At 44.1% G+C, this 121,554-nt stretch overlaps 1 protein-coding gene and 1 long non-coding RNA gene across 4 annotated transcripts; one reads left to right on the top strand and one right to left on the bottom strand.

Moving 5' to 3' along the window:
- The first annotated feature begins 18,001 nt into the window (after positions 1-18,001).
- LOC118150904 (ATP-dependent RNA helicase DDX3X-like) lies at positions 18,002-30,015 on the top strand. The gene is made up of 17 exons (XM_078364505.1): positions 18,002-18,095; positions 19,788-19,848; positions 20,835-20,882; positions 23,089-23,203; positions 24,484-24,639; positions 24,720-24,819; positions 25,457-25,592; positions 26,309-26,394; positions 26,624-26,722; positions 26,807-26,967; positions 27,375-27,519; positions 27,624-27,768; positions 28,004-28,185; positions 28,262-28,379; positions 28,665-28,818; positions 29,177-29,310; positions 29,517-30,015. Exons 1-17 carry the CDS (start codon positions 18,060-18,062, stop codon positions 29,594-29,596), a joined length of 1,956 nt encoding a protein of 651 aa, XP_078220631.1. The 5' UTR covers positions 18,002-18,059; the 3' UTR covers positions 29,597-30,015.
- A 46,929-nt stretch (positions 30,016-76,944) lies between these two features.
- LOC144576514 (uncharacterized) lies at positions 76,945-120,417 on the bottom strand. Of its 3 annotated transcripts, XR_013531931.1 has the most exons (6): positions 119,268-120,417; positions 112,885-113,311; positions 112,205-112,320; positions 109,378-109,533; positions 92,876-92,976; positions 76,945-78,531 (listed from the first exon to the last, which is right to left on the bottom strand). It is a non-coding gene; the product is annotated as an uncharacterized LOC144576514 (long non-coding RNA). The 3 variants fall into 3 exon arrangements; XR_013531930.1 differs by lacking the exon at positions 76,945-78,531 and having other exon boundaries at positions 87,400-92,976; XR_013531932.1 differs by lacking the exons at positions 76,945-78,531; positions 92,876-92,976 and adding an exon at positions 93,883-93,948.
- Between the last annotated feature and the right edge of the window lie 1,137 nt (positions 120,418-121,554).

The following is a 121,554-nucleotide window of genomic DNA, read 5'->3' as shown; positions in this document are numbered from 1 at the left end:
AGATGACAGATATATAGATAATAGTAGTACGAGATGGAGATAGATAAAATAAGTAGATCGCTGATAGGAAGATAGATAACAGATAAACATGATAGGTTGATAGAGATAGATACATACATGAGACATAGATGGAGATGATAGACAGATGATAGATTGATGGAGGTGATAGATAAATAGACTATAGCTCTGTCTCTGTGGTGGACCCATCCTGTGCACTGTAGGATGTGGAGCAGCGTCCCTGGGCTCCACCCACCAGATGCCAGGAGCTCCCACCCCCTCCCAGTTGTCACAACTAGGAAGACTTCCAGACTTTGCCCAATGACCCCTAAGGGTGAAATTATCCCCTTTGAGAAACCCTGCTGAGTAACAAGAGAGCAGCTTCTGGGTGGGAGCAACTTGGGACTGCAGCAAGCAGAGCCCCTTCTATGCCCTGAGGAAAGACACGAGAATGCTTCCCCTTCCTCAACCTTCCCACGGCATCTTCACCTTGTGTTTCCAAGTATTCCCAGAGAAGAGTGGCAGGTGAAACTCAGTGAACACCACCCCAGGCCGGCCTCCTCAAGATAGATTCTCTCTGCTGTCAAGCAGCTCATTGGCAGGGTAGACAGGCAGGGGGCTGCCTCCTGCCTCCCTCTAAGCAGCTGTTATCTCCAATGCCTGTGAACACACTTTTCTCCCCATGAGGAGCAGAAGCCTCTGAGCTCCTTAACACACATCATGCACCCCGGACATCTTATCCAGAGCAAAAGTTGGGCAACACCCAGTTTCACCTTGGAGTCCCCATCCTGATGGAATTGAGGTCTTTGCTGTGGCATCATCCTGTGCACCGCAGGCTGCTGAGCAGCATCCCTGGGCCTCACCCACCTGACACCTGGAGCACCTCCACACAGTGGCGATGTCCAAAAGCGGCAGCAGACATCACCGAGTGTCTCCCCACAGAGCAAAAACGTGGGCTTCTATTTCCTTGTGACGTTTCTAATGCACACCCTAAATTAACAAAGCAAACTAAACAGAGCTTTCCTGTGCTTTAGCAAGGGTGTGTAAAACTTCAAAGCACACTAGTGGTTTCTTTAGCCTGTGGCCGGCTTTCTCAGACTCTTCACTGTGGATATATGGGGCTAGAGGTCCTGTGCACTGTACATAGTTTAGCAGACCCCTGGGCTCCACTCTCTGCATGCAGTAGCACAGCCCAGCTAACAAGTGTTCTCTGGCGTCAAAATCACCCAGGTGACAACCACTGCCAAGATTCGATTTAGAGAGATGGATGATAGATAATAGAAAATAGATTGTAGATAATCAATAGCTATAGATAAATCGATCATAAGTAGATGGTAGAAAAACTATGATAAACATAGATGGATGACAGGTAGACAGATGACAGATACAGAGTTAGACAGATTAAAGATTATAAATAAATGATGTTTGATAGGTTACAATAGATACAGATAGAAAATAATAGATAAATGATGATTATAGACAGAGAATAGACAAATGATGAAGACGACAGATAGATAATAGGTAAATGATGATGATGGTGGGTAGATAGGCAGACAGACACATAACAGACAGATGTAGAAAGATAAATGATGGATAATAAATGATCATGGATGGATGAATAGATAGATGGATTAATTGATGATAGATGAATAACAGGTAGACAATGCATAGATAAACGATGATGTTAGATCAGTTCGAGAGACAGAAAGATCAGTTGGAGAGACAGAAAGACAGGCAGGAAGACTGACAGATAGATAATAAATAGGTAGATTGATGAGGATGGTGAGGATAGGAAGACAGATAAATGATAGATAATAGATAAATAATGATGACGGATGGATAGATGAAGATAAATAGATAGATAACAGATAAATGATGATGACAGATGAATGGATGAATGATTCTCTGTGGGGGGCCGTCCTGAGCACGGCAGGCTGTTTGAGCAGTGTCCTGGGCCCCACCCACCGGCTGTCAGGAGCATTGGTCTTCTCTCAAGAACACGGGGTCTCCAAAACAGAATCCCAGGCTGCGTTTTGCTGAACACCCTGGCCCCATCTTTTGATTTGGAACTCGGGGTGAGATGCACAGGCTCAGTCCTGGTCCAGCAGCACTAGCATCACCTGGGAAACTGTGTCATGCACATTCTCAGACGTCTGCGGGCTTCCCCCGACAGCCCTTTGTGAGCCGGGCCTTCCCGAGTTCCTAAAGTGCAGCCAGGCTTGAGAGGCACTGCTTACGTTTCTGAGATTTGAGGGTCATGGGGAGGGGTAGCTGGCACCAGGAGGACTGAAAAGGGTGGGGCGCGGATTTGGCAGAGATAGAAAGGGGTTGAGGCAGCCAGAGAGCAAGAGAGGTTGGCGAAATCGCAGGGATGTTTAAACAGCATGTTTTTAGCTCATGCAGGAGGCCTCGGTCTCCCAGCACAAACAAGCATAGGTGTTGCACCATTCTCTGCCCCATAAATCACCCCACTCCTCCTCACCCGACCTTTCTGCCATTCCACTGAGAATCTGTGCTCTGAAAGCAGAGCACAAGGCACTAGGGCACAAGGCAACACTCATGATCCCCGGGCAAAAGGATAGCTCCGTTTTTAAACCCGGAGGAGGCATCTTCCCCCGGGCGTCGTGGGGCTCCTGTTCCTGTGTGTGTTGGTCTCCAGGAAGCCACGGAGAGCTTGGAAGCGGGTGAGCTCTGTCATGGGCGCATTCGGAGTAAATCTTTCTCTCCTCCCTGATGCCAGGGAATAGGTGTGTGCCAGTTTTCCTCGGTAGGCATTTGCAGAAAACATCAAGATGTTTTTACGCCTGGGACAATGTTATGGAGAGGTAGTTATAGGACCTTTTTAGAGTTCCATGTGTGTTCAGAAAGGGAGGATTGAAACCCAGAAGGCAGCCAGGCATGGTGGCTGCCACCCGTCATCCCAGCACTTTGGGGGTCAAGGCAGGAGGATTGCCTGAGCTCAGGAGTTCAAGACCAGGCTGGCCAATATAGTGACATCCCTCTGCCTTTAGAAAACATTAAAAAATATATAGCCAACAGTGTTGGTACACACCTGTTGTCCTAGCTACTCAGGAGGCTGAAGTGGGAGGATCGTCTGAGCTCAGGAGTTCAAGACCAGCCTGGCCAATATAGTGAGGTCTACTTCACCAAAAAACACAAAAAACCCTTATCTGGGTGTGTTGGCACATACCTGTAGTCCCCGCTACTCAGGAGGGCAAAGTGGATGGACTGCTTGAGCCAGCGAGGTCAAGGCTGCAGTGAGCCATGATCACCCTATGGCGCTCCAGCCTGGGAGACAGAGCAAGCCTTTGTCTCAAAAAAAAAACACGAAACTCAGAAGCACAGAACAGATGTTTGCGCCAAGCTCTTTGATTGCCCAACATGATTGTTCCACCACCTGCTCCTCCTCCTCTGCCACCACCTCCTCCTCTTCCTCCTCCTCCTCCACCTCCTCCTCCTCCACCTCCTCCTTCTCCTCCACCTCCTCCTTCTCTTCCTCTTTTTAAGATGGGAAACTGAGCACTCTTTCACTCAGGCTGGAGTGCAGTGGTGTGATCTCTGTTCACTGCAACCTCTGCTTCCTGGGATCAAGTGATTCTTCTGCCTCAGTCTCTCGAGTAGCTGGGACTACAGGTACCCACCACCATGCCTGGCTAAATTTTGTATTTTTAGTAGAAATGGGCTTTTACCATATTGTTCAGGCTCATCTCAAGCTCCTGATTTCAGGTGATCTGCCCGCCTCGGCCTCCCGATATGCTGGGATTACAGGCGTAAGCCACCATGCCCGGACAGTTTTTAGTCTAAAAACGCAGGTATGCTTCAACATACACAAATCGATAAGTGTGATTCACTACATAAGCAAAATTAAAAGCAAAAATTCTGTGGTCACCTCAATAGATGAAGAAAAAGTGCTTGATAAAATTCAGCATGACTGCATGATAAAAACCCTTAACAAAATATGCATAGTCAGATTTTGAAGATGACACAAAAAATGGAGAAATAATTCCTGCTTTGAATTGAAAATAAAAATCAATATTTAAATGATCATCCTGCCCAAAGCATTATACAGATTGAGTGCAATTTCCATCAGGGTTTCTTTGTTAACTACCTGCCTCTTTGATTTGCCTAGTGATGTCAGTGGGATACTGAAGTTCCCCTTAATTACTCCATTCCAAGCCCCCCACTATTTCTCCATTGTTATCAGTGTGTTTTCTTAGAACTGCAAAACTAGAATACCTAGAAAAAAAAGGATGAATTTCTGGAAACAAGCAATTTCCTATGATTGAAACAGGAAGAAGAAATCCTGACAGACTAATAATGGGTAGGGAACTATCAGTAATAAAACTGTCTTCCAATAAAAATACTCAGGACCATACTGAGTACTTGTCTTTGTTGTCTTTAATAGTATTTGTCTTATGAATTTGGATGCTTTAGTGTTGGGTACATATATATTTAAGATGATTGAATCTTGGATTGAATCCCTTAATGTTATACAAAGCCCTTGGTTTTTGTTGTTATTGTTGTTGTTTCTACTGTTGTTGGTTTAACAAATCTGTTTTATCGGATACTCTTTTCTGTTTTTACTTTCCATATGAAGAATTTATATTTTCCTGTTCCTTTACTATGACTCTGTAGCTGCCTTTAGCCATCAGTGTAGGTCTTTTGTAGACAGGAGATGGTTGGGTCTTACTTTCCCCATCCAATTTGACATTTTATCTTTTAAATGGAGCACTTAGGCTATTTACATTCAAGATTACTATAGGTATGCAAGGTTTTGTTCTTGTCACAGTGTTAGCTAGTTGTCTTGGAGTGTCAACCATGTGTGGCTGCTTTAAAGGATCTCTGAGATTTGTACTTATGTATCTTTTTATGATAGTATCATTCTTTCATTTCCAGGTTTAGAACTTCTTTGATCATTTCTTATTGACCTTTTCTACTGGAGATAAACTCCTAAGCATTTGTTTGTCTGGGAAAGACTTTATTTTTCTTTCATTTATGAAACTTAGTTTGGCAGAATATAAAACTCTTGATGGGGTATTGTCTTTTTTATTAAGGAAGATTAAAATAGGCCCTTTTGCTTCTGGCTTTTAGGGTTTCTGTTCAGTAGCCTGTTGTTAGTCTGATGAGATATCCTTTATGGAAGATTGAGGCTTCTCTCTTGCCGCCCTTAGGAATTTTTCCTTCCTATTTATGTTGAATAGTCTCATGACTAAATGACTTGGTGAGGTTCTTCTTGGAATTTATCTTCCAGAAATTATCTGGGCTTCTTGTAGTCAGATGTCTAAATCTCTCCCTAAGCCAGAGATGCCAGAGATTTTGTGAGTTATTATCTTAATTAGGTTTTCCATGTATTTTGCTTTTTATTCTTCTCCCTGTATAATATCTAAAAGTCCTATGTCTTAATGCTTTACATAATCCCATTTTCTAAAGGTTTCGCTCATTTTTAAAAATTATTTTTTGTTAACTTTGATCTGACTAGGTTAATTTGAAAGACCTGTCTTCCAGCTCTGAAATTTGTTTTCCCACGTCATCTGGCCTATTGTTGTTTATCAACTCTATTTAGTAATTTCTTTGATTAATATCCTGAGTTGTCTTCATGATTTCTTTGTGTCACTTTTTAGATTTCTGTTGCATCTCTTTGAGCTTTATTTATTTATGTTTTTATTTATTGAGACAGGGTCTCACTCTGTTGCCCATGCTGGAGTGCAGTGGCATAATCTCGGCACGCTGCAACCCCTACCCTCTGGGTTCAAGCAATTTTCCTGCCTCAGCCGCCTGAGTAGCTGAGATTACAGGTGTGCATCACCATGGCTGGCCTCTCATTGAGCTTTAAGATGAGTATTTTGAATTATCTGGTATTTCAAAGGTTTCATTTTGGTTAAAATTAACCGCTGGAGAGTTAGTGTGATTCTTTGGGAGTGCTTTAACAATCTTCTAAATACACTTTTGGAGTTTTTCTCTGCTTGTCATCAGGATAATTTCTTTCTTTTTATTTATTGTTTCTAGTCTTGTTTGCTCACCTGTGTCCCACACCCATCCCACCCGGATCGCACATACACCCCTTGGGGAGGCGTCTATGATGTACAATGTTGTCTTTGACTTTGGTACGGTGTGCTTTCAGTGGCAAAGGGTCTACACAAGTAGTTGCAAGAGTACGACTCACTGTTCAAGTTAGGTGGCACGGATAATAGCTGTTGCTAATGCGGATGTGTATATACTCGATGCCTGTTTATTCAGAGAAACTCTACTGCCTAAGGCAATCGGCTGATCTGTGAAATGCACTGTGGTCTGAGCTCCCTGCTTAGCCCCACATGTCAGGATGGCTGGGACAACATGGGCAGGGCTGAACCGGGAAGGGCCACCTAAAAGTCCCCTAATAACAGGCAAAAGTGTAGGTTCTGAGGGAATAGGGGTCTACTGTACAGCTGCCAAGTGCCCAGAGGTGTGTCTAGGCATGGAGTTGTTAAACCTCTGCTGCCCCAAGTTCTGCCAACAGGAAGTGGGAGCAGCCTAAATTTTGTAATCTAGGAGTGGGTGCTCCAAGTGCCTGAGGATATATGAGGGTATCAAATGAAGAGAGTTTTTCTGCACTGAGATCTTTGCAGCAGAGGGAAGGTTTGGCCCACGCTTCTGAGCCAGGCAAGCAGAAGTAGGGTCTGCCTCCCTTCTTCCCACACCACTTCAAGTGGTGAGGCATGCTTCACCAACAAGCCAGGGAAGAAGGGTGGGCCATCCAGCAACATGAACAGACAGGTTTTGGGTCACAAAGCCGAGGTTTCTCCGGGGCTGCAAGTCGCTGCCCCTGACAAACCTTGGCTTTAGGCACTCTTTGCCTGCTTCAGTTCTGCAATGATGTCTTCCTCTCAGTTCCGGATCTGGAAAAAGGCCTATAGTTTTTCCTGGTGTCTTTCTCCCTCACTGTCTCTCAGCCTCTCCACAAGTTGCTCTCTGGCTTGGGAGAAACAAGGTGGTGTTGTCCCTTGGTCTGAGTTCCACAGATCCACAATGGAACAGTGAGTCACAGAGTGGACTCTCTGCCTTTCTCACACACTGGGGCTTCACTCACTTTATTTCAGCTGAATTCTCTCATTGGGTTTGCTTACACACCTTCTCCTACGCAGGATCTCTGGTGTCCTTCAGTGTACCCTATGCTGGTGAATTCTCATTTTCTATATCATATTAAAGCTTGTGGAATTTGTCTTTCTTTACACATGATTTTTGTTATTTCCAAATGGCTGAGGCACATTAGAAGCCTCTAATCTGCCATTATGGAAAAAATCTATTTTTCAAATTTTAAGAGTTTTAGAAGTGTCAACGTTAATATTTCTTTAAATATTTGGTTACATTCATTAGTGAAGCCACCTAGGCCTGAGCTTTTCTTATTGGGAGTTTTTGATTTTCGATTCGTTATTGAATTCACTGAAGGACACCACAGGTCCTGCAGAGGAGAAAGTTGGTAAGCAAACCCAATGACAATAACCTCCTTTCTGTTACTCTGTTTTTCTAGGCACGGTGGCTCACACCTGTAATCCCAGCACAGTGGTAGGCTTAGGCAGGAGGATGACCTGAGCTCAGGAGTTCCACAGCGGCTTGAACATGTCAAACCCCGTCTTTATAAAAATTAGCCTGGCGTGTGCCTAAGCTTATGACTTCATCCTTCAATCTTGATACTTTATATGTTTATATAAATGTATCAATTCTTTTGTTATCTAGTCTATTGGCAAATAATTGCTCATTGTAGTCCCCTTTGATCCCTTTTGTATCTCAGCCATTCATTGTGATGTCTTCTCTTTTATTTCTTGTTATTTGAGTGTATTGTTTCTTGGTGTAGCTCAGAATTATTTCTCCTTTTCAAAAGGTTAACTTTGTTTTGTTGATTCCTTCTATTCTTCTATTCTCTAATTGATTTCTGTGACAATCTCTGTTATTTTGATTTATAATTGCTTCACTTGGCTATGTTTGAACTTTGTTTCCTTTCCAGTTACTCTGTATGTTGTATTTTCATTTTCATCTGAGTTTCATTTTCTTTGTTTTTCCCTTGTGACAGGGTCCTGCTGTGCCTCCCAGGCTGGACTGCGGTGGTGTGATCTCTGTTCACTGCAACCTTTGCTTCCTGGGTTCAAGTGTTTTTCCTGCCTCAGCCTTCCAAGTAGCTGGAAATTTCAGGAGTGCTACCACATCTGGCTAATTTTGGTATTTTTAGTAGAGATGGAATTTCACCATGTTGGCCAGGCTAGTCTTGAACTCCTGACCTCAAGTGATCCACCCACCTTGGCCTTTCAAAGTGCTAGGATTACAGGCACCGGGCCTTGCCTGTTTTGAGGTATTTTTAAATTGCCATTTTAATTTATTCTTGTTCTAGTCATTTCTTTTTAAAAAGAGTGTATTATCTTAAATATATTTGTGAATTTTCTACGTGTCCTTTGTTATTGATCTTTTATTTCTCTTATGCTCAGAAAATCTATCTGATTATATTCTCAATCTTCCCACAGTTTAAGACTTTTTTGTCAAGTCTTTCTAAAAATTATTCTGTGTAAATGTCAAACCCATTCTTGAGGGATACTAAAGTCTACTATTACTGGTGTTTTGTCCAATTTTCCTTCTGCTCTCTCATCACTTGCTTTATGTTTAGATGCTGTACACACATACACACACCCTGACACACATATATACATACATACATATATATATACACACACATATACATACACACATACATATATAAAGAAATATGTATGTAGATGCATCTATATATCTGTATGTATATATATAGGGATACAGACATATGTCTATATATGTAGATCTATGTATGTAGATGCTAGATATAGATGCTTCTTCATATATAAAGGTTTCTTTCTTAAAAAACATCATGAACTATAACCCAAATAAAACTGTAAAGACTGTAGCCTATTCTTGTGCCAGTCAGTGAGTTTTGGCTCATAAAAGGCAGCCACTGTACAAACTGTGTTCCAATGGGGAAAACGCTGAGCTGTGACCATTCCAGCTGTTTCCATACCTCACTTCTGTTTTCTGTAAGTCACTTTCTTTTTCTGTCCATAAATCTTCTTCCACCAAGTAGCTTCACTGGAGCATCAGAGGCTACACTAGCTAAAGAGACTATCCAACTTATGAATGAATTATTCTTTGCTCAGTTAATTCTTTTTCTTTTAACACATAGGTAGGGACTTGTATTGCTGTTTTGTTTTCTATTTTATAGTCCTTTTGACCCTCTCCTCTGGGTATCTTTGTACTTGCTGATTTTTGGTGTGTATGTTTAGTGACATGACGTTAATTCTTTTCCCCTTGTTCTTTCTGCATTTACTATCGGTATTTTCTTCACAGTTATTCTGGAGGCTTATATAAAACACCTTATAAGTCTGTCTTAAGCTGGTAACTGACCTACGGTTGCATTACCACGTTTACCTTCCCTCCCCTTTTGTTACATTTTTATATGGTGTGTTCATTTATTATTCTGATTTATATAAGAACATTAAAGTATTCTATATATTTACCCTTATCACACAGTTCTTTTAGTGATACCATTTACTATCACTGTTTTTGACCTAACTTTCTTTCGCATTCCCTGTAAGGTAGTTTCGTTTGTGAATACCCTTAGCTTTTGTCTGGAACCTCTTTGTTTTGCTTTTGTTTCAGAAGAACAGTTTTTCTGGGCTTGACATTATTGGTTGGCATTTTTCTCCCAGCACTTTAAATAAATAATTCCGCTGACTTCTGGCCTGCAAGATTTCAGCTGACAATTCTTTCAATAGTTTTATGAAGACTTCCCATGTGTGACAAATTGCATTTTTCTTTCTGCTTTCAAATTTCCATTTGCGTAGGACTTTTGACCATTTAATGATAATGTATTCTAGCGTAGATTTGGTGTGGTTCACCTGATTTAGCATCTGTTGAGTATCGTGAATCTGGGTCCATTTCCCTCCCCGGAATGAGGAGTTTTTTTTTTTTTTTTTTTTTTTTTTTGAGACGGAGTTTCGCTCTTGTTACCCAGGCTGGAGTGCAATGGCGCAATCTCGGCTCACCGCAACCTCCGCCTCCTGGGTTCAGGCAATTCTCCTGCCTCAGCCTCCCGAGTAGCTGGGATTACAGGCAAGCACCACCGTGCCCAGCTAATTTTTTGTATTTTTTTAGTAGAGACGGGGTTTCACCATGTTGACCAGGATGGTCTTGATCTCTTGACCTCGTGATCCACCCGCCTCGGCCTCCCAAAGTGCTGGGATTACAGGCTTGAGCCACCGCGCCCGGCCCGAATGAGGAGTTTTGAGCCATTAGTCCTTCAAATAAAGTATCTTTTTTCTTTCTCCTTTCCCCTGAAATTCTCATAATGTGCTATGTTGACTTGCAACATAAGTGGTGTTCATCAGTCAATTATGCTTTCCTTAGTCTCTTCATCCTTTATTCCTTTTGTTCTTGGGTGGCTGATTTCAAATTTTATGTTCTAGAGTTCACATTTCTTTATTCTCTGTGTTCTGTTGCTCACGCTATTGAATTTTTAAAATTTCAATTGTCGTATTTTTCAGTTTCAGAATTTGTTTTGTTCTTCCTCACATCCATCTCTGTGCCATTCTTTTTGTGTATCACTTTCCTGATTTCACTTAATCATGTGTGGGTCCTCTTGTAACTTACTAAACTTTTTGACAGTGACTTTTAAATTCTGTCAGGCAATACACAGATCTTCATTTCTTTATTGTCGGTTTCTAGAGATACGTTCTCATTATTTTATTTTTTTGAGACGGAGTCTTGTACTGTCTTCCAGGCTGTAGTGCAGTGGCACGATCTCAGCTCACTGCAATCTCTGCCTCTTGGGTTCAAGCAATTCTCCTGCCTCAGCCTCCTGAGTAGCTGGCACTACAGGAGTGCACCACCACACCTAGCTAATTTTTAGGTGTTTTCCATAGAGACGAGATTTCACCGTGTTGACCCAGGTGATCTTGATCTGCTGACCTCGTGACCCACTCGCCTCCTGATCCGCTTGCCTCGGCCTCCCCAAGTGCTGGGATTACAGGCATGAGCCATGGCACTGGGCCTGTTTTCTTCTTTTTATCGTGTCTTATTTTCCTGAATCTTCATGTTCTGTTGAGCTTTGTGTTTGTGTCTGTGCATTTGAAGAAACAGTCTGTCTCAGTCTTTTCAGACTGGCTTTCACTAGGAAATATATTTGCAAGTCATCCTAATGAGAACTCTGGATCTTTATTCCTATCTGCCCTGGACAGTTTTGTTTTGTTAGTTGTTTTAAAAAACCTGTAATATCCTGCTTCTAAAAACAAGTGTGACTGTGTTATACCTGTCTGATGTGTGCAGTAAGACAGAAACGGAACTTTCGGTTGGCACACAGGAATGCTGTGGGAGTGAATATATACACTGCTCTTTCCCCTTTCCTGCAGAAGAAACCTCAGGCATGCATCATTTAAAAATTTTATGTACTTACACTGGTCACAAAAACATGCCTGTCTCCTTAGCAGCCCTGGGCATCCATACTGTGCCAATTCTTTCTGTGTTCTCTCTGAGAAAAGACAGAAGCTAGAGCCTTAAGAAAGTGTACTGAATGTCCAGGGACACTGAATTTTTGCCACCCTCTCTCTTTTCCTTCACCCATCGCCTTTTGCTATGAGCTGTGCTGGAAGCTGGATAAGAAGCTAAACTAGGTAAAAGAACACTGTCCTGCTGGGCCAGGTGCGGTGGCTCACACCTGTAATCCCACCACTCTGGGAGGCTTAGGCACATGTATCACTTGATGCTGGCAGTTCGAGACCAGCCTGATCAATGTACAAAAATACAAAGTTAGGCAGGCACGGTGGTGCACCCCTGTCTCTAAGAAAAACACAAAATTAGGCAGGCACAGTGGTGCATGCTTATGTAATCCTACCTACTCAAGAGGGTGAGGCAGGAGAATTGCTTGAACCAGGGAGGCAGAGCTTGTGGTAAGCCAAGATTGTGCCACTGCACTCTAGCCTGGGCAACAAGAGCAAAATTCCATCTGAAAAAATAAGAAAAAGAAAAGTAAAGTAAAGAATACTGTTCTTACTGTTCATTTTAGTGCAGCTGTTCTCAGTTTGTGATTATCCAGGATATTGCAAATGCTGAAAGGACTCTGAGCTTCTCAAAAGGCAATTCTGATATATTATTTTAAATCTGTGTTTATGTGGTGAAACAATATCTGAGACTTCTATATTACTGCCTGGCTGATTTGGCAATAATTTAAAGTAAGTTACTATATAAATATGTTAGCAAGCAATTACAAATTTCTTAAAATTATTAATAAATTTCAGCAAAGAAATGAGTAATAGACACGAAATGTTAGCTACAGAAATAAAAAATACAGGAATCAGAACAAAAGATAGTGTATTGGCTCAATAGTAGAATGTATAAGACACAGAAAAAAAAAATTCATTGACAAAGAGAATTTCCTCTTTATTGTATCTGACCATGAAAGAGAAAATAAGCTGAAAAAAGTGAACAGAGTTGCAGAGACCTGTTGTTTCAGGATCCTAAGGGTGTTGCTTTTCTGGCCAAAAACCTCTGTGGGTGGTGGTGCTTTTGCCCAGGTTTTGCTCAGGCCTACTGTGCTTGCTCCACCCACTCAGCTTGGCAGGCTGCGCTTGGCTCACATCACTGGCTTGGGTCCCATGCTTGCCACGGGCCAGCCAGATGTAGAGGGGCGAGGGTTGTGTGAACAAGTGAATGCAGGATCTGGCTACTGCACACAGCACGCTGGCTGCTGCACAAGGGTGGCTAGCTCCAGGTGCTGGGACAGGCACCAGCTCTCTGTGAGGCTTCAGGTGAATCAGGCACACGACAAGCAGCTTCCACAACTGCCACTGAGGAACACAGTGGTAACCGGAAGCCTGGAACCTCCAGAAACCACAAGGCCCCAAAGAGGGACTCACAATCCTGGCTCAGGGAGCTCCCAGTTCTGGGATCCCTGAAAAGCTGCAGCTCTTCTCTCCTCTTCACTCACAAAGTGGTGAGCAAGGGGCAGGTGTTACCCCTGTTTGTTTTAGAGCTCTTTCAGCCCCACCATGCAGCAGGTTTCAAGTTCCTGTCCTGTGTCCGGGAAGAATGAAGCATGCAGACGGAGGGTTAGCAAGACCAAGAGCAGCTTTACTGAGCAACACAACAGTCCTGGAGTGGGAAGATCCTCTCTGGATGCAGGCTGTCCTGTCATTTCTGCAGCTCTAAGCTACTGTTCCTGGCTGAAAACAGTTTATGGGGGGAAGAAAAATCAATAAAACTTCACAAAAAAACAGTAGAAGACACAAATAAAATATAATTTTGCTTAAAAAACAAACTGGTGAGTGAAATCACAAAATAGCAATAAGAAAACATGTTACTGCAGATACTAAACTACTGAATAGATAATAAACATTCTATGAGGAATTTTGTAACTTAAAAGAAACAACACTTCTTCAAAACTCAAAAACTGGCAACTCAATCAAGATGAACAAGGTAATCTGAATAATTCTGTGGCAATTACAGAAATTGAATTTGTACATGAAAAGTCCAAAAAAGAAGACCCAGAATATTACTGGATCATCGAACCAAAGATTTTTAGGAATTTACATCAAGTTTACACAATGTCTCCAGAAACTGGGCAGAACACTTAAATTCAAAATAAGACCATTCATACGCTGATACAAAACTAGAAAAGGACAATATTAAAACAGAAATTACTAATGTATTCATGTATATAGGTGTTAAAATCAACAACATTTTAGCAACGTAAGCTAAGCAAATACAAAATGAAATGTGCATACAACGCAAAGAGTGGGGTTAAGTCTCATCTATGCAGAGCTACCTCAACACTGATACTTCAACACTGAAAATCAGTTAATGTAATCTGTAAAAAAGAAAAGTAATATGCTTTATATCAACAGATGCAGAAAAGTGACAGCACCTGAAAATTTCAACACTCAATAGTAGAACCTGCTAGGAAACTAAGAATGAAGGAGAACTTATTCTTAATAGAGAGCATTTCCTAATAAATCCAGAATGTACAAAGAACTAAAACAGATTTACAAGAAGAAAACAAACAAGCCCATTCAAAAGTGGGCAAAGGATATGAACAGACACTTTACAAAAGAAGACATATATGAGGCCAACAAACATATAAAAAAATGCTCATCATTATTGGTCATTAGAGAAATGCAAATCAAAACCACATTGAGATACCATCTCACGCAAGTTAGAATGGTGATCATTAAAAAATCTGGAGACAACAGATGCTGGAGAGGATGTGGAGAAATAGAAACACGTTTACACTGCTGGTGGGAGTGAAAATTAGTTCAATCATTGTGGAAGACAGTGTGGTGATCCCTCAAAGACCTGGAAATAGAAATTCCATTTGACCCAGCAATCCCATAACTGGGTAGATATCCAGAGGATGATAAATTGTTCTACTATAAGGACACATGCACACAAATGTTTATGGCAGCATTATTTACAATAGCAAAGACCTGGAACCAAGCCAAATGCCCATTGATGATAGACTGGACAGAGAAAATGTGGCACATATACACCATGAACTATTATGCAGCTGTCAAAAAAGATGAGTTCATGTCCTTTGCTGGGACATGGATGAACCTGGAGACCACCATTCTCGGTAAACTGACACAAGAACAGAAAATGAAATGCTGCATGTCCTCACTCATAGGCGGGTGTTGAACAATGAGAGCACCTGGTCACAGGGAGGGGAGCACAACACACTGGGGTCTGTTTCAGGGAATAGGAGAGGGACGGTGGCAGGGGTGGGGGATTAGAAAGAGAGCATGGGAAGAAATGCCAGATATAAGTGAAGTGGAGGAAGGCAGCAAATCACACTGCCATGTGTGTTCCTATGCAACTATCTTGCATGTCCTTCAAATGTACCCCAAAACCTAAAATGCAATAAAAGATATTTAAAAATTAGAAAAATATTATTTTGGGACCACAAGTGTAATCATCACGTCCTCAAAACACACAAAAAGCATAAAGCTTCCTAATTGTTCACATTGGAAAAGAAAAGTTGATTGAGAAGAGACTTAGATTTGCTATCTTACAAAGAATTGACCAACTAGGAAAGCGTTTTTAACCAAGGAAAATTCTGCAGGGTTATAACACAAATGAAAATTAAATCATCAGCCCAGAAAGAGAGAAACATAAAAAAAAGGCCATCTTCAAGTCTGTTCTGTGTCACTTTGACCGTTTTGTCATGTATACACAAAACATGCTTAATATTATTTTTCTGAAGGACAGCTGGGTCAGCATGTAAGTCCCGAAGTAGAGGCAGTACCCTCTGTGTCCAGTTGCTTGACACACTATTCTTGAAAGGTTGCATAGACAGAGCTTTTAGTTAACAGCTTTATGAAACGGCTACAAATCCAGTGGTGCAGAAGTTTTGAATTTCTGAAGAGCAGAAACGATCTCATTTAATAGTCACGGAACGATATCAAGATGAGGATGATAATGAAAGAGCCTAGAAATAAAAATAAGTTAAGATTTTGTTATATAAATCCTGAACAGTGCTCACTAGCTCATGACTGTAAAGGACAGCCACTTTGTGGTGTGGGTTGACAAGAAACACGAAAGCTGAAGTTTTCTGAGATGCTTGCTTTCTCCATTAGAATTAGCTCTCTAAGACTGCTGTACAATTTCTTCCATTTTCCATCATTTAGTCAATAATATTTGGAATACTGTTAAAAGTTTACCAGTTTTTTAGACTGCTAAAAGAGAAGTTGTGTGGAAAAATAATTGTAAACGTTAATTAAAATTTCACTAGCTATTGGCTTATGGAAATGCCACAGCTAGATGACATGTAACACATTTTTCATGAGTCTTACGTATCATATCATCTAGTCAAGCTCCATTAAAAGTGTTAGCCTTTCCGGTTAACACTTCCAGGAATCTTTAAAACCACAGAGTATATGAAAATGCCCCGCACAACTTTCAGATCATTACCACAGAAGCATTAAGTAACCTACACACACAAGGGTTTTATAAGTTATGTAAAGTGGCAGAGAACTATGAAAATATTCTAAAAACATGCAGATTTACAATGTAATTACTGTACCTTCTTTGGGGGTATTATCAGTAAGCAAAAATGCTAATAAACATCAGTTTCACACAGAAAAATTAACATCAAGTATGAGGAAGGCTACATACATTTTTCATTATGCAGTGTGTATTGCACCTGTGGAAAATTTAAGTATCTTCTTAAAACGTATTTTTCAGTTAGCAAAGTGAAAGATCATTGTTTTAAACCCCCCTAAGTGTACTCACGTATCGTTCACTTCCCAGTTTAAACCGATCATAGACTTGGATTAGGTCCTCCGTTTTGTACTGTTCTAGCACCACAAAATTTTCCAAACTTCTGCTTGTTTTTCGTGCACAATCTTGGCAATGTACTATGTAGGTTTTTTGAGTATTGCTTTCAATAGTGACCAAAAGCAGATTGAAAACCTCCACCTATATTACATAAATAAATACATACATACATACATACATACATACATGCATGCATACATACATACATACATACATAGTAGTGGACAGTGGTATCTGAATTTACTTTAGCACTATAACGATGGGAAATCTACTTCACGTGGAACTGGATGGTGATTTTTGGTTAAATGTAAGTACTTAAGAAAACAAAACAAGACTATGGTTGTGGGTTTGAGACACCAACGTTTCTTTTGTAGCACATCCAGAGAAAGAATTATGTGGTATGTTCAGACATTGTCACGAAAGCTCAATTCAAGGTTAGATGAACATCAGTATAATTTTATTTTACCCAAAATACCCGTGTACCACCAGACAAAAGTGACCGTAATTTGTTTTTCACTTTTTTGTGAGACTATTCACAGAACCTGTTCTGTGTCAGGTTTGTGTTCCCCCAGTGACTGAGCTCCACAACGACTACGTTTCATTTTTTGGATGTCTGGAGCACTTCATTGTGCTTAATTTTCAGCAAAGCTAAAACTGTAATTTAAAAAACCTTGGAATATGCCCATAATCCGATTTTTTCAAGGGAAGAAAACTGAATAACAAAAAGGGTTGTTTTAAGTCTCATATTAAAAAGTATAAAAGTGTATTCGTTAACACGCGCGTAACAGGAGAAAGAAATGTACATCTTATCGACAAAGACGCGTTGCAAAAGCTCAGCAAGAGTAATAGACAATATTGAGGAATACAACGGTTGTTTTGAAGTTCCAGAGAGAGAGATAGATTCACTTTTCGGAAGGCAAACACCTAACTGAAATCTACTTGAGCTCACAATAATATACTTCGGTGAGTTTGCACAATTTGAAAGCTGCCAATGAATTTAGTAAGTTTATCTCAGAATTACAAATTTAAAGGTTCAGAGTGAACTTTTACTTTCTTAGCCAAGCATCCCTGCTCGGACTCTGGGGAAATGGGAAAGAAACTGTGTGAGACCATGACAGCCCACGTACGGGAGACCGGACGGTGGCCACAGCGTGAAGGGTGGTGTTTACGCGGTATTCTCCTAGGGTAGTGGGCCGCCCGCAATGGCGGCTTCTGGGCGTGCATGAGCGGTCCCGCGGAGACGCGCATGTGCGACCACTGACCGGTTAGTCAACAGGGGCGGGGAAGGCGGCGGTTCGCAAAAAAGGGACTTTTTTTTTCCAGTCTAGCGGTTAGACCTTCACGAGGCGCCCGTGACATATGCACGGAAGTCTCGTTTAGGCAGAAAGTGCATGCAGGCCACCCAGTCACTGTGTGTAGCGAGGACAAAGAGTATGGTGTTGGCTCCGGCGAGTGGCCACAGTCTTGGATGCGGTTGTATGAGTTGAGTAGCGCTGTGGTCCTTGCAGGGGCCGGGCCTATGGAATTCTTGAAGGCGAGTGACTATGAAGCCCAGGGAAACAAGCGTCCTGTATCTTGTTTTGCCCGCTTCCCTTACGGATGGAGCAACCGCTGACCGGATGCTGAGCGTGCCGGGTCCGCGTTTCCGGTGTGGCAGTTTTGTGACGTAGAAGAACCTGAAACCGACAGCGGCGAGGGGAGGGCGAATGGCCGCCACCTGCTTCTCTTGACCTGCCTTAGAAAGAATGGAAAGCAGAGGCCAGCGGGAAGACACCTTGAAGGTTAGGGATCCAGGATTGCGCTACACCCCTTTCTTAACTCGGAGAGCCACTGGATAGCCGGCTAGCCGAAAACTGTGCGCCTTTTGTGTAGTATTGTGCCTTTGCGTTAGGCGATACGGGAACTAGGCCCGTAGGAGATTAACCGGTTGATTCGCGGGACAGGTTATTTGTGGTTTACTCTCTTTTTACCGCAGAAGGAATGTTGATATAGGTCTAACTCTGTTTCCATTAAGGGCAGATCCTTTACCTTTGAAGTCTGCCCGACGACGGGGCAGGATATGTGGTGTACGTGTGAGATCAGGCTCCTATACCGTGTCAGGAACCTACTGCAGTTTGCACTGCAGTGCTTCGGACCCTTATGCCTGCATTTTTGCCTCCCACGCCTGGGGGAGAGAATGAATAAAGGATAAAGCTTAGGTGCGGTTTGAGGGATTTAACGGTCTGCCTTTTGAGATAGTTTTTCACTGCGTCGTATTAAGGCCTGCAACTTACTGATTCTTAATATGTTAAATAGACCGTAGAAACAGAGAACTAAGGAATAGAGAATTCGGCGGTACGAGTTTACAATGTTTTCTATGTAACTGGCAACACTTAACTCTTGATAAAGCGTACTGTCTACTTCGCTAGAATTAAGTAGTAACCAGATTCAGATGGCGAAGTTTTAAAATACAGTATCTTAATCGATGATGCATTTAATTTGATAGTATCTTGAACTTTCAATACATATGTAAGCGTGTTATGGCGTAGAAGGTTTGTTCAGAGAGGTGACAAAGTTGCTCTGGGCGTTGCACTTGTTTCTTGCAACCTATTTTGACGTAGGTGATTGTCCGCCCCCCCCACCGCCACGCCCCCCCCACCGCCACGCCCCCCCACCGCCCGCCGCTACTGAGTACTTCTTGGTAAAGCATTATGCTGCAAGCCCATAAAGCGAAATCACCTTTTCCCCCTATAGTTTTAAAATCTAGCCGTATAAGGAGGCAGGAGTTAAGAATGGGTATGTCATTTTAGAAGCATTAAAGAAAAGATGTGTCGCTTTTTAACTTTGTCACCAAAGACCTCTGAAGTTGATGTTTAAAATGGGAGAAATGAATACTGCCACCTTCATAGAGCGTCAAACATGAAATGACAGCTGTGTAAAGCTGCACAGTACTCAAAACATAGTGAAGTTGGTTTATTATTTTAACTTTTGATGTCTAGGAATTTATCTGCCTTAAAAATAGTTGCACAGTCTTTGGCGCCAGTCGACCGTAAGGAATCTTCAAATGTTCCGGTGTCCATTTATTTTTAGGTTTAGGATATCAAGAAAACCACTGTCTTTGGGAACATTTTACTATTAACGACTGTAGCTAAATTGAATGTTTGTTTAAGTTACTGAGAAATGGATGGTAGATTTTTTTGTTGTTGTTGTTTGGAAAGCTTTTACCATGGTAAATTGTTCAAGAAAATTTGTTTGGAGTGAATGAATTTGAACTTTGTTGGTATGAAACTGCCGGTATTCAGGTGGTGCCATTTGCATTTGTCATGGTTGATAGACTTAAGCATCTTTAAAATCTTGTCGGGTAATGCCAGGCAGTCCCAGCAGCCAAGTGTATGGTACAGGATAAGATTGGAATCCAGGTCTTCTTATTTGTCGCTTGTGATCTTATCTGTTCTTGTGTGTCAGCATGTGAGCTATTGATACCTCTTTTCTAGCTTGCGGATCTGGACCTGAACTCCTCTGAGAAACAGAGTGGAGGAGCAAGTACAGCAAGCAGTAAGTAAAACCTTTGTTTTTGGCCCAGCCTCGCTCTGTAGCCGAGGCTAGAGTGCAGAGATGCCATCTCGGCTCCCTGCAGCCTCCGCCTCCCTGGTTCAAGCGATTGTGCTGCCTCATCATCCCGAGTAGCATGGATTACGGGCGCGCCACGCCTGGCTAATATTATGAGGAGAGAGACGGGGTTTCCCCACGTTAGCCAGGATGGCCTGGATCTCAGATCTCCTGACCTGCCCACGTCGGCCTCCCAGACGACTGGGATTAGAGGGTGAGCCCATCGCTCCCCCGGCCCGAAAACTCTTTTTTAAAAACGGAGCCTTGGGCTGGGCTCGGTGGCTCAGGCCAGTAATCACAGCACTTGGGAAGGACGAGGCGGGTAGAGCCTGAGGTCAGGAGATCGAGACCAGCCTGGCCAAGGACGGTGAAACGCCGGCTCTACTAAAAATACAAAAAAATTAGCCCGGCGTGGTGGCTCGTCTCTGCACTCCCAGCTGCCTTCGGAGGTTGAGGCAGGAGGATCCCTTGACCTGGGATTCAGAAATTTCCAGAAAATTTTCACTCTCCAACTTTTCATGTGTTTTTATGGTATCTCCACTTTAATCTTTGGACATTTTAAAAAAGCCTCTTCCTGGGTAGATGATTTAGTATAGCACATAGAACCTTTTTTTCCTCTCTCTCTACGACACTGTTACGTTGGAGTAATGGCCGCGTTTAATGATCAGTGTTGATTTCATGTAGCAGTTATCTGAAATAGAGCCTTTTAAAACATGGTTATTAAATAACCACTACTAGCTACTGAAATACATTTGGTTCTCAGCGTATTTTCGAGTAAGCATTTTTTCCCCTTCATCTTGCAAAGTAGTTTCCTGTATGAAATACAGGTTTTAGAAGTTTGTTTTCCAGGACCTATCTTTTCATAGACGTTTTCTGAATAGGCAGCGTCGTGGTGATGTCATAGGCTTCTAATTTTACATTTTCTCTTTTAGAAGGACGCTATATACCTCCTCACTTACGGAACAGAGAAGCGTCTAAAGGTATGTATTTAAGGCAAGTTTGTAGATGTAACCTTTAGCAGCTCATCAAAGCCTAGGGAAAAAGAGTGACTTGAGGAAGTCTGTGAACACTTTTTGTCCCCTCCTGTGCCTCTTTTGGACTGTCTTTAGGAACTAGCACTTTCTGTCCTCGGAAAAGTTCCTCGAATGTTGAATGATGGATACTTATTGTGTCCTGTGGCAGACTGAGCCCAAAGAATTTGGGTTTGTGTCGTTAACCTACCAAGTAGGTTAACTATGGTACTGTATCTGTTGGTAACATTTATGGTGTGGTTTGAATTTGAAAGTGGCATATTTTTGCGAATGCCTTATGTCAAAGAAACTGTCTGGTGGTAAAGTTTCTGCTTGCTGCTGTCTTGAAAAGTTGCCACAGTGAAATGGTGTTTTGTTTTTCTGGACTAGTTAACAGTTGTAAAATTATCACTTTGGGCCACATTCAATGAGCTGGGGATATGTTTCAACCCAGACAACTTCATTGGAAAGGTGTTGTATGAAATGCATTAAAACACCTAGGGTTGTTTCCTATCAAATTTGTAAGGTAGAAGAGTTCATTAGAAAAGTTTAATTGGGGTGATGTTTTGAGTGCCTCACGCACATCAAAAAATTTCTAGGAGAAGGAAATGTCAGGAAAAATATTTAAAACCAAAAGGAAAGAAGCTAATGATAAAGGGGTGTGGAGTGGGTAGAGTACTTGCAGTTGACTTTGTTTTTCTCTGTTTAGTCTGTACCCTGTTTTTAAGTCTGTATGTGTTTATCAGAAGACCACTTTGCTAAGGATTGTTTTCTTTTTTCAGAGTAACTGCAGAGTTTCTTTTATCACAAGCATGCTAAGTGTTGTATCTGGCTGGAATTGCACCCGAGGTGTCTTAAGTGCCTTAAGAAGAGTTGGCAATATTTTAGTATTTGCGGGGATGGAAGAGACGTTAACCATCTAACTTCCTTAATGTGGGAAGTACTATGGGTCATTTGTCTAATACTGGATTTTTAAAAGCAGGGGAGAATGAAAAGTGACAACTTTATAAACTTGTAACTTTAAACATTTAATTAAAAGTTTGGATTAGGGAAGCCCTCCAGCAAGTTTGCTCTTGTCATTCCTTTGTCAGTTTGTAGACAATGAAAGTAGGTAATAATGAGGGTTTTTAAAACTCAAGTATAGGTTTATTCTCACTGAGGGTATTAAGATGACACAATTATGTTTGGACTCTTGGTAGGCCAGTAGTGTGTGTATGAGCGTAGCACACAGTGATGTTTGTAACAACTTAGTTTTAGTTGTTAACAGTAAAATAGAAAGTCTTGACCATCTCTGAATGCGAGATTGTGTTAAAATAACTTTATGTGAATAGTTCGAGAAACGTTGTTTTTAGGTGGTAGGATGCCATAGTGACTTAAGAAATGGGTTGTGATGTTCAAAGTTAGAGCAGTGTCAATGGGAAAACCTAATTTGCTGTATCTTTACTGTCCCCTGCCTGAAATTTTCAAAGAGTAATTAGAAATTCTCTGTCTTAATAGGCCTGACATATTTTTATCTGATTATGTAGATCTCTTCTCTTAGTTCAAGGTAATCCACAGTCCCTGAGGTAGTCTTTAGCTGGGCCTTTCCAAAATGTGTATTATACATAGCTTACGTTAAATGTTTAGGTTTAACACCTTTTGCGTTACGTTATTCAGGATTTGTCAAAGATGGATCATAGCTAGGAAACTAACAGAAGCATCGCTTGCACTAGCTACAAGTTGAGCTTAAAAGTGAGGGAGTTGGAATCCCTCCTAATCAGTCATAGCTTAAAAAAAGACATCGTAAATAATTGCATTGGAGTAGGTTTACGTGTTGGACACATAACATTTATACTTAGGGGGTGAATGAAAACAATTACTATTGTGGTGATAGTATCATAGCTGTGTTACATGCAGGCTACGTTGTTCTCAGGTCATGAGATTACTTTGCCTCATTTAATCATCTCTGGTAGAAGAACACATTAACGCTTGTAAAAATTCTGCTTATGGGACCTGTTGGTTGACCTTTGTTCCCACAAGGATAAGATAAAGGAAGACTACATGTGAAGCACCTGTTGACCTTTGTTCCCAGCAGGATAAGATAAAGGAAGACTACATGTGAAGGACTTCGTATTTGGGAAGATGGAAATCGTGTAAACGTCTCATCAGCTTTCAATTTTTGCTTTTTTTATTGAAGGATTCTCTGATAAAGACAGTTCAGGTTGGAGTTGCAGCAGAGATAAGGATGCATATAGCAGTTTTGGGTCTCGAGAATCAAGAGGAAGGTCTGGTTATTTCAGTGATCGTGGAAGGTAAATCCCAGCTTGTGTGTTTATACAGTAGCAGTTTAGGAATCTTAATTTGGCAAGTTCTCATTCTTCATACTTACACTGGTCCTTGAGCATATCTTTAAGAGACTACTCATGGATTTAAAGCAGAGTGATGGTTTATCATTGCTCTGTTGGCACTGAGAGTTCTTTACTAAAAGTAGTTTATTAATTTAGACGAATATACTATTTGACACAATGAAGTCTGTTTCAACTTAAATGATACAGTCTGCGACAGCTTTAAATGCTTCGTGTGTGTGCGTGCATGCGTGCGTGCGTGTTTCTTGAGACAGAGTCTTGCTCTGCTGCCCAGGCTGGAGTGCAGTGGCACGATCTGGGCTCATTGCAGCCTCCACCTTCTGGGTTCAAGTGATTCTCCTGCGTCAGTCTCCCAAGTACCTGGGACTACAGGCGCCCACCACCTGGCCGGCTAATTATTCTTTTCTTGGTAGAGACGGGACCGGGTGGGTTGGCTTATGCCTGTAATCACAGCACTTTGGGAGGGCGAGGTGGCAGGATCACAAGGTCAGGAGTTCGAGACCAGCCTGACCAACACGGTGAAACCCCATCTCTACTAAAAATAGAATGATTGGATGGGTATGGTGGAATGTGCCTGTAGTCCCAGCTACTCAGAAGGCTGAGGTAGGAGAGTCACTTGAACCCAGGAGACAAAGGCTGCTCTGAGTTGAGACGGCACCACTGCACTCCAGCCTGGGTGGCAGAGCAAGACTCCATCTCAAAACAAACAAACAAACAAACAAACAAACCCTAATAATTGAATTTGATCCTGTCTTGTTTTTCAGAAACAGGAATAAAACTCTAAGAAAAATGTTCTCTTGTCACGTGTCTTCTACTTTTTTATATCTAAAAATGTTATATCTAAAAAATTTCATGTGTTATTCCTGCTTTCCTGCCAGTAAATATATTTAGATGATACCAGTAAATATGTTTAGATGGTACTGTCTTAAATGAAGATGTAAAGTATGCACTAGTTGTAAGTATCTAAACCTAATTCTTAGCATGAGATGTCTAAGCTGTGTAATTTTATAAAAATTTTTATAATTTTCTTAAGAACGAAGACACAGATTACACATAAGCGCTGGTTAATTAGAGGGGCTTATTTCACACGAGGTAAACACTGAGTTGCTGACATCGTTTAAGGGTGGTTGTGTTCAGTAAGTCAGCTGATACCCAAGGACATTTCTAGAGGGGTGATAATCCGATATCGGCTAAATCGTGTATTTTTGATTGCTCGTGCCATTCAGATTTGATGATCGTGGACGGAGTGAATATGATGGTATTGGCAGTCGTGACAGAACTGGCTTTGGTAGATACGAACGGAGTGGACACAGTCGTTGGTGTGACAAGTCGGATGAAGATGATTGGTCAAAACCACTTCCACCAAGTGAACGCCTAGAGCGGTAAGTTTTTGAACAACATGTTATACTAAGCCATAAGTTTCGTAACAATTTATATACATGTAATAATTGTCTGATTTCAGGGAACTGTTTTCTGGAGGAAACACGGGGATTAACTTTGAGAAATACGATGAAATACCAGTAGAGGCAACCGGCAGTAACTGTCCACCACATATTGAAAACGTAAGTTTTTGTTTGACTCTTAAAGTTCTTAATGCAAACCCATTGGATTATGAAACATTAATGCCACTATTAAGAATAGTCTCGGAATTGGCCGGGCACGATGGCTGACGCCTGTAATCCCAGGACTTTGGGAGGCTGAGGCGGGCAGATCATGAGGTCAGGAGATAGAGGCCATTGTGGCCAACGTGGTGAAACCCCGTGTTTACTAAAAACACTCAGGTGAGCTGGGCATGGTGCCACGCACCTGTAATCTGAGCTATGCAGGAGGCTGAGGCAGGAGAGTCCCTTCAACCCAGGCATCGGAGGTTAAGGTGAGCCAAGATTGCGCCCCTGCACTCCAGCCTGGCCACAGAGTGAGATTCTGTCTGAAAAAGAAGAAGGACGACAGGCACGAGCCACCATGCCTGCCTCCAAATGCTGTTTCAATTTTTTAAACCCAGGAGTCCATTTTGTTAAAAAATGCCACGATTCTTTAACTGAAATCATAGCATCTGTAAACCAAATCACAGACAGTTTGGTTACTTCCATTAATATGGTAGTGTAAAACAGAAATTGCAAAAGATACAGCATTTTATATCTGTCATGTTTACTTCTATATTTACTTGTATTTGATTAACCCGGCTACATTTCCTGACAGTTCAGTGATATTGACATGGGAGAAATTATCTTGGGGAACATTGAGCTTACTCGCTATACTCGTCCTACTCCAGTGCAAAAACATGCCATTCCTATCATTAAGGGAAAAAGAGACTTAATGGCTTGTGCCCAGACAGGTAAGCTTAGTTGATAAAAAGCAAAAGTTAAGACTATCTAATTGGGCTTACTTTAAAAGTAGTATGTTCTGAAGGGATGTCTGAGTCCTGTGTTTAGCATTTGAGAGAGCTTGGGGATGTGCCTTTTTGTCTGTACCTCTGGATCCTTGGGATGTATCTGGGCATCTTGAGGAAGCGCATGGCAAATTGTCAGCTTGAATACCTTCTTTAAGAAACAGAACTGCATCTTTTTCGGTTAACTCCACGGGAGTTAGCAGACTGCAGCCTGATCTGAAACCTAGCACTTGTGTATTTTTCAACAGCCATATTCGAATATAAATACCCATTTGTTATGTCTGTGCTGTAGAGGTTAGCCAGAGATTTGGCACAGATAAAAAGTGTTCTCTTGTAGAGACTGGCCTGCAAGAGCCATGTACTGTTAGCTCTTTACAGAAAGTTTACTGATTCCTGCTTTACCTTCCAACACTATAGAGCCACTACAAAGAAATGTTGCACTTTTCAGACAAAATGGTTGTGTTTTGTACAAATTAAAATGTACTGTTTGAAAGTAGAGCACAGAAGTCGCTTTACTCCTTAGGTTTGCCGTATAAATTTACTGTACGTCCTAGAAAATTGGAAATGGAGTAAGAAAAAATTTCCTGTAATTCTCGAGAGCATCGAGAACACTTTATCAACGATTAATATTCAGAAATGATAAGTCAGTGTTTTGTCTTCAGGTTCTGGGAAAACGGCAGCATTTCTTTTGCCCATACTGAGTCAGATATATACAGATGGTCCAGGAGAAGCTTTGAAGGCCGTGAAGGTAAAGGTATTGCTGTAAAATGAGACATTTTTGTTTTAAAAAGGCTTTGCAAATGCCTGTTGACTTTTCTAAACAAGGCCAGCTACACCTTATTTTTATTTTTTCACCCCGTTCACCCAATGAAAATAAGTCTGTAGGTGTAGTCTGCACATTATAAAAGGAAACTGGTAAGTTTTAAAAAAGAATTACAGTTTTTGGCCAGAAAGTGTAAATTATTTTCATTTTTTAGGGAAACGGAAGGTGTGGGCGCCGCAAGCAATATCCAGTTTCCTTGGTTTTAGCCCCAACGAGAGAATTGGCTGTACAGATCTATGAGGAAGCCAGAAAAGTAAAATACTCATTTTAGTGATTGTTGCTTTTCTCCTTGATCAAACGATGTTTTTATGGCCACTGACATGTTCTTTGCTTACAGTTTTCATACCGATCTAGAGTTCGTCCTTGTGTAGTCTATGGTGGTGCTGATATTGGTCAGCAGATTCGGGACTTAGAACGTGGATGCCACTTGTTAGTAGCCACTCCAGGACGTCTAGTGGATATGATGGAAAGAGGAAAGATTGCGTTAGACTTCTGCAAGTACGTCAGTTTTTACATATGGGATGCGCCTCTTTTTGTATTAGAAGTTGATTACTTCTGTAGTATTTTTACTAGGGCTGCCTGAGCTTCGATAATTTAATTTTCCACATAGTTTTGAAAATTGCAGTTAACCTTTTTGTTTAAAGAGTAAGTGAAATTTTAATTGAGGCTCTAAGCTTTATTTTAACAATCAACATGTGGCTAATTTGGTTGTAATCTTGAGCCATTTTGTCTCTGTGTGTGTGCGTGCGCGCATGTGTGCATGCATGCGTGTGTGTATCTGTTTGTGGCACTGGAATATTCCCTTATGGAGGGGAGTACATTAGTGTAATTAGTTAGGCAACATACCGAGTAATTAGTGTGTCAGATCTAATGATCCAGGATCAACTGAGGGTTTTTCATAACAGGTACTTAGTGTTGGATGAAGCTGATAAGATGTTGGATATGGGATTTGAACCTCAGATACGTCGCATCGTTGAACAAGATACCATGCCACCAAAGGGCGTTCGTCACACCATGATGTTTAGTGCTACTTTTCCTAAAGAAATACAGGTATTGTTGGATGTTTTCGTTTTTGATTAGAGCATATGTGTTTATTATATTTAGATAATTTGTGTACTAAAGTAGGCAATTGAGTATTTTTCTCACTTTTTCAGATGCTTGCTCGTGACTTTTTGGATGAATATATCTTTTTAGCTGTCGGCAGAGTAGGCTCTACCTCTGAGAACATCACACAGAAAGTAATTTGGGTGGAAGACTTAGATAAACGGTCGTTTCTGCTTGATATCTTGGGAGCAACAGGTAAAATTATGAATAATAATAATAATAGTGTCAGTTACATGTAAGGAGAATCTCTTTACATCTCTTCTGTTCCTTCCCTTGCCTTTTCCTCATTCTAAACATAGTTATAACAATGTTTACATTAATTGCTTCCAAGATTTATTCTAGCAGAAGGACTAGAATTAACCCAGTTAATATTTAGATTAACCAGCGATGCTAATTCATTATGAGTAAACAAAGCCTTCTGATTTTTCAGGGAGGGATTCACTGACTTTGGTGTTTGTAGAGACCAAAAAGGGAGCAGATTCCCTGGAGGATTTCTTATACCATGAAGGACATGCTTGTACTAGTATTCATGGAGACCGATCACAGAGAGATCGAGAGGAGGCCCTTCGCCAGTTTCGCTCGGGGAGAAGCCCAATTCTTGTGGCTACAGCTGTATGTAAACGTTATTTTTTAATTAATCATGTTTGTACAGTGCTTTTTTTTTTTTAAAATAAAAGTTATTTTTCAGGTTGCAGCACGAGGACTAGACATTTCAAATGTGAGACACGTTATCAATTTTGATCTGCCGAGTGATATTGAAGAATATGTGCATCGTATTGGCCGTACAGGACGTGTAGGAAACCTGGGTAATAATTTTGTTAGGGAGTTTTATTTATTTTGGTTTTATTATTGTGATGCACCCAGCAAAGATTTGACAAAGGACCTTAAAAATAGAACGTTTATATCTGAGGAAAAATTTTAGATTAATCAGCCAACTAAATTTTTTTTTCCGTCCGTTTGATTTGGTTGTACTGCAAATCACAATGTCACGTTTTAGTTTTGGACTTACAATATTTTACATAGGGATATAGGAATGTAAGAACAGCATGCTGCTTTATGGAAACTTCATGTGCTTTTTTTGATCTATGTAGGCCTTGCCACCTCATTCTTTAACGAAAAAAATGTGAATATTGCAAAGGATTTGTTGGATCTTCTTGTAGAAGCTAAACAAGAAGTGCCTTCTTGGTTGGAAAGTATGGCTTACGAACACCACTACAAGGGTGGCAATCGTGGACGATCTAAAAGGTACGCACTGTTGTGAGCCTTCCCTCTTGGTATTACCTATTGGGGGCAGTAAGCTTTCAGAGTTAGCTTTTCCCCGAGTAACGGGTTAAACAGTTATTTTCAACTATAATACATAAACGTTTGGGCAAGGGGTAATTATTAGAAAGGTTGACATGGCGTTAGGTGTCAGTTCTTCACTACTGAGTACTTTAGAAACTCTGCTAGAACACCTGGGACATTAATGGTACAGTTCCCATGAGAACATAATGGCACTGAACTGAAAACTTAAATGGGGAACTGTGAACTTGAAGCAGGAATTTGCTGTTTAATCCAACTTTGGACTTACAGTGCCATGCTATATTTTTGCTTTCAATAATAGATTCAGCAGAGGATTTGGTGCTAGAGACTGTCGACAGAGTAGTGGCTCCAGCAGTTCTGGCTTCAGTAGTAGTCGTGCAGGCAGCAGCCGCGGTGGTGGAGGTGGTTACGGCAACAGCAGAGGATTTGGTAGAGGTAATGTTAATTTTTCCTTGAGGAAGGGCTTTTTCTTTTTCTTGTGAGTCCTGTTTTTCATACCATAATTCATTGGGGAAATTTAATTTCTGAGGGACACAAACTCTTAACACTAGATTTCTTTTGTTGGGTTTACGTTAGAGTACTTGAGAAAAAAAAAAGAAAGGTGACTTAATGTTTCTCTCTTTAAACATTTTTCTTGATAGGTGGCTATGGAGGCTTCTACAATAGTGATGGATATGGAGGAAATTATGACTTCCAGCGGGTTGACTGGTGGGGCAACTGAATCTGCTTCACAGCAAAGTCACCCTTACAAACAAGCTAATATGCAAACCACATGTAACTGAGCCAGACTGTGTCGTGTCACCTCAAGAACTTGCAGGACGTTACCAGCAGTGATTGTCCTGAAAATTCAAGGGAGCTCAAAGTCACAAGAAGAAGAATGAAAGGAAATAAAACAGCAGCCCTATTCAGAAATTGGTTTGAAGACTTAATTGCTGTGATTTGGATTTAACTCTCCCCTCCTGCTTCAGTCCCACCCCAAACTGCATTTATAAGTTCGTGGCTAAGGATCGTTTTGTTTGTTAACATACTGTGACTTTAACTTTAGACAGCTTCCTACTTTGATGTCCTGTTGGATCAGTCATGCTCACGATACCCACTGTTTTGACAAAATAAATTTACTAACCTCGGCCTAAAATCAAACCGTGGCACACAGGTGTGATACAACTTCAACAGGAATCATCAATTCATCCGTGAATATAAACGGGGAGAAAACAAAACAAAACATCTTCAGACAGTAGCCTGCATTCGGACCGCTTGACTCTTGCAGTCTTGGGGGGTGGGGGATCATCTTAAAGCATTAAAGCATAGTTTGTTTGTTTTTTTTATGTGGCCAACCTATAGTAAGTTCTGATTTTCTCAGTGTATCCTGGAGGGGCGCTTAGAAACTTACCCTCTTTAAATAAGCCATTCCAGTGGTGAGGAGGTGGAATGTATCACCATACCCATTAATATTTTTGAAAGAGCTCTTAAAGTTAACTGAAATAAACACAGCAGTTTCTCTTCTAAAAAAGTTTGAGAAGTTTATTCTAAGCTAGGCAAATGTGGCACTATTATGCAGCCGTCAAAAATGATGAGTTCGTGTCCTTTGTTGGGACATGGAGGAACCTGGAGACCATCATTCTTGGCAAACTGACACAAGAATAGAAAATGAAATGCTGCATGTTCTCACTCATAGGCGTGTGTTGAACAATGAGAACACCTGGTCACAGGGAGGGCAGCACTACACACTGGGGTCTGTTTCTGGGAATAGGGGAGGGACGGTGATGGGGGTGGGGAATTTGGGAGAGAGAGCATGGGAAAAAATGCCAGATATAGGTGAAGGGGAGGAAGGCAGCAAATCACACTGCCACGTGTGTTCCTATGCAACTATCTTGCATGTTTTTCAAATGTACCCCAAAACCTAAAATGCAATGAAAAATACTGAAAAATTTAAAAATTTATTTTGGAACCGCAAGTGTAATCATCATGTCCTCAAAACGCGCAAAAAAAAAAAAATAAATAAATAAAAATAAAAATAAAAAGGATAAATTCCTGGACGCTTGCGTTTTTCCAAACCTAAACTAGGAAAATGTTGAAACCATGAATAGCACAATAACGGAGGTTGCAGTGAGCAGAGATTGCGCCATGGCACTCCAGCTTGGGTGACAGAGCAAGACTGTCTCAAAATTTAAAAATTCCCAAACTGTCCCTCCATACCAGCACCATAACTTTCTCAAAAGACAGACATACCAAGAAGATTCCATGGTTTTATCAACTTGACATTTAACAACAATTTTTCTTTTTTTTGAGATGGAGTCTTGCTGTGTCTCCCAGACTGGAATGCAGTGGCCTGATCTCAGCTCACCACAACCTCTGCCTCCTGTGTTCACGTGATTCTTCTGACAGCCTCCCCGGTAGCTAGGATTACAGGCACCCACCACCATGCCCAGCTGATTTTTGTATTTTTAATAGAGACAGTGTTTCACCACGTTGACCGGGCTGGGCTGGAACTCCTGACATCACAATCTGCCCATGTTAGCATCTATTCTTGTAACAATCATGTGCCTTGATTTAAGAATTCCCATGTGGTCAGCCTTCGTGACCATCAGAGCGATTATAAGATCGGGTAAGCAAGCGCGATACACCATGAGGTCTCAGTGGGGCCAGGGGGGATGTTTGGGAAAAACCAAAATCAAAAATAGGCCTTGTGGGTTGGTCACCGACCCTTTCCTGGTGTTTCCTGAGTGTTAGGACATTTTACACAGAGCCACTGTCTCTCAGCTAGGTATGACTATGTCCCATTTACAGATGAAACAGTGAGGCCAGGAAGGTCAAATCACCCGTGTGAGGGAGAAGTGTTGGCATAATTTAGTGTCAATAGAAGAAGGAACACGTTCTGTCTCTAGAAGGGTATAAAGATACTGGCCTGGCGTGGCAGCTCACGCCGGTAATCTCAGCACTTTTTGGGGCCGAGGCAGGTGGATCACCTGAGGCCAGGGGTTCGAGACCAGCCTGGCCAACATGGTGAAAGCCCACCTCTACTAAAAATACAAAAATTAGCTGGGCACGGTGGCAGGCACCTATAATCCCAGCTACTTGGGAGGCTGAGGCAGGAGAATCGCTAGAACCTCGGGGGCGGAGGTTGCAGTGAGCCGTGATTGCACCAAAACACTCCAGCCTGGAGGACAGGGGGAGACTCTGTCTCAAGTATATATATATGTACATGCATGTGTATATATGGATAAGTGTGTATATATGTATGCATATGTGTATATGCATGTGTATGTATGTATATGTGTATATATGTATGCATATGACTGTGTGTATGTATGTGTATGTGTGCGCACATATGTATGCATGTAAGTGTATATATGCACGTATATGTATGTATATATGTGTATGTATATATGTATGTATATATGTGTATGTATATATGTATGTGTATGCATGCATGCACACATGTATATGCATGTGTATGTGTGCGCACATGCATGTATATGCATGTGTGTTGTGTGTATATGTGTGTGCATCTATGTATGTGTATCATATACATATGTATATGTATTTAAGTCAAACATAAACGCGCTGTTTGTGATGTCCTCTTTCTTTAACACGAATCTTAATTTCTCAAGTGTAACTCCAGATGTTGATGCTCATTCGCAGTGTCCAAGCCCTCATTATCCCAAAGTGCTTCATAGTGCTGCCTGCAGAAATGTAAATATTTACTCTGTAATCATCCTTTAATTTTTTTCCTGCCTCACAGAGTTTTTGACTGGCTGTTTTGGAAGACTATGTCTTAGTGTCCCTTAACAGTGGGGGAACCTGTGTGTGTGTGTGCAGACCTGACAAAATTCTCAGGCTTGGGGTTATCTTCTAGGTGAAGCTACTGATGGGGAGAGGGAGCTTTGATTTAGTTAAGGCTTGTCTGACTGCTCCACCTACCGGCTATGAAGGCAATATGCTACCCGCCTTTGAGGTTTTCAGCGTGGCTGGCTGCGAACACCCAATAAAAGTCGGGCATGGCGCATACCTGTCATCGGAGCACTTTGGGAGGCGGAGGCGGGCGGATCACCTGAGGTCAGGGGTACGAGACCAGACTGGCTTACATGGTGAAACCCAGTCTCTACTAAAAATACAAAAATTAGGTCTGGTGCGGTGGCTCACGCCTGTAATCCCAGCACTTTGGGAGACCGAGGCTGGCAGATCACCTGAGGTCACGAGTTCGAGACCAGCCTGGCCAACATGGTGAAACCCCGTCTCTGCTAAAAACGCAAAATTAGCCGGGCGTGGTGGCGGGCACCTGTAATTCCACCTAACTGGGAGGCTGAGGCAGGAGAATCACTTGTACCCGGGAGGCTCAGGTTGCAGTGAGCCGAGATCATGCTGTTGCACTCTAGACTGGGCAACAAGAGCGAAACGCCATCTCAAAGAACAAAAGAGTGTTTGTGCTCCTGGGTCCCTGTACATGGACGTTATGTGAGACGTGGGTTACTACCTGCAGAAGTCCGTCCTGCAGACCCCAAGTCAGCGACAGACCAACGAATGCACTCACATCATTCAGTGAATCAGGTGGGCTGGGGCTGGCCTTGAGGCTTTGAGAGACAAAATGCAGCCCATCCACCAAGACCCTCTGTGCATCCAGACTTTTATTCATACAGAGTTCTAAGTCAACACACTTGTGGATAATTAACATGGTGAAGAGAATGGTTCTCTAAACATTTTCCATAATAGTTTGCCAACCACCCCACGTGAATTCCAAGAGCTATCCACCATAGCCACTTGTCATAGTTTTCAAATCTGAGTAAAGTAACCCCTCCCCCCCACCAAAAATGCTCTTACTGTGTTCAGATGGATTTTAGAGTTTTCAAACTGGCTTGCTGTGGGAGACTTTTCAGCATTCAAACTTTTATATATTAAGTATCTTTTTTTTTTTTTTCAGAAGGAATCTTGCTCTGTCACCCAGGCTGGAGTGCAGTGGCTCAATTTTGGCTCACTGCAACCTCCACCTCTGAGGTTCAAGCGATTCTCCTGCCTCAGCCTGCCAGGTAGGTGGGATTATAGGTTCACACCATTATGCCTGCTAATTTTTTGTATTTTTAGTAGAGATGGGGTTTCACCATGCTGGTCAGGCTGGTCTTGAACTCCTGATCTCATAATCTGCCCCACCTCGGGGTCCGAAAGTGCTGGGATTACAGGGGTGAGCCACTCTGCCCAGCCCTTTAGTACAATTTTTTTTTTTGAGATGGTGGGTCTTGCCCTGTCACCCAGGCTAGAATGAAATAGTAATATTATAGCTCACTGCAGTCTTGACTTCCTGGTTCCAACACTCCTCCTACCTAAGCCTCCAGATTGGCTCAAATCACAGGCTCGTGCAAACACACCCAGCTAATATTTTCATTTGTTTGTTCTATAGAGACAAGGTATCACTATGTTATCCAGGGTGGTCTTGAACTCTTGGACTCAAGGAATCCTTCTGCATTAGTCTCCCAAAGTGCTAACACAGCGTGTTACCAGGTGCAAGGTGATATTTTACCTTAGAAGAGTAGGGAGAGGAGAGAAGAGTGAGGAAGGGGGAGATGGGGACACAAAGGAAAGGAATGCAGAGAGAGATAAAGAGACAGAGAGGAGAGAGACAGAGACAGAGACAGAGACAGAGAGAGAGAGAGAGAGAGAGAGAGAGAGAGAAAGGGATAGAGACCCCCACACACACAGAAAGAAAGAGAGACTGATGGAAACTCTTTTTCCACCAGCCAAGAAGAGAACCAGCACCCCAGAAGAGGGGTTTGATTGAAACCATCAACTGTATTACATCATGAGAACTGACTGGCTGTGTGACTATATATATATATATATATATATATATATATATATATATATATATACACCGTGTGACTCTATTGTGGCTTAACAATTAAATAATTATTTCCCAGTTATTCATTTGTCCAGTGAGGTATCCAGGAAACCCCGAGAAGACCACCAGCTCTCAGCACAGACAGCACAATACCAGGGATGGGTGGCAGGCATTTTGGTGCATGGCCAGCTGGTTCCCCTGCACCTGCCCAGGGATGCTGCTCTCCAGGCTACTGGTTTCCCAGCCTCAGCACAGATGCCTTCATCCCCAGAATTTTAAGGGAGGGGATGCTGGAAGCTGGGGCAGGAGATGGGGGTGAGAATGAAGGTTTTCAGAGCAGAGACCATGACGGACCAATTTTCAGACTGCCTGAAAATGGAGCGTAACCCAAATTCTTAGGAGACTCTAGGGAAGAGTCAGAACCATGGCAATAGCCAAGATTGCATTTCCCGGGGCAGGAGTCTAAGAGTCAGAGTTAGATCTGTTTAGACTGAAACTTGAAAAATACAGGGATGGGAAAGTCTGATCTTTCCTCAAAGGGTGAACCGAAGACCATATGTATTAGTCTGTTTTCACACTGCTGATAGAAACATATCCAAACGGGGCGAATTACAGAGGAAAGAGAGATTTAACAGACTCACAGTTCCACATGCCTGGGGAGGCCTCAGAATCATGGCAGAAGGCAGGAAGGCGCAAGTCACATCTTACATGGGTGGTAGCAGGCAAAGAGAGAGAGCCGTGCAGCGGAACTCTCCTTCTTTAAAAAGATTGTATTTATTCATTATTATACTTTAGGTTCTGGGGTACACAGGCAGATTATGCAGGATTGTTTCACAGGTCTATATATGCCATGGTGGTTTGCTGCATGCATCCCCCCATTGTCTACATTAGGTAATTATATACATAATATTATATCATAATGATTATATGTAATATTATATTATAATTATATTATATACTTCTATAACATTCATATATAATTATATAATACAAGTACCCTGTCCCTCAGGCTGGAATGCAGTGGTGTGATCCCAGCTCAGTGCAGTCTCCACTTCCCAGGTTCAAGCCATCCTCCTGCCTCAGCCTCCTGAGTAGCTGTGATTACAGGCTCCCGCCATGGCATGCAGCGAATTCTTGGATTTTTGTAGAGACAAGGATTTTCCAGGTTGGCCAGGCTGGTCTGGAATGTCTGACTCAAGGGATCCACCTGCCTCAGCCTCCCAAATATTTTTATATTTTTTAATTATGATTTTTTTTATTTCCATAGGTTATTGGGAACAGGTGGTGTCTGGTTGAAGGAGCGAGCTCATTGGTGATGATTTGTGAGATTTTGGTGCACCCATCACCTTAGAAGTATACACTGCACCCTGCTTGTAGTCTTTCATCCCTCAGCCACTCCCACCCTGTCTCTGCCATTCCCCAAGTCCATTGTGTCATCCTTATGCCTTTGTATCCTCATAGCTTAGCTCCCACTTGTAAGTGGGAACACACGATGTTTGGTTTTTTCATTTCTCTTTACTTCTCTTAGCATAATAGTCTCCAATCCCATCCAGGTTGCTGAGAATGCCATTAATTCATTCCTTTTCATGGCTGAGTAGTATTCTTTCATATATATAGCCACAGTTTCTTTTTCTTTCCTTTTTTTAAGACAGTCATGCTCTGTCGCCCAGGCTGGAGTGCAGTTACATGATCCTGGCTCACTGCACCCTCTGCCCACTGGGTTCAAGTGATTCTTCTGCTTCAGCCTCCAGACTAGCTGGGATTACAGGTGCTCACCACCATGCCTGGCTATTTTTTGTATTTTTTATTAGAGACGGGGTTTCACCATGTTGGTCAGGCTGGTGTCAAACTCTTGACCTTGTGATCCGCGCCGTCAGTCTCCCAACGTGCTGGGAAGTCATGAGGTTGTTAAGTGGAATTCATGCCTCCTGCAGGAAGGGGTTAGCTACTGTGGGAGTGTGGCCTCCTTATTTCTTTTGGGCGTGTTCCTTCTCACCTCTTTCACTTTCTCTCCATGATATGAACTACACTGAGGCCCTCACCAGATCAGCTGGGCATCTTGGGCTTCCCAGCCACCACAACTGCAAGGTAAAAATACCCTCTTTTAATTTTTATTTATTTATTTAGAGACAGAATCTGGCCCTGTTGCCCATGCTGGAGTTCAGTGGCGTGATCTTGGCTCACTGCAACCTCCTCCTCCTGGGTTCAAGCAATTCTCTGCCTCAGCCTCCTGAGTAGCTGGAATTACAGGTGCTTACCACCATAGCAGGCTAATTTTTTTGTGGGTTAATAGTAAAGATGGGGTTTCATCATTTTGTCTAGGCTGGTCTTGAACTCATGACCTTGTGATCCACCCACCTCGGCCTACCAAAGTGCTGGGATTACAAGCGTAAGCCACCACACCCAGCCATCAACCTCTATTTTAAATAAGTGTCTCCGTGTGTGGTATTCTGTGATAGCAACAGAAAACATACTAAAACATACCCTTTCTGCTCCTGGTGCTAATCTACACTGTCCCCTTCTCACAAAGGCCTGATCTGACACCCTCAGGGAGGGAGAGGTCTCCTCTTTGTTAAATATGGTTGTGATCAGGCCAGACGCTGTGACTCATGTCTGTAATCCCAGCACTTTAGGAGGCCAAAGCAGGTGGATCACTTGAGATCAGAGATTGAGACCAGCCTGGCCAACATGGTGAAACCTCGTCTCCACTAAAAGTACAGAAATTAGATGGGCATGGTGGTGCATGCCTGTAATCCCAGCTACTCAGAAGGTGGAGGCAGGAGAGTAGTTTGAATCTGAGAGGTGGAGGTTGCAGTGAGCCTAGATCGCACCACTGCACTGCAGCCTGGCAACAGAGCAAGACTCTGTCAAAAAAAAAAAAAAAAAAAGACAGAACTAATAGTAGAACTCCCATTTGATCCAGCAATCTCACTACTGAGTGTTTTCTCTTTTCTTCCTAAGTGTTTTTCCTTCTTGCCAGCAGGCCGCCACTGCGGACAGCATGTCTGTAGGGTTTGATCAGCTGCATTTGCTCCCAAGGCACCTGATGAAAGGGGTTTTCCCTCGTCTTTCTGCTAATGCATTTCTTCATCCTTCACGCATTCCTTCCCTCCTTTGCACCTACTGTGTTCTTGTGGTCAGGGAAGTATGTGCAAGGGAGTTCTGATGGCCGAAGCATTCCGGTTCCTGGAGAAGAGAGGCATCGAAATAGGCAGACAGCATGAAAGGCACCGCCATGCTTGCATCAGGAGAGATGGTTTGCAGGAGTGCTGGTTTCTATGGCACCCCTCAGATTTCTTTCATTGAAGCCTCCTTGTTCGGCCTTTCCTATTGAAAAGTGCCTCAAATGTAGCTGGGGTTTGAAAAGCTTGAAACCAGAAGGCACCTCTGACATCGTGGTGAATGGTCAGGTCAGTGTGTGGGGCACATGTGGGCTGGGAAAGCCACGTCTTAGACGCCCTCCAGCCCACATCTGCTCACAGTAATCTGTTTGCACATCTTAGGGTCTCCCTCACAACAGCTGTTGGGAACATAGGAGGAGAGGATGGTGGGTGAGGGTTTGGCAGGAGACACTTGCCAGCAGGTAGAGCTGGCATTCCAGCCTGGGACTGGTGCACCATTGATTTGTAAATTATTTTTTCCTGTACCCCCCTTTTCTCTCTCTCTGTCTCCCCTCTTTCACCTCTCTCTCACCTCTTTCCTTCTCTGTCTCTTCTCTCTCTCTCCCATCTCTCTCTTCTCCCTCTCTCTTTCTCTGTCTCTCTTACCCTCTCTCTTACTCTTACTCTCTTATTCCCTCTCATACTCATGTTTTACTGTTTTCACCTGAGGGAAGAGTGATGTGAAACTAGAACTTCGCTTTTTCTGGGGTATTTAGGAATGTGGGGCCGTGGGGTTTTCTCCACCTGTTTTGGGTCATTGCTTCCTGATTTCTCAGAGCTTTGCTATTAACAGCTCATTTCCCTCCCTTGGGGGCTGACTTTGACTTTCCTGGTGGAGAAAACAGTGAATAACTTTTCAAAGTCTCTTGTGTTGCTGACCTGGTTATTGTCATCAAATTCTTATGATTTCTGAGACATCTCTTTGGCATGTTAAGCAGATTGAGTTTGGACAGTGGGAACATAGAAAGTGTAAGTATTGCTTGTTTTTGTTTTTGTTGGACTTTTGGATTTTTTTTTTTTTTAAACAGAGTTTCACTCTTGTTCCCCAGGCTGGAGTGCAGTGGTGCAATCTCAGCTCCCTATGACTTCTGCCTCCCAGGTTCAAACGATTCTCCTGCCTCAGCTTCCTGAGTAGCTGGGATTATAGGCATGCATCTGCAGGCCCAGCTAATTTTTGTATTTTTAATAGAGACAGGGTTTCTCTATGTTGGTCAGGCTGGTCTTGAACTTCTGACTTCATGATCTGTCTGCCTCGGCCTCCCATGGGGGATATTGTAGTACTTCCTGGTCATACATATAATAGTAGCACTTCCTGGTTCACAGGGACAGTGCAACACTTCCTAGTTAATTCGGATAATTATAGGACTTTTTGGATTGCAGGGACATTGTCATACTTTCTGGTTCATATGGATAATTATAGAACTTCCTGGATCCTAAAGATATTTGCAACCCTCTGATTTGTAGGGGTAATTGTAGCACTTCCTGTTTTACATTGTAGTACTTCCTGGTTCATACGGATAATAGTAGTACTTCCTGGTTCCCAGGGACATTGCAACACTTCCAGTTCATACAGATAATTGTAGCACTTCCTGCTTTGCAGGGACATTGCAATACTTTTTGGTTCATAGGGAATATTGTAGCACTTCCTGTTTCTTATGAATACTGTAATACTTTCTGGTTCATAGGGATATTGCAGTACTTTCTGGTACATAAAGATAATGGTAGTGGTTCCTGGTTCATATGGATAATAGTGGTACTTCCTGGTTCACAGCGGCATTACAAAACTTCCTAGTTCATTCAGATAATTGTAGACTTCCTGGTTTGCAGGGATATTGCTACACTTTCTGGTTCATATCTATCATTGTAGAACTTTCTGGTTCATTAGACATTTGCCACCCTCTCGTTCCTAGAAGTAATTGTAGCACTTCCTGTTTCATAGGCACGTTGTAATACTTCCTGGATCATATGGATAATTGTAGCACTTCCTGGTTCATATGAATAATAGTAGCACTTCCTGGTTCACAGGAACATTGCAACACTTCTGGTTCAGACAGATAATTGTAGCACTTCCTGCTCTGCATAGACATTGCAAAACTTTTTGGTTCATTGGGAATATTGTAACACTTCCTGTTTCATACGAACATTGTACTTCTTCCTGGTTCATAGGGACATTGTAGTACTTCCTGGTTCATACGGTTAATGGTAGTACTTCTTGGTTCGCAGGGTCATTGCAACAATTCCTAGTTCATTCAGGTAATTGTAGACTTTCTGGTTTGCAGGTATATTGTCACACTTTCTGGTTTATATCGATAATTGTAGAGCTTTCTGGATCATAAAGATATTTGCAACCCTCTCGTTTCTAGGGGTAATTGTAGCACTTCCTGTTGCATAGGAACATCGTAATACTTCCTGGTTCATATGGATAATTGTAGCACTTCCTGGTTCATGTGAATAATAGTAGCACTTCCTGATTCACAGGGACATTGCAATATTTTGGGTTCATACAGATAATTGTAGTGCTTCCTGCTTTGCAGGGACATTGCAATACCTTTTTGGTTCATAGGGAATGTTGTAACACTTTCTGTTTCATATGGACATTGTAATACTTTCTGGTTCATAGGGACATTGTAGTACTTCCTGGTTCCCACAGATAATGGTAGTACTTCCTGGTTAACAGAGACATTGCAACAATTCCTAGTTCATTCAGATAATTGTAGAACTTCCTGGTTTTCAGGGCTATTGTCACAGCTTCTGGTTCATATGGATAACTGTAGCACTTCCTGGTTCATAAAGACATTTGCAACCCTCTGGTTCCTAGTGGTAATTGTAGCATTTCCTGTTTCATAGGGATATTGTAATACTTCCTGGTTCATATGAGTAATTGTAGCACTTCTTGGTTTATACAGATAGTAGTAGCACTTCCTGGTTCACAGGAACATAGCAACACTTCCTGGTTCATTCGGATAATTGTAGAACTTTTTGGTTTGCAGGGACATTGTCACACTCTCTGGTTCATAGGGATAATTGTAGCACTTCCTGGCACATAGGGGAATTGCGACACTTACTGGTTCATAGTGACAGTGCAACACTTCCTGGTTTATATGGATAATTGTGTCACTTCCTGGTTCATAAGGACATTGCAACACTTCTTGGTTCATCCTGATAATGGTAGCACTTCACGGATCATAGGGATATTGCAACAATTTCTGGTTCACGTGAATAATAGTAGTCCTCTTTGTTTCATAGGAACATTGCAACACTTCCTGTTTCATCATCCCCTATTCTGCCATTTGCCTCAGACCTAGGAAGTTACTCACAAATCTATTTCCTATCCCATGGATTTGACTATTAGGGGCATTTTGAAGAAATGGTATCCCACACCATGCAGTTTTGTGCTTGGCTTCTTTCACTCAGCATCACATTTTTGAGGTCCGTCGATGTACTATGCATCTGAATTCCATTCCTTTTGATGGCTGAATGACATTCCATTGTATGAGGAGACCACATTTTGTTTATCTGCACCTGTTGATGGGCAGTGAGTTCTTTCCACTGTGCAACTACCATAAATAATGTTTAGCACTTAGTGTACAGTTAGGACGTCTATGTATGTAGTTGTCGGAGTGCGTGTCTTCAATTTTTTGGGTAAATACCCAGCAGGGGAATGGCTGGGTCGTATGAAAACTCTGTTTAACCACTGAAGGATCCACCAAGCTGCTTTTCAAAGCAGCTGCACCATTGCACCATCCCACAAACAATACGAGAGAGTTCCAGTTTCTGCACATCTGAGCCCACAGTTGTCCCTGTCCATCTTTGTCATTAGAGCCATCCTAGTGTGTAAAATGGGCTATCTCACTGTGGTTTCGATGTTCATTTCCCTGATGACCAAATAGGTTGGTTTTCAAGTTTTCTTGGTCTTTCTTTTTCTTTATCAAGGAGATGACTAATGAGTAATACATAAATAAATGTTTCTTACCCACCGTTTTGATGAATTTTATTCATCGTCATAATAATGCTTGACCTTATTTGCTTCTCTGTCAGCTATGGGTATCTAAATGTTAGTTTCAGGAATGAACTGTGCTTTCTCTAACCCCCAAAACCCCAGATCTATCCAGGACACTGCCTGAAACACAGAAAGCATTAAACAAATACAGATTAAATATAATAGCAAACGCATGTTTTATTTTAAAATATCAACAGTTGTTCCATTTGCAGTGGCTCACACCTGTAATTCCAGCACCTTGGGAGGCTGAGGTGTGCGGATCACCTGAGGTCAGGAGTGTAAGACCAGCCTGGCCAACCTGGAGGAGCCCCATCAGTACTAAATATACAAAAATTAGCCTAGTGTGGTGGCAGGCACCTGAAATCGTAGCTGCGCAAAAAGCTGAGGCAGGAGAATTGCTTGAACTCTGGAGGCAGAGGTTGCAGTGAGCCTAGATCCCACCATTGCACTCCAGCCTGGGTGACAGAGTGAGACTCTGTCTCAAAAAAAAAAAAAAAAAAATTCAACGTGAAGACTAAGATACTGTTGACAATTTATGCGTGTATACTTATATATGTGTATATACACATATATACGTGTGTGTATATATGTACGTATATATATATACACACACATACACACATACAAGCGTAAATATATATACAACCATTTATATACATATATAAGCATACCCACATTATATACATACATATAATAGAGACACACACACATACGCACATATAGTTACACATGTCTTTATGAAACGCAGACCTAGGATATCTTCCCCAGAATCAGGTCCAAGGCAGATAGTTGAAAATGCCTTATTTCTAATTTGTGGTTAAAATAAAACTGAGAAGATTTCATTATTTTTGTCAGAGACCTTTTTCAGTGTTTGTTTTAGACTAGGGGGTTCGTACACAGGTGTGTTACCTGGATGTACTGTCTGGTGCTGAAGTTTGGGGTGTGATGGATCCCATTACACAGGGAGTGAGCATAGCACCCAATAGGTAGTTTCCAGTTCTTACCCCGTCCCTCCCTCCCACCTCTAGAAGTCCCCAGTGTGTGTTCCCATGTTTGTGTCCATGAGTAACCAATACGTAGATCCACTTGCAAATGAGAACATGCAATATTTGGTTTTCTGCGAAGACCAGCTCGGTCGTAGAGACCCCAACCCAGGCGGCACTGGAGGAATTAAGAAACGGACACAAAGATAGAGTGAAAAAGTGGGGTCAGAGTGGGGGTCAGAGTGGGACGTCAGGGGACTGACAGCGTTTCCTAGCTGAAAGCCCAGAGCGACTCTGACCCACGTATTTATTTGTGAACAAGTGATTATTTTGAATAAGCAGGTGCGCAGTGTTTCTTCATAGAATAAAGATAGACTCAACAGGCAGATAGTTCCTGTTCTCTACTAAGATAGAAATAACCTGGAAAGCACTCGTTGCGACTTAACAATGGGGACAAGTTTATGTATTCAGTGTTTTGGGGGCTGGCTTAACTTGTGTGTGACCAGTATGCACTGCTTGCTGATTCTAGCAGTTTTCTGCCTGGGGATGGCTTCGTGTTCCTTGCCATCACCTCTCAGCAAACAACATATATTCCATCACACACATGTAAAGAGCTCCTCCTAACAGTTTTCTGTTTCTGGATGAGTTTGATGATGATAAGAAGCTCCAGCTCCATCCATGTCACTGCAGAGGACGTGGTTTTGTTCTTTTCTATGGCTGTATCATATTTACGTCACGGTGTCTGTGGTCTATGTTTTTTTTATCCAATCCACCAGTGATGGACATTTAGGTTGATTCCATGTCTTTGCTATTGGGAATAGTACTGTGGTAAACATATGTGTGCAGGAGTCTTTTTGGGAGGGCAATTTATTTTTCTTTATGTATAGACCCAGGAATCGGATTGCTGAACTAAATGGTAGTTCTCTTATTAGTTCTTTGAGAAATCTGGAAGATATGTTTTGCAATGAACTTCTTGCAGCTTTTCACTGCCTCCCTTTTAAAGTACATCCAGAAGGGTGACCCTACTTTGGTGCACAGAACCTGGGTAAAAAATAAATGTGACCAGCTGGGTGTGGTGACTCACACATGTAATCTCAGCATGTTAGGAGGCCAAGGCAGATGGATCATCTGAAGTCGGCAGTTTAAGACCAGCCTGGCCAACATGGAGAAACCCCATCTCTATTAAAAATACAAAAAAATTAGCCAGGTGCGGTGACAGGCGCCTGTCATCCAAGCTACTCGGGAGGCTGAGGCACAGGAGAATTGCTTGAACCTGGGAGCCAGAGTTTGCAGTGAGTTGCGATGGTGCCTCTGCACTCCAGCCTGGCCACAGAACGAGACTCCATCTCAAATAAATAAATAAATAAACAAACATGACCTGCTGCGGCCACCTCCAAGGGTCCTGGATAGGAGCAGAAGGAAGTGAAAAGAAGGAGATGAAAATTTCAAACCTTGCAAGCTGGAAATGTTCTTCCTGATATTACCGATGCTTGTGTAGTCAGGCACGTTGAAAGCGACTCTAAGGCTTCCTGCCGTCCTTATGTTCTGAATATGTACAAGGTAGAAAATTATCCTGCACTTTTTTCCCAGCTCATTGAAACATTTTAGGAAGGAACATTTCCACATGGACAGCAGGTTTAAATACTTAATTAGTTAGTACTATGAACAAACAGAAGAATCTCTGAGGCAGAAGGGAAATAAAAAGGAAACTTGGTCTCCGTTTAGTTATGTTTCTCATAAACGTTTTCCCGAGAGCAAAGATGTTCTCTTTTATATTAAAAATACAGAGAAACACTTGATTTCTCATTAGCCCAAGGAAATACTGTGGACATTTTTATTACCCTAAAAAGGCACATTTTCCAAAGACACCAAACAGAGATGGAACATTGTGTTTGCCTGTTTCTGGCTAGCATGTCTGGCTACTGACTGGATTTAATTAATTAATTAATTTTCTTGAGACAGAGTCTCACTCTGTCACCCAGGCTGGAGTGCAATGGCATGATCTCGGCTCACTGCAACCTCTGTATTCTCAGTTCAAGTGATTCTCCTGCCTGAGCCTCCCTAGTAGCTGGGATTACAGGCTCCTGCCACCATGTTCAGCTAATTTTTTGTATTTTCAGTAGAGACCGGGTTCTGCTATGTTGACCAGGCTGGTCTCAAACTCCTGACCTCAGGTATTACACTGGAAGCTTTGCCTTCCACTTTGTCTGGGAATTTATTTTTCAATGACTAAAATAATATATTAACTTACTGGTAAAATTCATATTCAGCAAGGGCTTGTGGGCACCTGAGGCTTTTGGCTGGCTCAGTCACCTCTGCCAGTGAAGAAAGCAAAGAGATAGGGTATTCCACTCAGGGACAGCTTGAAAAGAGAGATGTCAGAGAGCTTCCTGGTTCCGTTAGCGGAGTGGGATTTTGGCTGTCACTCTTCAAGGATGAAAAGGTGGAGAGGACACTGGGCTACAGATAGGACACTCATTTAAATGATTTTAAAAGTTCCCATTTGGCTGGACACAGTGGCTCACCCCCTGTCATCCCAGCACTCTGGAGGCAGACATGGGATGATCACTTGAGGTCAGGAGTTCGAGACCAGCCTGACCACCATGGTGAAACTCTATCTTGACTAAAAATACAAAAATTATTTTTATATTTTTGAATATAAAAATATTTATATTAAATTTCAAGGTGTAAGTAGCAGGGATTTCAGGCATGGTGGCGAGCCGCCCATCATCCCCACTACTTGGGAGCCTGAGGCAGGAGCATCACTTGAATCCGGGAGGCAGAGTTTACAGTGAGCCAAGATCACACCTCTGCATCACAGCCTGGATCACACAGTGAGACTCCATCTCAAAAAAAAAAAAAAGAAAGACAGAAAGGAAAAAAGGAAGGAAGGAAGGAAGGAAGGAAGGAAGGAAGGAAAGAAGGAATAAAAAGAAAAGGTTCCATCTTAGCGAGCTCTGCTGGTTCTCCCCACCTGTGACCTTAGCCTCCGAAGTCAGCCTGGCTTTGCCCCTTGGTGCTGCTTTGCAGCCATACTGTTGGGTGAACGTCTCTATGAGACCTGTGGCTAGTCACTACTAAATCCGAGTCTGCGAGGTGGTTCACACCTGTCACCCCAGCACTTTGGGAGAATGAGGCCAGCAGATCACGAGGTCAAGAGATCAAGACCAGTCTGGCCAACATAGTGAAACCCTGGATGTTGTTACTGGTCAGGGACGGCTTTTTCATGAGTCAGGTTCATGAGTCAGGACCTGTCAAGCGCTTTACTGCCCGGGTCCAGGAGAGGGACTGAATGTCTCTGTCCCGGCATCCTCTAATTTACTTGACATGTATGCATGTTCTCCAGTGTCAGAGTTATTTTTTTTTTGTTTGTTTCTTGTGGGGTTTTTGTTGTTGTTTGGTATTTTATTTTATTTTATTTTTTTGAGATGGACTCTCACTCTGAAGCCCAGGCTGGGGTGCAGTGGCACGATCTCAGCTCACTGAAACCTCCGCCTCCTGGGTTCAAGTGACTCTCCTGCCTCAGCTTCACAAGTACCTGGGATTACAGGTGTCCGCCATCATGACTGGATAATTTTTGTATTTTTGTAGAGATGGGGTTTCACCATGTTGGCCAGGCTGGTCTTGAACTCCCGACCTCAGGTGATCCGCCCACCTCAGCCTCTCAAATTGCTGGGATTACAAGCATGAGCCACCATGCCCAGCCAGGTATATATTCTTTTTCTCAGCTCAAGAATGAACTTTTCTTAGAATCCTCTAGCTAAAATGGTGCTTCTCCACTTTTATTTATTAAAAATACCTAATGCTAGTGATCACACTTTTGGGCTCAAACATCCTAGTTATGGAAAGAGGAGATGCCACAATGAATGCCACACTAAAAATGTGCCCTGGAGAGTTTCACAAGGGAAGAAAGTGTCATCTCAGGGAGGGCAAACTAGACATGCTTTGCACACACTGGTCATTCATGGGTATGATTAGAAGAAATCCCACACGGTGGCTTAATGTGCCTTTCCCTGATGATTCATGATGTTCACACACACAATAAAGAAGTCCCACACAGACCTCAGAATAGACACAGACGGGGTCTCCAATACTCTAATGCCAGTATTAGACTCTAATACTCCAATGCCATCTGACATAAGAATTTATCACATTACCCTAAGAATTTTACACATTACAAAGGAAATTTGTGTTGTCACAGTTCCAGACCCCAGAAGTCTGAGATCTAACTGAGCAGGACTGTGCTCCCTCACGAGGGTCATTCCTGCCTCTCTCAGCTCCTGGGGACTCCAGGTGTCCTGGGCTTGCAGCCACATCACTCCATTCCCTGCCTCATCTCCACAAGACCTTCTCCTCTGTGTCTACAAATCTCTCTCTCCTTATAAGGACACTAGTTATTGGATTTAGAGCCCCCCTCCACCTCTAAGATGATCTCATCTCAAGAACCGTCACTTAAATATGTCTGCCAGGACCTTTCTTCTAAATAAGATCCTTTTGCTAGCTTTTCAGGGTGAGGGCATGCACATCGCCTTTTATGACTCACAACGATATGCAGCCCTGGCATGCAGTCATGCAAGTGGAATACTTAGGTAGACTCTCCAGGCCTGCGTGGGAAGGGAGTGTGTGGTGGGGGGATCATACCACAGCAAAGAGGAGGAAGGAAAACCCCTGTCCTCCTCCAGCTTTTTGAGGTCCCAGGAAAGAGCAAACACAGCTATTCAAGGGCAATGGTCAAAGTTTGTAAGTATAGATCATGAGAAGCCATGAGCACAGAAGCTGGTGCTGAAGGGGGCACAGACGTGGTAACGGACACTGGGGATATTAGGGGATCACCTGAGGTGGGGCCGACCATCATGGGGGGAATGGCAGAAAGTAAAGGTGATTGAAAGGGAGGATGGGCACCTGTAACATCAGCTCCAGCTCAGGAAAGTCGAGACGTGGGTCCCAGCACCTGAGGAAGTCTGCCCTGCAGACCCTGAGTCAAGGACAGATGATTGAATGCATTCTCACACCGTTACAGTGATACAAGTGAGCTGGGGATGGCCACTGGCTGCTTTCAGAGGGCAAAATGCAACCCATAGACCCAGACCCTCTGTGCATCCACACGTTTATTTATAACAGAGGCTCTAAGTCAATACACTTGTGGATAATTCACGTGGTTAAAAGAGTGAGTTTTTTAAAATTGCATTTTAGGTTTTGGGGTACATGTGAAGAACATGCAAGATAGTTGCATAGGTACACACGTGGCAGTGTGATTTGCTGCCTTCCTCCCCTTCACCTATATCTGGCATTTCTCCCCATGCTATCTCTCCCCTGCTCCCCACCCCGCACTGTCCCTCCCCTACTTCCCCCCAAGAGACCGCAGTGTGTAGTGCTCCCCTCCCTGTGTCCATGTGTTCTCATTATTCAACACCCGCCTATGACTGAGAACATGCGGTGTTTGATTTTCTGCTCTTGTGTCAGTTTGCTGAGAAAGATGGTTTCCAGGTTCATCCATGTCCCTACAAAGGACATGAACTCATTGTTTTTAATGTCTGCATAATATTCCATGGTGTATATGTGCAACATTTTCCCTGTCCAGTCTATCATCGACGGGCATTTGGGTTGGTTCCAGGTCTTTGCTATTGTAAACAGTGCTGCAATGAACATTCATGTGCATGTGTCCTTAGAGTAGAACGATTTATAATCCTTTGGATATATACCCAGCTCATCATTTTTGATGGCTGCATAGTATTCCCTGGTGTATATGTGTCACATTTTCCCTGTCCAGTCTATCATCGACGGGCATTTGGGTTGGTTTCAGGTCTTTGCTATTGTAAACAGTGCTGCAATGAACATTCATGTGCATGTGTCCTTAGAGTAGAACGATTTATAAGCCTTTGGATATATACCCAGTAATGATTTTACAAACAATAGAAGCTTTAGGTTCTGGGGCTCAGAGTAAACACTATTAATGGGTAATTCCCATTTGACCTTCCCCAGAGGGGAGCACCCAGCACAAAATTCACATGAGTGACCAGTGAGAGTGGAGAGAAATGCATGGGGTGTGAGGTCTTTGATCGGCTCTCTCTCTTTCCTATGCTAACGTTAATGAGCAGCTGCCTTCAGCCTGCCCCAATAAAACCTTCTCGGCCTTCCAACATGTTTGAGACTATCAGTTATAACTTTCCCTAAATATTTTCTGTGACATGCTTGCCCGTCCCCCCGCCCCGAATGCATAACAACAGAAAGTGTAGATGGGAGCTCCGTTTCCATCCAAGACTGAGCCTCATTCACACTTTGGTGCATGGTTGCTGACACTCTCATAGAAAGGGTGAAGCATGGGGGGGGGGGTGGAAAAAAAGGAGGAGGAGGAGGATAGGGGCTGTGGGGAAAGGAGTGAGCAGAATCACAGAAACAGACCACTAACTTACTTCTAGGAAGTATTCAAAGGCCAGGTGCAGTGGCTCATGTCTGGAACCCCAGCTACTCAAGGGACTGAGAGAGGAGGATCGCTTGGGACCAGGACTTTGACATTAGCCTGAGCTAACATGGTGAAACCCTGTCTCTACTGAAAATACAAAAATTGGCCGGGTGTGCTGGCAGGCACTTACAATCCAGCTACTTGGGAGGCCAAAGCAAGAAAATTGCTTGAACTCAGAAGGCGGAGGTTGCAGTGAGCTGAAATCATGGCATCGCACTCCAGCCTGGGCAACAGAGTGAGATTGTTTCATAAAAAAAAAAAAAAAGAAGACACAGGTTGTCAAAGAAAAAAAAAAAAGATATAGGGCGGGGACACTTGCTCATGCCTGTAATTCTAGCACTTTGGGAGGTTAAGGCAGGAGGATTGCTTGAGACCAAAAATTCAAAGCCAGACGGGGCAACATAGTGAGACCCCATCTCTAAAAACAACAGCAACAACAAAAAAACCAGAAATATACATGGTGACACCTGTATTCACGCTCGTCACATGCTGCAGATACATGCTGTTTAGAAGGGAGGGAGCCTCGTTCCTGAGTGGGCTGTGAGGATGTGTGTGTTGTTGTGGCAACAAATGGCCAACACTGAAAACAACAGCTTTATTTTCTTACCTGTATTTCTGTAGGTCAGGAGTCTGAAATGGATTGCAGTTTTCATAACAAGGTGTTGGCAGGATTGCAGTGTCTGCAAAATCTCTAGCAGAGCATTCATCCTTGCTTTTGAGGTTTTAGAAGGTACCTGCCGTTTTTATCTCATTGGCTGTGACCCCACCATTAAGGCATATCACTCTGAGCTCTGCTTCCAGCCTCACATTCCCTATTTCTGTGGTCGAATATCTCCCTTCTCCTCATAAAAGCCCTGTGACCCCATTGTGATTCCGTGGAGAATTCAAACAATGTCTTAAGATCCGTACCTGGATCCCATCTGCAAATTGCTCTTTGTCCTAAGAATTAGAACATCTCCAGGGATCAGGATCATACCTGCCACATCGGGTTTGGACACTTGATGGGATCAGGGAGCCTGATGAGGGAGGGTGTCATCTCTGAGGGTCTGGGTCAAAGTGAGCCAAGTAGCTGGAACAGGTGGACACAGGACACCATTTTGGCAGAAGTAAGAAAGGCAGCTGGGGACATCTCTACCTCTAGGGTCATAGATTGGGACACAGGCACTGAGAACCTCCCACCAGGAGAGGGAACCATCTACATATAAAGAGAAAGACAGGCAGAGTCCAAGGGGAGCACTTTGGGAGGCTGAGGTGGGCAGGTCACATGAGGTCATGAGTTCAAGACCAGCCCGGCCAAACCAGCTTAAAGATGATGAAACCCCATCTCTACTAAGAATACAAAAATTAGCCAGGCGTGGTGGCACGTTCCTATAATCCCAGCTGCTCGCAAGGCTGAGGCACAAGAATTGCTTGAAGCTGTAAGGCAGAGGTTGTAGTCAGCTGAGGTTGTGCCACTGAGCTTCAACCTCTGCAATAAAACAAAACTTAGTCTTAAAAATAAAGATACAAAAACTAGCTGGGCGTGGTAGCACATGCTTGTGATCCCAGCTACTTGGGAGGCTGAGGCAGGAGAATTTCTTGTACCCAGGAGGTGGAGGAGGTTGCAGTGAGCCGAGATCACATCGCTGCACTCCAGCCTGGATGACAGAGCAAGGCTCGGTCTTAAAAAAAAAAGACAAAAATTAGCCGGGAGTGGTGGCACACACCTGTAATCCCAGCTACTTGGGAGGCTGAGGCATGAGGTCAGGAGTTTGAGACCAGTCTGGCCAACACAGGGAAAACCCATTTTCACTAAAAATACAAAAATTAGCTGGGTATGGTGGTGTGCGCCTGTAATCCCAGCTATGCAGGAGGCTGAGGCAGGAGAATCATTTGAACCTGGGAGGTGGAGGTTGTAGAGCTGACGTCACACCATTGCACTCCCATCTGGGTGATAAAGTGAGACTCAGTCTTAAAAAAATTTAGCCAAGTGTGGTAGCACATGCCTGTAATCCCAGCTACTTGGGAGGCTGAGGCACAGAATCCCTTGAACTCGGGAGGCAGAAGTTGCAGTGAGTTGAGATGGAGCCACTGCACTGCAGCCTGGATGACAGAAGGAGACTCCATCTCAGAAAAAGAAACAGCAAAGAGAAAGATACACATTGTTTATGCAGCAGGACCATGCCTACAAGCAGCTAAGACTAACAGAGAAGCTATCCAGCCTCAGAGAGATGGACCCAGGTCGTGTCACTGGATTCTTTTCAAGGAAAGATTTGGTTTTTAGTTCCTTTAGCTACCCTCTTTGGGGAAACCCAGCAGACTCTTATGAGCTCAGATGGAATGAACGTTGCAATTAATCACTCCGAGAAACAATTCCATTAGCAATGGGTACATAAGTGGAAGCAACAGCACTGTGGGATCAGAGCCAGGATCTGAGAGATGCAGAGCTGGGAGGCAGGAGGGAGCTCTCTGGGAGCAAGCAGAGGCACCCGGTACAATGCACATGGCAAGCAAGGCTGGCTCCTGGGGATGGTCAAAGGGAACTTTTCTTTTTTGAGACGGAGTTTTGCTCTCGTTACCCAGGCTGGAGTGCAATGGTGCGATCTCGGCTCACCGCAAACTCCGCCTCCCGGGTTCAGGTAATTCTTTTGCCTCAGCCTCCTGAGTAGCTGGGATTACAGGCACGTGCCTCCGTGCCCAGCTAATTTTTTGCATTTTTAGTACAGATGGGGTTCCACCATGTTGACCAAGATGGTCTCGATCTCTTGACCTCATGATCCACCCACCTCAGCGTCCCAAAGTGCTGGGATTACAGGTGTGAGCCACCAAAAGGGCCCTTTTCAAGGTTGAGGGTTGACTGTTTCCTCACTTCATTCCCCTCCATGCCACACCCTGCCTGATTTTCTCTTTCCCTCCTCACTGGGCCCTCTGGGATGCTCAGTTCCATTGACCACAGGCCCTTTGCACGTGCCACACTTGCTACACAAACCTCCTTCTGCCTGCACTTTGTGCTGCTGTCATTATTCTTCAGCTGCCAGCTCCCCTGTCACTTCCCCTTAAGGATTCACATCTGTGTCCCTGCCTAATGCAAGCTGATCACATTGTAAGCCTCTAGAAGCCTCACCTGCTCACCACTGCTCTGACCACAGCACTGATTTTAGGTCACAGTTTTGTTTAAATTTCTGCTTTCCCTGTTAGACGCTAAGTAACATGAGAATGAGTGTCTGGCCATGGTTTGCCCATCTGTGCATCTCCAGGACTGGATGGGTTCTGGGACATGCAATAGTGTTCAAAGCTGGGTGACCTGGCTTTGAAGAAGGAGAGCTTCACACACATGGGTGAACGTGTGCTTATTCTCACCACTACACTGCCTAGCTTTTATTTATTTATTTATTTAGACAATCTCACTCTGTCCCCCAGGCTGGAGTGCAATGGTGTGATCTTGGCTCACCTCAACCTCCACCTCCTGAGTTAAGCAATTTTCCTGCTTCAGCTTCCCGAGTAGCTGGGATTACAGGCACATGCCACCATGCCTGGCTAATTTTTGTATTTTCAGTAGAGATGGGGTTTCACCATGTTGGTCAGGCTGGTGTTGAACTATTGGCCTTGTGATCCATCTGCCTTGGCCTGCCAAAGTAATGGGATGACAGGCATAAGCCACCACGGTTGGCCTTGTTCCCTTCCTCTCACCTGGAATGCTTACTGTGTATTTCGCTGCAGTGCTTACTGTGTGCTTCTCTGCAGTGCTTACCGAGTACTTCCCTGCAGTGCCAGCATTGTCATTCACCACCTGTTCAGCTCCCAGGCATCCTGGAAGCGTTTCCCACCCACAGGAACAGTTTTGCTGTGTGGGCACTCTCACTTGCTACCATGACTTTGCCATTAGGATATTGAAAAAAGATAGCCCAGTGCAGTGGCTCACACCTGTCATCCCAGCACTTTGGGAGTCTGAGGCGGTTTAGCTCACCTGAGGTCGGGAGTTCAAGACAGGCCTGATCAACATGGAGAAACCCCATCTCTACTAAAAACAAAGTTGGCCCAGCATGGTGGCCCACACCTGTAATGACAGCTACTCAGGAGGCTGAGGCAGGAGAATCGCTTGAATCCAGAATGCGGAGGTTGCGGTGAGCCGAGATCGAACCATTGCACTCCAGCATGGGCAACAAGAGCGAAACTCCATCTCAAAAAAAGCAACAAAAAAAGATATTGAAAAAGACATGAAAACACACACAGCTTCCTATCATTCAATTATTCAGTTGCAGGCACATCACCCGATGCTAAGAATGTGCTGTGTTTTAAATCAACACCTGCTGGCTCTTCAGCTTCTGGGCAGGGTTTCTTACGTTCCCTTTCAGCTCTGAATCATGTTCCTCCTAATCTTGGTAACTCTTGTGGCTTTTGCACCAGCCAAAATCAGGTCCTGGGTCTTGAGCAAAACCAAGAGCACGGGAAAAAATCCCCCATGAGAATCTGAGACATCACTCAGTAATGGGATCGCTGGGTCAAATGGAATTTCTATTTCTAGGGACCTTGAGGAATCACCACACTGTCTTCCACAATGGCTGAACTAATTTACACTCCCACCAGCAGTGACAACTTGTTCCTGTTTCTCCACATCCTCTCCAGCATCTGTTGTCTCTAGACCTTTTTTTTTTAATTCTTGCATAGGTTCAGAATTTAGTTCCAGGTACATGAGAGGTCTTTGTAGATCTTTTTCGTGGTGAGTCAGCTGGCTTAGTAGACCTCATCTGGCTTCTCTGGCTTTATCTCCCCAACAGCTCAGCACCTTGGTGCAGTGCAGGGTCCCAGTGGCGGGTCTTATTTCTCACCACTTACTGGACATCGGCAGGCTCAGTGCACCAGTCAGGGACTGGGGTGTCTTGCCAAGAATTCCCTCTTTAGGGGCAGGAATGAAATTTACAATAACAGCCATGCTGCTTGGTGGAGCCCTTTCCACGTGGAAGGTGCTTTGCAGGCACTATAAAAAAATCTGCGCCAGCCAGGCGCAGTGACTCACGCTTGTAATCTCAGGACTTTGGGAGGCCAAGGAAGGCGGATCACCTGAGATCAGGAGTAGATGACCAGCCTGGCCAACATGGCGAAATCTGTCTCTACTGAAAATACAAAAATCAGCCAGCCGTGGTGGTGGGTGGCTACTATTATCCCAGCTACGCAGGAGGCTGAGGCAGGAGAATTAATTGCTTGAGCACAGGAGGCAGAGGTTTCAGGGACTGAGATCAAGCCTCTGTGCTCCAGCCAGGAAGAAAGAGACAGAGCAAGACTGTCTCAAAACCAAATCTGTCCCCAACCTCATAGTAAGAATGAGCGCTGTCATTGTACAAGAAACTGTCAATCAGATTGGTGACATGTTCACCAATGCACTGCTAATAAACAGCAGAAGTGAAATTCAGATATCAAGACATTCATCCTCAAAGTCTATGCTTGACTTGAACTAGATATACGGCCCTGATATTCTAGGGATGAATCAGCTTCGGTTTCCCCTCCTGGACCCCCAGCAAGTAGCACATTGGAATTATTCTAGTCCAGCATAGTGGGGAGCAGTGTGAATACATAAGGTTTCTGGGGTCCCGGTTTGGGCACATAAATCTGCATCATTATCTGGCTTCTTCAAACAGACCTCAGAATTGGTCTTGCTTTCTAGATTTTATTCTGCCCAATGGAAAATAGTGTTTGTATCTTTAGAAAACATAATATGCAATTTTCACCTCTCAATATGTTGCAGGGCAGAGATATTGCTTTGATCTATTTTCACATAATAATTATTATTTAAGGTCTCAATTAAGACCAGTGTCTTAATCTGTGTGTGGCTCTGAGTTAAAGGCTTTCCACAGACTCACTGCTGAAGTTTATCCTAACTCCCTTGAGCAGAGGCCAGCATCAGAGAGACTTGATAAATAATGCAGGTGCTGCAATCCGAGTCCTCTAAGAAATGAAACACAAATGAAGGACTCCAGGGACATTCCCACAAATGTGCCCAATTCCAGTGGGTCTAGGTTTCCCACCCTGCTGTAGGTACTCTGCCACCCATTCATGATTATCTGGCTACAAAACAGCAAGCTGTGCATGACTGATATGGGCTCATGGCCCCACGGATGTCTAGAGATGGCTAGGTGTCCATCTGCAGGAACTGAGGGAAAGTGAGAAGGAGGGAGGGAGGGGCGGGTGAATAGATGGATAGATAAATGGATGGAAAGGTGGACAAATGGATAGATGCATGGATGGATGGTGAATTGGCAGATGAAACGGAGGGATAGATGGGTGTTTGGATGGATATTTGGGTGGATGGGTAGATGTATAGATGGGTGGATAGGTGGATGCGTGGATGGATAGATGAGTGAATGGCTGAGTAGATGGGTACTCAGGTGCATGGATGGAGAGATGGATGAGTAGATGCATACATGGATGCACAGGTGTTTGGGTGGATGTATAGGTGGAAAGGTAGATAGATAGACAGATTGATGGATAGATAGGGAGATGGACAGATGAACCAGTGAATAGATGTGTTGATGAATAGGTGGGTGGATAGATGGAAGGATGGATGAGTGGCTTGGTGGATGAGTAGATGAATGGATGAATGGAGGGATGAGTGGGTGTTTGAATGGGTGTGTGGATGGTTAGGTGGATGGGTGGGTGTGTGGATGGTTAGCTGGATGGGTAGGTGGGTGGATGGAAGGATCAGTGAATAGATGTGTTGATGAATAGCTGGGTATGTAGATGGGAGGGTGGATGAATGGTTTGGTGGATGAGTGAATGGATGGCTGGATAGATGGATGGATGGATGGATGATGGAATGGATGGATGGCTGGATGGGTAGATGAATGGTTTGGTGGATGAGTGAATGGATGGCCAGATAGATGGATGGATAGATGCTTGAATAGACGGATGGATGGTTATGTGGATGAGTACGTGAGTAGGTGGATGGATGGATTGATGGATGGATAGATGGAGGGATAAGTGGATGATTGAATGGATGGCTGGGTGGCTGGATGGATGCTTGAATGAATGGATGGATGGTTACATGGATGAGTACATGAATAGGTGGATGGATGGATTGATGAATGGATGGATGGTTAAGTAGATGATTGAATGGATGGATGGAAGAACGCTTGAATAGATCAATGGAAGAATGCTTGAAGGGATGGATCGATGGTTAGGTAGATGAGTAGGTGAGTAGGTGGATAGATGGATAGATGGATAGGTGGATAAGTGGATACTTGAATTGATGGATGCATGCATGCATAAATACCTTCATGGATGGGTGGATAAGTGCATAGATGGATAGATGGGTGGATGGATGTGGTTAGGTATGTAGATAAATGCAAAGGTGAATGCAAAGAGAAGTGTAGATATATGAAACCCTGCCTGCTTCCTGTCCTGTGTGACCACCAAATCTGCAACCTTGTTTTTCAAACTGTGGCTTCAAGGCTTTTCCTTGTCTCTGTGTGTGTTTGTCTGTCATCCACCAAGCCTCCCAGGGAACCCCTTCCTGCCTCCCCTCTCCCCCTTTGACCTGCACTCCAGACCCAAGATTGGCCTCAGGGTTCATCTGTGGAAGTCCTTTATGGGAGCCCACACTGGAAATGCCTTTACTCTTTATTCCACCCTCTCATCTCTGCCAAGTGAGCTGCCCCTGCCGGCGGCAGTGACCTCCTGACACGGGGATGGCTGTTCCGGGCATACTGAGTAGGCACTGTCTCCTGAGTGGGAATCGGCTTTGCAGAGGCGACCGCATGCCATTTTTTCAAAAAATTCTTTGTCTTTTACATCCTGTCTACAAACACATTTATACATTCCCTCCTCCCACCACCTCCTGCCACTGGGCAGGCTCTTACCCTTGCCCTGCGGTTCTGGTGCTAGGAGCTGTCTGTGCTGTCCACTGGGTGGACTGAAATGTCTCCCCCATGAAAAGGGGAATCCGGGTCTTCATAGACCTCTGAGGAGCCAGGCATTTGGCACTGGGGATCATGACCAGCTGATTTCCGAAGGGTTCCCGGGAGAAGCTAAGTTGGTTGCTGATAAGAAGATGGTCTGGGATAAGAAGAATTGGGATAGTGAGGCATCAATTTCCTTGCCCAGAAGATCCAACCCCTGGATCTCCTGAGGCCCTTTGGCCTCTTTTTCCTCTTTCTTATTTATTTATTTATTTTTCTGAGACAGAGTCTTTTTTTTTTTTTTTTTTTTTGAGATGGAGTTTTGCTCTTGTTACCCAGGCTAAAGTGCAATGGCGGGATCTCGGCTCACCGCAACCTCCGCCTCCAGAGTTCAGGCAATTCTCCTGCCTCAGCGTCCCGAGTAGCTGGGATTACAGACACGCGCCACCATGCCCAGCTAATTTTTTGTATCTTTAGTAGAGACGGGGTTTCATCATGTTGACCTGGATGGTCTCCATCTCTTAACCTCGTGATCCACCCGCCTCGGCCTCCCAAAGTACTGGGATTACAGGTTTTAGCCACCGGGCCCGGCCCCTTTTTTCTTTATATATTATCCACTCCTAGTAATTTCTTTATAGCAATGTAAGAACTAACTAGTGATACTGGTTTCCTCAAGGAAACCCCCACGCCCATCTCCCCACCATCCCCCTCTTTCTCTCTCTCTCATCTTTTTGAGACAGAGTCTTGCTCTGTCACCCAGGCTGGAGTGTGGTGGTACGATCTCGGCTCACTGCAATCTCCACCTCCAGGGTTCAAGGAATGCTCCTGCCTCAGTCTCCTGAGTAACTGGGATTTCAGGCACTTGTCACTATCCCCAGCTAAGTTTTGTATTCTTAGTAGAGATGGGGTTTCTCCATGTTGGTCAGGCTGGTCTCAAACTCCTGACCTCAGGTTATTTGCCTGCCTTGACCTCCCAAAATGCTGGGATTATAGGAATGAGCCACCACACCTGGCTTTTATCTCTGGTGGACAACAAAGTGTATTTTCCTCTTGCTGGTCCACGGGGATGTCACTTAACTATGCACAGAGAGTGTAATGGCACGATCTCAGCTGACTGCAACCTCTGCCTCCCAGGTTCAAGCAATTCTCCTGCCTCAGCCTCCCGAGTAGCTGGGATTATAGGTGCCTGCCACCAAACCCAGCAAAGTTTTGTATTTTTGGTCAAGAAGGGCTTTCACCATGTTGGCCAGGCTAGTCTTGAACTCCTGACCTCAAGAGATCCACCTGCCTTGACTTCCCAAAGTGCTGGGATTATAGGCACGAGCCACCGCACCTGACTGGGGATTCTTTTTTATCTCTGGTGGACAATGAGGTGTTTTTTCCTCTTGCCGGTTCAGGGAAATGCCACTCAAGTGAGATAGGGCAGCAGATGGACAAGGAGACTCAAGTGCTTGGGGGACTGCGTGTGTGATTTTCCTCACCCGCCATGGTGCCTGCTGTGGGAGCTCACATAATACAGATGGATAATGATGGCACAGAGCACATCCTGGCTGGTGGACTCTCCTACTTCATACTTCAGTAGTGATGGATGCACTGCCCATTAAAATGATTATAACAGGCTCTGGCTGGGCACAATGGCTCACGTTTGTAATCCAGCACTTTGGGAGGCTGAGGCGGGCTGATCATGAGGTCAGGTGTTCGAGACCAGCCTGAGCAACATGGTGAAACCCCGTCTCTACTAAAAATACCAAAATATGCCAGGCGTGGTGGCACATACCTGTAATCCCAGCTACTGAGGAAGCTGAGGCAGGGGAAACGCTTGAACCTGGGAGGCAGAGGTTGCGGTGAACCAGATCGCCCCACTGCACTCTAGCCTGGGTGACAGAGCGAGACTCGGTCTCAAAACAAATGAACAAACAGAAAACCATGAGTATGTAGCTAATATGTTACTTGTAGTTAGCCATCCCACAATGGCTACATATTTCAAACGTGATGTTGTATTGATGAAAAGAAAAGCTTCGTCAACACTGACTGGCTTAGGCTACACACAGATACAGTAAACACACACACAGCCTACTTTTATTTCTGCAGTTACTCTTTTGTGCTATGTCTTAAAATGATCCATTGCAATGGCACGTAGCTTTGAAGATACAAACTCGCCAGCTGATCTAAGACTTTCCAGCTCTGGAAGAATCGCAGATGTAAAGAGAGAGAGAGAGAGTTGATCATGTTTGCTTGCTTTTGCATATTATGTCTGGTCATCACAATAAGCGAATATAGTCTGAAATGTCCCCCCAACTTTGCAAGTGTTTTCTTCCAAGGATAGTTTTTAAAACAGCCACAAGACAACAGCCTCAACTTCACTGCCTCATCCTTGGTCTAAGGCAAGTTTAGAGAACAGCAGAAGGAAACATCAGCCAAGAAGCCTAAAACAAAAGCAACTGGCAAATGCAAAAACCCACTGGAAAATGCCTGAGCCCAGTGATCTGCAGAGTCAGCTCTGCTCCCAAAGCAGGCAGCTGGAAGGGGACAGGGCTGGGAGACAGCGTGGGTGTGTTTTATCTGCTTCTTTTGTAAATTCACTGCAGGATGTGTTTGCTTCTTAGAGGTCCCAAAGCAAAGAAACAAAGTCCCACAGAGTTCACCCAGGAGGAGAGCCTTCACTGGGCCAGGCTGTAAGACAAGGATTCTTTCCTGAGAAAGATAAATACATATTTCAGCTCCCATGTTTACAGAAGAAGGAAGAACTAAGCCTTTCCTGTAGAAACACTTACTTATTTCATGATTTGAAAATGGACTTTTATGTCTTAGGAATTATGTGGATGGGATGTTTTCTTGGGTGATAGGATTTGAAAAAACAGAAAGGGCCAGGTGCCCTGTGCTGGTAATAGTTTTCTTTTTTTCTTCCTTCCTCTCTGACTTCTCTCTCTCTCTCTTTCTCTCTTTCTCTCTTTCTTTCTTTCTTTCTTTCTTTCTTCTTTCCTTCCTTCTTTCTCATTCTTTCATTTCCTTACTTCTTTTTTTCTTCCTTATTCTTCCTTCCTTTCTTTTTTCTTTCTTTCTCTCTTTTTTCTCTCTCTCTCTTTCTACTTTGCTAACTTGTGTGTATTTTGTTTGCTTTCTTGTGTGAGAGGAAAGAGGAGGAGAAACACAGTTTTAGGGTTTTTTTTGTGCCTTTATTATAAGGAGAGAGTGAGAATATCGTGATAGGCAGATGCAGGGTTCTGAGCAGACAGCCGCACCCTGCTTAGTTCTAAAGGCATCTAGACTTTATCCTGAGCATCTAGATTTTATCCTGAAAGCCACAGAGATGCGCACATCTTGAAATAGCCTCTCAGAAGAGGATAGAATGGGTTGCCACTGTAGGAGGGAGAGACATCTAACTTAGCTGACTCCATCTTGCTTCTGACTCCTCAAGCTAACTGCCCTCAGGCACTTCTGTACACCCTCCACGTTAGTCATGGAAAGAACTTAGATTTCAGTTTAACTGGAAAGCAAGGATGATAGTTCCTTTCCTAAACTAACCCCCGAGGCGATAAGAAGGGTCCGCACACAACCAACAGTGTTATGTTGAAGATTTGTAGAGCACTGTGACCTGACCAAGGACAGAGAAGTTTTGCAATCTCCTTGGGCCCCTGCTGATACCCGAGTGTCTGTGGTCACCAGTCTTCCCTCCCCTCATTCTCCTCCCTCATCCCCCTTCTCAATGTTAAAAACAAACACTTGAGATTCGTGACTTTAAAGATGGTTCCTTAGCACATGGGCCTGCTATCTTCTTGGCTTGCTGGCTCTCCAAGTAAACATGTTTTTCTTTTCTTTTCTTTTTTTCTTTTTGACACAGCCTCTCACTCTGTCATCTCAGGCTGGAGTGCAGTGGCACAATCTGTGCTCATTGAAACCTCTGTCCCCTGGGTTCAAGCGATTCTCCTGCCTCAGTCTCCCGAGTAGCTGGGATTACAGGCACCTGCCACTATGCCCAGCTAATTTTGTATTTTTAGCAGAGATGGGGTTTCTCCATGTTAGCCAGGCTGGTCTCAAACTCCTGACCTCAGGTGATCCACCTGCCTCGGCCTCCCAGAGTGCTGGAATTACAGGCATGAGCCACTGCGCCTGGCCATAAAGATGCTTTTCTTGGTCCAACTTCTTGTCTCTCGAGTGATTGGCTGTTACTCAGTGAGCGTCAGGAACTTTGGACTCCACAGCAGCAGGCTGACTCTCAGGATTCCTAGTCTATTCTGGGTGCAGGAATCACTGGGGAATCTGGCTGAAATGCAGACTCTGATGGAATAGGCCTGGGGCACACAGCCTGAGATTCTGCCTCTCCAGTCAGCACCCAGGGGTGCTGATGCTGCTGATCCAGAATGCATACCTTGAAGAGCAGTGCTGAGAAGATGGTGGAAGAGCCCAGGCTGATGAGGATCTGAATAGGGTCCATAGCAGGGAGGTTAGGAAAATGAGATAAAATGTTAAAAATGGCAGAGCCGGCCAGGCGCGGTGGATCACGCCTGTGATCCCAGCACTTTGGGAGGCCAAGGAGGGAGGATCACCTGAGGTCAGGAGTTCGAGACCAGCCTGGCCAATGTGGAGAAACCCTGTCTCTACTAAAAATACAAAAAAATTAGCCATACATGCTGACAGGCATCGGCAATCCCAGCTGCTTGGGAGGCTGAGGCAGGAGAATCACTTGAACCCGGGAGGTGGAGTTTGCGGTGAGCTGAGATTACGCCATTTCACTGCAGCCTGGGCAACGAGAGCGGAACTCCGTCTCAAAAAAAAAAAAAAAAAAACATACATAAATAAAATAAAATGGCAGAGTTACCTTCCTTGGGGAGAAACAAATGGCTTTTCCATTCCTTGTTACTCTCATTTCATTGGGCGCTACCCCCGGTGTTCTCCTTTCTGTTATATGTTCTCTACCTGCGGTTTCCATGTTCTCATGAAGGAAGAATTTCAAATATCAAAAAACAGAGAGAGAGGAAGAGAAAGTTGAGCATGTTTCATTGCTTTTGCTCATGTTCGTTCATCACAAGAAGTAAATAAAATCTGAAATTTCCCCCGACTTTGCAAGTGTTTTCTTCCAAGGAGAGCAATAGGCAGACATGTGCCCACCTTGTGGGATTTCTTTGGTTCCCAAATTGCCTCCCATGAGGTATGAAGGACACATGATGTATTATGTAATGGATGAGAACCAATGTCTTCCAGATGTTGGGTGTCTCATCCCAGTGTGAGCAGTGTGAGGATACACTTTTAAAACTTAATGTCCCTTTAGAAAAGAGAAGTTAACATACATGTTAGATATTTTAATTCACCTTGAGTAAAAGTTATCTTTTCTAATATGAATTTATAAAGTCATTAATTGGTTCAAACATTTTTGTGTGATACACCTCTAAATGTTTTCAGCAGAGGGTGCAGCAAGAAAGAAAAGGCCATTTTAAAGGCAAATGAGAGAGATGACTTGAGTCACAGTATTTATTCTCCATGCATGGTTATTAACCAATGTTTCCTGACTTCTTACCTGTCAAAACACTGGAAAGGAAGAACGTGTGGTCCCAGGAGGTGACAAAATTTCTATTTGACTTTTTTCCCCTTTCTAATCATACTTTAAGTTCTGGGGTATGTGTGCAGGACGTGCAGGCGTGTTACATAGGTATACACATGCCATGGTGGTTGCTGCACCCATCAACCCATCAGCCACATTAGGTATTTCTCCTAATGCTATTGGTGGGGGATTCCTCCCCTATCCCGCCACCAAAACCCCCGACAGGCCCCAGTGTGATGTTCCCTCCCTGTGTCCATGTGTTTTCATTGTTCAACACCCACTTATGACTGAAAACATGCAAATCTCTTTCTTATTTTAAAGGAAATATTAGAAAACAGATTACATGCCCAAGTCAAAGGGCTGACAGACAAAGAATTTCATGGGAATTCAGCGATCTTTTTCTTCCCTCAAATATAGTGATTGTAAGGCTTTTACGAAGTAGCATGTAAAGTCCACTGTGCTCTCAATGTTTTATCTCCCCAAAATTTCTGTTTTGATGTCCTCACCTCCCAGGTGATGGTGTTCAGAGGTGGGAGCTTTGGGAGGTGATGAGGTCACAAGGGTGGGGCCTAATGAATGGGATGAGTGCCCTTATAAAAGGGGCCCCAGAGAGCTCCCGCACCCCTTCCACCATGTGAAGTCACAGCCAGAAGGCATCGTGTATGAACCAGGAGGTGGGTCTCCACCAGACACTGTCTTGAGCTTCCAGCCTCCAGGACCATGAGCAATAAATCCCCAATGTTGTTAAAGGGCTTTCTCCTTGATCACAATAAGCCAAGTGGTTGTTTCTCCTAAATTTCTGTGTGGAAACCCTAACCCGCAAAGCGAGGGCGCTAGGAGGTGGGGCCTTTGGAAGGTGCGTGATCATGAGGGTGGAGCCTCATGAATGGAATCAGTGCTCTTCTCAAAGGGGCCCCAGAAAGCTGGTCCCTCACCCCTTCCTCCTCATAAGGACTCAGCCAGAAGGCACCATTTATGCAGTAGGAAACCCTCAGCAGACACTGAATCCACCACACCTTGACCATCTGCTGTATGCAGGATGCACTTTTCATGGTGTTTTGCTATGGCAGTTTGAATGGACTTACAAAGCCACCTGCTCAGGTTGAGTTGCAGAATATCTGAACAATCTTTCCCTGTAGGGGACATCCTATGCTCTAGGGATCCGGGTGTAGAAACAACATCATATATTTGAGAGTCAGATTCCCTAGTAGCCAGGGGGAAGCCCTGACATCAGACATCGGTACCCAGATGTTCCTCCCCCAGGCTTTCCATGGGGAGGTCAGGCCATAGTTGAGTAGTGACTGGGAGAAGTCTCTCTGGAGACGGAGGCAGCACAGTAGCACTGAGTTCCTGGGGTACTAAGTAGTGACTGGGAGAAGTCTCTCTGGAGATGGAGATGGCGCAACACTGAGTTCCCGGGGTACAGAGTAGTGATGACTGGGAGAAGTCTCTCTGGAGGTGGAGATGTCACAGCAGCGCTGAGTTCCCAGGGTACTGAGTAGTGACTGGGAGAAGTCTCTCTGGAGGTGGAGATTTCACAGCAGCGCTGAGTTCCCGGGGTACTGAGTAGTGACTGGGAGAAGTCTCTCTGGAGGTGGAGATGTCACAGCAGTGCTGAGTTCCCGGGGTACTGAGTAGTGACTGGGAGAAGTCTCTCTGGAGGTGCAGACAGCACAGCAGCACTGACTTCCCAGGGTACTGAGTAGTGACTGGGAGAAGTCTCTCTGGAGGTGCAGACGGCACAGCAGGACTGAGTTCCCGGGGTACTGAGTAGTGACTGGGAGAAGTCTCTCTGGAGGTAGAGACGGCACAGCAGCACTGAGTTCCCAGGGTACTGAGTGGAGCTGGTGTGTGAGGAACACATGATCATGCTTAGCAGTCACCAGACAGGTGTCCTTGCAGATGATTCTTATTATTCTCTGAAATCAGGTTTGATTTTAGAGCTTGGCCGCAAAATCTCAAGCCTGGTCCTTCAGCTGTGTTATTTTTCTATTGATGCGTAGTGCATTGCAACAAACATAGCATCTTGAAAATGTTGTGCATTGACTGACTGATGGATTGACTGATGGATTGCTGTCTCTGTGGGCCAACAGCCCAAGCATGGCTTATCTGGGTGCTCTGTGTCAGGGTCTCAGTTGCAATCTCATCAGAGGCTCAACTCGGGTGAGACCCATTTCCAAACTTCTTGAGATTGTTGAAGGAAATTTTGTATTTTAGTTGTGTGTGTGTGTTTTGTTTTGTTTGTTTGTCTTTTGCAACTTCAGGAGTGAGGCTTTAGGGTTTTTTTTCCAGATGAGATGTGAGGCTTTAGGGTTTTTTTTTTTTGCAGATGCAGGAGTGAGGCTTTAGGGTCTTTTGCAGATGAAGGAGTGAGGCTTTAGGGTTTTTTTGCAGATGCAGGAGTGAGGCTTTAGGGTTTTTTTTGCAAATGAGGAGTGAGGCTTTAGGGTTTTTTGCAGATGAGGAGTAAGGCTTCAGGGTTTTTTTGCAGATGCAGGAGTGAGCCTTTAGGGTTTTTTTTGCAAATGAGGAGTGAGGCTTTAGGGTTTTTTGCAGATGCAGGAGTGAGGCTTTAGGGGTTTTTTGCAGATGCAGGAGTAAGGCTTTAGGGTTTTTTTGCAGATGAGGTGTGAGGCTTTAGGGTTTTTTGCAGATGCAGGAGTGAGCCTTTAGGGGTTTTTTTGCAGTTGCAGGAGTGAGGCTTTAGGGTTTTTTGCAGATGCAGGAGTGAGGCTTTAGGGTTTTTTTGCAGATGCAGGAGTGAGGCTTTAGTTTCTTGCTGGAGACAGTCCTCAGCTCCAGAGTTTTTGTGTGAACTTCTACAAGCTGATCACTTATTCATGGAAGGTTGTTTCTTCAGTGCTAGCAAGAAAGAGGGGAGCAGGGTGGAAGAGAAAGAGACTAGGGTGTTTTTGCTAACAAAACTATGTTTTCTCAAATCACTTCAGGCTGCTATAGCAGAACGCCATAGTCTTGGAAGCTTATAAACAGCAGACACTTACTCCTCACAGTGCAAGAGGCTGGAAGTTCAAGGTCAAGGTGGGGCAGATTTGGTGTCTGGTGAGGGCTTCCTGGTTTGTAGTCAGTGCCTTCTGCCTGTGTCCTCACTTGGTTGAAGGGGAGAGGGAGCTCTCTGGGGTCCCTATTATGAAGGCACTGATCCCATTCATGAGGCTTCACCTCACGACCTCATCTCTTCCCAAAAACTCCACCTCCTGACACCATCACTTTGGAAGTGATAGATAATTCCTCTCTCTCTGTCAGATAAATCATTCCTATCTATGCACATAGCAATTTTGAGGGTACACATTCATTGATGGTGCATCATATTACATCATGTTCTGTAATCACAGGCGTGATAGCCATTCTCCTTTTCTGTAGCCTCAGGGCTAGAAACAAGTCACTCCGAAGACAGGGTATAAATGATTCAGGGTCTGTGCTCCAGACAAGCAGTCCTAGAAATCCTGCCTGTGCCCAAATGTCCTTTCAATAAATTCTCCTTCTTTTTTTCATTTAAAATTATTTAGAACCGTATTGTGCTGCTTACACTTAGGAAATGTGATTAAGAAAGAGGGCAGTTCCACCCCGAGCTGGAAACCATCATTCTCAGCAAACTAACACAAGAACAGAAAACTGAACACCGCATGTTCTCACTTGCAAGTGTGAGTTGAACAATGAGAACACATGGACACAAGAAGGGGAACATCACACACTGCAGCCTGTTGTGGAGTGGGGGATTGGGGAGAGAGAGAAGGGGGTGGGGGATTGGGAGGGAGAGTGGGGTGGTGGGGGATTGGGATGAAGAGCAGGGGGTGGGGGATTGGGAGGGAGAGCAGGGGGTGAGGGATTGGAGAGGGAGAGCAGGGGGTAAAGGATTGGGGAGGGAGAACAGGGCATGGGGATTGGGGAGGCAGAGCAGGGGGTGGGGATTGGGAAGGGAGAGCAAGGGGTGGGGGACTGGGGAGTGAGAGCGGGGGGTGGGGGATTGAGGAGGGATAATAGGGCATTGGGGGATGGGGAGGGAGAGCAGGGGGTGAAGGACTGGGAGGGAAAGCAGAGGGTGGGGGATTGGGATGGAGAGCAGGGGGTGGGGGATTGGGAGGGAGAGCAGTGGGTAGGGGATTGGGGAGGGAGAACAGGGGGTGGGGATTGGGGAGGGAGAGCAGGGGGTGGGGATTGGGAAGGGAGAGCAAGAAGTGGGGGATTGGGGAGTGAGAGCGGGGGTGGGGGATTGAGGAGGGATAATAGGGCATTGGGGGATGGGGAGGGAGAGAAGGGGGTGGGGATTGGGGAGGGAGAGTAGGGGGTGAGGATTGGGGAGAAAGAGAAGGGGGTGGAAGATTGGGGAGGGAGAGCAGAGAGTGGGGGATTGGGATGGAGAGCAGTGGTTGGGGGGTTGGGATGGAGAGCAGGGGATGGGGGGTTGGGATGGAGAGCAGGGGGTGGGGGATTGGGAGGGAAAGCAGGGGGTGGGCGATTGGGGAGAGAGAGCCAGGGGTTGGGGATTAGAGAGGGAGAGCATGGGGTAGGGCATTGGGGAGGGAGAGCAGAGGGTTGGGGATTGGGGATAGAGAGCAGGGGGTGGGGATTGGGGAGGGATAGCAGGGGGTGGGGAACTGGGGAGGGAGAGCAGGGGGTGGGGGATTGGGGAGGGATAATAGAGCATTGGGGGATTGTGGAGGGAGAGCATGTGGAGAAATACCTTACATAAATGATGGGGGATGTGTGCAGCAAACCACCACCCTGGTGCATGTATACCTATGTAACACACCTGCACAAGCCGCACATGTACCCTAGAACTTAAAAGTATAATAATAAGAAGAAGAAGAAGAGGAAGAAGAAGAAGAAGGAGGAGGAGGAGCAGGAGGAGGAGGAGGAGGAGGAGGAGGAGGAGGAAAAGGCGGGTGCAGGCAGCACATCATCAAGAACAGCACTCAGACTGGCTTTGCTGGAAAGCACATTTGAACGCGTTGCACCCGCCTGTCTCCGTTTCCCAGGGATGCCATAGGTGGCTTAAAAGTGGGATTCCTGCTGTGGCAGTTTTGGAAGCAGAAGTCTGACATCAAGGTGTGGGCAGGGTGGGCTCCTCCTAGAGGCTGTAGTGGGGGATCTGTTACTGACTGCAGCCCTGAGCATATTCCCATGGCCTCAAAGGCCTCCCAGGCAGTGCCCAGGATGGCCTCACCTCAGAGAATGATTCAGACTCAAATGTCCACAAGGCTGAGGCCAAGAAATCCTGTCTTAGCTTCAAACACGCACACCCTCTCTCTGTCTCTGTCTCTGTCTCTGTGTCGCCCCCGCCCCCCCACTGGTCCCATCTTTTTTTTTTTTTTCTTTTTTTTAGACAGACTCTCTCTCTGTTGCCAGGCACCAGGCTGGAGTCTCTCACTGCAGCCTCCACCTCCCGGGTTCAAGCGATTCTCCTGCCTCAGCCTCCCGAATAGTAGTGACCATAGGTGTACACCACCATGTCCTGCTGGTTTTGAAATTTTTTGTAGAGATAGGATCTTGCTATGTTGCCCAGGCTAGTTTCAAATTCCTGGGCTCAAGCAATTCATTTGCCTTGGCCTCCCAATATGCTGGGATTACAGGACTGAGCCATAGCACTTGTATTGCCATGTATTTGTGTCTCTGTCTGATCTCTGTATCTATCTACTCATGCATCTATTTTATTTATCTATATCTATCATCAATCTATCTGTCCATATCTGTAATCCAACCACCTACCTATCCATTTGTCTACTCTCTCTCTCTCAATCTATGTACCTGTCTGTGTATCTGTCGGTCTATCTCCATCCATCCATCCATCCCCCGACTTACGTATCTGTCTGCCTATTCATCCATGTATCTACCTCTATCCATGATTTATTTAGCCATGAATCCACTTCTATCTATATATTGATACATGTATCTATATCTATTTATGTATCAATCATATACCCATGTATCTACTTGGATCTCTTTATCACTCCATTTATCTATATTATGTGTCTATGCATTCATGTGCCTATGTCTATATCCACTTATTCGTGTATCTAGCTCTATGTGTCTCTGCATTTAACATGAATGTGCACTTCTTATATATGCTATATCTCAAACATGTGCACACTCACACATGCAGTCTGGATTTATACACATACACACACATATATATATAGTCATGGTATATACACATATATTTAGTGATGTATATACTCTGCACACACATACAATCTGGATGCATACATACACACTTGTATATATAGTGATGGTATACACACATATATTTAGTGATGTATATACACTGCACACACATATGCAATCTGGATGTATACACACAGACAAGTATATATAGTGATGGTATACATACACACACACACATATATATACTGATGATATACACACACATATTTAGTGATGTATATAGACACACACTCATACAGTCCCGATATATACTCACACACAGGTATATATAGTGATGGTAGACACACATATATTTAGTGATGTATATACACTGCACACACATGCAATCTGGATGTATACATACACAGGTATATATAGTGATGGTATACACACATATATTAAGTGATGTATATACACAGACACACACATATGTAATCTGGATGTATACACACGTGTATATATATAGTGATGGTATACACACATATATTTAGTGGTGTATATACACTGTGCACACATGTAATCTGGATGTATACACACACAGGTATATATAGTGATGGTATACACACATATATTTAGTGATGTATATACTCTGCACACACATGTAATCTGGATGTATACACACAGGTATATATAGTGATGGTATACGCACATATATTTAGTGATGTATATACACTGCACACACATGTAATCTGGATGTATACGCACAGGTATATATAGTGATGGTATACACACATATATTTAGTGGTGTATATACACTGCGCTCACATGTAATCTGGATGTATACACACACAGGTATATATAGTGATGGTATACACACATATATTTAGTGGTCTATATACACTGCACACACATGTAATCTGGCTGTATACACACAGGTATATATAGTGATGGTATACACACATATATTAAGTGATGTATATACACAGACACACACATATGTAATCTGGATGTATACACATGTGTATATATATAGTGATGGTATACACACATATATTTAGTGGTGTATATACACTGTGCACACATGTAATCTGGGTGTATACACACAGGTATATATAGTGATGGTATACACACATATATTTAGTGATGTATATACACTGCACACACATGTAATCTGGATGTATACACACAGGTATATATAGTGATGGTATACACACATATATTTAGTGATGTATATACACTGCACACACATGTAATCTGGATGTATACGCACAGGTATATATAGTGATGGTATACACACATATATTTAGTGGTGTATATACACTGCACACACATGTAATCTGGATGTATACACACAGGTATATATAGTGATGGTAAACACACATATATTTAGCGATGTATATACACCGACACACACATATGTAATCTGGATGTATACACACGTGTATATATATAGTGATGGTATACACACATATATTTAGTGGTGTATATACACTGCGTACACATGTAATCTGGATGAATACACACAGGTATATATAGTGATGGTATACACACATATATTTAGTGATGTATATACACTGCACACACATGTAATCTGGATGTATACGCACAGGTATATATAGTGATGGTATACACACATATATTTAGTGGTGTATATACACTGTGCACACATGTAATCTGGATGTATACACACACAGGTATATATAGTGATGGTATACACACATATATTTAGTGGTCTATATACACTGCACACACATGTAATCTGGATGTATACACACAGGTATATATAGTGATGGTATACACACATATATTTAGCGATGTATATACACCGACACACACATATGTAATCTTGATGTATACACACGTGTATATATATAGTGATGGTATACACACATATATTTAGTGGTGTATATACACTGCGTACACATGTAATCTGGATGAATACACACAGGTATATATAGTGATGGTATACACACATATATTTAGTGATGTATATACACTGCACACACATGTAATCTGGCTGTATACACACAGGTATATATAGTGATGGTATACACACATATATTTAGTGATGTATATACACTGCACACACATGTAATCTGGGTGTATACACACAGGTATAGTGATGGTATACACACGTATATTTAGTGGTGTATATACACTGCACACACATGTAATCTGGGTGTATACACACAGGTATATATAGTGATGGTATACACACATATATTTAGTGGTGTATATACACTGCACACACATGTAATCTGGATGTATACACACAGGTATATATAGTGATGGTATACACACATATATTTAGTGATGTATATACACAGACACACACATATGTAATCTGGATGTATACACATGTGTATATATATAGTGATGGTATACACACATATATTTAGTGGTGTATATACACTGTGCACACATGTAATCTGGATGTATACACACACAGGTATATATAGTGATGGTATACACACATATATTTAGCGATGTATATACACTGCACACACATGTAATCTGGGTGTATACACACAGGTATATATAGTGATGGTATACACACGTATATTTAGTGGTGTATATACACTGTGCACACATGTAATCTGGATGTATACACACACAGGTATATATAGTGATGGTATACACACGTATATTTACTGATGTATATACACTGCACACACATGTAATCTGGGTGTATACACACAGGTATATATAGTGATGGTATACACACATATATTTAGTGATGTATATACACAGACACACACATATGTAATCTGGATGTATACACATGTGTATATATATAGTGATGGTATACCCACATATATTTAGTGATGTATATACACTTTGCACACATGTAATCTGGATGTATACACACACAGGTATATATAGTGATGGTATACACACATATATTTAGTGATGTATATACACTGCACACACATGTAATCTGGATGTATACACACAGGTATATATAGTGATGGTATACACACATATATTTAGCGATGTATATACACTGCACACACATGTAATCTGGGTGTATACACACAGGTATATATAGTGATGGTATACACACATATATTTAGTGGTGTATATACACTGTGCACACATGTAATCTGGATGTATACACACACAGGTATATATAGTGATGGTATACACACATATATTTAGTGATGTGTATACACTGCACACACATGTAATCTGGATGTATACACACAGGTATATATAGTGATGGTACACACATATATTTAGTGATGTATATACACAGATACACACATGCAGTCTGGATGTACACACACACAGGTATATATAGTGATGGTAAACACACACACATATATTTAGTGATGTACACACACACACACGCACACACTTCGTGAAGGGGCATCCTGACTTGATTCGTACATATCTCAGCGCTGACACTCATCAGCAAGAAGCGTCCCCGAACCCGGGCTGACCGCGTGCTTCCCAGGCCCCAGCCCGAGTCCCAGCCATTGCTGCGGAGGCTCACAGAGGAGTCGGCCCAGCCAAGGCCGCCCCCGAGACTCTCCTCACTGAAGGCGCCTCCTTCCTTTGGCTTCCGTTTCTGTCCAAACGTCACAGTAAACAACCACACTCCTGACGTGGCCTCGGAACATAAAATCAACCACGGCGGCTGGCCCTGTGGGTACCACGAGAAATGAGGAAGTTTCTACTTCCCGTCATTTCCACGCAGTGGCAGCTGAAACGGAAATGGTTTCCATCGCTAAACATTTTCTGTGACTTTTGGCTGCAATATCTTGCTTCTTACGCTCTTTTTTCCCCTCATATTTCTCCTCCCCTGCTTACATTTCTTTACACTAAAATTTTTCTGTACATTAAAAGTGTCCTTTATATGCCAAGTATAAAGAATATTTCAAACACCCTTCTATAAATTAAACAAAAAATAAGCTGAATTTTCCAATAGAAACCTGCACTACAACAGCATCACCGCAGACAGACGAGAAAAAAGTTATTTCTCCCGACAGAAAATGCCGACGGTAAGAAAGTACGCCCGTGTTTTTATGTGAAAACTCCCAGTTCAAAACCGCACACATGAAACCTCATGTGAGGAGAACTGTCCACCAAGTTCATCTCTCTATTGTATTTGCCCTTCTGGAGGATAATGTGGAATACAATCTGCCCTCTGCCAGGATAATGTTTTATTTATTTCTGTATTTATCTATTCTCACTCTATTTATTCCAAAGCATGTGAGAAGCCTTCAGATGAGACGGCTTTAATTTGACCTTTAAAGCAGAAGAGCAACATTCTAGGATTCAGGGCCAGAAATCAGTGCCTTTTATAGCTATCTGTTTTCAAGGGTTGAATTTTCCCAGCCCAACACGTCTGGAGGATAGAACCCCCAATGAAGGGGCTTTTCATTCTTAGTCCCGTGACCTTCAAGCAGGGACAGCCCTTGCCATGTGGCCTGGCCTATTTAATTTTTGTGCTGAATCTGCATCCCTGGATGGTGGTTCTGTTTTCACCCATCCTAATTCCAGGATGACCTCATCTTCAGATCCCTAACTAATGACTTCATTTCAAGTTCTTGGCTTTAAATATATGGACATATCTTTCTGGGGGCTACCATTCAATCTACTACAATGGTATCCAGTTTCTTCTGGAGGCTCTAGGGAAAGATCCTTTCTGCCTCCTCCCACTCCTAGTGGCTCCAGACACTGGAGGTCTTATTTGGCTGGTGGTCTTATTTCTCCATTTCCACATGGCCTTTTCTTCTGTGCTTGTGTCTCCTCTTCTCTTAGAGGGACAGCCTAACTGAATTTGGGATTCATCCTAATCCAGAATGATCACCTCTTAACTAATTAAATCTCCAGAGGGCCCGTTTCCAAATAAGGTCCCATTCTGAGGTTTCAAGTGAACATGAATTCTGAGGGGTCACTGTTCAAGACACCATGACACAAGTCTTGTTTTTTAAATTCATTTATTTTTCTTTTTTATATTTTGACATTTCATCAGAGCAAAAATTTCCCAACAAATGGCATTTGTGGTGTGTGCTTCCCTGGGTAGCTGGGGACTTACCATTGATGCACATGGATTATCGAAGTAAAAGTGGGTCAGCCGAGTTCCCTGTATCCTTTTGTGAGAACCTACAGTGTGCAAATGCCAAGGCATTTCTGTTTGTCCTGGCTCATGGCTCATGAAACTCTTGATCTTGCTAAGAAATGACTTCCATACCACTATCTCTTGATATCTTTCAGGGTGTGACTATAGTTTGAGGCTTCATGAACAGTGAGAACATCAACCAAACAGAGCTAGATTTGACTTTTTGCACTTTCATGATATGGGAGGTCTGTGTTGGCTTGCAGTATATTCTACAGCTGTCCCGTCATCTGAGAATCAAAAGAACTGTGATGGTCTCACAGGACTACCAGGTTCATATGCCTGCTGCACAGTAACATACCAATACACTGAGATAGCAGGGTTTACAGCAGAGAAAGAATTTAATAATTTCAGGACAATCGGTGCAAACATGAGAGGAGACCTCAAATCCATCTTTTTTATTTTTATTTTTTTGAGGCAGAGTGTCACTCTGTTGCCCAGGCTGGAGTGCAGTGGTGCAGTCTCAGCTCACTGCAACTTCTGCCTCCTGGGTTCAGCAATTCTCCCACCTCAGCCCCCCTGGTAGTTGGGATTAAAGGAGCCCACCATCATGCCTGGCTACTTTTTATACTTTTAGTAGAGACAAGATTTCACCATGTTGGCCGGGCTGCTCTCGAACTCCTAACCTCGGGTGATCTGCCTGCTTCAGCCTCCCAAAGTTCTGTGATTACAATGTGTGTGCCATTGTGCCTGGTCTCAAATCTATCTTTCCAAAGAGTTCTGGGCTGGGTTTTTTAGGGAAATCATGGAGGGTCTTGGGGTCACTGATAGGTTGGGGTAAGAGGGAATGAAATAATCAGAATATAGAAATGGCATGCTTTGTTAAGTCAGCTTGTCATAGGGTCCTTGAGAGCATCTGACATCAGTAGTTTTTCTGGTATGTAGGACCTGAGAGGTTACCGCAAATAGAAAACTTAACATTTCATAATGTTTTGTTATCATCCCGTAACAGGGTCTATGTGATTCTAGGACAAACAGTTACCAAACTAATAGGAAGACATAGAAAGCAAATTGACCTCAGGATCAAAGATGAGTATACTGCAAGCTTAGTTCATTTTGTTTCTCCCCATCCCTTCCTCTCTGATTGACTTTATGAAGTTTATAGAAACCATTTCAGTAGCATCACCAAAGGGGTTGGGGAGCAGTTGAGGTGCTGGAGGATCTTGGAATCCATTTCATGCAGGATGGAGCCCTTGGGTGGACCCACTCTATCTTCTGCAGCATGGAGAAGAAGGAAAGACGTCACGTCTGTGAGAAGCCAAAACACATTGTTTTTCACATTCATAGATGTTGAAAATTCACAAGTAGTGTCATTGATGTCTTCTCAGGCACCGTGAGGAACCTTTCCTCCTCTTCTTCTCCTTTCTTCACGTGCACGTACCTCTCCCCACCACCGACGATTTCATTGGCACCAGCAAGCATGGTTTATATGGGGACAATGTGGAAGAGATGGACTCCATGGTGGGTAGGTTGGAGGACCTAAGTGGACAGAAACTAACGTGTTCTGATAGTACAGGACACTGAAAACTGCTCTTGGTCAACCTGTGAAGTGAAGAGAATTATAACCATGGGACACGGTTTGTCTGAGACGTAAATGAGCTAATAGTTACAAGCAATTGAGAAAGTCAGAAAAATACCATATGCAGTTCCTCTCCTTTCTTTGCATGCCATCCGCTTAGTAACTGGGGTCTTTGTCTACTTGACTGCATCTCCAGTGCTGGCCAGACCACAAATTAGACCTTCTTTTTCAAATTTTCAACTCTTATTTTAGATTCAGGGGCTACATGTGCAGATTTGTTACCCGGGTGTATTGTGTGATGCTGAGGTTTAGGATATGATCAAACCCTTCATCCAGACACTAAACATAGCACCCAATAGTTAGTTTTTCAACCCTTGCCCCTACTGGTAGTCCACAGTATCGATTGTTTTTGATGCTACGCTCCCACTTACTTTGTTTTGTTTTTAAAAATAAATTTTATTGTGTATGTTTGAATATATTTTAGAGACAGAGTCTTGAGAAAATGAACTATTATTAATGCCAAAAGTTGTTCATTATGGCATTTTAAATTATGGCAAAGTATGAAAATTAACCAAAATAGTGAACAACAGTACATTGGTTAAACACTTATCATCACTTGATTAAGTGGTATCTTCCCGTTTTCTCCACTGTAAAGTTACTTATTTTCTCATTACTTATTAATTTGAAATTATTAACAATTTTATGGGAAATACTTTGAGAGGAAGCCAATATCTTGGTTCTTATCAAACTTTCAGTGCCAGGTTTAACATCCATTGATCATTTTCTCTTGGCTCAATTTCAGTGTGAGTTTTGCTAAAAGTATTGTGGTAATTTTTTTGAAGTATTTAAAAATATAAATTATTTCTTAGTCTTGTCCTTACCTGTGTGTCTTGGCTCTAGAAAATCTCTAAGATGCAGTACTTTAGGAATGTTAATGTAATGTTATCTGAGATAACCAACAGTAGAGCACACAGAATTGGACACATTTGCGACTAATGAGTTTTTCCATAATTATGCACAATACAGACTGGGTTTGGGAACTGTAGGTTTAAATCAGGCAAGTGCCAATGCCAAGCTGGAAGCAAACTCACTGTTTCTGTACCGCACTTCTGGTTCCTGTCCGTCACTTTACTTTTTTTGTTTATGGATTTGTTCTGACCACGAGGCACCCCTGGAGTCTCTCTAAATCTGCTGTGATTCTGGAGGCTGCCCAATTTAATCATTTCTCTTCTTTGCTCAATGAAACTCCATCAATTTTCATTTGTCTCAAGTTTCCGTTTTTTTTATTATTATTTTTTTATTTATTATTTATTTTGTTATTGCATTTTAGGTTTTGGGGTACATGTGCAGAACGTGCAAGACAGTTGCATAGGTACACACATGGCAGTGTGTTTTGCTGCCTTTCTCCCCTTCACACAGTTGTCATTTTTCCCCAGGCTATCCCTCCCCACCTCCCCCTCCCCACTGGCCCTCCCCTTTTCCCCCCAATAGACCCCAGTGTTCAGTACTCCCCTCCCTGTGTCCATGTGCTCTCATTTTTCATCACCCACCTATGAGTGAGAATATGCGGTATTTCATTTTCTGTTCTTGTGTCAGTTTGCTGAGAATGATGTTCTCCAGATTCATCCATGTCCCTACAAACAACACAAACTCATCATTTCTGATTGCTGCATAATATTCCATGGTGTATATGTGCCACAGTTTCCCAATCCAGTCTATCATCAATGGGCATTTGGGTTGATTCCAGGTCTTTGCTATTGTAAACAGTGCTGCAATGAACATTCGTGTACATGTGTCCTTATAGTAGAATGACTTATAGTCCTTTGGATATATACCCAGTAATGGGATTGCTGGGTCACATGGAATTTCTATTTCTAAGGCCTTGAGGAATCGCCACACTGTCTTCCACACTGGTTGAACTAATTTACACTCCCACCAACAGTGTGAAAGTGTTCCTATTTCTCCACATCCTCTCCAGCATCTGTTGTCTCCAGATTTTTTAATGATCACCGTTCTAACTGGCATGAGATGGTATCTCAATGTGGTTTTGATTTGCATCTCTCTGATGACCCGTGATGATGAGCATTTTTTCATATGTTTGTTGGCCTCATATATGTCTTCTTTTGTAAAGAGTCTGTTTATATCCTTTGCCCAATTTTGAATGAGCTTGTTTGTTTTTTTCCTGTAAATCTGTTTGAGTTCTTTGTAAATTCTGGATATCAGCCCTTTGTCAGATGGGTAAACTGCAAAGATTTTTTCCCATTCTGTTGGTTGCCAATTCACTCTAGTGACTGTTTCTTTTGCCGTACAGAAGCTGTGGAGTTTGATTAGGTTCCATTTGTCTATTTTGGCTTTTGTTGCCAATGCTTTTGGTGTTTTGATCATGAAGTCCTTGCCTACTCCTATGTCCTGGATGGTTTTGCCTAGATTTTCTTCTAGGGTTTTGATGGTGCCAGGTTTTATGTTTAAGTCTTTAATCCATCTGGAGTTAATTTTAGTGTAAGGTGTCAAGAAGGGTCCAGTTTCTGCTTTCTGCACATGGCTAGCCAGTTTTCCCAACACCATTTATTAAACAGGGAGTCCTTTCCCCATTGCTTGTTTTTGTCAGGTTTATCAAAGATTGTATGGTTGTAGATATGTTGTGTTGCCTCCGATGCCTCTGTTTTGTTCCATTGGTCTATTTCTCTGTTTTGGTACCAGTACCATGCTGTTTTGATTACTGTAGCCTTGTAGTATAGTTTGAAATCTGGTAGTGTGATGCCCGCCGCTGTGTTCTTCTTGCTTAGAATTGACTTGGCTATGCGGGCTCTCTTTTGGTTCCATATGAAGTTCATGGTGGTTTTTTCCAGTTCTGTGAAGAAAGTCAATGGTATCTTGATGGGGATAGCGTTGATTCTGTAAATTACTTTGGGCAGTATAGCCATTTTCACGATATTAATTCTTCCTAACCAAAATGTTTAAGAATTTCCACAGGGTGCCAGCAGAGCAGAAGGAAAAACAACAACAATAACAACTGTTTCCTCTCTCCTTCTCAATTCTCCAGCTACCGCCCTGGAAATTAAACTGACAAAAGAACAAAAGAAAAACAGAGTTTATTCAGACATGCCGTGCACATCCACATGGGGTGAAACTCAGTGACGAGTAACTCAAAAATGTGGTTAGAGCTTGGAGGGCATAGAACAAATCACCCAAGAATACCTTTGTCAAGAAAGAAAAAGGCCTTTTAAGCTTCTAGCAGCTGCAAATTTTGGGAAGATAAATACAGGAGGGAAATGAATGGGAAATTGAGTAAGCTTTCTTACATGTAGATTTCTCTAGGCCTATGTCTCTGGTAATTAACAGTCTAAGCTTACTTTTAGGCAAATAGAAGAGTGCAGAGAGTTTTGGGATTTTTTTTTTCCACTCCCTTACCTGACTTGCTTATATCGTGTTGAGTAAAAAAAGCATGAGATCATGTCCTTTGCAAGAACACAGATAGAGCTGGAGGCCATTATCCTCAGCAAACTAGCGCAAGAACAGAAAACCAAATACTGCATGTTCTCACTTATATGTGGGAGCTGAATGATAAGAACGCATGGACTCGAAGAGGGGAACAACACACACCGGGGCCATTGGGAAGGTGGAGGGTGGGAGGAGGGAGAGCATCAGGGAAAACAGCTAATGGGTATGTGAATCCAGAACATCTGAGACAGGTCTCAGTGAACTTAGAAAGTTTTGCAAAGGTTGAGGATGTGCCCGTGACACAGCTTCAGGAAGTCTTGACCACATGTTCCCAAGGTGGTTGCAGCACAGCTTCGTCTTATGCATTTAGGGAGACATGAGACATCAATCAATATATGTAAGAAGTACATTGGTTTGGTCTAGAAAGGCTGGGAGACTCAAGCAAAAGCAGGAAGATTCGAAGCCGGGAGAGGGTTTCCAGGTCCCAGAGGAACAGTTGCATTCTAATGAGTTTCCGATGAGCCTTTCCAAAGGAGGCAATCACATATGCATCTATCTCAGTGAGCAGAGGGGTGACTTTGAATAGAATGAGAGGCAGGTTGGCCCTAAGCAGTTCCCAGGGCCCCCAGTATATATTACCTTTTCATAGTTTCTAAACATAACAACTGGGTGATGAAATAATCTGTATAAAAAACCCCTACGAGAGTTTTCTTTTAGCAGATCTTGTTTCTCAATTGTCTTCAGCTCAAAATAACCCTTATGTCAAAGTGATATCTTTTGGGGTGACTTATTCTGCTCTCCTACAGCAGCCTTAAGCAAAGTTTGGAGCTGTCTTGCAGAAGACCACCAGGATGACCAAAGAGTGTAATAGAAAGGAGAGTTGCATTGGTGAAGTTGGGTTGCAGACTGTGAAGTTAGAGTCCCTGGCATAAACAGAAGGTGCTCTCTCTCTCGCTGAAGAGGGAAGAGAGGCTGGGGCCTCATGCCTCATAGGGATCATATTACACAATGGAGTCATGCATATCCAGCAGGTTTGGGGGGAACTATACATATTTATGAGGGGAGCTGACTGCATGCCTGATGGGTAAACATATACATAACATATGTCCCATGTCCACTTTAGGGCTATGTTTTTGCGTTAAAATGAGGTAGGGTATGGTGGCTCATGCCTGTGTAATCCTAGCACTTTGGGAGGCCAAGGCAGGTGGATCACTTGAGCTCAGGTGTTTGAGACCAGACTGGGCAACAGGGTGAAACCTCGTCTGTACAACAAATAAAAATAAAAGAATTAGCTGGGCATGGTGGCACGCGCCCGTGGTAACAACTATTTGGGAGGCTGAGGTAGGTGAATCGGTTGAGCCCGGGAGGTAGAGGCTGCAATAAGCTGTGACTCCACCATTGCACTCCAGCCTGGGTGACAAAGTGGAACTGCATATCCAAAAAGAAAAAAGAAATTTGGCTCCGTGTGTGAAGACAGTTTGTGTGAAGCCTCTATGCGGTGCTGAACCTGAAGTAAGGGCTGCAGTTACTTATCAGGAAAGAACGTGTGTAAGGCTGGTCCCCTGTGGGAATAGTGGTCTGGGTTGTCAAGCGTTACAAGGTGTCTGGCACAGTAGATTATGCTTGTAATCCCAGCACTTTGGGAGCCTGAGGCGGGCAAATTGCTTGAATTAAGGAGTTTGAGAACAGCCTGGGCAACATGGTGAAACTCCATCTCTACAAAAAATACACACAAAAAAATTAGTTGAGCATGTGACATGAACCTGTGGTCCCAGGTACTCAGGAGGCTGACCCGGAAGGATCACTTGAGTTCAGGAGGTTGAGGCTGCAGTGAGCCATGATCACACCACTGCACTCCAGCTTGGGCTGTAGAGCGAGACCCTGTTTAAAACAAGAGAGTTAGAAGGGTCTGATAATTTGCCTGGTAGCTCCACTTCTTAGGGAGTTTAGCAGAAGTGAGGTTTCTCTTACAGCCATAGGAATTGAGGAAGTTAGCACGCAAGTCTCTCTGTGAACTCTTAGCCGTAGCTAACTTTTCTTTCCGTAACCTCCAGGCCTGTTTTAGTTGCTAAAGGGGCATATATTTTGGTCTCTCTGATGACAGGGCCTTGTGCAACAGTGGAGCTCCTGCATCATGAAGGTCACCCTGAACATGGATAATATCACCCCAGACCACAGCTGCGGGCTTCACGGTAACTTGGGGCAAATGTCACTGTTTTCCAAAACACGGCTGAAGTTTCAGGTCTGACTACACAGGCACAGCCCTGTTCTTCGACTGGTCATGTTTAAGGTAAGAGCTTTACTTAAGCTGAGCACCAAAAGATGTGTTGAATTAAGCTTAGCCTAAAGCTGCCTCCTGACATATTTTAAGGTTTGCCTAGAAGTTTCTAACCTAACTGGATGTGTAAGCAGGAACCTCCTCTTGTACCAATCACAAAGCTTTGTCCGAAGGAAGTCAACTGTCCAAACCATGCTCAGACAAGGCCAGTGGTGAGCTGCAATGAATATGGCTCTTTCTGTCACTTTCCTTTTCTCGTCCATAAACCTCCTCTCACCATAAGACAGTGCCGGCATCTCTCTGAACCTGCTCTGGTTCAGTGGGTTATCCAATTTGTGAATCCTTCTTTACTCAATTAAACTCTGTTAAATTTATTTTACTTATTTATCTTTATTATTTATTTCTTTTAGAGACAGTTTCTCACTTTATCACCCAAACTGGAGGGCAGTGGCACCATCATAGCTCACTGCAGCCTTAACCTCCTGGGCTCAAGCGATCCACCCACCTCAGCCTCCCAAATAGCTAAGACTATAGGTGTACCTCACCTGCCTCAGCCTGCAGAGTAACTGGGGCCATAGGTCATAGGTGTGAGCCTCTCTCTCTCTTTTTTTTTTTTTTTTGCTTTAGCTATTAGAAGAATGTTGGTGCCACTGGCAGAAATCTGATGGAGGAAGCTATGTGTTGTAAGCCGTGCGTTGGAGATGCCACTGAGCTATCTCAGGGGAAATGCCGGAGAGACAGTGGAAGGTGAAGGCTGGATGACAGGAGACTGTTGGTCTGGAGGTGAGACAGCGGCACTCGGGGATCCTGGCTTCAGCTGCACTGGGTGGTTTCCAGGCTTCAGCTATGCTGGATGGTTTTCTTTAGCATGTAAATTTATGTCTCATACTAGTTCAAGGCACGTCTGGCCCCACACATTTCTTTTGTCGTCATTGCTTTTTGTTTTACTCCTCTGATGCTACAAAAGCTCCAGTATATACTTCTTTGAAGAACAAAGTCAGTCACCCTGGCTCATGCCTGTGGGCCCAGCACTCAGAAGGCCGAGGCAGGAAGATGGCTTGAGCCTGGGAGGTCGAGGCTACAGTGAGCTATGGATACACCACCATACTCTAGCCTGGGGGACAGAGTGGGACCCTATCTCAAAAGAAAGGAAAAAAAGCAAGATAGTGCATTTAAACGAAAGAGCGTTCTCTTAAAATGGAATAGGAAACACTTTCATTGAGTGGGCATGTGGCTCATGGCTGTAATCTCAGCACTTCGGGAAGCCGAGGTGAGAGGCTCACCTGAGTTGGAGACCAGCCTGGGCAATGTGGAACCAAAAACACCTGGGCGTGACCGTAACCAGGTTGCAGAAACCTATTCAGAAGCTTGTGCTGAAATCCACTATTCCATACCTTGCTATAAATAGCCGACTCTAAAGCCCTTTAATTAAAACTTACTTCAGCAGCACTTCCACATACTTCTTTCTGTTTTGTTTCTTGCTCTTTCATCCAGGCTGGATTACAGTGGCGTGATCATGGCGCACTGCAGTCTCGTCCTCCCAGGCTGAATTGATCCTCCCACATCAGCCCCCTGAGTAGCTGGGATGGCAGGCATACATCCTCATACCTGCCTAGCTTTTGCATTTTTTTGTAGAATGTGGTTTTGCCATGTTGCCCAGGCTGGTCTTGAACTCCTGGCCTTGAGCAGTCCTCCTGCCTTGGCCTCCCAAAGTGCTAGCATTACAGACATGAGCCACTGTGCCCAGTCACATACTTCTTAACCCATAAACATTTAAGCTAACCCCCAGATCAGAGAGACAGATTTCAGCCCTGCCTCCTGTCCCCTTGCCAGTTGACCTCACAATAAAGTGCTAAAAAGAAAAAAAAAACATACTGTACGGCACGGCATGGTGGCTCCCAGCTGTAATCCAAGTGCTTTGGAGGCTAAGGCGGGCAGATTGCTTGCACTCAGGAGTTGGAGACCAACATGGAAACAGCAAAACCCTGTCTTTACCAAAAAATCTAAAGATTAACCAGGCATGGTGTGTGTGCCTGTGGTCGCAGCTACTCCGGAGGCTAAGACAGGAGGATTACTTGAGTCTGTGGCAAAAGCTGTGGTGAGCCAAGATGATGCCACTGCACTCCAGCCCGGGTGACAGAGTGAGACCCTGTCTTGACAACAACAAAAACCAAAACCCCCAAAGCAGTGTCCTAGCATTGGCTTATATGCATGTCTACGGGCAAGTCCATTGCTCAGCAGCAGAATGGGCAAAGCAACCCTGAAGAGTGGTAAGAAACCCTGTGTGGCTGGGAGACACAGAATGAGGTAAATGGTGGCAGACGCTGAAGGTGGAGAGGTAGCGGACGTTTCAGACCTCATAGTCCAAGATCAGAAGCTTGTGCTGTATTCCAGGAACAGTGGAAAACCATGACATGGCTCTACTCGGAGCACAGCAGGGTCAGGTCTACAATCTCCTCTTCCCTATGGTCAGGTCTACAGTCTCATCTTCCCTATGATCACGTCTACCATCTCCTCTTCCCTAAGGTCAGGCCTACAATCTCCTCTTCCCTACGGTCAGGTCTACAGTCTCATCTTCCACAGTGTCAAGAGGATTTTGCACTAGAGGAGAATAAGGCTGGGAACTGAGGCAGTACCAGTTAGCAGGATGCTGCAATGAAGAAAGTAAGAGATGGTGAAAGCTTCCACTTGGCTCCTGGCATTATGCGAGCTGGAATGATGCAGGCTGATCCAGAAGCTATATAGAATCAAGGCACAGGACAGGAAGATTAAATCATGTGTGATTAAATCATATCACAGCCTCCAATAAATCAACTTTACTGATTCATTCTTGTTTTCTTGTTTCAGACCAACATCTCTGAGAAAGAAGTTGGATTACTATGAAGGTCTTCTTTTGCTTTGTCCTTTTTTTTTTTTTTTTTTTTTTTACAGTGCAGAGTCTCACTCTGTCACGCAGGCTGGAGTGCAGTCACGTGATGTTGGCTCACTGCAACCTCACCTCCCGGGTTCAAGCAATTCTCCTGTTTCAACCTCCCAGGTAGCTGGGATTACAGGTGTACACCACCACGTCCAGGTGATTTTTCAATGTTTTGTGTGGATGGGGTTTTGCCATGTTGGCCAGTCTGGTCTCAAACTTCTGCTTCAATTGATGCACCCACCTCAGCCTCCCAAAGTGTTGGGATTACAGGCATGAGCCACTGCCTGGCGGCTCTATCCTTGAAGGGCTATAATGGAACCAACCAAGGAAGGACCCGAGCAGCAAATGGTCAGTCACTCCTCACCCTGGTATCTCTGGGAATTTTATGAGGCTACTGTAGAAAAATGGTTTGATGAAATGAAGACTGTGGTCACCTAGTAAGTTGTAGAGAAATGACTTCCACATGTAGGGTTTTCCTTTCCCAGACACATCCTAAAGATGAAATGGATAAAACCCCTGGTTTGGAAAGGTAATTAGTATAATTAGGACCATATTTATTTTTCAAAGACAGAGTTGAGGACCACTGTCGTTTTCTGTAATGCACGTCTAAGTGGGCTCCAAGGGATTGGGAACCCTCGTCCTGAAGCTGATTTTATAACCTGGGGCACATCTGTGGAAATACACGGTTGGAAGGGAGCTTGCAAAGAGCTCTAGAGATCCCACTGCTGATTGGTTTTCATAGAAGAAATCGCTCATGTGCCTCTGTAGCTGCCTCCATTCTAATAAGACAATGCAGCTTCCTCTCTCCCCAGCTTTCAACATCTGTGGAGACAGGCAATAAGGATTCTGATGCCGTCTTTTAATGATGCTCTCATAAAACCCGTGACTAGATCGCAGGCCTTGCCTCCACTCTCCCCAAGCGACATTAAACATTCTTCCCATCTGCATTCGCCAACCCCTTTACCTTCTCTGTGTCCTCTCCAAGTAAATATTTTCTTAAAATAGGCATCCACGCTTGACCAAAAGTTGAATACATGTCTACCAAAACCTGAGGATGCTAAAAAAGAGTTTGTCTTGATTTTCATACCTGTGACCTATCTGTCATTTTATCTTGTTAATAATTGTAACTTCCAGGTCGGGCGCAGTGGCTTATGCCTGTAATCCCAGCACTTTGAGAAGTCAAGAAGGAGGATCACTTGAGGTAAGGAGTTCAAGACCAGCCTGGCCAACATGGGGAAACCCTGTCTCTACTAAAGGTTGAAAAATTAGCCGGGTATAGTGGTGCACACCTGTCATTCCAGCTACTCAGGAGGCTGAGGCACGAGAATGGCTTGACCTGGGAGGCAGAGGTTGCAGTGAGCTGAGATTGCACCACTGCACTCCAGCCTGGGCAATGGAGTGAGAAATTCCATCTCAAAAATAAAACAAAACAAACTACAATGTAGAGATTTTCTGTGAATGGGGTTATACTGTTAGTCAGTGTTTGAATCAGCATCTGTAGTCCTTTTAGGAAGTAATAACAAGGTACAAGAAGAGAGGAAAGAGATGGCACATTGCAATCTACGTGAGGCTTTGGGTGTGAGCGAGGTTTCTAGGGTCTTCTCACAGAGAAACAGCAAGAGAGAGAGGGCAGCATGCTTATATTCTATGCAGCCGAGAGTGCCAAAGATCTGAGAGGGAGATGCTGGCAGCAAGTGAAAAAAGAGAATTTTCCCAGTGGAGCTCTTTTTAAAAAACAGAGATGGGGTCTTGCTGTGCTGTCCAGTCTGGGCTTGAACTTCTGGCCTCAAGTAATCCTCCCACACTGGCCTTTCAAAATGGTGGGATTACAGTTACGAGTCACCATGCTTGACCGCCATCGGGGCACTTTGATGCTTGGCTATAAAAGTTATACTCCCAAGAAGAAGCCCAAAGATGAGGAAGAAAAAAAACAAGTGTGCTGTGTTCACCAAGAACAAGCTGTCTGCTTTGCATGTGACCCCAAGAGGATACCTCTTAGAAGGACAGTGGTCATTGGAGTTAGGGCCCACCCAGATAATCCAAGATGATCCCGTCTGATTACATCTGCAAATACCCAGATAAGGGCCTATTCCAAGGTTCTGTGGTTAAGATGTGAAGTTTTATTTTAAATGTTGCCATTCAACCTACTACAGCTTCCATGGGACATATTTGTCCAGCATTCAGTGATGTAAACAGGATTTCTGTGTGTTTTTAAGAGCTGAAAAGGGAGGAATAATTATCATTTCTGAAATACCCTGAGTATTTTAGCAAAATAAACGTTTCCCCGATTTGCTCAATGAATCTTTAGAATAAGTAGTAGGGAATTAACTATCATGGGTGAGATTCGAGAGTTGGATGAATTAAGGGAAAAAGTAAAAAGCTCTTAAAATCTTACTACCTCCTGCTAGCTCACCAGACACCTGTAATGCTTCAGGAGCAGCACATGAAATATAATTTTTGAAGGAGAATTCCACGTGCACATCTACATCAACGGAAAAAACAGCTGGGTTGGAAACCCTAGGAAAATGAACAGAGAGTAATTTTTGAGATTTTCTTTCATTGAAAAAACAAAACTTACTGGTTCAGAGATAAAAGAAAATGAAGCACTTTTTTTTTGTAAAGGAAAGAATTATCAGATTTGGAGGGAAACACTGATATGAGAAGTAAACGAATAGGTGAAAATATAAGGTAACCTTAGTGGAAAGGGATTTTAAAATTTTTCTTTGAAACTCCCTGTTTCATATGCTATGTGAATCTGATTTATTTACATTCATTACATGTTAGCAGACAGACTTATGCTTTTACTCATGCTGTGCAGGATTTGGTGTACAAAGAAAAACATCTACCTATACTTATTTTGGTTATTGGTAAAATTAAATAAAGTCTTCTTTATCATGGCTTCTTGGGTTTGAAAATACTTGGTGGACACCCAGCTTCAATTTTGGGGAATATGTTATGGGGAAACTCATGAATCACAGCTCATTTTTTCAAAGCATGTGGAGATTCCAATCACATGAAAAAATAAACTTCCACTTAAAATAGCATAATTCCAATAGGTGCTTTTGAAACAATGGAATCAACTCAGAATCCAAATTCTCTAGCTCTCTGATCATCAGTTATAGAATTAAAATATTAAGGGAAATTGTTTAAATATTGAAAACCTTTTAACCGATGGCTATCACATAATCATACGGAATGAGTAACCGTCCCCAAATGCATGACAGAGTCATTTTAAAAATTAATGATGCAACTACAGTTGGAATCCACACACACAAACACACAATGACCCATGGCACGTTTTATTTATACCATGCAAATGTTAAGTTAATCATTGCTTCTAGCTAATGCATATCCCAGAGTTTCTAGAGCCACTTGTAGTTTTTGCAGAGTTACATGGAAATGTTGATTAAGTCCAAATGGAATCGCAGTTTAGGTGACTTAAACGCCAAATGGCTTCAATCACTTCCCGGAGTGAGACAAAGGGGAACTCATTGCAAATACATCCTACACAGGGCCTTCTGTTGACAATGTAGTGGTTACTTTGTTTCACGTGGTCACTTCCACACAGTAGCTTAGAAAAGTGATAAAATTTTACCAACAGATATGGAGTGGGGGCGGGGGGGTGGTGAGAGAGAGAGACAGAGAGAGAAGAAAGATAGATACATAGATAGAGATAGATAGATAGAGATAGATGAGATAGATAGAGATGACAAATAGGTGAAATACCTAATTAGAGAGGTAGAGATACATATAGATGGACAGAGGAATGAATGACAGACGATAGATGAGATGGATAATGGATAATTAACAGATAGATGAGATAAATACATGGATAGATAGATAAAATAGGTAGATAGAAGAAAGAAGAGAAAGATTACATGGATGGATAGATAGATGGTAGCTAGATACAGAGATAAGCAGATGGAATACATGGATGAATGGTTAGATAGATGGAATACATAGATGAAATCAATGGATGGATGGGTGGATAGGTAGGTAGCTCAGTGGGTTGGTAGCTAGCTGGATAGTGATATAGTTTGGCTGTGTGCTAACCCAAATCTCATCTTGAATTGTAAGTTCCACAATTCCCATGTGTTGTGGGAGGAACTTAGTGGGAGGTGATTGAATTATGGGAGCAGGTCTTTCCTGCACTGTTCTCATGATAGTCAATAATTCTCATGAGATCTGATGGCTTTAAAAAGGGGAGTTTTCCTGCACAAGCCCTCTCTCTGCCTGCTGCCATTCATGTAAGACATGAGATGTGGACTTGCTCCTCCTTCCCTTCTGTCATGATTATGAGGATTTCTCAGCCACACGGAACTGTAAGTCCAATAAGCCCCCTTTCCCATATAAATTACCCAGTCTCGGGTATGTCTTTATCAGCAACCTGAAAACAGACATACGGAGAGATGTATAGAGAGATGCATAGATAGATACATACATACATACACACGTAGATGACAGATAGATACATACATACACACATAGATGATACATATATACATACATACATAAAAACATAGAAATAGAAAGAATAAATGGTCTGGACAACAGGATAAATAACAGAAGTTATTGTCCCTAAATTCTCCATATGCCTCTGAAACAGTGCTAGCCAAAGCCCTTCTCAGATACAGGAGAGGGTCCCTCGATTTTCATTCCCTTATTCCTCACACTGAGACCTCCTCGTTCTCAGCAGTGAGGTGCTCTGTTTAGCACTAGGAGTCACAGCCCGAGCTCCCAATCCAAGAGACATCTGCAGGTTAGCACTCAATCTTAAAGAAAGAACGTGAAAGCTGTCAACACTGTGGATTGGGACGAGGCTGGAGAGCAGGTGACAGCCATCATTGCAAGTCTGCTGGCTGCATCGATGCTCTGTGTGACTTCAGTCCTACTCAAGGTGGCCCTGGCCTGTGGGTTCTGCACAGTCCTTTCTGGCTCACAAAAGCATACAAGGATGGAGACAGAGGATTAAAACTCCTGCTTGTCCAACCTGGACCCAACCTTTAAAACTTCTGCTTGCTTCTGTCCAACCTTGACCCAACCTTGAGAAAAGAACAGTTTGGTGATATCTGAGGTAGCACAAACAACATGACTTGCAAGCTAGTCAGACCTGCACTTTAATCTCAGCTTTAAAGCTCAGTGAACATGCGATCTTCAACATATCCTCCTGCCTCCCTGCACCTCTGAGATACCCTGTTACATGATGGGTACTGTTCTTCACAATGTCATCTGCATGTCAATCAGACTGCAGTGTACACATTCACATACAGGGAGGCTTTGTTTCACAATATTATCTGCATGTCAATCAGACTGCAGTGTACACATTCAAATACAGGGAGGCTTTGTTTCACAATGTCAACTGCATGCCAGTTAGACTGCAGTGTGAACATTCAAATACAGGAAGGCTTTGTTTCACAATGTCAACTGCATGCCAGTTAGACTGCAGTGTGAACATTCAAATACAGGAAGGCTTTGTTTCACACACATCACTTCGAGTGAGTCAAAACTGACCTGCCAGCACAGCTCAATTTGCACAAATAGCAATTTACTCAAACATTTAAGTGATTTTCTTAAAGAGGTGTTGACTTACTTTATAGCTTTCTTTTTTAGATGAAAATATTGAGAAGTTTTTTTTAATCTTGTATTCATTACACTTAGAGTTGTTATATCATACAATAGACATCAAGAGTGTATGGAGAGAATCAACAAAGAATTTGAAATTAATGGTGTTAATCCCTGATGTTGATTGCCAAATGATTTAAGACACTGATATTTTTTATCTTTCTTAAGACAGGGTCTGGCTCTGTCACCCAGGTTGGAGGGCAGTGGTGTAATCTTGGATCACTGCAAGCTCCACCTCCCAGGCTCAGCTGATCCTCCCACCTCAGCCTCCCAAGTACCTGAGACTCCAGGCACATGCAACCACCACAACGCACCAATATTTTTTGTAAGTTTTTTTTTTCAATAGAGATGAAGTTTTGCCATGTAGCCCAGGCTGGTCTTGAACTTATGGGCTCAAGCAATCTGTCTGCCTAAGCCTCCTAAAGTGCCAGGATTACAGGCGTGAGCCACCATGCCTGGTCAAGAATTTTTAATAGACATCAAAGTTTCCATCAAGCATGTAGGTGTTCATTATTATTAGTAGTAGTAGTAATAATTTATCTTTCATGATGAGATTTTGCTTTGTTTCCCAGGATGGAGTGTAGTGTTGTGATCATGACTCGTTGAAATCTCAACCTCCTAAGCTCCAGGAATCCTTCCACCTCAGCTTCCTGAGTAGCTGAGAGTACAGGTGCACTTCACCATGCCCAGCAAATTTTTCTATTTTATATAGAGATGGGGTCTCATCATCTTGCCAAGGCTTCAAGCAATATTTCCGCCATATTTTTATTATTATCATTTTGAGATGTAGGGTCATTCTGCCACCCAGACTGGAGTACAATGGCATGACCTTCGCTCACTTCCACCTATTCCTCCTGGGTTCAAGTGATTCTCGTGCCTCAGCTTCGCAGGTAGCTGCGACTACAGGCGCACACCACCCTCCTGGGTAATTTTTTCTATTTTTAGTAGAGACAGGGTTTTGTCATGTTGGCCAGGCTCATCTTGAACTCCTGACCTCAAATGATCGGCTAACCTCAGCCCCTTAAAGCGCTGGGATTACAGGCGTGAGACACCGTGCTCAACCACCATATTATTATTTTTAATATACCTTTATTTTTAGAGCAGTTTTAGGTTCACAGCAAAATTGAGTGGAAAGTACAGAGAGTATCCACATACTCCATGCCCCCAGACAGACACAGCCTCCACCAGTCAACATCTCCCACTAGAGTGGTGCATTTGCTACAATTCATGGGACTGACACATCATCATGACCCAAAGTTGACAGTTAAAGTTCACAGTTGGTGTTGTGCATTCTGAGAGTGTTGACAAATCCATGACATGCATCCCACACTATACTATCACACAGTATAGTTTAACGTTCTCTAAAATCCTTTGTGCTCCACCTATTTATATCGCTCCTCCACCAACCCATATCAACAACTGATCTTATTGTCTCCAAAGTTTTGTCCTTTCCAGAACATCATATAATTGAAAGCATGCAGCAGGTAGTTAACTTTAAAAAATAAAATTCTGAATTATTTCTTTTGAAAAGAAAACATTATTTTTTAGCCAGGATGATGTTTAAATAATTACTGTGTGTCAGACATTGTATATATCTTGCTTAATTAAGTTATTAACATTTTTGTGAATAAAGCGTTCACCACCTTATGTTACAGTACAGCTCAGAGGATCGAAATTGGGGCAGGTATGCATGTGAGCTTCCTTACTTTTGAGACCCCTGCTGTTGACTCTATATTTGTTTTGAAAACTCTGAGTCTGCTACTGACCATCAGAATACTTGGATCTTGACTTTGACCTTAGGTTTCATTTATTTCTATCCATGTGCCATTTGACAGGTTGAAGCCACCATCAAGTCGAGATTTCCTACACAAAAAATGTTCTTATGAGCAGGCTGGGCATGGCGGCTCACACCTGTAATCCCACCACTTTGAGAGGCTGAAATGGGCAGATCACTTGAGGTCAGGAGTTCAAGTTCAGCCTGGCCAACAAAGCGAAACATTGTTTCTACTAAAAATGCAAAAATTAGCCAGGCATGGTGGTGTGCGCCTGTAATCTCAGCTACTTGAGAAGCTGAGGCAAGAGAATACAGAGTGAGCCCCTGTCTCGATCGATCGATCAATAGATAGATAGATAGACAAACAAATGTTCTTATGAGTGATCATCTCTTTGAGGAATAAGGGAAAGGCCATTCCTATAAACAATTCATGTTTTATTATCACTGATATTCTGTTTTATTGCATGTTTGATGTGCAAGTGAGGAAGACCAAAAAAATTTTGAAGAAATGCTTCATATAGACAGAGTTAGTAGTAAGAGAAATCGGACACAAGAGGACCTAATTTAGTCAGTGAAATAGTCTACCTGCATTACCTGGATACACAAGAGTGTTGAGATACCACCAAGAAGCTCCGAGAAACTCTCTGAGTCTCTGTTCCCCTGGATTGTGTTGGATGCATGAATTCACACTGGAATTCCGGATACAGCATCCTCTTGATTGAAATGCTTTTCAGGCAGCATCTGTAGGGACCTTTCTCAGAGTCAATGACTGGTGACACCTCTTCCTAGCCTACACTTATATTCCAAATCTGTGTAACTTTCTTGCTACAAATACACAAAGATGGAAATGCAACATCTAACTGTAATTAAGGAGAGTGAGAGGTGCATACTTGCTGCTGTGATCAGTTGTGTTTCTATGAAAATGCTTAGGCATAATTTTACCAAATTAATATTACAGTAACCATGCACTTGAGTCAACTTCTACCAAGTTCATTTGGGTTTAAACGAAATATGGAGATGAGCTAGTTTTTACCCAGAAAGGCAGTGGGGAGCTACAGTAATATTTTCAGCTCTTATGGCTGGTCATGAAGTAAAGAGATTCTGAATTCTATGATCCCCTTTGAAAAATAAAGAGATTCTAATTTCTATGGGGAAAATGTAACTTCTATGGAGAAATTCAAGTTTTTTGGGCAAGAGTGAGGTACCAGAGACAGAAAAGGAGAATAAGTTCAGAGAGAAGACATTTATGCAGGAAGTACAACACACACACACACACACACACACATTCACACAAACACAACACGAGTAGGGTGGACACTTCAATAGAAGAAAGGGCTTGAATGAAAATATGCAGGCCTGGCATGGTAGCTCATACCTGTTATCCCAGAACTTTAAGAGGCTGAGGCAAGAAGATCGCTTGAGCCCAGGAGTTTGAGACCAGCCTGGAAAACATCTTGTAGATGTGAAACACCATCTCTACAAGAAAATGCAAAAAACTTAGCTGGGCATGGTGGCACACATCTGTAGTCTCAGATACTCGGGAGGCGGAAGTGGGAGGATAACCTGAGATTGGTAAGACAATGTGACAGTGAGCCTGGTGACAGAAGAAGACTCCCAAGAAAACAAAAAATAAATGGGAAAAATGCGGAAGAAAAATACGGGTATAGGATAGCAAAAAGGAGCATCCACTTAATCGAAATAGCCATAGTATGCCAAAAATTACAGATGGTGAAGACAGATTCAAAATAAAGCAAAGAACGTTGTTAGCTCGGAGGTGGTCCTTATACTATGCAGACAATCAAGGTAAATTGCTGTGTGATCACAGTGCAAATGTGGATGCAAAGACAAACAGAAAACAGTTACATCACATGCTTTGCAATTTCCTACTTCTGGCATCTAATGTTGTACAAGACGTTGGCCACCATTGCTCTCATAGGCAACAGGAGATTAAGGGTGGGTGGGAAGAATAAAAATGGGAATAAAAAACTACCCAAAGACATGAGGGTAGCCTCTGGGCATCGCTGAGAGTGAGGTTAGAAAACAACAGTGCTAAAATGCGTACATGATTACCATTTTGTATTCTCAACACAGACTGGGGTTTCAGTAGTAAAGACTGTTAACTAATGTGCTCTTAGATTCTGTCATTTCTGCTATCCAACATTTTACACAGGATATCCATGCAAGTCATTCTGTTAGTCTCCAAAGACTAGAAATAAAAGTTGTTTAAAAACTTTTCTAATTAGATTTTTTGTATTTTACTCTGGTATCAAAGTCATTTCTTTTCCAGCTCATAAAGCTCATCCTAAAAAAATGACATATCCAGTATGAATTGTAGGTTCCAAATGCTTTGAATCACATCATCGTGGTGGGTGTGGTTTTTCTATAATCACTTCCTAAAGAGAAACGTTTATTTTTGTTGGTTTCTTTAAGCCTCTTCTCATATAAATGCTGTAAAGACAGAAAAAAAATCTCAGCACAGTATGTTGATAAATCCCACGATAATTCTCTCCAATTTTATTAGTTAAGAATTCAAGTTTAGGCCGGGCCCGGTGGCTCACGCCTGTAATCCCAGCACTTTGAAAGGCCAAGACGGGTGGATCACGAGGTCAAGATATCGAGACCATCCTGGTCAACATGGTGAAACCCCGTCTCTACTAAAGATACAAAAAATTAGCTGGGCACAGTGGCACGTGCCTGTAATCCCAGCTACTCAGGAGGCGGAGGCAGGAGAATTGCCTGAACTAAGGAAACGGAGGTTGCGGTGAGCCGAGATCGCGCCATTGCACTCCATCTTGGGTAACAAGAGTGAAAATCCATCTCAAAAAAAAAAAAAGAATTCAACTTTATTATGCAAACAAATCAGTATTGAGACACGCACGTCAGGTAGGCGACAAAATGTCTTAAAACTTTATTTCTGCAGAGTTTTCTTTCACGAAAGTGTGTAAAAGTCAATCATTCTTGGACATTTTCTTAACTTTATTAATAACTTTGAACACCACCTTTATGGACTTTTAGAGTTGTTAATCAGGATTTCCTGACAAACAGGTTATGCTGATTTAAATCAAGCCATCAATGGAAAACAAAAATGTGTAAAGGTTTAATATTTAAGTGTGTTGAAATAAACTGGTGTCACCCTAAATAACAGAGAAAGACTCTGTAAAAGAAAAGATATTTATTTGGGAATGTAGCATTGCAATGGAAATTCACATGCCATAGGAAAATGAGATGATGATACCACCTGTGGAGGTCTATTCTGCAAACCCTGACTCAGTGGTGGATGAATAAATACACTCAAACACACAGCACAGTGATCAAATGGGCTAGGGAAGTCATCAGGTGTTCCCAGAGGGCGATTGCAGCTATCCAACCCCTTGCTAGCTGTTTCTCCTCGCATTTGTTCAGTATAGATTTAGTAACAGAGGTTCTAAGTCAACATGCTTATGGATAATTAACATGGTTAAAATAGTGGTTTTACAAATGATAAAAGCTTTTGGTTCTAGGGCCCAAAGTAAAGGCCATTAATGGGTAATCTCTCTTCGGCCTCCCCAACAGGGAGATGAGTAAACAGTTAGTCACAAAGGAATGTTGGGTAAACAGACTTAACTGGGGAAGTTTCTGTTATTTCTAATTTTCACCCTATAACCTAATGCTCTAAGATAAGAACCGGGTGTCTTCAGCCTGTCCCATTATTTAATAAAAATCTTTCTGCCTTCCAAAAGGTTTGAGACAATTATCCTATAACTTCCCTAATTATTCCCTTAATATGTTGCCAACCACTCTGAGTGGCTCTTAACAGGAAACTATGTGAATATTTGGGGAGGTGGAGAAGAAAGACAAAGATTTTTTTGAGGGAAATATTACTTACTTGTTTTGAAATAATTATCTGTGGCTACAAATATTGATAAAAAGGCTGAGCCAGGCACATTGGCTCACACCTATAATGCTAGCACTTTGGGAGGCCAAGTCAGGAGGATTGTTTGAGCCCTGGAGTTCAAGATCAGCCTGGGCAACATAGTGAGACCCTGACTCTACAAGAGAGGAAGAACAAGAGGAAGAAAAAGAAGGAGGAGGAGGAGAAGAGAAAAGAAAAAAACAAAGAAAAGAAAGAAACAAAAAAAGGAAAGAGAATAAAAGAAAGAAAGAATGGAAGGAAGGAAGGAGACAAAGAAAGCAGAAAAATATAGAAAGGACAGAGAGAGGAAAAAACAAAGAAAAAGAAAGACAAGGGTGAAAAAGGAAGTATGTCTGTCTCAGAAGAGCAATAAAAAGTGTGTCCTGCACAGAACAGCAATGTAAAGTGTGTGCTGCACAGGATAGAAACAGGGAGTATGTCCTGCAAAGAAGAGACACAGGAAATAAGTCTTGCACAGGGGAGGAACTGGAAGTGTGTCCACCTTTTAGGAGAGTAACAAGAAATGTGGCCTGCACAGGGGAAGAACAGAAAGTGTGTGCTTCATAAGGGAAGAAAAATAAGTGTGTCCTGCTAAAAGGAGACACAGGAAGTATGTCTCACACAGGGTAGGAACAAAAATTGTGTCCTGCATAGAGGATAAATGGGAGATGTGTCCTGTACAGGGGAGACAAGAAGTGTGTTCTGCACAGAAAAGAAACAGGAAGTGTGTCCTGCACAGAGGGGAAATAGAAAGTGTGTGCTGCATAGGAGAGGCACACAAAGTGTGTAATTCACACAGCTGAAAGAAGAGGAGTGTCCTTCACAGAAGAAAAGCAGAAAGTGTGTCTTGCACGGGTGAGAAATAGGAAATATGTCTGTCTTGCACAGGGTAGGAACAGAAAATCTGTCTGTCTCAGGAGAGTGACAGGAAGTGTGTCTACCACAGGAGAAACACAGAAAGTGTGTCCTGCACAGACAAATAAAAGGAAGTACATCTGTCTTAGGAGAGACAAAGAATGTGTGTCATGCACAGGAGAGACCCAGGAAATGTGTCCTGCACTGAGGAAGAAAAAGAAGTACGTCTGTCTCAGGAGAGCAACAGAAAGTGTGTACTGCACAGGAGAAACACAGGAAGTGTGTCCTGCATAGAGGAAGAACAGGAAGTAGGTATGTCTCAGGAGAGCAACAGGAAGTCTCCAGTCTCAGGAGAGCAACAAGAAACACAGGAAGTATGTCTTGCACAGGAGAAACACAGGAAGTGTGCCCTGCACAGAGAAAGAACAGGAAGTATGTCTGTCTCAGGAGAGAATCAGGAAGTGTGTCCCACATAAGAGAATTAACATATGTGTGTCCTGCACAGAGGAAGAACAAAAAGTAGGTCTGTCTCAGGAGAGCAACAAGTGTGTCCTGTACAAGAGAATCACGGGAAGTGTGTCCGACACAGAGGAAGAACAGGAAGTAGGTCTGTGTGAGAAGAGCAGCAGGAAGTGTGTCCTGCACAGGAGAAACACAGAAAGTGTGTCCTGCACAGGAGAAACAAAGGAAGTGTGTCCTGCACAGCAGAAAAACAGAAAGTACGTCTGTCTCAGAAGATCAACAGCAAGTGTGTCCTGCACTAAAGAAACACAGGAAGTGTGTCCTGCACAGAGGTAGAACAGGAAGTACGTCTGTTTCAGGAGACAAACAGGAAGTGTGTTCTGCACAGGAGAAACAGAGGAAGTGTGTCCTGCACAGAGGAAGAACAGGAAGTAGGTCTGTCTCAAGAGAGTGACAGGAAGTGTGTCCTGAACATGGGAAACACAGGAAGTCTGTCCTGCACAGAGGAAGTACAGAAAGAAGGTCTGTCTCAGGAGAGGAACAGGAAGTGTTTCCTGCACAGGAGAAACACAGGAAATGTGTCCTATACAGAGGAAAGACAGAAAGTAGTTCTTTGTGAGGAGAGCAACAGGAAGTGTGTCCTGGAGAGAAGAAACACTGGAAGTGTGTCCTGCAAAGAGGAAGAACAGGAAGTATGTCTGTCTCATGAGAGCATCAGGAAGTGTGTCCTGCAAAGGAGAAACACATGAAGTGTGTCCTGCAGAGAGGAAGAACAGGAATTAGGTCTGTCTCAGGAGAGAAACAGGAAGTGTGTTCTGAACATGGGAAACACAGGAAGTCTGTCCTTCACAGAGGAACTATGGGAAGTAGGTCTGTCTCAGGAGAGCAATAGGAAGTGTGTCCTACACAGGAGAAACACTGGAAGTGTGTCCTGCACAGAGATAGAACAGGAAGTACATCTGTTTCAGGAGAGTGACAGAAAGTGTGTCCTGCACAGGAGAGTGACAGGAAGTGTGTCCTGCACAGAGGAGAAATGGAAAGCACATCTGTCTCATGAGAGCAGAAGGAAGTGTGTCCTGCACAGGAGAAACTCATGAAGTGTGTCTTCCACAGAGGAAGAACAGAAAGTAGGTCTATCTCAGGAGAGCAACAGAAAGTGTGTCCTGAACAGGAGAAACACAGGAAGTCTGTCCTGCACAGAGGAAGTAAAGGAAGTAGGTCTGTCCCAGGAGAGCAACAGGAAGTCTCCAGTCTCAGGAGAGCAACAAGAAACACAGAAAGTGTGTGTTACACAGGAGAAACACAGGAAGTGTGCCCTGCACAGAGGAGGAACAGAAAGTACCTCGGTCTCAGGAGAGCAACAGTAAGTGTGTCCTGCACAGAGAAAGAACAGAAAAATATGTGTCTCAGGAGTAAAACAGGAAGTGTGTTCCACATGGAAGAATCACCAGAATTGTGTCCTGCACAAAGGAAGAACAGGAAGTAGGTCTGTCTCAGGAGAGCAACAGAAAGTGTGTCCTGCACAGGAGGAACACAAGAAGTCTGTCCTGCACAGAGGAAGTACAGAAAGTAAGTCTGTCTCTGGAGAGCAGCAGGAAGTGTGTCCTGCACTGGAGAAACACAAGAAGTGTGTCCTGCACTGAAAAAGAAGAGGAAGTCTGTCTCAAGAGAGCAACAGAAAGTGTGTCCTACACGGGAGAAACACAGGAAGTCTGTCCTGCATAGAGGAAGAACAGGAAGTAGGTCTGTTTCAGGAGACCAACAGGAAGTGTGTCCTGCACAGGAGAAACACAGGAAGTGTGTCCTGCAAAGAGGAAGAACAGGAAGTATCTCTGTGTGAGGAGAGTAATAGGAAGTGTGTCCTGCACAACAGAAACACTGGAAATGTGTCCTGCCCAGAGGAAAAAAAGGAAGTACATCTGTCTCATCAGAGCAACAGGAAGTGTGTCCTGCACCGGAGAAACACAGAAAGTGTGTCTGGAACAGAGGAAGAATAGAAAGTAGGCCTGTGTCAGGAGAGCCACAGGAAGTGTGTCGTGCACAGGAGAAACACAAGAAGTACGTCTGTCTCAGGGTAACAAAAGGAAGTTTGTCCTGCACAGGAGAAACAGAGGAAGTGTGTCCTGCACAGAGGAAGAACAGGAATTACGTCTGTATCAGGAGGGTAACAGAAAGTGTGTCCTGCACAGGAGGTACCGAGTAACAGTGTCCTGTGCAGACGAAGGACAGAAAGTACATCTGTCTCAGGAGAGAAACAGGAAGTGTGTCCTACACTGAAGAAACACAGGATACGCTTCCTGCACAGAGGAAGAACTGGAAGTAGGTCTGTCTCAGGAGAGAAACAGAAAGTGTGTCCTGCACAGGAGAAACACAGGAAGTGTGTGCAGCACAGGAGAAACACAGAAAGTGTGTCCTGCACTGAGGAAGAACAGGAAGTACATCTATCTTAGGAGAGAGGAAGGATGTGTGTCATGCACAGGAGAAACACAGAAAATGTGTCCTACACAGAGGAAGAACAAAAAGCATGTCTGTCTCAGGAGAGCAACAGTAAGTATGTCCTGCATAGGAGAAACACAGAACGTGTGCCCTGCACAGAGGAAAAACAGAAAGTAGGGCTGTCTCAGGAGAGCAACAGGAAGTGTGTCCTCAACATGAAAAACACAGGAAGTCTGTCCTGCACAGAGGAAGTACAGGAAATAGGTCTGTCTTAGGAGAGCAACAGGAAGTGTGTCCTGCACAGGAAAAACACAGGAAGTGTGTCCTGCAGAGAGAAAAGACAGGAAGTAGTTCTGTGTGAGGAGAGCAACAGGAAGTGTGTCCTGCACAGGAAAAACACAGGAAGTGTGTCCTGCACAGACGAGGAACAGAAAGTACGTCTGTCTCATGAGAGCAACAGGAAGTGTGTCCTGAACAGGAGACACACAGGAAGTGTATCCTGCACAGTAGAAGAACAGAAAGTAGGTCTGTCTAAGGAGAGCACAGGAAGTGTGCCCTGCACAGCAGAATCTCAGGAATTGTGTCTTGCAAAAAGGAAAAACAGGAAGTAGGTCTGTGTGAGGAGAGAAACAGGAAGTGTGTCCTGCACAGGAGAAACAGAGGAAGTGTGTCCTGCACAGAGGAAGAACAGGAAGCAGGTCTGTCTCAGGAGAGCAACAGGAAGCGTGTCCTGCACAGGAGAAACATAGGAAGTGTGTCCTGCACATAAGAACAGAAAGTAGATTTGTCTCAGGAGAGCACAGGAAGTGTGTCCTGCACAGCAAAATCTCAGGAAGTGTGTCTTGCAAAGAGGAAAAACAGGAAGTAGGTCTGTGTGAGGAGAGCAACAGGAAGTGTGTCCTGCACAGGAGAAACAGAAGAAGTGTGTCCTGCACAGAGGAAGAACAGTAAGTATGTCTGTCTCAGGAGAGCAACAGGAAGCGTGTCCTGCACAGGAGAAACACAGGAAGTGTGTCTGGCACAGAGGAAGAACAGGAAGCATCTCTATATGAAAAGAATAATAGGAAGTGTGTCCTGCACAAGAGAAACAATGGAAATGTGTCCAGCAGAGGAAGAACAGGAAGTACGTCTGTCTCAGCAGAGCAAGAGGAAGTGTGTCCTGCACAAAAGAAACACTGGAAGTGTGTCCTGTCCAGAGGAAAAACAGGAAGTGTGTCTGTCTCATGAGAGCAACAGGAAGTGCGTGCTGCACAGGAAAAACACAGAAAGTGTATCCTGCACAGAAAAGGAACAGAAAGTAGGTCTGTCTCAGGAGAGCACAGGAAGTGTTCCCTGCACAGCAGAATCTCAGGAAGTGTGTCTTGCACAGAGGAAAAACAGGAAGTAGGTCTGTGTGAGGAGAGCAACAGAAAGTGTCTCCTGCACTAAAGAAACACAGGAAGTGTGTCCTGCACAGAGGAAGAACAGGAAGTATGTCTGTCTCAGGAGGGTAACAGGAAATGTGTCCTACACAGGAGAAACACAGGATGTGTGTCCTGCACAGACATAGAACAGAAAGTATGTCTTTCTCAGGAGAGCCAAAGGAAGTGTGTCATGCACAGGAGAAACAAAAAAAGTGTAACCTGCACAGAGGAAACACAGGAAGTAGGTATATCTCAGAGAAACAGAAAGTTTGTACTGCATAGGAGAAATGCAGGAAGTGTGTCCTGCCCAGAGGAAGAACAGAAAGTAGGCATGTGTCAGGAGAGCCACAGGATGTGTGTCCTGACAGGAGAAACATAGAAAGTGTATCCTGCACAGCAGATTAGAAAGTAGGTCTGTCTCAGGAGAACACAGGAAGTGTGCTCTGCACAGGAAGTAAAGAGAGTTACAGGAAGTGTGTCCTGCACAGGAGAAACACAGGAAGTGTGTCTTGCACAGAGGAATAACAGAAAGTACGTCTGACTCAGGAGAGCCAAAGGATGTGTGTCCTGCACAGGAGAAACACGGGAAGTGTGTCCTGCACAGAGGAAGAAGAAGTATGTCTGTCTCAGGAGGGCAACAGGAAGTGTGTCCTGCACTAAAGAAGCACAGGAAGTGTGTCTTGCACAGAGGTAGAACAGAAGTTATGTCCATCTCAGGATAGCAACAGGAAGTGTGTCCTGCACAGGAGAAACAGAGGAAGTGTGTCCTGCACAGGAGAAATACAGAAAGTGTGTCCTCCACAGAGGAAGAACAGGAAGTAGGCCTGTGTCAGGAGAACCATAGGAAGTGTGTCCTGTGCAGAAGAAACACAGAAAGTGTGTCCTGCACAGAGTAAGAACAGGAAGTACATCTGTCTCATAGAAACAGCAAGTGTGTCCTGCACAGGAGAAACACAGGAAGTGTTTTCTGCACATTGGAAGTACAGAAAGTAGGTCTCTCTCAGGAGAGAAACAGAAAGTGTGTCCTGCAAAGGAGAAACACAGGAAGTGTGTCTGGCACAGAGGAAGGACAGGAAGTAGTTCTGTGTGAGGAGAGCAACAGGAAGTGTGTCCTTCACAGAAGAAACACTGGAAGTGTGTCCTGCACAGAAGAAGAACAGAAAGTAGGTCTGTCTCAGGAGAAACACAGGAAGTGTGTCTTGCACAGAGGAAAAATAGGAAGTAGATCTGTGTGAGAAGAGCAACACAAAGTGTGGCCTGCACAGGAGAAACACAGGAAGTGTGTCCTGCATGGGAGAAACACAGGAAGTGTGTCTTGCACAGAGAAAGAACAGGAAGTAGGTCTGTCTCTGGAGAGCAACAGTAAGTGTGTCCTGCACTGGAGAAACAGAGAAAGTGTGTCCTGCACAGAGGAAGAACAGGAAGTACATCTGTCTCAGGAGAGCAACAGGAAGTGTGTCCTGCACAGGAGAAACACTGGAAGTTTGTCCTGCACAGAGGAAGAACAGGAAGTACATCTGTCTCAGGAGAGCAACAGGAAGTGTGTCCTCCACAGGAGAAACACAGAAAGTATGTCCTGTACGGAGGAAGAACAAGAAGTATGTATTGGCCTGGCGTGGAGCCTCACGCCTGTAATCTGAACACTTTGGGAGTCTAAATCAGTCAGATCATGAGTTTTGGAGTTTGAGACTAGTCTAACCGAATGGTGAAACACCATCTCTACTGAAATACAAAAATTAGTTTGGCATGGTGGTACAGGCCTGTAATCCCAGCTAATCAGGAGGCTGATGTAGGAGAATCTCTTGAATCAAGATAGTGGAGGTTCCAGTGAGCCATGATTGCACCACTGTACTCCAGCCTGAGTGACAGAGAAACCTAAAAACAACAACAACATAAAGAAGTGTGTCTGTCTCAGAACAGTTACAAGAAGTCTGTCCTGCATAGTACAGGAATAGAAAGTGTGTGCTTCACAGAGTATGAACAGAAAGTATGTCTTTCACAGGGGAGAAACAGAAAGTGTGCCCGGCAGAGGCAAAAAACAGGAAGTGTGTCATGCACAGGGGAGACACAGAAAGTGTCTTATTCACAGGGGAAGAACAGGAACTTTGTCTTTCTCAGGAGAGTAGCAAGAAGTGGTCTTGCACAGGACAGGAACAAGACGTGTGTAATGCACAGGAGAGACAAAAGAAGTGTGTCATGCACAAGGGAAGAACACAGAGCGTGTCTTTCTCAGAAGAGTAACAAGTAGCGTGTCTTGCACAGGACAGGAACAGAAAGTGTGTAGTGCAATGCAGAGACACAGGAAGTGTGCCCTGACAAGGGGAGACACAAGGAATATGTTCTTGTGTCACGGGAAAGATACCAGAACTGTGTCATGCATAAAGGAAAAGCAGGAAGTGTGTCCTTCTCAGAAGAGTGACAAGGAGTGTGTCTTGCACAGGACAGGAACAGAAAGCGTGTCCTGCAATGCAGAGACACAGGAAGTGTGTACTGCAAAGTGGAGACACAGAAAGTGTGTTCTTCACAGGGGAGATGAGGAAGTGTGTCCTCCACAGGGAAGAAAGAGGAAGTTTGTCTTGCATAGGACAGGAGTGTGTCATGCACAGGGGAAATACCAGAAATGTGTCATGCACAGGAGAAGAACAGGACGGTGTCTGTCTCAGGAGAGTAACAAGAAGTATGTCTTGCACATGATACAAACAGAAAGCGTGTGCTCTGTGGGATAAAAACAGGAAGTGTGTCCTGCAGCAGAGGCACGGGAAGTGTGCTCTTCACATGGGAGAAACAGGAAGTGTGTCTTTCACAGAGGAAAATCAGGAAATGTTTCACAAGAGAAACAGGAAGAGTGTCCTGCACAGAGAAATACAAGAAAATTCTGTCTGAGGAGAGTAACAGAAAGTTTGTCATGCACAGGAAAGATACAAAAAGTGTGTCCTTCACGGGAGAAACTAAAAAGGTGTCTGTTTCAGGAGAGTAATAGAAAGTGTGTCATGCACAGGGGAAGAACAGGAACTGTGACTGTCTCTCGAAGTAACAGGAAGTGTGTCATGCACAGGAGAAATACAAAAAATGTGACTGACACACAGGAAGAGCAGGTAGTGTGGTTGTCTCAGGAGAGTAACAGGAAGCGTCTCATGCCTAGGATGGAAACAAAAAGTGTGTGCTGGCCAGGGCAGAAACAGAAAACCTGTTTTGCAAAGGAGAGACATAGGATGTGTGTACTGCACAGGGGAGGAACAGAAAATGTGTCTGTCTCAGGAGTATAATAGGAAGTGTGTCATGCACAGGGTAAACACAGAAAGTGTGTCCTGGATAGGGGAAGAGCAGGAAGTGTCTCAGGAGACTAAGTGGGAAGAGCAGGAAGTGTCTCAGGAGACTAAGTGGAAGTGTGTCATGGACAGAATAGAAACAGAAAGTATGTATTGGATAGGGCAGAAACAGAAAATGTGTCTTGTGAAAAAGGGACACAGGGCATGTGTACTGCCCAGGGGAGGAACAGAAAGTGTGTGCTGCATAGGGGAGACATGGAAAGTGTGTCATTCACAGAGCTGAAAGAAAAAGCATGTCTATCACAGAAGAGAAACAGGAAGTGTATCTTGTATAGGGGAGGAACAGAAAGTTTTTCTGTCTCATGGGAGTAACAGAAAGTGTATCCAATGCAGGGGAGACACAGGAGGTGTATTTTACACAGAGGTGACACAGGAAATGTGTGTCAAGAGAGTGACAAGAACTATGTCCCACACAGGACAGAAACAGAAAGTGTGTGCTGCACAGGGTAGGAATATGAAGTGTGTCCTTCACAGGGGAGAAACATGAAGTGTGTCTTGCACTGGTAAGAAACAGGAAGTATGTCATGCACAGGGAAGAACAGAAAGTGTGTCTGTCTCATGAGAGTAACAAGAAGTATTTCCAGCACATGGGAGACACGGGAAGTGTGTCATATGCAGAGGAAGAACAGGAAATGTGTTTGTCTCAGGAGAGTAATGAGAAGTGTGTCCTGCACAGGACAGGAACAAAAAGTGTGTGCTGTGCAGAGAAGGAACATGAACTGTGTTCTTTACAGGAAAGAAACATTAAGTGTGTCTTGTACAGGCAAGAAACTGGAAGTATGTCATGCAGAGTGGAGACACAGGAAGTGTGTCATGCCCAGGGGAAGAACAGGAAGTTTGTCTGTCTCAGAAGAGTAACAAGAAGTGTGACTTGCACAGGACAGAAACAGAAAGTGTGTGCCAGGCAGGATAAGAACAGGAAGTGTGTCCTGCAAAAGGGAGATACCTAAAGTGTCCTGCACAGGGGAGATAAGGAAGTGTGTCTTTCACAAAGGAAGAGCAGGAGGTGTGTTTTTCACAGAATAAAAACAGGAAGTGTGTCCTACACGGGAAAACTGCAGGAAAAGTGTCTATCTGAGGAGAGTAATAGAAAGTTTGTCATGCACAGGGGAGATACAGGAAGTGTGTTCTGTACAGGAAAGTAACAGAAAGTGTGTCATGCATGGGGAAACACTGGAAGCGTTTCTTGCACAGGGGAAGAGCATGAAGTGTGGCTCTCTCAGGAATGTAACAGGAAGTGTGTCATGCCCAGGTTAGAAACAGAAAGTGTGTATTGGACAGGGCAGAAGATGTGTCCTGCAAAAGAGACATATAGGACATATTGTCCTATATGTATTGCACAGAGGAGAAACAGCAAGTGTGAGCTGCACAGGGGAGAAACAAGAAGTGTGTACTGGACAGGAAGGAAGAGAAAGTGTGTGTTGCATCAGGGAGAAACAGAAAATGGGTTATGCACAGGGGAGAAACAGAGCATGGGTTCTGCACAGAGGAGGAACAGAAGGTGTTTCTTGCACAGAGGATAAACAGAGGTGTCTTTCATAGGGGAGAAACATGAAGTGTGTCCTGCACAGGAAAGACAAAGAAAGTGTGTCTAAGAAGATTAACAGGAAGTGTGTCCTGCACAAGGCAGAAACGGGAATTGTGTCTCTCTCAGGAGAGTAACAGGAAATATGTCCTTCACAGGTAAGACACAGGAAATGTGTCCTGCAGGGGTGAAACAGGAAGTGTGTCTGTCTCAGGAGAGTAACAAGAAGTCTGAACTGCACAGGGAAAGAACAGAAAGTGTATGCTCCTCAAAGGAGGAACAGATAGTGTGTTCCACAAGGGGAGACACAGGAAGTGTGTCTTCCACAAGGAAGGAACAGAAAGTATGTCTCTCAGGAGAATAACAGGAAGTGTGCTGTGCACAGGAAAGACACCAGTAGTGTGTCCTGCAATAGGTAGACATAGGATGTGTGTCCTGTACAGGGGAGGTTCAGGAAGTGTGTCCTGCACAAAGGATAAACAGAAAGTGTTTATCCCCTTCACAGGGGAGAAATAGGAAGTGTGTCCTGCACAGGAGAGACACAAGAAGTGTTTCTAAGGAGAGTAACATGAAGTGTGTCCTGCACAGAGAAGAAACAGGAAGTGTGTCCTTCACAGAAGAGAAATAAAAATGAGTTCTGCACAGAGGAGGAACAGAAAGTGTATCCTTCACAGGGAGACAGAAGTGTGTTCTGTACAGGACGGGAATAAGAACTGTGTCTCTCTCAGGACAGTAACAGGAAGTGCGTTTTTTACAAAAAAGACACAAGAAGTGTAAGACACACTTCTTGTACAGGGGAAGAACAGGAAGTGTGCCTATCTCAGGAGAGTTACAAGAAGTCTGTCCTCACAGAGAAATATCAGAAAGCGTATGTCCCACGGGGGAGGAATAGGAAGTGTATCTTGCACAGGGAAGGAACAGGAAGTGTGTCTTACACAGAGTATAAACCAGGAAATTTCTCCTGCACAAGGAGAGTCACAAGAAGTGCGTCCTGCACTGACAAGAAACAGAAAATGTGTGTTGCATAGGGAAAAAAGAAGAAATGTAGTTTTTTTACAGAAGAGAAACAGAAAGTGTGTTCTGCACAGGGGAGGAACAGGAAGTGTATCTCTCTTAGGAGAATGACAGGAAGTGTGTCCGTCACAGGGGAGACACAGGAAGTGTGTTCTGCACTGGAAAGGAACAGAAAGTTTGTCTTTTACATGGAAGAAACAGGAAGTTTCCCATGTTGGTCTCGAACTTGTGGACTCAATGGATCCTCCTACCCCAGACTCCCAAAGTGCAGTAATTACAGGTGTAAGCCACTGTGCCTGGCCCTCAGATCATTTCTTTATGGCCAGTTTTTACAAGGAAAGGCGGGTGGAGGGAATTTGAGTCATATTTTTGGTTTTATGCCTGGCTTTGGGGAAAAGGTGGTCCTCTTGGGGAGGAGGAATTCTAGTTTCTATGGTGCCTTGGGGGTGAATGGGACTGAGATACTCAAGATGGTGAGTAGAGTGATGTCTGATCGTCCTCCCTGCTATACTCCCACCGGCGCCATGACACTTTGCAAATGCCTTGGCAACATCAGGTAATTATATGGTCTAAAAAGAGGATATTGAAATAATCAACCCCTTGTTTAGCATTTCAATAAGAAATAACATAAAAATGGTCAACCAGCAGCCCTCGGGGCTGCTCTGTCTATGGAGTAGCTGTTCTTTTGTTCCTTTACTTTCCTAATAAACTTGCTTTCACTTTACTCTGTAGACTTGCCCTGAATTATTTCTTGTGACAAATCTAAGAATCCTTATGCGGGGTCTGTTTCCTGGACCCCTTTCCTGTAATATTTGTTCAAAATAAATCTCTTCAAATATTTTATAGAGTTTGACTCTTTTCATTGACATTCCTATGAGTTGGGGTGAAAAAATTCATAATGTTTTAGGGAAGAGAAAAATATGTGAAACTAATAGAGTACAGGGATTTGTTTTCTGCCTCTAGTCCTGGGCCTGTTGGCTTTTTAAGTATAGCTACCCCAGGTGCTTGTGTGAGCTCTCTTTCTCTCTCTCCTTTTCTTTCTCTTTGTCACTCTTTCCTTCTCTCTCTCATACACTTTGACCCCCTCTTCCTTTACTCCGCTTCCTTCAACTCTCTTTTCTCTACCTGTCTTCCTGTCTCTCCTTACTTTCTTCTCTCTCTCTTCTCGCTCTGTTTCACATTGCATTTCTCATTATCTCTTCTCTCTCTCCACTCTCTCTCCTTTCTATCTTTCTTACTCTTTCTTTTATCTCTCTCCTCCTTTTCTTCCCCATCTCCTCCTCTTCCTCCTTTCTTCTTTTTTCTTCTCCTTCTCTTTCTCTCTTCTCCTCCTCTCTCCCTCCTGTTTTCCCTCTCTTTTCTAACTGTCTCTCATTTTTCTTATTCTCTCTCTCTTTCTGTCTCTCTGTATCTCTCCCTCTTGCCCACCTCTCCTTTTACATTAAAGTCTGCAGAGAGTTCCCATGTCTTCTAGACATTGGGATTTGTAGACATCACCAGGGTAGCTCACATATACCCTAGGATATAATTACCTATTTGTGCTGTTGAAGGAGTGAAGGACGTGCCTTCTCAAAATATGCCGGATTGGTATCCTGCATATTTTGAGTCAAAAACACTGCAGAAATTGTCGTTTCAGAAAGGGCTGGCCAACCTGTCTCTTCCTGCAGGCAGCAAACATAAAGATTCTTCTGGGAGGGGACTCCTCTCCACACCAGCGTTAGAAAATAGCTTTCATCACCAGAGACATCTGTGTGCTACATCTCTGCACACCCTCCTGATCCCCTCAGGCAATCTTTTTGGGAAGTGACTATGATCATTCATGCTTTAAAGCTAGGCTGTAGACTGAATTCATGGTTAGCTTGACCTATTTGTAGCAATGAGCAAAGGCGGTTAGCTTGTGAGGGGAGAAGCAAGATGGAGTGAGCCATGTTACATTTCTCTCATTGTTACATTCATGCATAGGTTCTTGGCCACAGAAACATATGAGAAACACATTCCCTCCCTTTTTTTTTTTTTTTTTTTTTTTTTTTTTTTTGCAGAAGTTTTGCTCTTGTTCCCCGGGCTCATGCCTGTAACCCCAGCACTTTGGGAGGCCAAGGAGGGCATATCACAGGGGCAGGAGTTCGAGAGCAGCCTGGCCAATATGGTGAAACCCCGTCTTGACTAAAAATACAAAAATTAGCCAGGCGTGGTGGCGGGCACCTGTAATTAAACTACTTGGGAGGCTGAGGTAGGAGAATCACTTGAATTGGGGAGATGGAGGTTGCACTGAGCTGAGATACTCTAGCCCGGGTGACTAGAGTATTTAGGTGACTGGAGTTAGACTCCATCTAAAAAAAAAAGATGTGGGGGACATCGAAAGTCTGCTGGGTTTTTGCAGGCCTCTTAAAAGTGTTAAGTGTGTTGAGAATGTAATTGACAGGTAATGTTTTCATTTTTGAGATGGGCTGGAGTCTCAGTATTGATTTCCTTAGTCATATTTTGACTTAGGAAATATGACTTACAAAACCAATATTGCAATTTTTTTTTGTCACCCAGGCTGTGAGTACAGTGGCACCATCTCGGCTCACTGCAACCTCCGCCTCCCAGGTTCAAGTGATTCTCCTACCTCAGTCTCCCAAGTAGCTGGGACTACAGGTATAAGCCACTACACCCAGCTAATTTGTTGTATTTTTAGTGGAGATGGAATTCACTGTGTTGGCCAGAATGATCTCGATCTCCTGACTTGTGATCCACCTGCCTCGGACAGGCAAAGAGCTGGGATTACAGGGGTGGGCCAATGTGCCTGGCCTGTCCCCCACATCCCAGCATACATACATATTTACATCCCTTCTATGAAGAAACAAATGTGCATGCATACATTATTCTGGAGACATAGTGAACACCCCTGGCAGTTAGATGCTTAGCCTGGTTTGCTAAACTGAAAGCGGTTGTTATAAGCAAGCATGTCCCATGACACACCTCTGTGAAGAAAAGCAGAATGTTTCAGAACTATGGGAGTCCTGTGGAACGTGGTCCTTCCTGAGTCTTTTCCAGGCTTATTCGTAACTAGAGGGAATAGAATATGGTCTCCATCCATGTCCTTGATTTATGATGGAATCCACAGGAATCTGCCACCTTGGGAAAATGGGCAATACTTTAAAAAATGTTGTATATCATAATGAGATATACCACCCAAAATATGACTTTGGAGACCAAGGAATGACACCAAAATATGACTTAGAAGGGTAAAATTGTAATCTTTTAAAAAGCTCATCAGCCATCATTAGTCTTAATGTGTTCCTTTTTTTGAGATGTAGTTGTGCTCTTGTTGCCCAGGCTGGAGTGCAATGGCAGGACCTCAGCTCACTGCAACCTCTGACTTCTGGATTAAAGCAATACTTCTGCTTCAGCCTCCCAAGTAGCTGGAATTACAGGCATGTGCCACCAAACCCAACTACTTTTTGCATTTTTAGTAGAGCGGAGTTTCACCATGTTAGCCAGGATGGTCTTGATCTCTTGACCTTGTCATCTGCTTGCCTCAGCCTCCCCAATTTTTTTTTTGAGAGGGCCAGTGACATGATTTTGGCTCACTGCACACTACAATCCCCATCTCCTAGACTAAAGCAATTCTCAAGCCCCAGCCTCCCAAGTAGCTGGGAGTACAGGTGTGCACCAGTGCACCTGGTTAGTTTTTGCATTTTCCTTTTAGTAGAGATGGGGTTCCACCATGTTGGCCCGGCTGGTTCTGAACTCCAGGCCTCAAGTGATTCATCTGCCTTGGCCAACAAATGTTCTGGATTATGGGCGTGAGCCACTGCCCCTGGCCAGTGTAGGTTGGTAAGTTTCACCCTCATTGTAGCATGTGTCAGTACTTTAAATATTGTTCTGTCTGTATGGATATAACATATTTGGTTAAATCCATTCATCGGCACAGGGTTGCAAATGTCTTTATAAACCAGGAAATTCTACAATTATCCATGTGAACCAGAAAGTGACAATGGCCCTGCAAACCAGAAAGTTCTACAATTCTCTGAATGAACAAGGAATCAATGCAATGTCCCTGTGAACAAGGAAGTACTATCATTATCTGTATGAACCAGGAAGTACTACAATGTCCCTATGAAACAGAAAGTGCTACAGTTACCCTATGAATCAGAGGACTGTAAATGTCTTTATGAACCCGGGAGTTCTACAATTATCCACATAAACCATAGAGTGTTACAATGTCCCTACAAACCGAAAAGTTCTAAAATTATCTCAATAAACTCAGAAGTGTTGCAATGTCCCTGTGAACCAGAAAGTCCTACTATTATCCATATGAACCAAGAAGTGCTATGACTATCCCTATGAACCAGGAAGTATTACAATGTCCATAGGAAACACCAAAAAGTATGGCAATGTCCCTGCAAAGCAGGAAGCACTACAATTATCTGTATGAACTGGAAGTGTTGCAATGTTCCTGTGAACTGGGAAGTGCTAATATTATCCAGGTGAACCAGGAAGTGCTACAAGTATCCGTATGAACCAGAAAGTATTACAATGTCCCGATGAAACGGGAAGGGCTACAATTACCCCTAGGAACCAGAGGGTTGCAAATGTCTTTATGAACCAGAAAGTTCTACAATTATCGATATGAACCAGAAAGTGTCACAATATCCCTGCAAACCAGGAAGTCTACAATGATCTAAATGAACTAGGAATTGTTGCAATGTCCCTGTGAACCAGGAGGTACTACCATTATCTGTATGAACCAGAAAGTAGTACAACGTTCATATGAACCAGGAGGTGCTACAATTATTCGTATGAACCAGGAAGTATTACAATGTCCCTAGGAAACAGAAAGTGCTACAATTACCCCTAGGAACCAGAAAGTTGCAAATGTCTTTATGAACCAGAAAGTGTGACAATATCCCTGCAAACCAGGAAGTCTACAATTATCTGAATGAACTAGGAATTGTTGCAATGCCCCTGTGAACCAGGAAGTACTACAATCTCCCTATGAACCAGGAAGTATTACAGTATCCTTAAGAAACAGGAAGTGATACCATATTCCCTGTGAACCAAAAAGTATTGCCATCTCCCTGCAAAGCAGGAAATGCTACAATTATCCATATGCACCGGAAGTGTTGCAATGTCCCTGGGAACCAGAAAGTGCTACTATTATCCATATAAACCAGAAGTTTTACAATGTCCCTATGAAACAGGAAGTACAACAATTATCTGTATGAACCAGGAAGTACTACAATGTCCCTATGAAACAGGAAGTGCTACAATTACCCCTATGAATCAGAGGGTTGCAAATATCTTTATGAACCAGGAAGTTCTATAATTATCCATATGAACCAGAAAATATGACAATGTCCCTGCAATTCAAAAAGTCCTACAATTATCCGAATGAAGCAGGAAGTGTTGCAATGTCCCTGTGAACCAGGAAGTGCTACTAGTATATGTATGACCAGGAAGTACTACAATGTCCCCCATGGGAGCTTGAGGCAGGCAGATCATAAAGTCAGGAGTTCAAGACCAGCCTGACCAATATCGAGAAACCCCGTCTCTATTAAAAATACAAAAATTAGCTGGGCGTGCGGGTGCATGCCTGTAATCCCAGCAACTTGGGAGGCTGAGGCAGGAGAATCGCTTGAACCCAGGAGGTGGAGGTTGCAGTGAGCCGAGATGGTACCACTGCACTACAGCCTGGGCAACAAGAGTGAAAGTCCATCTCAAAAAAAATCAAAATCAAACAAGAACAAAAATAAAGAATACTTATACATCCTATGTTCCCACTGTCCAAACTCAATCCACTTACCATGCCACAGAGATGTCTCAGAAATGATAATTCAAAAACAATAACCAGGTCAGCAACACAGGAGACTTTGAAAAGTTATTCACTGTTTTCTCCACCAGGAAAGTCAAAGTCGGCCCCTAAGGGAGGGAAATGAGCTGTTAATAGCAAAGCTCTGAGAAATCAGGAAGCAATGACCTAAAACAGGTGGAGAAAACCCCACGGCCCCACATTCCTAAATACCCCAGAAAAAGCGAAGTCCTAGTTTCACATCACTCTTCCCTCAGGTGAAAACAGTAAAACATGAGTATGAGAGGGAATAAGAGAGTAAGAGCAAGAGAGAGGGTAAGAGAGAGACAGAGAAAGAGAGAGGGAGAAGAGAGCGATGGGAGAGAGAGAGAAGAGACAGAGAAGGAAAGAGGTGAGAGAGAGGTGAAAGAGGGGAGACAGAGAGAGAGAAAAGGGGGGTACAGGAAAAAATAATTTACAAATCAATGGTGCACCAGTCCCAGGCTGGAATGCCAGCTCTACCTGCTGGCAAGTGTCTCCTGCCGAACCCTTACCCACCATCCTCTCCTCCTATGTTCCCAACAGCTGTTGTGAGGGAGACCCTAAGATGTGCAAACAGATTACTGTGAGCAGATGTGGGCTAGAGGGTGTCTAAGACGTGGCTTTCCCAGCCCACATGTGCCCCACACACTGACCTGACGATTCACCATGATGCCAGAGGTGCCTTCTGGTTTCAAGCTTTTCAAACCCCAGCTACATTTGAGGCACTTTTCAATTGGGAAGGCCGAACAAGGAGGCTTCAATGAAAGAAATCTGAGGGACGCCATAGAAACCAGCACTCCTGCAAACCGTCTCTCCTGATGCAAGCATGGCGGTGCCTTTCATGCTGTCTGCCTGTTTCGATGCCTCTCTTCTCCAGGAACTGGAATGCTTCAGCCACCAGAACTCCCTTGCACATACTTCCCTGACCACAAGAACACAGTAGGTGCAAAGGAGGGAAGGAATGCGTGAAGGATGAAGAAATGCATTAGCAGAAAGACGAGGGAAAACCCCTTTCATCAGGTGCCTTGGGAGCAAATGCAGCTGATCAAACCCTACAGACATGCTGTCTGCAGTGGCGGCCTGCTGGCAAGAAGGAAAAACACTTAGGAAGAAAAGAGAAAACACTCAGTAGTGAGATTGCTGGATCAAATGGGAGTTCTACTATTAGTTCTGTCTTTTTTTTTTTTTTTTTTTTGACAGAGTCTTGCTCTGTTGCCAGGCTGCCCTGCAGTGGTGTGATCTAGGCTCACTGCAACCTCCACCTCTCGGATTCAAACTACTCTCCTGCCTCCACCTTCTGAGTAGCTGGGATTACATGCATGCACCACCATGCCCATCTAATTTCTGTACTTTTAGTGGAGACAAGGTTTCACCATGTTGGCCAGGCTGGTCTCGATATCCTGACCTCAAGTGATCCACCTGGTTTGGCCTCCTAATGTGCTGGGATTACAGATACAAGTCACAGCATCTGGACTGATCACAACCATATTTAACAAAGAGGAGACCCCTCCCTCCCTGAGGGCATCAGATCAGGCCTTTGTGAGAAGGGGACAGTGCAGTTTAGCACCAGGGGAAGAAAGGGTGTGTTTTAGTCTGTTTTGCGTGGCTATCACAGAATAGAACACACTGAGTCACATTAAAAATAGAGGTTGATGGCTGGATGTGGTGGCTTAGGCTTGTAATCCCAGCATGTCGGGAGACCGAGGTGGGTGGATCACAAGGTCATGAGTTCAAGACCAGCCTGGCCAAGATGGTGAAACCTGAACTCTACTAAAACACACACAAAAAAATTAGCTTGGCGTGGTGGCAAGCACTTGTAATTTCAGCTACTCAGGAGGCTGAGGCAGAGATTTGCTTGAACCCAGGAGGAGGAGGTTGCAGTGAGCCAACATCACCAGACTCTGTCTCTAAATAAATAAATAAAAATCAAAAGAGGGTACTTTTACTTTGCACTTGTGGTGGCTGGGAAGCCCAAGATGCCCAGCTGATCTGGTGAGGGCCTCAGTGTAGTTCATATCATGGAGATAAAGTGCAAGACAAGAGAAGGTATATGCCCAAGAGAAATAAGGAGGCCACAATCCCACAGTAGCTAACCCCTTCCTGCAAGAGACATGAATTCCACTTGATAACCTCATGACTTCTTGAATGTGCCACCTGCACAGGCCATTGCACAATGAGTAGAAAAGCTTTTCAGACCTTCTCTCCTTTTCCAAGGCCAGGTAAAGTGGCTCACGCCTGTAATGTCTTTGGGAGGTCAAGGCCAGAGAATTGCTTTGGGGCCAGGAGTTCAAGACCTGCCTGGGAAACTAACCAAGGCCTCATCTTTACCAAAAAAAAAAAAAAAAAAAATTTTATTTTTTTTTTAGATGGAGTCTAGCTTTGCCACCCAGGCTGGAGTGCAGTGGCACGATCTTGGCTCACTGCAAACTCCACCTCCTGCATTCAAGCAATTCTCCTGCCTCAGCCTTCTGAGTAGCTGGATTACAGGCGTGCAGCACTATGTCTGGCTAATTTTTGTATTTTTAGTAGAGACAGGGTTTCAGCAGTTAACCAGGCTAGTCTCAAACTCCTGACCTCAGGTGATCCGCCTGCCTCAGCCTCCCAAAGTGCTTGGATTATAGACATGAGCTACTGTGCCTGGTCCCCCCAAAATGTTTTCTTAATTAGCCAGGCATGCTGACTGCTTGAACCTGGGAGGTGGGGACTACAGAGATGTAATTGCACCAGTGCACTCCAGCCTGGGCGACTCAGACCTCAAAACAAAACAAAACCTCAAAACAAAACAAAATAAAAGCATGAACAAGAATGCTGACTCAGAGCACTGCCAAAGACAGGTTTTAGCTGCAAGACAGGTCATGGGAGGGAGAAAGGAAAAGGCTGGCCTGGCAAACCTGGGCTTGCTACATAGATGTAACATCACAGGTAGCAGGCCTCAGAGAGAAGAGATGGTTCCTGTTTCCTTTTAGAAGTTTTAAGGTGTCAAACATTCACTTCGTCTCTCTAGAGCCGTGCAAGAGAAGGGCTGGCTGCATTGCCACAGACTCCACAGAGCTGCTGATGCAAGATTCCCCCACAAAGATGGAGTTTATTTTTCTTCTTTGTTTTTCTTTACATTTTGTTTTAAGTTCAAGGGCACACATGCAGAATGTGCAGGTTTGCTCCATAGGTAAACATGTGCCATGGTGTTTGCTGCACAGATCAACCCGTGGCCTACACATTAAGCCAGCATCCATTAGCTGTTTCCTTCCTGAGGCTCTCCCTCCCCCTTCCCTCAACCTTCTGACAGACCCCAGTGAATATTGTTCCCCTCCCTGTGTCCATGTGTTATTCTCCTTCAGTTACCACTTATAAGTGAGAACATGGGGTGGTTGATTTTTGTTCCTGCATTGGTTTCCTGAGGATAACAGGTTCCGATTCCATCCATCTTCCTGCAAAGGACAGGAACGCATCCTTTTTATGGCTGTATAGTATTCCATGGTGTCTATGTACCCCATTGTCTTTATCCAGTCTCTTGTTGATGGGCATTTGGGTTGATTCTATGTCTTTGCTCTTGGGAATCGTGCAGCAAAGAGCATACACGTACATGTATCTTTATAACAGAATGATTTTTCCTTCAGGTATATGCCCTGTAATGGGATTGCTGGGTCAAACAGTAATTCTGCCTTGAGGTCGCTGAGTAATCATCATGCTGTCTTCCAGGATGGATGAACCAATTTACACTCCCGCCGACAAGGAAAATTGTTCCTTTTTCTCTACAACCTCAGCAGCATCTGTTGTTGTTTTTTTTGACTTTTTAATAATCTGAGATGGTGTCTCACGGTGGCTTTGGTTTGCATTTCTCTAATGATCAGCAGTGTTGAGCTTTTATTCATACGTTCCTTGGCCACATGAATGTCTTCTTTCGAGAAGTGTAAAGATAGCATTTCAGGGCTACTCACCAATATATGAAAGAAATATATTTGGGGACAAAGTATTTTGATTTGCTTTCATATATTTCTTTTCTTTTCTTTTCCTTTGAGATAGAGTCTTGCTCTGTTGCCCAGGCTGAAGTGGAGTAGTGCAATTTCGGCTCACTGCAACATCTACCTCCCAGGTTAAAGTGATCCTCCCGCCTCAGCCTCCAGGGAGCTGCCACCACATCCAGCGAATTTTTTTTTTAAATATATTTTAATAGATATGTGATTTTGCCGTGTTGGTCAGGCCGGTCTTGAACTTCTCACCTTAGCTTAAGTTACTCCATATTGTTTTATTCTGCTTACTGCGTGTGTGTCAAGGCACAGAGTTTTCCATTGCGGGCATGTCTGGGCAAGCCACCTGTGTGGCCTTTCTTATCTGTGTAGCTGTGGGCATGTCTTGGGCAACCACCCTGTGCAAGTTCCCTTACCTGTGCCTGCAGATTGTTCTTTCATTTGAAGGGATTCAACTGCGGATCCACGCTCACTGCCTGCCTGACTCGTTTCTTCCTTCCCACTCTCTCACTTTGGCTAGAGGGAGTCCCATAAAGGGACAGGATGGATGGGGAGCAGGCTGTCAGGCCATCCTGGCAATGCTATGGAATAAAATTCAACTTCGGTGGTCATTGATGTTGTGATTGGCAAATCTTGGCCAGACGGAGAAGAATGCCATCTGAATAGCTTAATAAAAATAATAAAATTCAACCCTCTGAATGGACCCTCTCCTCAGCCAAAGGCATTCCGAAGTAAACCTGAAAAGCTAGTTCACACGATAATTGGAAGTGGGGGTTGGACATGCATCATTAGGTTCTCCTTCCTTTGGAATTCAGGCATTCACATTACCTTCCTTTGGAATTCAGGCATGGCTGACCAGCATTCACATTAAAACAGAGACCTTCAGACTGATGAAACAGACTCTTCGTAGCCATAACCAACAGGACAGATAGCAGGTCCTGAGAGAAATCCAAGTATTTTACCCCAAAACATATTTATGCGACATATTTTTGGAATGGTCCTGCAAAGCTGTCTTTTGTGGGGAGAAAAAAATCTGCATTCTGTAGAGAATCTCCTTCACTTTCCAGTCCTTTTATCAGATTCAGAAGATAATTAACTAAGAGTCTGGCACCTTTTAAAATCTGATTTACAAACTATACTCTCTGACGCTTTCTACCTGGAGGCTTCATCTGCATAACCGGAACTTTGGTGGCAGGAACAGTGATTGACAGGTGCTGAGCTTCCACATCGCCTTGCCCCAGAGAAACGACTGGAGATCAAGTCCTGGTGTGGTGCTGGAGAACAGTCACAGTTCTCCAATGCGGCTGCGGCTGCCTTGAAGGGGGCACTTTCAGCAGCAGCATGGAGTAGAAACACAGCAAGAAAATCTGTCACTGCACTCCAGCCCACAAAAAGGAGTTATTGTCACAAAATTAAGTCCAGCCTGGAGATGGCAGGGGCTAAGAATTTATGAATCCATGACAACCGTTTGTTTCTACCCCTCGCCTGCCCTCTGCACTCAAGGCATCTTCTAATCACCCATCAAAATCACCTTAGCAGCTTCCTTCTCAGCCCTTCTCTACTCAAAGGTGGCTTTTGTTTTCTGCACAGCTGAATCTTCTCTTCAGGCAGGAGGCTGAGCAAGATGTATCCGAATGTCCATCTTGAATGCTGCTATTATACATACCCTAGCAGCCTTGGGGAACCGTGTGGCTTTCACTTTAGAGAGCTCCGAACGCAGCCCTACAACAGAGACCCTTTTTGCCATTCCTTGGGACAGAGTTTGCCAGTACACCTCATGAAAACAACTCTTAAGGTCCCTCCCCTGATGATTTTCGTCTCTAAGTCCAGAGTGGGAGAAAACAGGATGGAAGCAGCTCTGGGATTTACTGAATCTCTCCTCTGAATAAAAGAGTAATCTGTTCTGTGTGTGCCAGGTGCGGTGGCTCCTGCCTATAATCCCAGCACTTTGAGAGGCCAATGGAGGAGGACTGCTTGAGCCTACAAGCTGGGCAGCATAGTAAGACCCTGTTTCTACAAAGTTAAAAAAAATTTTTTTTGAAAAGAAATACATAAAATGCACTCAGGAATGATCCAGTCTGGTCTGGTACAAGGAGGTGCCTTAATGATTTAACGATAAAAAAATAGAACCAGCATCTTTATTATGGGATGACGTACAATCTACCTTCTCATATCTAGGCATCTGAAGTCAACCGGTCTATCTGATGTCCACAGAACCAAGTGCAGAGAGATGGGGCTCGCCAGTCCTCAAGGGGCAGGCCTTTCCGGCCTTTCCTGCCTGCTGCCTGCTGCCTGCAGGAGGATTGACCTGGGTTCCTATTTTGTTTCTTGGTGGTTTTGGAGACAGGATCTCACTCTGTCACCCAGGCTGGAGTGCAGTGGTGCCTCCTTGACCTCCTGGGCTCAGGACCTTCCCACCTCACCTTCCCTAGTAGCTGGGACCACAGGCACATGCCACAACTCCCAGCTAATTTTTATTTTTATTTTTCCTAGAGATGTGGTCTGCCTATGTTGTCCAGGACGGTCTCAAACTCCTGGCCTCAAGCGATCCTGCTGCCTCAGCTTCCCACAGTGCTGGGGTTACAGGCCCGAGCCACCAAGCCAGGCCATCCCTGCGTCTGTGCTGGGCACGGAAATTAAACCGATGGCCTGAACTCCAAGAACCGGAAGACCGCCTCTTCCCAGAGTTTTAGGGCCATTTTAGGAGAACAGACTTCTTACCATCGGCCTTCCACGCAGTGAGAATCTCAGACAGTTCAATGCTATTCCCAAGAAACGAGCCCAGTGAAACTTCCAGGACTACATCTTACAAGTGGAACTGGTGAAATCCCAACGCCACCCTCACTTGCTACCAATCACCCCCTCCCAGCAGCTGAAGCCCACCGGTATTTCCAGCAGCGTCGGATGGACCAGTCCCTCCAGACCCACAGAGACCTGGGTGAGTCAATGAGGGGAGACTCGGATTTGGGGCAGTCCTGGGTCAAACTGGGTTTCTCCGCAGCGCAGACCAATCTCACCCAAGCCGGCAGGAACAGGCAGGCCGAACTGAAGGAGCTTGAGCTACTCACCCGACATGGTCCTCCGGGCCGCGTGCAGTGGGCGCCGGGGTGCAGTGGGTAGACTTCCCCACCACGGAACCCTCAGAGCAGAGGCGCCGTCTCCAGGAACCGGCGTGGACTTCCAGGCCTGCGGGCGACCGCGTGGCGGTCTCGACACCCTGAGCCTCAGGCGCCGCCAGCGTCACCCCCGGCCAGCTACGCACCCGGTGTCACTGCGCCCCACGGGACCCCGGCCCTCCCCGCACTGCCTCCGTGGCGCTCAAGGTCAGCCTCCTGCCCTCTGGCCAGGGTCCCCTTGATCCCCTGTCCTCCCCGCTGTCACCTGCGACCCCGCTGCGTTTAATTACTCAAGTGCCCAGCAACGACATCGCCCCCGGAACCCCGAGCGACCTCTGCGGTATGAGCAGCCGCCCCGCCGCCCCGCGCACCTGCTTGGAGTTCTGGGCATCTTCTTTCCCCACCCCAGCTGGCGCTCCCCGGTTACCCCGCCCCGTCCACTCCCTGGCCCACCCCTGAGCTCCCGGACCCCGGGATCTGCACCTCCTCCGAGCTTGGTTGCGCTGCTTCTGCCCGCGCCCACCGGCCAGACGCCCCTTCCCCCGTCACTCCAGGCCCCCCCGGCCCACCCCTGCGCCCCTCGCCCTCCTCCCCGAGAGCCCCCGAATCCGTTCCACGCCCTGCACGTCTCCCTTCCCCCGCGCAACCACAGCCTCTGCCTTTGACCGCGCTCCCAAGCCCCAGCCTCCCAGCCTGCGCCCCCGCCTCCGTCTGTCCTCAGTCCTGGGGCAGCCCCGGTGTCCCCGCGACCCGCAGCGCCTGGACCTGTACTCCCCAGCACTCGGCGCCCCCATTCGGCGGACCCACCCCCAAGAGCTCCAAAACCCTCCCCTCCTTCGCGCTTGAGAGACCTCTGACCTCCAGCGCCCTACGCCCCTCACCCCTCCTCTACACTCCAAGCCGTCGCCCTTCCCCCAGCACCCAGCCTCGGCCTCGCCACTCCGCTGTACGCCAACCCCCCCCACCCCAGACCTCTAGGTGTTGAGGCAGCCTCTGCGCACCCCGGCCGTCCCCTGCACCCAGGCTTCCTCCGCTACCCACGGCCCCCTGCACCCCCCGGCAGCCCACGGCACCTCTTCCGCGCTCCCGCAGCCTCTGCCCTGGGCCGGCGCTACAGGCTCCGAGGGCATCGATTGGCTTCTGTCCGGAAGCCCGGCCCCACCTCCGCCCACCCCCGCGGGCGCGGGTCGTCTCCGCCCGGCTGCAGCCCCCGCCCGCAAACAAGCCCGCGCGCCGCCTGGTGCCCAGCCCGGGCTGCCGGGGAGAGACACCCGGGAACGGCCGGGGGCTGCGCCCCGTGCCGCGCCCCGCCCCTCGCCCGCCGCGGCCCCCAATGCAGCCCGCGGTTTCCCGGTTTGAACATTTAACCTTCCATCAGCCGGCCCCGAAGTAAATGTTTGCGATGGCTTAAGGCCCTGGGCCCAAGGCCAGCGCGCAGCCCGGGTGGAGGCCGCTCCTCTGGTAGCGTCCGGGAGGGAGAAGGCAGGGCTCGTACCCGATCTCACTGAATGCATGAAAAACGCACGTGTGCATACTTGCACGCCTGAATGAATGAATGAGTGCATGAAAGAATAACTGAGTGTTCAGGCCTCGGCTGTTGCATGCATAGCGAGCGAGTGACTGGCTGTCTGCACGCGGTGTCTTTCCATGGATGAGTGGAGGACGCGTGTGTGTGAATGCATGTGAGGCGTGAATGGACAACTACACGTGAATGAGCGAGCGAGGAAATGGATGAACCATCAGTGTCTGCGCCAGGGAGGGAATGAATGCATTCACAGGTGAATGCGGGAGTTGACGGCATGAATGAGCCAATGCACGTAAGAATGAATTCAAACATATATGCATGAATGGAGGAGTGACTGTGCCGAAAACCAGGTGCATGCATACATGCATGAATGAAGGCACGAATCTATGAATGAGTGAATGAATGAGTTGAATGCACGAGTGATTGAACAAGTGATTTCATGCGTAACTGACAGTGCATGAATGACTGAATGAATTTATGACGCATGAGTGACTGCATGAGTGAGTGAACAAGGGAATTCATCCTGTATGAGTGCTGGAACGAGTGAAAGGTGAGTTCATGCACACAAGAGCGAGGGCATGAGTGAATGGATGAGTGAGTGAACAAATGAATTCACGCCTGCATGAGCCAAGTGTATAAGTGAGTGAATTAATGCGTGACTAAGTGCATGGGTGACTTCAGTAAATTCACGCATGTACAAGTGCATGTATGAGC

The sequence above is a fragment of the Callithrix jacchus genome, chromosome Y (genome assembly GCF_049354715.1).
Source record: "Callithrix jacchus isolate 240 chromosome Y, calJac240_pri, whole genome shotgun sequence".
Lineage (NCBI taxonomy): Eukaryota > Metazoa > Chordata > Mammalia > Primates > Cebidae > Callithrix > Callithrix jacchus.
The sequence above is the reverse complement of the archived record's forward strand: the minus strand, read 5'-3'. Positions and strand labels throughout refer to the sequence as shown.

Excerpts from the sequence above, each read along its gene's own strand:
- LOC118150904 (XM_078364505.1), top strand. The coding sequence starts at position 18,060 with ATGGAAAGCAGAGGCCAGCGGGAAGACACCTTGAAG. Across the intron at positions 24,640-24,719 it reads CCAAGTGAACGCCTAGAGCG|GGAACTGTTTTCTGGAGGAA; the intron begins GTAAGTTTTTGA and ends GTCTGATTTCAG. Across the intron at positions 24,820-25,456 it reads GTCCACCACATATTGAAAAC|TTCAGTGATATTGACATGGG; the intron begins GTAAGTTTTTGT and ends ATTTCCTGACAG.